The sequence below is a fragment of the Phaenicophaeus curvirostris genome, unplaced genomic scaffold (assembly GCF_032191515.1).
Source record: "Phaenicophaeus curvirostris isolate KB17595 unplaced genomic scaffold, BPBGC_Pcur_1.0 scaffold_75, whole genome shotgun sequence".
Taxonomy (NCBI): Eukaryota; Metazoa; Chordata; class Aves; order Cuculiformes; family Cuculidae; genus Phaenicophaeus; species Phaenicophaeus curvirostris.
This window is the reverse complement of record NW_027206697.1, coordinates 453,330-571,005: the sequence shown is the minus strand read 5'-3', so window position 1 is coordinate 571,005 and position 117,676 is coordinate 453,330. Positions and strand designations below refer to the sequence as shown.

The window sequence follows — 117,676 nt, the reverse complement described above, 5'->3', positions numbered from 1 at the left end:
ATCCCAGCTCCGACTCACGCCTGTATCCTGATTCCAAGCCCAGCACGTGCGTCCTGAGCCGGCACTGCCCGCGCTTCCCTCCTTGTGCTCCGTACAGAAACCCTTTTGGGAGAGCCTCGCGATGGCATTCCAAGCCTGGAGAGAACCCTCATCCCTCCCATCCCGGCGCGGTGGGATCTGGCTCCGAGTGTTTCTGAAGCGAGGCGGGAGTAGAGCCGGTAACACACACGGACGCAGACGAACTTTCTTTGTGCCTTTATCCCAACTACAGAAACCTCCCGAGAGCCCTGCCTGCCCCGGAGCGCTCTTCCCACGCGGCTAAAAAAATCCCCAGAGAGGCCGGGCAGGCAGCGGCCGAGCCTCTGGAGCAGAGTTCATGCCGAGAGGTCACTGTTGTCGAACCTCTCCTGGTCGTAAACCTCGGCCACCACCTTCCTGCCGGCGAACCAGCGCCCATTCAGCGCCTGGATGGCCTTGTGAGTCTCTGAGGCCATGGAGAACTCCACGAAGATCTTGACGATGATCTCGGCGTCCTCCTCCTCCCCCTGCTTCTCCTGGTAGATGATGACCCTGTTCACGGCCCCGAACTTGCCGCACTCTTCCGTCACCTCTCCCTCTAGGTCGTCGTCGATGTCCTTTGGATCCACCATGTTGCGGAGAACCATCACTGTGGACTGCAGAGAGAGGGGAAAGAGAGAAGTCACCACAACGAAGAGACGTGGAGATGAAACCTGCGGCGTTGGAGCGATGCCGGACACCCCAGCGCCACGGAACCACCAGCCCCATCCCTGGAGGGGCTCAAGGCCAGGCTGGATGGGGCTTGGAGCCCCAGATCCAGCGGGAGGTGGAACTGGGTGGGCTTGGAGGTCCCATCCAGCCCAAACCATTCCAGGATTCTATGATTTTCAAGGACAAACAAGCCCATCTTCTCTGCAGGCACCAGAAGCACCAACAGATCTGGGTTCCTCCTCTTGGCTGGGGAAGCTGTCTCCCTCTCCTGAGCCTGGGGCACACGGGAAGCACAAAGTGACCCTAAAAACTCAGTGAATTCCCCTGCGCTGAAGCTCTCCAGGCCTTTTGCCTTCCTGGGAGGGGAGCTTGAACATTTTCCTGGTCTCTAACTGAGGGATTCACCGGGTCTTTCACACCTTCAGGACCTGAAGGTGCTTCCCTAAAAGGGACTCGGGTGTTCTTGAGCACCTCAGCGCCCCCGACTCAAGCCCTTCTGGGGCCTGAGCTGCCCTGGGGAGCTCTGGGGCTTGTTCCCAGACGGACTGAGGTGAAGGCACCTCTAGAGAACCTTGCTCCAACCTCCCCTGCTCCGGCAGAGCTGCCCAGGACCGTGTCCAGGTGGCTTTTGAGCCTCTCCGAGGATGGGGACGCCCCTGGCCGCTCTGGGCAGCCTCTGCCTTCGCGCATGATGCCAGCTCTGCCGCATCGTGGAAAGGTTTGGGAGGGAAAGGACCCCAAAGCTCAAAAAGCTCCAGTTGTGCCTAACGAGATCAGCAACGCGTCCCCTTCTGAGGGCTGGACCGAGCCCATCTGGCTGCTCTGCGTTCTGGATTTCTCAGTCATTCATTCCCTTTCTCTTCGCGTCCTCTGGGGAATTTGGATTTACCAAGACCTCGCGATTCCACTCTTCGGGGAAGGGCTTGGGGGCCAGGTGGGCACTAGGGTTTGGAAGGAGCTGCCCCTGACCCCGAGCTGCTCTCACATTAATTAGAAGCCCAAAGGCCGTCACGATTTTCTCTAACGAACCGAGTGATCCGAGGCGGCTCCTGCCAGGCCTCGTCCAGCCTGGGATGGGTCCAAGCCCTCGGAAAAGCCCCATGCGGCTCCCAGAGGTGAGATCAGACCCCGCGCCCCGGCAGATCCAAAGCCAAGGCCCTCGCACTCACCTCCTGCTTCCGAAGCAACTTCTGCATCACCATGTGGCGGGCGCTGCTGCCAGAGATGCTCATGTGCTCCTGCTCGCTCAGCATCTCCGGCCGCTCCGACTCCTGGAAAACCTCCTCCTCCTCCTTCTCCTTCTTGACCTCCACCAGCCCCAGTGCCGGTGGGCTGGCCAGGATGGGGTTCACCACTCCCACCTGCGGGATGGTGACCGGGATGGGCGGCCGCGCGGGTGTCACGCCTGGAAAAGCACAAATAAACCGTTGGGAAGACAGCGGCCAGCGGTGGGATGATGGGAGATGGAGAATAATGGAACCCAGAGGTATGTGGGGCCCAGAGCATCATGGAACCCAGAGGAATGTGGGACCCAGAGCATCATGGAATCCAGAGCATCGTGGAACCCAGAGGAATGTGGGACCCAGAGCATCATGGAACCCAGAGGATCTCAGAACCCAGAGAACCACAGAACCTAGAACGTCATGGAACCCAGAGGACCATGGGATCCAAAGGTCATGAAACATAGAGGATCATGGGAACGTGGAGCATCATGGAACCCAGAGGATCACAGGACCTAGAACATCACGGGGGCCCAGAGCATCATGGAACCCAGAGGAGGGAAGGAGCTCTCGGCACACGTACCTGTGATGACACCGGGTGCCTGTGCGGCCATCACGGCCTGTGGCAACGCGCCGAGGGGCTGCGCCAGCGTCAGCGCCGGGGACACCAGCCCGGGGGTGGCCAAGGTGCCTAGGACGGCGGCTCCAGCCACCGCTTCCTGCAGGAAGGGAGCAAAGCGTGAGTTCCACACGAAGCAGCCGCACTGAGGGCAGGGTCATGGAATCATGGAATGGGTTGGGCTGGAAGGGACCTCAAAGCCCACCTAGTTCCACCCCTGCCACGGGCAGGGACACCTCCCACTGGATCAGGTTCCTCCAAGCCCCATCCAGCCTGGCCTGGAACACCTCCAGGGATGGGGCAGCCACAGCTCCTCTAGGTACGTGAGCCAGGGCCTCCCCATCCTCCCAGGAGAACATTTTTCCCTAAGATCTCATCCCAGTCTCCTCTCTTTCAGCTCAAAACTGTTACCCTCCTCTTATCCCTGCACTCCCTGATCCAGAGCCCCTCCCGAGCTTTCCTGGAGCCCCTTTCCACACTGGAAGCTGCTCTAAGGTCTCCCTGGAGCCTTCACTTCTCTAGGCCAAACAGCTCCAACTCTCCCAGCCTGTCAGTTCTTTCCTCCCCAGTGTCAGAGCTCATAGAAGCTCCATGGGAACGCAGAAGAGCAGGATCTGGGTAACCGCATCATGAGTTAAACAATCCAGAAAGCAACAAAAATATAGGATCTGCGGAGGTGGGGGGTGAGGTGCGTTTTCAGTAGTTTCATGGAGGTGATTTGCCATTTCACTGGGTTTTCATCTCAAACGGTGTTTGAGTTTGGTCAGTCCAGGTATTTGGATCAGAGCAGGCACCGGGAGGTGCTGTGGGTGTTGGGAGAGCTGGAAATCCCGATCACAGGGCAAAACCGGGAAGGTTTGGGTTGGCGTAGCTGGGAAAGTGCTGCTGGGAGCAACAGGCCTTGGCTTGGGCCCAGCTTGTGTCGGGGCTCGGAGTGACAGGACAGGAGATGAGGTGCCAGCAGGATCACGGGCTCATGGTGTGTCCTGGGATGGAAAGGACCCTCAAGGACCATCGCGTCCAGCTCCTGTCCCTGCACAGGCCAACCCCAGATTCACCTCATGTCTCCAAATGCTTCTGGAATAGCACCAGGCTTCCCTGGGAGCTGTTCCAGTGCTCCTCCACCCTCTGGGGGAACAACCTCTCCTGATGTCCAACCTAACACCTTCCCCCGGCACCTTCCCTGGGGTCAGAAAGAAGAGCTCAGCACCATTTCTCCCCAAGATGTGATCCCAATCTCCCCTCTTTTGACTCCAATCCGTTCACTGGCAGGACCCCATGGAGCTCCACGGCTTCGATGGCTGGAAGCTTCCTTCAGCATCCAGGGAGACCTTAGAGCAGCTCCCAGTGTGGAAAGGGGCTCCAGGAAAGCTGGGGAGGGGATCTGGATCAGGGAGGGCAGGGAGAGGGTGAGGGGAACAGTTTTGAGCTGAAAGAGGGGAGATTGGGATGAGACCTTGGGGAGAAATGTTCTCCTGGGGAGAGGGTGAGGGGAACAGTTTTGAGCTGAAAGAGGGGAGATTGGGATGAGACCTTGGGGAGAAATGTTCTCCTGTGAGGGTGGGGAGGCCCTGGCCCAGGTTGCCCAGAGCAGCGGTAGCTGCCCCATCCCTGGAGGGGTTCAAGGCCAGGCTGGATGGGGCTTGGAGCCCCTGATCCAGTGGGAGGTGTCCCTGCCCACAGTGGGGTTGGAACTGGGTGCGCTTTGAGCTCCCTTCCAACCCAAACAGTTCATAATTCCATGACGTGCAACCCCTAATTTCTGCAGCGGCTGCTCCTCCCTCACCCACTGAGGCCTTGGGATCCAGAGAAAGGAGCCGCTCACAAAATCAGCTGCAGGCCAAGCAGGAGCCGGTGTGGGCTGTGCACCTCGGCGATATCTTTGCTCAAGAGCTTCCAGGAACCCAACAGCGCTGGAATTTGTTCCTTTCTCTGGCTCTGGCACCACAGGAAAAGGCTCTGCTGCCGGAGGCAGACACGGGGTAGCCTTCGATGGGAATCTTATCTGCTCAATCCCTGCATTCACCCTTTCCCAACACCCCGAGGCCATTACGGCTTCTCCCACCTCACCGCACGGGCAGAGTCCTCCCAACACAGGGCACTGCTTGTGCCGCTGTCCCTGCACTTGTCAGTCCATCCCCTCACGTGCTTCCACGCGCTCTTTGAGCCTCGGCCATAACCCTCTCCCTAAGCTCTGGTGTGCGCATCCAGACAGGGAATTCCCTCCTAATTCCCACCCTATTCCTTCACACAAAGCTCCAAATGGCTCGGCCAGCCTCTGACCATAGAATCATAGAATCACCAGGTTGGAAAGGACCCACCAGATCATCGAGTCCAACCATTCCCATCAATCACTAAACCACGTCCCTCAGCACGTCGTCCACCCGTCCCTTAAACCTCTCCAGGGAAGGGGACTCAACCCCCTCCCTGGGCAGCCTCGGACACTGACCAATGACCCTTTCCGGGAAATTTTTTTTCCTAATGTCCAATCTAAACCTCCCCTGGTGGAGCTTGAGGCCATTCCCTCTCGTCCTGTCCCCTGTCACTTGAGAAAAGACCCCAGCTCCCTCCTCTCCACAACCTCCTCTCAGGGAGTTGCAGAGAGCAATGAGGTCTCCCCTCAGCCTCCTCTTCTCCAGGCTGAACACCCCCAGCTCTCTCAGCTGCTCCTCTTGTTCTCCAGCCCCCTCACCAGCTTCGTTGCTCTTCTCTGGACTCGCTCCAGAGCCTCAACATCCTTCTTGTGGGGAGGGGCCAGAACTGACCCCAGGATTCAAGGAGCGGTGTCACCAGTGCCGAGTACGGAACGGCTCGGCCAGGCTCAGATTGGCTTGGCCAGGCTCCGATCCAGGACACCAGGGTCTCAGATCCTCACCAGTGTCACGGCTGAGCCTCCACACACATCCCGCTGTGCTCCCAGGGCTTTCCCTCCTCGCTGTGGATTGGCAGGAGCAGCTTACCCGCTCGTTCCCCACCTGTCATTCCCTTGGTTGAGCCGTGCCGGCCCGTGCCCTACCTGTGCCGTGATCTTGGCTGTCGCTGCCGCTGCGGCGACGGCGGCTGCTGGAGGCAACCCGCCCGGCGTCGCTGGCGTCAGGAGCGGCATCGGCGGCGTCACCGCTTTTCCGACACGCAGGTACTGGCCCCCGAGGTCAAAGAGGTTCATGGAGGAAACGGCGTCCTGAGAAGACTGCGCCTTCTCGTACTCTGCGCCGAGGAGGGGAAAGTTACTGAGGATTCAGCCTCACCCGAGCCCTCTCGCGCAGTGGGATTGGAATCTCTGGAGAGTGATGGCTCAGGGCCTGGGCACTCTCATTTCACCCCTCCGATCACCAAGTGCTGCTGAGAGCACTCGGTGTCGCGTGATCGCTCAGCCTACGCAGCCGTGAGTGAAAACACCCGGCGGTTCCTTGTGTTCCCAAGCGTGGGCACAGACCAGCTCCACATCCATTTTTATCCCACGGTTAATGTTATTCCTCCCTCAGTTAAACCCCAGGCAGTATTCCCAGCCCCACACAAACGCCCCAGAGCTGCGTTACCAATGAAGCCGTAGCCCTTGTGCTTCCCCGTCGTGGGATCCCTGGCGAGCGTGCAGGATTTGATCTTCCCGAAGGCCTCGAAGACACTCTTGATGTCATCGTCCGACAGGTCCTGGTGCACGGAGGCCACGTAGATGCGGTTGAAGGCCCGAGCCTCTTCCGCCAGCTGGTCTATGATTGGCTGCGCCTGCCCGATGTTGCTGGGCCTCCCGACCTGCGGACGCAGCGAGCGGCCCGTGAGGCCCCGGAGCGGCAGCGGAGGAGGACCCTGACACTCCACTGCCTTCTCAAACTAATTAACACGAGGGCAAAACGAGCCAAGGGCAGCGACTGATGCGGCTCCGGGATACAACCTGCGCTATGCTGGGTTCTGGAAGTTGGGATTGCTGGGACAGGCTCTGCTTCCTCCTCACTTTCTGTTCCCTGAGACCAACTTCCAGGACTTGGGAACAATTCTGAGAGCAAAACGTAGAACCATGGAATCCTGGAATGGTTTGGGCGGGAAGGGACCTCAAGGCCCATCCAGGATGCCAAGGGTAGGGACACCTCCCACGGGATCAGGGGCTCCAAGCCCCATCCAACCTGGCCTTGAACCCCTCCAGGATGGGGCAGCCACGGTTCCTCTGGAAAACCAAGGCTCGATGGAGCTCATCCCCCACCCACACAGGCATGAAAGAAGGTGTCGGTGTTGAAATATCATCAAGAAACACGCTGGTTTTGTGCCCATCCTGGGCGTGGGTGGGGAAAACGGAGCTGGCTCCCCAGAATAAGTCCCTGGGTTCTGTCGGTGCGTTGGAGGCTTCTCCACGGGGATAAGGGGACCAGGAGCCACTGGATAAAAGGGCTGAATACCAGGGTCTGCCAGGGAGCAGGCTTAAGTTATCGGGACAGAGCAGAGCTCATCGGGACAGACTCTGGGTTATCTCCGATGTCACAGAGCTGCAGGGAGCGTTTCTGGACGCAAACTCATTCCTCGCACTGCTGAGGAACGCGAATTGTCAGCACTCACCTTGATGTTCCTGCCCCCCAGCATGACGGAATTCATCTGCTCCAGCGCCAGCTGCGCGGCCTCGGGGACCTCGTATTCCACAAACGCAAAGCCCTACGAGACAAGGATGTGCTTGTGGAACCACATCAGCCAAGCTGCCTCAAACCCCGTGATGAGCTACGGTGACCACAGCTCCCTGGGTACCAAATTTTTGCTGTCCTGGCCCAAGAAGTTGTTTCAGCAAAGAAGGTTTTGCCTAAAGCGGGAAACGAGGTGCTGACTGGGCTCCCTGCATCAGAGCCTCTCGTCCGCAGAGGCCTCTTGGCACACAGACAGGATTATCAGCCGCGTGGTATCTTCTGTGCCACCACCCCACACACACCCGGTCCCGCTACAGATGCCGCAAAGCAAAGCAGAGCCAGCAGCCACGAATGTTTATCTTAAAAGTGCTAAAAGCTGCCTGGTCTCTACAAGGACAAAGGCTCCTTCTTGGAATCGTGGAATGGTTTGGGCTGGAAGGGACCTAAAAGCCCACCCAGTTCCACCCCTGCCACGGGCCGGGGTTCCATCCTCTGCTGTGGGCAGACACCTCCCATGGGATCAGGTTGTTCCAAGCTCCATCCAACCTGGCCTTGAACCCCTCCAGGGATGGGGCAGCCATGGCTTCTCTAGACGTGAGCCAGGGCCTCCCTACCCTCACAGGAGAACATTTCTCCCTAAAATCTCATCCCAATCTCCCCTCTTTCAGCTCAAAACCATTCTCCTTGCCCTATCCCTGCCCTCCCTGATCCAGAGCCCCTCCCCAGCTTTCCTGGAGCCCCTTTCCACACTGGAAGCTGCTCTAAGGTCTCCTAGTTTATATCCTTTTCCTGGATAGAATCAGGAAGAGAAGGAAAGCCCTTCCTCGAGGGCTGCTGACCCACCTTGTGCTTCATGGTGACGGAGTCCCAGGACATGTCAATGCTTTTGATGGGTCCGAAGGGGGCAAAAGCCTGGCGAATGGTGTCTTCGCCCAGCTCGTAGTAGATGGAGCCCACGTAGACGCGGCACATGATGGCGAGGGCGCGCTGCCTCTGTGCTGCCATCTGTAGTGGAAAGAAGAACTGGCTGGTTAGAGCAGGGGCGGCCACGGCGCCAGGACCTCAGCCCCGTCCCCAATCCCTCCCAGGAGCTGCGACCCAGCAGCGGGAGCTCCTCGACGGCCCTCGCAGTGGTAAGAAGTCTTTTCCTGCTCGATGCACCGACTGCTGGAGCGGAGGAGCCGTACGGCTCGGGGGTCTCCCCTTCGGGAGCCTGAACCCGCTGGAAAGGTGTCCCCCCCCACCCCGCCCCAGGCCTGATCGAGGCTCCAGCAACGCTTGCAGGAGGAGGAAATCACTTCGTTTTGGGACCGCTTCCCCCTCCAGCAGCAAAGGCCTCACCACTGGACACTACCTGCCACCCTCCCTCCCCTAGGGACAGCACGGGATCCAGCGCCGGGCAGCGCCCTCCCCATCAGAACCTCCTCCCCTCTCCCTTGTGGGTCGCACACCCCCTCCCGCCCCAGGCAGGACGGGATCCAGGACTGGGCACCGCTTCGCTTCCACCGCCCGGGCCCAGGGCAAAGCACGAGGCGTGGAACGTTCCGGGGAACGTCGCAGTCAGCGAGCGGTGCCAGTGCTCATCCCTGCCTGCCCACACCGGCTCCGAGCGCCTCTGCCCGCAGCGTCCCGGTGCAGAGACCTCTGTGCTCTCCTCTCCTGCCTGCGCCTGACACCCTGCCTGCGATCGAACCCCGGGGTTCCTGAGAGCTGGCCCCCAGGAGCAGCGTCCTCCCATCGCTTCGCCCTCACTGCGCTCCTAGACCTGCTCCTAACAGACGCTGCTCGGGGAAGACGCTGCCTACGGAGAACCCCGGCTCTGGCCAGCACGTCCTAGGGCACAGCTCGGGGCCGAGGCAGGAGCTCCCGACACCGGAGACGGGCACGGAGCTTCCTCCTATCCTGCCTGGAGCGGGCGGATGGATGGGGAGCAGCGAGGGCTGCGGACTGTGGCAGGGCAGGCATGGGCAGCGCGAACTGGGACACCTCTCCCTCCCCGGCACCGCAGCAGGGAGCTCCAACGACCCCCTGGTCCCCAGCACTACCGCTTCCATCCAGGCCTTTCCCAGCCATCTGCTTTCGGAAGGCCGCGGCAGTGAGCTCGGACGCAGCTGGGGACACTGCAACTCACAGGGAGAACCCGAAGGGTTTATTCTGTGACTATCACAGGGACATGAACCGCTCCTGCGGGAACCCTCCTCCCTCACAGCACCCACACGTGATCGACGACGACCACGGGAGGAACCAAACTACAGCGGTTTGACTCCCTTGATGCCATCCAGCAGGGATGTTGAGAACGGGAAAGGCTCTCACCCCACGCCGCTGCTCCTGCTGGGACTTTACGCTCGCTCCTGGCTGGGTTTAAGTGTTTCACAGCTAAAACCAGGCCAGTTCTCAAGGTGCTCGTGGCGCTACGACTGGGAGGACTGTGACTTGGGCACCCGTGGGGCTGTGGGCACGAGGGCTGCCAGGGTCTCCCCCGCATTCCCAGCTCCGGTGCCGTTCGTGCGCTCAGAGCCACCCTGTGTTCCGTGGGAAGAGCTTTTGGACAGGACACGGTGGCCTTGCACCCAGCACAGGGATTCCTCACACCTGGAAGGGTCTGTGTCTAGAAGAGGATGTTCCCTCTTTCCAAGTTATCAATGCTGGAAAAGGGGGATCCGTGCTCTCCCCTGGCAGCAGCCACTCCAGAGGGAAATCCACACCTCACCCTGGGGGTGGGAGGAGTTGGGAGGACTCTGCTCTGTCAGCAACGCGCTGGGGATTGGAACCCATGATCGGGATTCAGATCCACACTAGGAATTCACACCTGCACTCAGGATTCGGATCCAGACTAGGAATTTGTACCCGCACTCAGGATTCAAGCCTCTGATCAGGATTGGGATCCATGATCGGGATTCAGATCCACACTAGGAATTCACACCTGCGCTTGAGATTCAAGCCCCTGCTCATGATTGGGATCCGCACTTAGGATTTGGATCCACACTAGGAATTCAGACCTGCACTTTGGCTTCGAGGCCCTGCTTGGGATTGGGACCCACAATCGGGATTGGGACCTGCACTTAGGATTCGGATTCACACTAGGAATTCGGACCCGCACTCAGGATTCAAGACCCTGCTCGGGACTGGGATCCACACTTAGGATTTGGATCCACACTAGGAATTCAAACCTGTGCTTGGGATTCGAGCCCACAAAGGACAGAGCTGATGTAAACCCCAATGCCTACGGCTACGTGTGGATCACTGGCAGGAACCAGGGAATGACAATGTGTGCCCGTGAACCAAGGACACGGCAGCAATAGGAGCTCGGGCTGGAATCTCATTGCTTCTAACAGCCACACTGCGCAGATTTTACTGGCTCCCAGCCTTTCCCTACCTAAAAATGGAGTTTAGAGCATCTGCAGCCTCCATGAAGGCGGCAGCCAAGAGCTGTACCCATGTAACATTCCTGCTTGGTGCTTGGGAAGGTTATTTTCAGGAGAAGCCAAAACACCACCTCAGAGCGCTCACTGAATTAAAGAAGGTGATGCAAAAGCTGGGTTTGGGATGAAGCGTTGGCCGAGGACAGGGATCCCACCTACACCGCTCTGTCCCACAGCGAGCGAGCTGGAGCAGGCTCCTGCTCCGGCTCTCAACAGGGAAGAACGTCCTAGCATAGGTCTATGGACTAGGTCTGGCAATTCCCAGCTCCGGGAACAGCCTGGAGGCTGAGAAATTAAACATTTCCTGCTAAGAGGATAAGTCCACGCTTTTTGGCTGTTGCTCAGCTGTGATAACGAGCCAGGTTATTTTAAAGTAAAACTGATGCGGTTGGGCTACCGAGTCAGTGCCTGTGTTAATTAGAAGTGGAAGTTTCTTGGGCAGGAGGGTTCAGAAAGCAGCGCTCCCAGTTCCCAGCGAGCGCTTCTGTCCCATTGCAAACTCACACCCCCTTATAAACCTTATTTTAGCTGCCCTGCTGCCACTCGGCTGGCTGAGGCCGCATTAAAGGAGGGCAAACAGGGGGATTTAGGTTAATTTGGAGTGCAGGCCTCTGTCCGCATCTGAGAGCAGGCAGAGATGTTTCCCAGCCAGATGGAAAAGTATTTACAACTCAATCTATAACTGAGGTTTTGTTGAGCGGGGCTACAGGACCCTTTCTGCAGCAGCCACATCAGACAGGGCTGGGAGAGAGGAGGATAATTGGGGGTAATTAAGCTCTTAGCGGCATCAGATCAGAAACTCCCAACGACCGCACAGATTCCCTGTGGGTCTGTCGCTCCCGTCCCGCTTTTCCCTCAGCACGACACGTGTTCCTCTAGGCTGGAAGCACACGCGAGCGCAGGCCTGCAGTGCCCCAGTCCTCCCAGCACCTTGGCTGCCCGCTGCTCCGCGGGAAATCGCCCCTTTGCGGTTACCTTGGCAGGCAGTTTTGGGTCGGGACCTCGGAGCTGTGGCGTCCCTAGAAAGGCAGCTCCCACAATCTCACGGGCGCGTTCAGAACTGTTGGAAAGCTAACGCTGTCTGTGCCAACTGACTCCAGGACCCCGGCTGCCGGTGTCCCGGCTCTGCCCCCAGCCTAGGGTCTTCCTCGGGGCGGGGGTTTACACTTTGCCTCTGCTTGTGGTGCTCGTCCAAAGCGGGTGGGGATGTGGGAGGGCTGTGCCGGGTGGCGTTAACGCATCGCATCACCACTACATCCTTTCCCCACGCTAGGTAGGCCCTGACTAAAGTGCCCGAGAAGAAGTGAACATGGCTATTGACCGATTGTAAAGGTGAGAGAGGATCTCCAAAGCCCATTGTCACTGCTGCCATCTGAAAGACAGTAAAGACAGAGTTCAGTCTGTTGGAGCTGAGCATACTACGGCTGTTTGTCAAAACTCAAGCAGAGCGGCGGCACAGGGAACCTGCGGGAGAGGCCTCTCCTTCCTTGCCCCTCGCTGCCTGCTCCCAAGTACTGTCCGGCACCAGGACCCTGCCGATTCCAGGCCCCCAGATTCCCGGGTGGGGCTGTGCTGCTGCCTCGGGAAGCAGGGTCTTCTCCCCAGGGGGACTCGAGGCAATGGGAACCTCTGCAACCGCTGCGGCCGATTCACCCCCAGCCCCTCAGCTACTCCGGGCGCTCAGAAACAGGCACAGCCCTGACGGCCGGAGCTGCCCAACGCGGCGAGCGCGGCCAGGGGGTTCCTCACCGGAAAAGCCTCGCTTTGAGAGGAAGGCAGCGGGATAAGAGAATCACGGGATGGTTCGGGTTGGAAGGGACCTTAAAGATCATCCAGTCCCAAGCCCCTTGCCACAGGCAGGGACACCAGGGATGCGTTCGAGAAATCAGGGAATGGTTCAAGTTGGAAGAGACCTTAAAGCCCATCCAGTTCCACCCCTCGCCACAGGCAGGGACACCGGGGACGCGTTTGAGAAATCAGGGAATGGTTTGGGTGGGAAGGGACCTTAAAGCCCATCCGGTTCCAGTCTGTGAAGGGAGGGAGATTTAAATCCCAGCTAAGGGTTCTCCCCGTGCCCGGGTGTTCCAGCATCAGCAGGAACAGCCGAGGGACCCTCTCTCTGAAATTGGGAGTGATGGGGAGGGGAAGGGGCAGCGCAGCCAGGAACAGGAGAGCCTGGAGGGAAGAGATGGTGGGAGGAGCCTGCTGGAAAGGAAACCGCTCCCAGTAACCCCAGACACCTTCATAAGGGGAAGCTGGAAGTGAAACCCGCAGCGAATTCCTTGTCTGCCGGCATCTCAAGAGGCACCTGCCCAGCCAGCAGGAGAGAAACCCCTGCGGCTCTGCTCTCGGAGGAGGGACTGGGGCAGTTTGTGCCAGAGGAGAGGGTTTCTCTAGCGGAGGGCAGGCTCCGATCCCGCTGCGGGAACCTCCAGGCAGACCGCAGGGCTGTGCTCTGGTTCTGAGCGTGCACAGGACTCCACCTTGCTGGGGAGAGCAGGAGAGAGAAGGGGCGGCCCGGAGGGGCTCTCACCTGCAGGTTGGTGAGCTGCTGCTGCTGGTGGGCGATGGTTTGCTTCACCAGCACGCTCTTGATGCTCTGCTCCATCGCGTACTTCTTCGCCTGGGGAGAAACACAGACTCTGTCGTCACAGGGTCACGGCACGGAGCAGGGAGCAGCGTTCGGATTCACAGCACGGCTCCCGGAACCACACGCTGGCTGTCAGCAGCACGCTTCGGCGCTCCGTGCCTCGGCTCGCTAGCGTCCCGGCCTGCATCTCGGAGCCGTGGGCCCTGAAATGCAGCGCGTGAGGTGAGGGCTGGGCGGGCGCAGCAGGCACGGCCTTCGGGAAGCAGCATGCACTACGCGCTGGGCCGTGTCCCTCTTCCCCTCAGAACCCACCACCACACCTTACCTGGGGATGAGGGCCAGGGCAGAGCCTCCTTCCAGTCCTCTCCACTCAGAGAACAGCGGGATAAAAAGGGTCTACGAGTGGGAAGGGGGCTCCAAACCCCCTGTCCAGTCTCAGGACCAGCGCTCCGCCTCTCTGCTATTGCCTCTGCCCTGTTCTACCTGGGAGAACCCGCTGCCTTGGCCCATGGAAACACTCCAGCTCTCCTTCCCTGCGGACACGAGGTCCGTTTGCCTTTCCTTTGTCTGGCAGAGCTCGAGCTCCGCACCCAGCAGCGCTGGCACGGAGGCTCCGTGCCAGGGAAGCCTAACGCCCACGCGTGTGCCTGCTCCCGGGGACGGGACAAACAGCGCAGCCAACCCCTCCGGCACCTGCTTTCCACGGCCGTACGAGTTTGGGAGGTGCCAGGAAACGGCAGGCTCTAACCCATGGATGTGAGACGTGCGCTTCGGAAACCTGGAAACGGACAAGGGGATTTACAGCCGTCAGCTACAGAGAAGCCAGAGGAAAGCAGGCCGTTCCACGCCGTGAGCCGAACACACACACACACCGGCAGCTTCTGCACCACGGGAACACTCACACGGAGCCCGCCTGGAACAAGGCTCTGCTTGCCACACCGGAGGGCACTGAGCCAACGGTTCCCACGTGGACGCGCTTCCCCTCCTCTCTTTTCCCAGCTCTGCTCTCCAGGCATCTGGCTCTCACCAGGAGAACCGATAGGAGCCAGCAGAAACCTCTCCAGCCCCAGGGGAGATGGGACCAACAGCGGGAGATGGGAGCTGGCCGGAACGCCGGCTCGCTCCCGCGGAATAAAACACCTGCCGCACGCTACCAGCTCCCATTAGAGCAAGACGGGAGGGAGCAGAAGGGAAACACAGAGGGGTTTCATTGTGTGTTCTGGTGTGGAGAGAGCAAAGACCACCTGCAGCAACCAGAATCCTGTTCCGTGTGGGGTGCCGGCTGCTCCTCACAGTGGCTGCGGTGGCTGCACGTGGTGTTAAACGGGAGCTGGAGACATTGCTCGCTTGGGGGTTTCGGTTTTGAATGAAACTGCTCTCCCCACCCCAGCAGCAAATCGCATGTCACGCTCCCAAAAAAGCATCTATAATCTCTAAATCAACCCAAGTCATCCCGGGGCACAGATGTGAGGGTGGGAATCCCCACAGCAGGGCTGTTACCCACGAATTCTTGGCAGGCAAGGTCCCTTTAACATAATCAGTAACTGAGGAGCATTAAAAAGCACCCCAAAACCCCCAAACCAGCAAAACCAGCGCCTCAACCCAAGGACCAAGTGTGCTAAGGAGCGAATCCAAACTCCCGTCAGGTCTGCTCACCTTCTGCAGAGCCTCCTGCTGCTCCGGCGTGAGGGGGGGAAGCCCCAGCTTGGCCGCCGTGCTCTGTCCATTTTCCATCTTGATGGATTCCGTGCCCTGAGGAAACAGAGGAGACACCTGGAAATGCCGCTCCACGCAAGGCACCGATTCCTCACCCCAGAAACCCATCGTGCTTCATGTCAGCGTTGCAGCCAGCGAAAAACTCTTCCCAAATCCACTGGTGATCTGTGAAAAACCCTTAACATTCCAGCACTCCACAGGGAGAGGCTCCCATTGACGGTGCCAAATGATCAACCCTGTGGATGCAGAGTTCCAAGAGCACCGGATTCTCCTCCGGAAGGCCTCCAGCCTCCCACACTCGGCACCAGACACACACCACCTGCCCGTGCCGATTCCCAATCCCAACATCCGAGCAGGTTCCAGGGCCACCACAAGGAGCTGTTCCCACCACGCTCAGCACCGATCAGCTTCTCTAGGGTTTTCCAGTGTGGCTGAAGGGATCATACGGCCCGGGCCTGCCTGGAACGCATCCACCACCCGTATTCATAGAATCATAGGATAGTCTGAGTTGGAAGGGACCTTAAATATCATCCAGTTCCAAACTCTGCCACGGGCAAGGATACCTCCCACCAGATCAGGGGCTCCAAGCCCCATCCAACCTGGCCTTGAACCCCTCCAGGGATGGGGCAGCCACAACTTCCCTGGGCAACCTGGGCCAGGGCCTCACCACTCTCATGGTGAAGAAATTCTTCCTTACGTCCAGTCTAAATCTGCCCCTCTCCAGTTTATCCCCACTCCCCCACGTCCCATCCCCACAAGCCTTTGTGAACAGTCCCTCCACAGCTTTCTTGTAGCCCCTTCAGGCACTGGAAGGTCTCACTCTAATATCTCCTCGGAGCCTTCTCTTCTCCAGGCTGAACAACCCCAGCTCTCTCAGCCTGTCCTTGTACAGGAGGTCCTCCAGCCCTCGCATCATCCTTGTAGCCTCCCCTGGACCCGTTCCAACAGCTCCATCTCCTTCTTATGTTGAGGATTCCAGAACTGGACACAACACTCCAGCGGAGGTCTCACCAGAGAGGAACAGAGGGGCAGAATGCCCTCCCTCAGCCTGCTGGCAACGCTTCTTCTGACACAACCCAGGACAGGGTTGGCCGTTTGGGCTGCGAGCGCACGTTGCCGGCTCATGTCCAGCAGCCCCAAGTCTCGGGGCTTGGTACTGGGTGGGCTTTGAGGTCCCTTCCAGTCCAAACCATTCCATGATGCAAGTGGCATTCCAGCAGAACCAACAGCGAGCGTTCCTGCTACTTTGGCTTCCGAACGATCCCAGCAGCACTGGCCACAACACTGACGTTCCCAGGGGGCACCAACACCTCCGGAATCCTACCTGCTGATCCCTCCTTTGGGAAGGAAATCACACCGGCATATTGGGGCCTCCCCAGTGTAATTCCAAAGTGCGGAACAGCGAGTCACTGGGTTTGGCTACAGCTGGAGCCCCAGACAGAAAAACACTTCCAGAAGCAAACGATCCCGCGCGTGGCTGCACCCAGGCTCCCCTTCATCCCAGCACGAGCCAAAATTCCCTCATGATCCCATTTTCCACTTACGCTGTTTTCCTGTTTTTCTTCTACACGTAGAACGAGGAGGAAAGGGCGAGCGGTTACGGTACTTGAACCACACGAGTTCTTCCCACAGCCCGTGAGGGAGAAGTGAAGCTCAAAGACGTTCACAACTTAGGGAATAACTTTGACTTTAAAAATTACCATGGAAGAAACAGGAATTTCTCTGTTCCAGAAGAAAACAGCAAGATGCGGACGCTCTGCTCAGTCACGGGACCAGGAAGAGCACAGGGGAGGCACAGGAGCTACGAGTCCCATTCCATATTCCAATCGATGCGTGTGGCTTTCCCACAGTATCAATAACCAATAAACATCAGCTGACGGCTCGACACAAGGCGACACCAGAGCAGCACCTCACAAGACCCAGCTCGGTCTCCTCCCAAACACAGAGCATCCTCTGCACTGAAAAGCTGGCTGAAAGCAAATCCAAAATCCACCAAATTCCAGACCAGGGTCACTCTTCGTTGTCCTCACTCTTTGTCCTCAACTCCCAAGCTGTTCCAGCCAAGCTCCGTGATTTAAACCGCCGCAGAACAAAGGACGCGTCCCAGCTGTTCTGAGGAGCCTGCGGAAGCTCTGGCGTTTCCCTAGGCCAGTTTCCTGGTCACATCAGAGCACGGCCAATCTTTCCAGCAGGGAGAGGAGAGTCTAGACGGAGGCACGCAGGTTGGTTGAGCTTGGAAAGAACTGAGCGAGGGATCAGGCAAGAGGTTCTTGTGGGATCTGGGTTCGTTCCCAAGGACTATGAACCCCAAGACGTGGGTCCTTTTTTCCAGCACAGCGAGGTAAAACCCACAGCAGCAGAACTCCCGCTGGATTAGTGCAGGATTCTGGATGGGCAGAGTCTGCTCACGTCCAGCGGGATGAGAGCACCGTTTGTGGAAGATCTCACACGGAAAAACGTGGCTCAGCTCCCACTGTAAGGCTGGACAGAAGAAATTCTCTCTTTTTGATGCTTAACATACTCTATCTAAGCTTAAAATAAACACTTTTGTGCCATGGCAGGGGTGGAACTGGGTGGGCCTTGAGATCCCTTGCAACCCAAACCATTCCATGATTCCACGATCTTCCTGTCACTACAAAAGCTCGCTGGGAATACAAGCGGGTGATGCTCCACCAAGCCTGAATCCCTGTTCCTGGAAGGCTCTCTTTGCCCTGCAATGCTGGGATATCACCTGGTCTGTAAGCAACAGAGACAAAATAGCTACTCCCATCCATCTCCGGACTCGTATTCCGGCACAATCCTTTGTTTCACCAATCCCTTTCATTTTCCTCGCTCCCAACAACCACCGCCTCTTGGTAGTGGAAGCTCCGACCAACACAGCCACCAGTTCTGAAACCAGAGTTTGCCTTCCTGGGGCTCCCAGAGGAATCACAGCTTATCCAGGACCAGAGTTTGCCTTCCTGGGGCTCCCAGAGGAATAACGGCTCATCCAGGACCAGAGTTTGCCTTCCTGGGGTGCCCAGAGGAATAACGGCTCATCCAGGACCCGAGTTTGCCCTTCTGAGGCTCCCAGAAGGAATCACGGCTCATCCATGACCAGAGTTTGCCTTCCTGGGGCTCCCAGAGGAATAACGGCTCATCCAGGACCCGAGTTTGCCTTCCTGGGGTGCCCAGAGGAATAACGGCTCATCCAGGCTCGCTGCACTCAGCCCTCCAGATGCAGATGCCCAATCTGATGGGACACGGTGAGCCACATGTTTGAACTGGAATGCCTGGTGTTTGAAGTCCCAGAATCCTGGGATGGTGGGGCTGGAAGATGCTTCTGGAGCTCCTCCAGTCCCTCTGCACAGGAGCGCATCCAGGCGGGTTGGGATCTCTCCGGAGAAGGAGATCCTGTACCCTTCCTGAGCAGCTGTTTCCAGGGATCTATCACTCACACAGGAAAGAGGTTTTTCCTCCTGTCTAGGTGGAACGTTCCAGGCTCCAGTTCATGCCCCGTGTCCTTGTCCTGGTGCTGGGCACCACAGAGTAGACTCTGGCTCCCTCCTCCCACTGGATATGGATCCCCTCTCTGGGCTGGACAGAGCCAGGGCTCCCAGCCTCTCTTCCCAAGAGAGATGCTCCAGTCCCTCCTTATCCCCGCGGCCTCCGCTGGGCTCTCCTCAGCCGTTCCTGGTCTTTCCAGAGCTGGGAAGCCCAGAACCAGACACATGATCACGATGGAGCCTCCCGAGGGAGAGCAGACCCCCTCCTTGCCAACACCACCAAACTCCTCGCTCGGCTCCCAGCTCGCGATCCGTAGGGTGCGTTTGCGGAAAAGCAACCCAACATTAATTAAATTTGTTTGGTTGAGCCAATGTAAAGCAACGCAACGTTCCCTCTGTTCGACCATCTCTGGAATTGCATTGAATCCCATGCGCTCAGCACTCATTCCCAGCATCAGCCCAGCAAAGCTCCTCACCCAACGAAGCCCTAATTAAGCAAAGATGGGATAGAAGCAAAGCAAGCTGTTCCCATTTGACCCCGAATTCCATAAAGGAGTAACATGAAGGAGAACTCCCAGAGAGTTCAAAGGGAGACCCTTAAGGAAACACAGAGCGGCTTCAGAATCAGATCCATTTCCAAGAAAAATCCAATGTTTCTGTAGAAAACAACTGGAGGAGGTGGGGGCTGTAACCCGGTGCCCCGTACCACTCAGCGCTCCCTTTGATTGTATCGGATGCCACAGCCCGGGCTGCCTTCCCGGGAGCCCTGGCATCCAGCTTTCCCACTCCCATTTTACACAGTTCCAGTTATCCAGACCCAGAGGGAGCACCAGGATTCCCTCTGGTGAATAAACTGCACAGAAAACAAACGAGGGAGTTCTGCTCCTTACAACACACAAGATCTGCTCAGCAGTGTCCCAAAAATGTTCCCAAGAGCACAAGGACTCTTATAGGAATGAATTCTGTCAGGATACTCGCATAAACATGGAAAAGGAGCAACAAAATTTCAAAAGAAATTATATCCACGGTCACCCAACATTTCCTGCTCCGTCAGGAAAAGGTTTAACAGCAGCGCACGGCTTAGCTTGGGTTGCCAGGACAGTAGAGAAAGAAAGGGCTCTGGAGGAAGAGGAGGAAAGAAAAGGGCTCCGGGGAATCGAAGAAGCCCAGGGTGACAGAAGGTGAGAGAAGCCCCGGGAGAGGAGGAGACGGGAGAAGCAAAAAGGCAGAAGCCCCATGAGAGAAGGAGGCAAGAGGGCCAGAAAAGCTCTGGGAGGGGAGGCCAGAGAAGGGCCGAAAGGCACCAGGGGAGGCTCCAGGAACAGAGGGGAAACGGAGAGCAAGGGGAAAGGCAGCTCCGCAAGGGTCCAACTCCACCGAACGCCTCCTTCCCCACCCCCCCCGCCCACCTGGCCCCTTCCAAACCAGCGAAGCCCGAACCGCGCGGCTCCCAGCGCAGCGAACCCCAGCGGCAGCGGCAACGAGCGCGGCGGCGCATCCCGATCCCCGGAGCCGCCCCGCCCCTTCCCTTCCTTCCCGCAGCCCCCGCGCCCCCCTAGCACCGAGCAGGGCCGCCCCGAGGCCGCCGCCGCGCTCAGGGCCCGCCCGGGGCCGCGCCGCTCACCAGCGCGATGGTGGTCGTGGCCGCCATCTTGTCCTCCCCGCCGGCCGCGGCGCGCGGGTCTCGCGAGATCGCGGAGAGGCGGGAAGAGGAAATCTCGCGGGATCTTGGGGGACGCGCACAGGGCGGGGGAGGGGGAAATCTCGCGAGATCTCAGGGAGGGGAACGGGGAACCCTCGCGAGACCCCGGGGGAGGGGCGGAGGAGTCTCGCGATATCGGAGGAGGGACGCGAGAACCTCGCGAGGTCGCGGGGTGAGCGCACAAAAGGGAGGGAACTCTCGCGAGATCTTGGGGTAGCCTCGCGAGATTCGCGGAGAGTCACGTGGTCGAGGAAGGCGGGAAGGAAAGAAGCGGGAAGGAAAGAGGCGGGCAATGGCGGGCGTAGGTGTGAGGTGGGGCTGGTGGGGGGGACGCGCGTGGGAGGTGTTTTTAGCAGCCAAAGTCATCTGGGCGAGGATCAGCTATGATGCAGCCAGCAGGAGCAGGAAGGAGATCGTCCCCGTGGACTCAGCACCTCGAATCCTGGGCTCAGTTCTGATCCCCTTGCTCCAAGAAAGACCTGGAGGGGCTGGAGTGTGTCTGGAGAAGGGAACAGGGCTGGGAAGGGTCTGGAGTGCAGGGGTTGTGGGAGCGGTGAGGGACCTGGGGCTGCTGGAGAAGAGGAGGCTGAGGGGAGGCTTGGCTCTGCACAGCTCTGGGAAGAGGTTGTGGTGAAGTGGATATTGGTGTCTTCTCACAAGGAACAGGCAGTTAATGAGAGGGAACAGCTTCCAGTTGGGCCAGGGGAGTTTAGATTGGATATTGGGAATGATTCCTTCATGGACAGAGTGGTGAAGCCCTGGCCCAGGCTGCCCAGGGCAGGGGAGAGTCCTCAGCCCTGGAGACTGGATATTAGGCAAATGCCATTCTGGAGCGCAGAAAGGATGTGGAGTTGTTGGAGTGAGGCCAGAGGAGGCCATGGAGACAATCTGAGGGCAGGAGCTGTAAGGACAGGCTGGGAGAGTTGGGGTTGCTCAGCCTGGAGAAGAGAAGGCTGCGGGGAGACCTTGGAGCAGCTTCTAGTGCTGAAAGGGGCTCCAGGAAAGCTGGGGAGCAACTCTTGATCAGGGAGTGCAGGGATAGGACGAGGGGAACGATTTGGAGCTGAAAGAGGGGAGATTGGGATGAGATCTTAGGGAGAAATGTTCTCCTGTGAGGGTGGGAGGCCCTGGCCCACGTTGCCCAGGGTAAGTGGTGGCTGCCCCATCCCTGGAGGGGGTCAAGACCAGGTTGGATGGGGCTTGGAGCCCCTGATCCAGTGGGAGGTGTCCCTGCCCGTGGTAGGGGTTGGAACTGAATGGGCTTGGAGGTCCCTTCCAAACCTCTCCCTGCTTCCTCACATCTCCCACCACAACTGTAGCTGCTCCCAACTCCCCGCATGGGGTTGAGGTGCTTTAGGAGCTCAGAACTGGAGATGGAGGTAAACACTGTGTAAACAGTGCGGTCCCGGCTCTGGACTCCCATTTCCCATTGTTGGCCACTCCTGGTGTGTGTTTTCCACAAGAAGGATGTTGAGGCTCTGGAGCGAGTCCAGAGAAGAGCAACGAAGCTGGGGAGGGGGCTGGAGAACAAGAGGAGCAGCTGAGAGAGCTGGGGGGGTTTAGCCTGGAGAAGAGGAGGCTGAGGGGAGACCTCATTGCTCTCTGCAACTCCCTGAGAGGAGGTTGTGGAGAGGAGGGAGCTGGGCTCTTCTCCCAAGGGACAGGGGACAGGACGAGAGGGAATGGCCTCAAGCTCCGCCAGGGAAGGTTTAGGTTGGACATTAGGAAAAAATATTTCACGGAAAGGGTGATTGGTCCCTGGCAGAGGCTGCCCAGGGAGGGGGTTGAGTCCCCTTCCCTGGAGGGGTTTAAGGGACGGGTGGACGACGTGCTGAGGGACGTGATTTAGTGATTGATGGGAATGGTTGGACTCGATGATCCGGTGGGTCCTTTCCAACCTGGTGATTCTATGATTCTATAATCCTGGTCCCCGACTCGGTTTCCCAGGATTCTCGGTGCGAGGCGGTCCCGGTGCAATCCCGGTTTCCCATCGTTGCCCAGGATCCAGACTCGGTTTCCCGTCCTTTCCCGGTTCCATCCCGGTCCCGGACTCCTTCTCCCATCGGTGCCCGTTTCCCATCGCTGTCCGGTGCAATCCCGGTCCCGAACTGGGTTTCCCGTCCTTTCCCGGTGCGATCCCAGTCCCGGACTCGTTCTCCCATCGTTCCCTGCTGCGGGTCCCGGACTCGGTTTCCCGTACGCCCCCGCTTCGGGGCGGTCCCGGACTCGGTTTCCCGTCGCTCCCCGGGGCGCGTCCCGGACTCGCTCTCCCGTCGCTCCCCGGTGTCGGGGCGGTCCCGGATCCCGCGGCGCTGTCCCGGCGTGCCCGGCGGGTGCCGGGGTGCGGGTGCCGGGGTGCGGGGGTCCCGCTGCGGGTCCCGGCTCGGGCCCCGGGGCGATGCTGCGGTGCATGCCGCCGCTCTGGCGCTGCAACCGGCATGTGGAGGCGTTGGACCGGCGGCACTGCTCGCTGCAGGCCGTGCCCGAGGACATCTACCGGTACAGCCGCTCGCTCGAGGAGCTCCTGCTCGACGCCAACCAGCTCCGCGAGCTGCCCAAGGTTAGTTAGACCCGAGCCGGGAACCCGGGATCGGGGGCGGGGAACGGGCACCGGGAACCCGGGATCCCATCAGAAGGGTACCGGGAACCCGGGATCCTGGGGAGATACTGGCACCAGGAACCAGGATCGTGGGGAGGCACCGGGAACTGGGATCCTGGGGAGATACGGGCACTGGGAACCCGGGATCGTGGACACATGCAGGCACCGGGAACCCGGGATCCCATCAGGAGGGTACCGGGAACCCGGGATCGTGGGGAGATACAGGAACCGGGAACCAGAAACCTGGGATCGTGGGGAGGCACCAGGGTCCCATCAAGAGGGCATGGAGAACCGGGAATCACGGGGAGCCACGGGTACTGGGAACCCGGGGTCCCATCAGGAGGGTACCTGGAACCAGGGTTGTGGGGAGGCACTGGGAACACGGGGTCACAGGGAGATACTGGCACTGGGAACTTGGGGTCCCATCAGGAGGGTATTGGGAACCTGGGATCATGGGGAGATACGAGTACTGAGAACCCGGGATCCCACGAGGAGAGTATCGGGAACCCGGGATCACAGGGAGATACAGGCACCAGAAACCCAGGATTGCGGGGAGATACAGGAACCAGAAACCTGGGATCATGGGGAGGCACCGGGAATACGGGATCCCATCAAGAGGGCACGGAGAACAGGGAATCATGGGGAGCCACGGGTAACAGAAATCCAGGATCCCATCAGGAGGGTACCAGGAGCCTGGGATCGCAGGGAGATAGGGGTACTGAGAACCCAGGATCCCATCAGGAGGGTATCGGGAACCCGGGATCACAGGGAGGTACAGGGACTGGAAACCCGGGATCCCATCAGGAGAGTCCCGGGAACCTGGGATCGCAGGGAGATACGGGTACCAAGAACCCAAGATCCCATCAGGAGGGTATCGGGAACCTGGGATCGCAGGGAGATACGGGTACCAAGAACCCAAGATCCCATCAGGAGGGTATCGGGAACCTGGGATCATGGGGAAATACAGGAACCAGGAACTGGGACTGTGGGGAGATAGAGGCACCGGGAACCAGAAACCTGGGATCGTGGGGAGGCACTGGGATCCCATCAGGAGGGCACGGAGAACCAGGAATCACGGGGAGCCATGGGTACTGAGAACTTGGGATCTGATCGGGAGGGTACCAGGAGCCTGGGGTCGCAGGGAGATACGGATACTGAGAACCCAGGATCTCATCAGGAGAGTATCGGGATTCTGGGATCCCATCAGGAGGGCATCGGGAACCCAGGATTGTGGGGAGATACAGGGGCCAGGAACCCAGGATCCCATTAGTAGGGTACCGGGAACCTGGGATCGCAGGGAGATACAGGTACCGAGAACCGGGGATGCCATCAGGAGGGTGTCAAGAACCTGGGATCACAAGGAGATACAGGGACCGGGAACCCGAGATCCCATCAGGAGGTTATCAGGAACCCAGGATTGCGGGGAGATACAGGGACCAGGAACCTGGGATCCCATCAGGAGGTTACTGGAAACCCAGGATCATGGGGAGATACAAGCACCAGGAACCTGGGATTGTGGGGAGATACAGACACCGGCACCGGGAACCCGGGATCCCATCAGGAGGGCACCAGGAAGCTGGGATTGCGGGGAGATACGGGCACTGATAACTGGGACCTTGCGAGAAGGGCACCAGTAACGCAAGATCACAGGGAGGCACCAGTAACTGAGGATGCCGTTGGGAGAGCACTGGGAACCTCGGAACGTGGAAAGGCACCAGCACCCAGCAGGGAGGCACCAGGAACCTGGGAGCATGGGGAGGCACTGGGAACCTCAGAACACAGGAAGGCGCTGGTGCTGGTGACCAGTAACCTCTCCAGGAGGTCACCGGTAACCTGGGATCCCGCTGGGAGGGAACTGGTAACCTGGGATCGTGGGGAGGTGCTGGGAGCCTCAGAACACAGGAAGGCACTGGTACTGGTGACTAGTAAGCCCACCAGGAGGGCACCAGTAACTGGGAACACAGGGAGATGCCAGTAACCTGGGATCCTGCTGTGAAGGAACTGGTAACCTGGGATTGTGGGGAGGCGCAGGCACTGGTAACCGGGAACCCACGGGAAGGGCGTCGGTACCAGTAGCAGCAACCCCACTGGGAGGCACTGGTGCCAGTAACCTGGACCCCATCAGGAGGCACTGGTACCGGTACCTGTACTGGTAACCAGTTCCTCCCAGCACGTCTCGGACAGGTGGGGGGACTGGATATCCATGGTTCAGGGGGTCCAGGAGGGAGAGGGGTGGCAGCCAGAGCCTGGGATGAGGCGAGGGCTCTGGGCTGCCCGGCGAGGGCTCTGGCTGCCTGGTGAGAGGGTTTGGCTGCCGGTGAAGGAGAATCCCTGCACCCCAATGCTCTGTCCTGCCAGCGCCGCTCAGCCGGGCACATGGAACATGGAAGCTCCGGTTTGACCCGTGCCGGGTGCCAATGAGTTTGTTCCCATTGCGATGGGTGGTTTGTAGCCACGGGCTGGGGCTCCAGCCGGTGTTTGCGAACGCTTCCACAGTTCCACATTGGAAGCCGCTTGGCCGCCGCATCAGGCTCCAAAGGCTTTGATTCCATGAGGCAGGAGCCTGGGATGCCATAAGCTCCGGTGTTGGAGCCCTGCAGTCCCGGTGGGCAGGAACCGGTATGGAGATGCTTCTCTTGGAATTGTGGAATGGTTTGGGTTGGAAGGGACCCCAAAGCCCACCCAGTTCCACCCCCTGTCACGGGCAGGGACACCTCCCACGGGATCAGGGGCTCCAAGCCCCATTCAGCCTCGCCTTGAACCCCTCCAGGGATGGGGCAGCCACAGCTTCTCTGGGCAGCTTGGGCCAGGGTCTCCTCACTCTCCCAGGAGAACATTTGTCCCCAAGATCTCATCTCAATCTCCCCTCTTTCAGCTCAAAACTATTCCTCTTGTCCTACCCTTCCACTCCCTGATCCAGAGCTCCTCCCCAGCTTTCCTGGAGACCCCTTTCCATACTGGAAGCCGCTTTGAGGTCTCTTTCTCCAGGCTGAACAATCCCAACTCTCCCAGCCTGTTCTCGTACGCGAGGTTCTCCAGCCCTCGGATCATCCCTGTGGCCTCCTCTGGCCTCGCTCCAGCAGCTCCGAGTCCTCCCTGTGCCGAGGATTCCAGAGCTGGACTCGGGGTCTGGGTTGGGTCTCCCTGAGCGGAGCAGAGGGGCAGGATCCCCTCCCTCCCTGCTGCTCCCACGGCTTTGGGTGCAGCCCAGGACACGGGTGGTTTCTGGGCTGGGAGTGCACGTTGGTGGCTCCTGTGGAGCTTCTCCTCCCCCAGCACCCAAGTCCTTCTCCCCAGGGCTGATGCCGGCTGTGTCCCTGCAACCTGTCATGGGAATCTCCCTATTCCGGGTGGTCAGAGCTCAGGGCATTTCATGCGGGGATGAAGTTTGAAGCTGCCACTCAAGACCGAGACGAGACCTCGAGCCTCCCTGGGCTGTCGGATGTTCCAGAGGAAGCTTCACCACGCTTCCCCTGTGGAATCTGAACCAGTTTTAGAGTTACTTAAGCGTTCCTTCAGCTGGAGAGAGCAGGAGAGTTGGTAAAAACAGACCAAGCTTTTAATTAAAATCCACTTTTTCTTGGCGTTATGAGGGCTGCGTGAAATTGGCTGTGAAATCTGGGCAGAACCCAACGTGACCCGAAACCTTGGGTCGATTTGGGCCGCGATAATTGGGGTGGATCTGGTGAAACTGTGAAACTTATGATTGGAAGTGGTGGCTGCTTGGTCTCCTGAGGTCTCTGGTGTTTTTCCCTTCTCTCCGTTTTTCCTGCTCATCCGCCCGTGAGTTGCGGTGAGCCGGGACTCGGCAGCGCGGGCGCCTGGCTTGGGGACGGGGACACCGGTACGAGGTCGGTCAGCGCTTCCGTTGCGTAGCTGGGCACCCAGGGACGTTTGAGGCAGGGATATTCCTCAAAATTCTGGGAAGTGGGTGTTGTAGGTAGGCTCGGGCTTAGGGATGAGCACGGATCTCCTGCAGAGGAGCAGAGTTGTGACATTCCTGCAGGGAACCTGCTGATCCCGGTGCCGCTGCACTCCTTCAGGTCCTGCTGAGGAGCCGCAGCCCTGCTCCGTGTTCCTGGGGCTCAGCTGGCTTTGGAGGAGCATCCGCAGGACTGGGAATGCAAATCCTGACCTCATGTTTTATGGATCAGGCAGGTGCAATCCTGCCTGTGAGCGAAGGTGCTCCATGTTTGTCCGGAGCGCTGCGTCTCCTTCCTTTTGTCACCGCGAGAACCTGCCTTTGGGAACGGGTTGGGTAACTCCAGGCGTCTGTCTGTCCAGGTGGGAGCATCGTGGCTCTCGCCCTGCCCTGCCCTGGTTCCCCCTCTGATGTCCGAGGGCCCCCACGTTTTCCAACGTCTCCAGCAAGGAATGGTTGGGAAAATAAGAGGGCCCAGATAGTTTGGGTTCAGGTCTTGGAAGGGATGTGGTCAAGGGGCTCCAGGAAATCTGGAGAGGGGCTCTGGATCAGGGAGTGCAGGGATAGGATGAGGGGAATGGTTTTGAGCTGAAAGAAGGGAGATTGGGATGAGATTTTAGGGAGAAACATTCTTGCCCAGAGCAGTGGTGGCTGCCCCATCCCTGGAGGGGCTGAAGGCCAGGTTGGAGCAACCGGATCCAGTGGGAGTTGTCTCTGTAGTGGAACTGGATGGGCTTTCAGGTCCCATCTAATCTAAACCATTCCCTGATTCCGCAATGCTCTCCGGTTGAGAAGCGCTTTATGGAAGCGTGTCTCCTGTGGGAGATGCAGGGAGGAAGATTTGTGTGTGGTGGGAATGCAGCGAGCAGGAAGGGTGAGCATCCTCATCTCCCTGAGCGTGTCTGTTCCTTGGACGAAGGATTTCGCGGCTGCTGAGGGGTGTGTGGGGCCGGAGCGGGGAGTATCTAGTGTGGATCGGTTGGAAAAACATGAGCAAGGGAGCATCTGCAGACTTCAGTAGGAAGCGTGACCAGAGAGAGTTTGTTTCTAAGGGCTCAGGCAGGATTTTTGGGAAAGTGTCCCATGTGGAGGTGGTTCCTGAAGCCAAAGAGTGGAGGAGCAGCCAGCTTTGGGAAGGGGCCTCTCATTTTGCAGATGGCAAACAGCTTCCTTTGAAAAGCTGGCTCCATCGGGCTCCTCTTGGTGGGATTTCTCACCTAGCGCCCATGACCGAGTCACCTCTGCCTTCATTCTGCTCACTCCAGAGTCCGGAAACACGGACAGCTCTCCACAGCACCATCATCTGCTGTACCAGAGCTTCCCAGGCCCCTTCCCAGCTTCTGCCCTTGCTCCAATCAGATGATCCACCTGCCTCCTGGCATTTCGGAGCAGCTCGGCTGCCCTCCCGAGCTCTCCCTTCCCAGCTGCGGCAGGAAATGCCCGTGGTGCTCCTCTCTCCACTCTTTCGCTTGTCCCGCTTGGAACTGTGCTTGTTTGATCCCAGTTTTTCGTTGTGGTGTCGGTGCTACCATCGGGGTTGGAAGCATCCGCCGGCTCATTGTGGGGATTGGGATCATGGAATCGGGGTTTGCTGCCGCGGTGATGCAGTGGGGATTATTGGAAGACGATGAATTCTGTTTAATGGGGTCCCACTGCTCTACATGTCTGAATTCCAGAGAAGGAATTCCCTCACTCGGTGCCGCCTTCGGCTCTGCCTGGCGCGCAGGCGGTGGGTTCTGCGGAGCTGAGCGTGCACGGCAGCGGGAGGACAGGGCTCCTTCGGCTTGGGATGCAGGTTTCAGGGATCTAAATCCCTCTGTTATGGGCAGGGAATTCACCTGAGACACTTACCCTGCAATCCATGGGCACTCCAGAGGCGCCGTTGTGCCGGAGAGGAAGGAACACTATCTGGAATCCACAGGAGGAATTTGGGGGTGGCAGGCGAGCTGTCAGAGCCTGGGAGCACAGCGGGATCAGCAGGGATCCTGGGGCTCCGGGGATTTCGGAGGTTGGGAGTGCGGAGAGGCCAAAGGAAGACGTTGGTAGAAAACTTGGAGCAGCCGACCTGTTGGACCTGGTGTCGGAGGGTGGAGCTGAGCAGGGACTTGGAACTGGGAACAGGCGCTGGGGAGGCAGCGGGAGCGATGGGAGCGCACGGAAGGAACCCCTGGAAGGTGTTGAGGGAGGGGATCACCGGAGAGGAGAGGAAGGAGAGCGTCACAAGCTGGTTTTGGTGCATTCGGATCATGGAAGGGCCACAGCATCTCTGTGCTGCTCTTCCCTTCCCAAAGCTCCCATGACAAACTGGGCCCAGTGCAGGAAACTGGTTTTCCTCCCGCCTGGTGAGCTGTTAGTGGGAAGGTGAAGAGAGGGACTCCTTGCCGGAGCAGCAGGGAGGGAAACCCTCGCGTCCGAGTGGATTCCTCCCTGCTCGGGCTGGCTGCTCGCTGCATCCCGGCCATTCTGATGGGAGCCATCCGGGTGCATCAACTCCTCCTGCTCAGCTGCCGATAGGCCAGGGCAGGAGCGTCTGTGTCCTTTGGCCGGAGCCGAGCGAAGCCCGAGAGCCGCGTGTGTCACTTTCCCAAGGCGAGGTGGGGCCGCGCAAAGCTAATTAAGAGCAGCTTTTAATTTCCTGGCATCTGGGGCCTGGCAAGGAGGATCTTGGGTCTTGTTTACTTCCATGGAGCGGTAAAGCCGCTCCTTTAATCTCTCCATGCTAAGAGCCCTTCCCTGGGAAAGTCGGGGCAGTGGAGTCGTCTCCTGGGCTCCTGGACGTTCTCCGTGCCAGGATGAGCCTGAGCCGGCTCCGGTGCCATCGGGGCTGGGGCGTGTGGTGGGCACCTTCGCTTGGGATTTGGCGGAGCTGCCGACTGCCTTTGGTTAACAAAGCCGGCTGGGAAACTGGTTTCACTGGATTGATGGAGAGCTGCGTGTGGAGCTGGCAGCCTCTCTGATCCTTCCGTTGGAGTTGATGTGCGCAAGTGGATGTGGTTTTCTTTCTCCAAAAGCCGTGTGTCCTGGATGTGCTGCTGCCCAGGAGCTGGGATAAAAGCAGGCGTCGCGCCCGCATCCTCCTCTGTGCTGTAACCTTGTCCTGTAAATCCTGGTGACCTGGGGCCTTCGGGATTTGTGCCGGAGCGGCAGTCGCTCAGGGTGGGCTCAGCTGTGGGGAAGTGGCTGATAAACCCTTGGCCATACGGATCCTGGACACGCAAACAGGGAGGAGGACCGTGGAGGTGATATTATGGAATCTCTAAGGTTGGAAAAGCCCTTTCATCCAGCCCAACCCCACCCTGACAACCAAACCCTGTCCCCAAGTGTAACGACCACATGGTTTCTGAACCCCTGCAGGGCTGGGGAGTCCCCCCTGCTCTGGGCAGCCTCAGCCACAGCTTCACCGCTCTTTCCATGAAGGAGTCGTTCCCAATATCCAATCTAAACTCCCCCAGCACAACAGGGGCCTGTTTGCTCTCATTGCTTGTTCCTGGGGAGCGGAGCCCGACCCCCACCTGGCTCCAGCCTCCTTCCCAGAGCTGGTTGGCAGTGACTGAACATGAGCCAGCAGTGGCCCAGGTGGCCAAGAAGGCCAATGGCATCTTGGCTCGGATCAGATACAGCGTGGCCAGCAGGTCCAGGGAGGTTATTCTCCCTTTGTACTTGGCACTGGTGAGACCGTGAGGCGTTTTACTGTGGCGTCAGGATCTAATTCCGGTGTGGGGATCCCCTTCTCCTGCCCCAAACTGCTCTGTCCTTTCATGGGCGCAGAGGCTGCGCTCGGCTCCTCGCGGGCTCTGCCGGGAGCAGCTGCCGTGTCCGGCCGAGGGAGCGGCGTTCCGCAGTCCTGCGACAGAGCAGCTGGCGGGCCTTGGCTTTGTCTGAGCTGGAATGCACTCCTGACGCTGGGGTTCTTCAGGTGTTGGAGAGGCATTCCTCAGGGCCCAATATGGGGCATGAATAGTTGGAAATCCGTCTGGGCTGTGGGGATGTAGAGCCGCTCGTGTCCCCAGCTCTGGGCTGTGGGGACGTGGAGCTGCTTGTGTCCTTGTGGAGCCACTCTGCTCCTTGACTCCGCGTTTTGGGTACATAGAACGTCTCTTCTCCCTGTGGAGCTGCTCTGCTCCTTGGCTGTAGGCTGTGGGGACGTGGAGCCACTCGTGTCCCCAGCTCTGGGCTGCAGGGACATGGAGCTGTTTGTGTCCCTGTGGAGCCACTCTGCTCCTTGGCTCCAGGCTGTGGGGACGTGGAGCCGCTCGTGTCCCTGTGCAGGGCTCTGCTTCCAGGCTGTGGGGACGTGGAGCCGCTCGTGTCCCTGTGCAGGGCTCTGCTTCCAGGCTGTGGGTTTTGCTGGTGTTCAGCTCATCGTGGTTGTGTGCTTGTGGCCAGGAGAACTGAAGCCTGCTTAGGGTCAGTGGGAAGCGCTGCAGGGAGCGGGGAATGAAACCGCTCCTGTTGGAGTCAGTGATTTGGGAAGATCCCTCTCGTGTCTGTGCTGGCCGGAGTGTCTGCATCCAGGGCCTGTTCCCCTGTGCTTTGCTCTCCGGTGGCTGAGCCGGAGTCTCCAGGTGGCAGCAGGAATTTCTCAAGGAATGCCTGGCTGTGAGTAGCAGCTGCTGGATCCTCGTGTGGCACCCAGGTTCCCCATGGTGACCGCTGCCTCCATAGCTCCGTTGTCCCCACTGAGTGTCCGGTGGAGACGTTCTTTGTCTTCAGTCTGGCTCTTCGAGGAGTGTGTACGGCTCGGGTTGTGTCTCCTTGGAGAGGGACGGTGCCGTGAGTTCGTGGCTCCGGAGATGCTGCCCAGCGCGGGCTTCAGGATCCCAGCTCCAAGGCTGAACAGACGGACAGGAGGAGCCGTGGCTGAGCCTCCACCCCCTCCGTGGGCAGCTCTTGGGATGTCATGGAATCATTCAGGTTGGAAAAGCCTTCCAAGCTCATCCAGTCCAACCGCCAGCCCAACTCCCCGTGCTGCCAGAGCCCTGGTCCCAAGAGCCACATCCATGTGGATCCAAACCCCAGCAGGGCTGGGGGCTCTTTCCATGAAGGAATCGTTCCCAGTCTCCAGTCTAACTCTCCCGTGCTCCAGCTGGAAGCCATTCCCTCTTGTCCATCGCCTGTTTTCTTGGAAGAGACCAATTCTCACCTCACCACAACCTCTTCTCAGAGCTGCGCAGAGCCAGGAGGTCTCCCCTCAGCCTCCTCTTCTCCAGCAGCCCCAGGTCCCTCACCGCTCCCACAACCCCTGCTCTCCAGACCCTTCCCAGCCCTGTTCCCTTCTCCAGACACACTCCAGCCCCTCCAGGTCTTTCTTGGAGTGAGGGGATCAGAACTGAGCCCAGGATTCGAGGTGCTGAGTGCAAGGGGATGGTCTCTGCCTGTCTCCTGCTGGCCACACCGTGGCTGATCTGATCCTGGACCACTGCTGGCACATGTTCAGCTGACGTTCCAACCCCGTTTCACCAGGATGATGTGAAGGAAACGTGAGGCTCAAATACGGGATCTGGTTTTGCTGGGAGTGCTCGGCGGAGCCACCACACTCCGGTGTTCCATGGTGTCCATCCTGTACCTTCCCTGTGGCCGGGGATGAACGTGGAGCGCTGCTGCGGCCAGCCGGGCTCTGGCAGCGTGGGAAGCCAGGCCCTCCCCTCACTGCTGAATCACTGGGAGAACTGGAATTGCCTCCCTGTCTCACCGCGTGGTAATTACAGCTGGGTTGGGTGGCTGGACCCGGAGCTCTCTTGGGAATAATGAGATGTAAGGAGGCCCTGTCCTTAGCACTGCCCCTTCCGAGGTGGGAAAGGGCAGCCAAGCCTCTGCCTTGGATCCCCTCGGGCGGTGTTGGAGGAGAAGGAAAGCAGCAGGCGCTGGTGGTGGGATCCGTCGCTGCAGTCAAACCCTCTGGTGATGGAATCATGGAATCACTGAGGTTGGAAAAGCTTTCCAAGCTCATCCAGTCCACCCTTCAGCCCAACTGAAACCCTTTCCTGGAAGGAGTTGTTCCCAATATCCAGTCTAACCCTCCCCTGGTGCAACTGGAGGCTGTTCCCTCTCATCCCATCATCTGTTCCTTGGGAGCAGCACCCAGCAGTGGGCGTGTACGGTTGGACTAGATGATCCCAAAGGTCTTTTCCAACCAAGTGATTATATGATTCCTTCCAGGTATTCCAAACCCCTCTGGCTCTGGGCTTTAGTCTCAGGGGAATCTCGTGCTGTCATGGGTTTTTTTTGGAGAACAGGAGATGTTTGGGACATTGATCCTTGCTGAGCAGAGCTTGGGAACACCCTGTGTGAGCTGTGGAAGCAGGAAGGTTTTGTGCACTTCATGGAATGGGTTCATTTGGAAGGGACCTCAAAGCCCATCACATTCTAACCCCCCTGCCACGGGCAGGGACGTCTCCCACCGGATCCCGGGCTCCAAGCCCCATCCGAGCTGTGCTGAGGACTCGGACCGGGATACAGGACACCAGGTTGGGTCTCATGGAGTGAAGCAGAGGGTTGGAATCCCCTCCCGCCCTGCTGGTCCCACGACTCGGGACGCAGCCAAGGACACGGGTGGTTTCTGGGATGCGACCTCGTATCTGCTGGCTAGTGTGGAGCCAGGAGCTCGTTTCTGAATCACGCGAGTGTCTCCTCCGTGCTGGATTCGCTTTGCTTTCCCAGGCAGGGCCCGTCGGAGCCTCGGGCTGACATGGCTCATGGATTGAGTGCCGGCAAAACTCTTCACATACTGGGATTGTGGGATCAGGGGATTCTGTGCCTTGGATCTTGGTGGGTGAGAAGCTTTGCGACACTGAGTGTTGGGCATCCTTGCGTTATCCATGCGGAACGTGTCCCAACTCTGTGAGCCACATCGTTGGTTTGTGGAGCTCAGGGCTTCCTCACCACACGGGAATGAGGTGAACCTGGCAGCCGGAGCCGCGTTTGCCGCTACCGGAGTTTCTTGTTTTCCCAAACCGGCCGAGCCTGTTGTTGTTTTGCCGGGTAACCACGGAGAAATCCGCAGGGTGCTGCTGGAAGCTTCCCAAGCGCGGCGCAGGCAGCTCCCTGCTTGCCTGGCCGTGATGTTCCCCTTGGAGCTGGCGTCCCTTGCCCTGTGTGGTGCTGGCGGTTTGGGCTCTCCCGGTGGTGACACCGATCTGCAGCCAACACTTCCAGAAAATCATAGAATCGTAGAATTGTTTGGGTTGGAAGGGAACATAAAGGTCACCCAGTTCCACCTCCCACTGGATCAGGGGCTCCAAGCCCCATCCAACCTGACCTGGAACCCCTCCGGGGATGGGGCAGCCACAGCTTCCCTGGGCAACCTGGGCCAGGGCCTCCCCACTCTCATCATGAAGAAATTCGTCCTCATGTCCAGTCTAACTCTGCCCCTCTCTAGTTTATCCCTGTTCCCCCTTGTCCTATCCCTCTAAGTCTTTGTGAACAGTCCCTCCCCAGCTTTCCTGGAGCCCCTTCAGGTACTGGAAATTAACTCTAAGATCTCCTCGAAGCCTTCTCTTCTCCACGCTGAACAACCCCAACTCTCTCAGCCTGTCCTCATACGGGAGAGCTCATCTGGAGAACTGTGTCCAGTTCTGGAATCCTCAACATAAGAGGGAGATGGAGCTGTTGGAGTGAGGCCAGAGGAGGCCACGGGGATGATCTGAGGGCTGGAGAACCTCCTGTATAAGGACAGGCTGGGAGAGTTGGGGTTGTCCAGCCTGGAGAAGACTCCAAGGAGACCTTAGAGCAGATTCCAGTAGGGAAAGGGGTTCCAGGAAAGCTGGCGAGGGGCTCTGGAGTGCAGGGAGAGGGCGAGGGGAACGGTCTTGAGCTGGAAGAGGAGAGATTGGGATGAGATCTTGGGGAGAAATGTTCTTCTGGGAGGGTGGGGAGACCCTGGCCCACATTGCCCAGAGCAGTGGTGGCCACCCCATCCCTGGAGGGGTTCAGGACCAGGTTGGATGGAGCTTGGAGCCCCTGATCCAGTTGGAGGTGACCTTTGAGATCATCAAGTCCAACCATTCCTGTCTTCTTCTAAACCGTCCCTGAGCACCTCATCTGCCCAGCTTTTAAATCTCTCCAGGGATGGGGACTCCACCACCGCCCTGGGCAGCCTGGTTCTTTAATTGCTGATGGTTCTTAATTGCTTTTGCTGATATTCTGCAAATCTCACTGTTGCATCTGCTCCGCCTCGATAGAGACGTTCAGCATCATGCTGGATTTGTGACTCTAGCCTGCTCTATGAAACCGTTTCAATTAATTACAACAAGGGATAATTACCCCTCCCTGAAGAGATTTTCCTTCAGTTTTCAGTTTCAGCTGCAGTAAGAATTTTAAAATAAGGAATTCCCCATTCCCTGCGACTCAAACGAAACTCTCGCGCAGCCTGGCTGCGGCGTTGTGGCCGTTGGAGGTGCGACTCGTGGAATGCTGGAATGATTTGGGTTGGGAGGAACCTTAAAGATCATGGAATCATGGAATGGTTTGGGTTGGAAGGGGCCTTAAAGATCGTGGAATCATGGAATGGTTTGGGTTGGAAGGAACCTTAAAGATCATGGAATGGTTTGCGTTGGAAAGGACCTTAAAGATCATAGAATTGTGGAATGGTTTGTGTTGGAAGGGACCTTAAAGGTCATGGAATGGTGGAATAGTTTGGGTTGGAAAGGACCTTAAAGATTGTGGAATTGTGGAATGGTTTGGGTTGGAAGGGACCTTAAAGATCATGGAATTGTGGAATGGTTTGGGTTGGAAAGGACCTTAAAGATTGTGGAATTTTGGAATGGTTTGGATTTGGAGGGACCTTAAAGGTCATGGAATGGTTTGGGTTGGAAGGGACCTTAAAGACTGTGGAATCGTGGAGTGGTTTGGGTTGGAAGGGACCTTAAAGATCACGGAATCGTGGAATTATTTGGGTTGGAGGGACCTTAATGACCATTGTTTTTGGTGGCCCAGCTAAGGAGGTAAAATCCAGCCGCAGGCAAACCCGGAGCCCGTGCTCGCAGCTGCCAGGTTGCCCCACGGGCCTGTGAACCTTTTCGGATCAGTAAACGCTTCCCAGTAATCAAATTCACGCCAGTTCCTTCTAGAAGGTTCCTTGGAAGGGGCAGAAGCGCTGGAGTCCGGGCTGGGGATGTTCCATCCCCTTTGTTGTTTTCCAGCTCGGGCTCCACCGCGGCGTCTGGCCAGGAATTTCCTTGTCTTCTAAAATTAGGAGAAGGACGGAGGAAACAATAGCGGCTCCGGGCCGCGACCTCCGCGCCCGCCCGGGTTTTGTTGTCACGGACACTTTCACCCACTTCCCTTCCAAGGGAGACAAACCGGAGTGAAAAGGACCCGGAGAAACTGGATTGAAAGGAATTTAGATAATCTGCATTAAAAGCAATTTAGAGAAACTGGATGGAAAACATCTTGGATAAACTGGATTGAAAAGAACTTGGAGAAACTGATTTAAAACATCCAGTTAAACTGGATTTAGAATAATTTAGAGAAACTGATTAAAAACAATTTAGATAATCTGGATTGAAGAGAATTTAGATAATCTGGATTGAAAAGAACTTAGACAAACTGATTTAAAAGATCTTAGTTAAACTGGATTTATAATAACTTTGAGAAACTGTTTTAAAAGAATTTAGATGTCTGGGTTGAAAATAATTTAGATAAACTGATTTGAAAGATCTTAGATAAACTGAATTTAGAATAATTTAGATAAAATGGATTTAAAAGAATTTAGAGAATCTGATTTAAAAGAATTCAGATAAACTGGATTGAAAAGAACTCGGATAACCTGAGTTGAAAATAATTTGGATAAACTGTAATGAAAAGAACTTGGAGAAACTGGACTAAAACAATTTAGAGAAAATTAATTGAAAAGAACTTGGATAAACTGGATTGAAAATAATTTAGATAAACTGGATTGAAAAGAATTTGGATAAACTGGATTGAAAAGAACTCGGATAAACTGGGTTAAAGGTTTATCTGAATTCTTTTCAATCCAGTTTATCCAAATTCTCAGAGAGCTTTTCCGGCCAGGATGATTCCAGGATTTCTCGTCTGTGCCACTCAGACCCCGGTCGTGTCCCCCGGCTGCAGCATCACCTTAAAGCCACCGGCCCCCGTGTTTGTTTGTTATTCCTGGCGCTCCGGAACCATCCAGGAAATGCGGCGGCGACCGCAGCCTTGGTTCCCATCCTGTCCCGTATCCGGCGATGGATCTGTTGGGTTGATGATTGTAGCATGTGGTGTCCACCAGAGTGCGGAGGCTCCTGGTGCCTGTGGATGGGAATGGTTGGGCTCGGTGATCCAGTGGGTCTTTTCCAACCTGGGATTTCTAGGATTCTGTGATTCCATGATTCTACGACGGGCCGATGGATCTCGGCGTTGACTGTTTCTAGTGGACAGAACCAAGTTCCCAGAGCCAGAGGGTGCATGTTGTTGGCCCGTGAGACCTCCGGAGGTCCCTTCCAGGCAACGTTTCATAGTCTGTTGTGTTCCTAGAAAGGAATTCTCTTCCTGTCTCTCATTCTTTGTCACCCGGGCCCTGGGGAGCTGCTGCTCGTGTCCTTCCTGCTGTGTCCACAATGAGTGGCTTCCTCATGATGCTGGTGTTGGAATGGCTGGGATGAGCCTTAGGAACATCCACTTTGTGTCCTTCAAGGGAGAAGAGAGGTGGGGTGACGGGGATGTTCGATGAATTGAGCTCTGTAACTGCTGTTCTCCTTCCATCCTCATCTTCTGTAGACGTTGAATGCCTGGGGTGAACCATAGGTTGGACTCGATGATCCGGTGGGTCTCTTCCAACCTGGTGATTCTATGATTCTATAGAAAACAAGGAATGTCCACCTTGTGTCCTCCAAGGGAGGGAGAAGAGCAGTGGGATAACAGGGACGTTAAGTGAATCGTTGAGCTGAGGTCCGTAACTGCTGCTCTCCTCTGCCCTTAGAATCATAGAATCACCAGGTTGGAAAAGACCCATCAGATCATCGAGTCCAACCATTCCCATCAATCACTAAACCATGTCCCTCAGCACCTCGTCCACCTGTCCCTTAAACCCCTCCAGGGAAGGTGACTCAACCACCTCTCTTGTCTCCTGTAGCCCTCAGTTGAGGTTCTTCTCCCTGCTTGGAGGGTCTCTCCGGGACAGGGGTGATGAGGGAAGGCTGATCTCCCCAGGGACGGATGCTCTGGTTGCCCTAAGATGAGGAGAAGGGTTTCCCCAGCCCCGCTGCTGCTGACCCGGTGTTGTTGTCTCCTCCTGCAGCCGTTCTTCCGGCTCCTGAACCTGCGCAAGCTGGGCCTGAGCGACAATGAAATACAGCGGCTTCCCCCCGAGGTTGCCAACTTCATGCAGCTGGTGGAACTGGACATCTCCCGGAACGGTGAGAACCGCAGAGTCACGGGGCGGTTTGAGTTGGAAGGGACCTCAAAGCCCACCTAGTCCCACCCCTTGCCATGAGCAGGGACACCTCCCACTGGATACGGTTCCTCCAAGCCCCATCCAACCTGGCCTTGAACCCCTCCAGGGATGGGGCAGCCACGGCTTCTCTGGGCAACCTGTTCCAGGGCCTCCCCACCCTCCCAGGAGAACATTTCTCACCGAGATCTCTTCTAAATTCCCTCACACCCCTCTCAAACTCCCCCAAAATGTGACTTTTGCTACAAATCCCTTCCCCAAACTCCCCAAAACCACAACATTCACCTCAAATCTTATCAGATTTCATAGAATCATGGAATAGTTCAGGCTGGAAGGGACCTCAGAGCCCACCCAGTTCCAATCCACAGGCGGGGACGCCTCCCGCTGGATCTGGTTGCTCCAAGTCCCATCCAACTTGACCTTGAACACCTCCAGGTCTTTTCAACCTGGGCCAGAGCTGCCAAGGGATCTCTTGGGGGCTGGAGCTGTGAGAACGTGGTACTCTCTTTGTTGTCAGGCTGTCGCCAGCACCCAGGGACCCCTTTTCCTCACAACAGGCCCTCCTCAAGCCTCTTTTTTTCTTTCATGTGTTTTTTGCAGACATTCCAGAAATTCCCGAGAGCATCAAGTTCTGCAAATCCTTGGAAATCGCAGACTTCAGTGGGAATCCTCTCTCCAGGTAGGAAGGCGCCTGCGACCCTTGGGTCCAGCTGCGAACAGGAGTTGATGTTCCTCATTCTCCCTCTCCCTGGTCTTCACCTCGTGATTGTTTTCCGTGAAGCTGAGGCTGGGGATCACCTGGCTTTGCTGAGACCTGCAGATGCCAACGCTGGCTGTGTGCAGAAAACAGCTGGCGCCGCCTCCTCCACGGGGCCCGTGCCTTGAACTGAGGGGCCAGTAGTCGTGCGGTTGCCGCTGGTGGAAATGGGGAGGATTTATTGTCCTCTCGGAATAAGTTTGTGACTCCCTGCCCAGCCTTTCAACACCGGGTCTGATCCGGAATGGATCGTGGTGCTTCCGAGAAGCCGGGAGAGGCTGGCCTGCGGGGCTGTCGGCCCCTCTGTGCTCGCTCTGGGTCCTTTGTTCTCTCCTCCTTCGCGCTCCACCGGTCTCTTTTAGCGCTTGGTGGGTCCTTCTTTGTGCTCACTCAGCCCTTCTGTTCCTCTGTCCCTCCTTCTTTGCTCTCCATCTCGCCTTCTTTCTGCTCTGTCATGGAATCACGGAATCATTCAGGTTGGAAAAGCCCTTCAAGCTCATCCAGTCCAACCACCAGCCCAACCCCCTCCAAACTGAGCCCAGGATTCGAGGTGCTGAGTCCACGGGGATGATCCCATCCCTGCTCCTGCTGGCCGCCCCGGGGCTGATCCGAGCCCGGGTGAGGTTGTCCTTGGCCACCTGGGCCGTGTCTGGCTCCTGTTCAGCCGCTGTTGCCCAGCACCCCAGGTTCTTCTCCTCCAGGCAGCTTTCCAGCCACTCTTCCCCAAACCTGGAGTGCTGCACGGAGTTGTGGCCCAAGAACAGGACCCAGCATTCCACCTCGTTGATTCTGCTGGTCCTTTTTCCCTCTGTTGGTCCCTTTTCTCCCTCCATTGGTCCCTTTTCTCCCTCCATTGATCATTTTTCTCCCTCCATCGGTCCCTTTCCCCTCTCCGCCAGTCCAGTTTCGCTCTCCGTCAGTCCCTTTTCTCCCTCCATCATTCCCTTTTCTCCCTCCGTCGGTCCCTTTTCTCCCTCCGTCGGTCCCTTTTCTCCCTCCGTCGGTCCCTTTTCTCCCTCTATCAATCCTTTTTCTCCCTGAGGATGCTGACCCGACTCCAGAGGCTCAGGGCTTTGAGCTCCTGGGCCAGCACCGCCCCAGCCGCCCCTTAAACAGAGTTATTAAACCGATTTATCTCTCTGCTTCCCTCTTGTGGTGCTGGAACGGGACCAGCTCCTCAGTCGGTGGAATCCCTGCTCCACAGGGACAGGCAGCACTTCACAGAAACACGGAATGGTTTGGGTTGGAAGGGATCTCAAAGCGCTTCCGGTTATAACCCATGAGTAGAAACACCTCCCAGTGGACCAGGGTGCTCAGAACCTCTAGAGAAGTTCTTAGCTAGAGTTTGCGGCCTGGAGCTGTGAGCAGCGGCTCAGGAAATCTGCAGGAACAGCAGAGGATTCCTCCTTTTCACGGGTCTCCTGCTCTTCTGTTGCACCTTGGAGCTGTTGCGGTGATGCTGGTTGGTCCTAGGAATGCTGCAGTGTCGTGGGATCATGGAATGGTTTGGGTTGGAAGGGACCTCAAAGCCCACCCCGTTCTGCCCCGTGCCGTGGGCAGGGGCACCTCCCGCTGGCTCAGGGAAGGAACATCCTTCAACAGGCATTCAGATTTCTTGGCAGCTGCCTCTGCTTCCAGGTTTCCATGCTCACACAAGGTATTTTAGTCTAGGATTCGTGCTGGAGTGCCGTAGAGCCACATTAGCTCGCTGGGACGTGCGGTGGCTTCATGTGAGGGAGCTTTGTCTCGGAAACAGGGCGTATCCTGTATGAGAAGCCAGGTCAGATGAGGAGAGTGCAGTGGGTGTCATCTACCGTGACTTTAGCAAGTCTTTTTGCACTGTCTCCCACACCATCGTGGCAGGTGAGCGTAGGATCCGTGGCTTAGGTGAGCGGACAGTTAGGTGACACGAGAACTGGCTGGATGGCAGAGCTTGGAGGGTTTTATCAACGATGCAGAGTCTGGTCGTGCTCTCCAGGGGCCGGTACCAGCTCCAGTCTTGTTCAACTTCTTCATCAATGACCTGGATGAGAGGACAGAGGGAACCCTCAGCAGCTTTGCTGGTAAAACACAGCTGGGAAGAGTGGCTGGTGCTGCCGTCCAGTGAGACCTGGACAGGCTGGAGAGCTGGACAGAGAAGAACCTGAAGAAGTTCAGCAAAAGGAATTACAAAGTCCTGCGCCGAGGGAGGAAAAAAACCCCGTGCAGCAGTAGAAGTTGGGGCTGAGTAGCTGGAAAGCAGCTCTGCAGAGAAGAACCTGGGATTTCTGCTTGACAAGCTGACGATGAGCCAGGAACGTGCCCATGTGGCCAAGAAGGTGCATTAAGAAGTGTGTGGTCAGCAGGTTGAGGGAGGTTCTCCTCACCCTCTGCTCTGCTGTACCCTAGTGAGGCTGCATCTGAAGTATTGTGTCCAGTTCTGGGCTCCCTGGTTCAAGGAAGACAAGGAAGAACTGCTGGAGTGAGTCCAGTGAAGGGCCACCAAGGCGATAAAGGGACTGGAGCATCCCTGCTCGCCCCTGGAATTGTTCGAGGCCGGGTTACAGAATCATAGAATCATAGAATCACAGAATCACCAGGTTGGAAAGGACCCACCGGATCATCGAGTCCAACCATTCCCATCAATCACTAACCCATGTCCCTCAGCACCTCGTCCACCCGTCCCTTAAACCCCTCCAGGGAAGGTGACTCAACCCCCTCCCTGGGCAGCCTCTGCCACTGCCCAATGACCCTTTCCGGGAAATATTGTTTCCTGCTGTCCAGCCTGACCCTCCCCTGGTGGAGCTTGAGGCCATTCCCTCTCGTCCTGTCCCCTGTCCCTTGGGAGAAGAGCCCAGCTCCCTCCTCTCCACAACCTCCTTTCAGGTAGTTGTAGAGAGCAATGAGGTCTCCCCTCAGCCTCATCTTCTCCAGGCTGAACACCCCCAGCTCTCTCAGCTGCTCCTCTTGTTCTCCAGCCCCCTCACCAGCTTCCTTGCAGCTCCTAGTCTGGAGCTGCTCAGGGTTGTTGTGCCCCACGTGCAGGACCCGGCATTTGGCCTCGTTAAGCCTCATGCTGTTGCTCTCAGCCCAGCGGTCCAGCCTGTTCAGATCCCTTTGGAGCCTCCTGACCCGCCAGCAGATCCATGCTTCTACCCAGCTTAGTGTCATCCACCCAGTGCCCAGTGACAGGAGAAGGGGCAGCAGGTACCAAATAGAATGTAGGAGGTTTCATCTTTGCGTGAGGAGGAATTTTGTTGCTGTGAGGGAGACGGAGCACTGGAAGAGGCTGCTCGGGTAGGTTGTGGAGTCTCCTTCTCTGGAGATATTCAGAACCCATCTGGACATGCTTCTGTGCAGTGAGCCTGGTTTAGCAGGGAGGTTGGACTAGATGATCTCCAGAGGTCCCTTCCAACCCCAGCCGCTCTGTAATTCTGTCAGACAAGGTTTCTGCTCTTCTCCTTTCCACGTCTTGGGACCAATAGGGATGAGACGGGCTTTTTTTGGGATGTGTGCGAGGGATTGAGGGCTTCTTTTGTGCCCAGAGTTGATGGTGCTTTGTTCTCTCCTGCTTCCACAGGCTTCCAGAGGGCTTCACGCAGCTGCGGAGCCTGGGACACTTGGCCCTGAACGACGTGTCCCTGCAGAGTCTCCCCAATGACATTGGGAAGTGAGTATGATCCCCATCCTCCTGGCCGCGAGGAGGGCTGAGGGGGAGGAAGGAGAAGGAGAAGGAGGAAGAGCCTCCTCTTCCATGGAGGGGAGAGCCCGCCGTCCCCTTTACGCTCGCTGCTGTTCCGAACACGCTGTGCGAGCGCCTCCAGGCCGTGTTCCCATTTAAAGGTGGCGTTTAGCAAAGATTCCTTGCCTGGTCTCTGCTGCTTCTCCTCCTCTGTGGTCTGTGGGACAGGCGAGGAGTCCGTCTGGGCTTCCCAAATCCCATCTTCCCTTGGTTTTTGGGTGCTCACCTGCCCCTTCCCAAACAGGGAGCTGAGTTGGTGACGCTGAAATGATTCTGCTGCCAGCGTGGCCGAGGCAGAGTGCCCAGGGCTTTTCCCGTGGGATTTACCTGTCCACGTAGGGGGATTTTACCTCCTTGGGCGACCCTTTACGTGGGTCCCCGTTTCCCCGTCCTGAGTTTGGGTGCAGTGCTGTTTCCCCGAGGCTCTGCCGTAAGCAGCTGCCTCCATCCGAAGCTCCTTCCAATCCGCTTTGGTTTGTGTTTCCCCATGTCCGTTCCTGCACTCACGTGTGAGAGAGGGAGGCCCTGAGGGGCGGGATAGCGGCATCTCCTTGTAGCCCAAAACCCTGTTCGGTCAATCTGGCTTTCTCACTCCCTTTCCTCTCACAGTTTGGCAAACCTGGTGACTCTGGAGCTCCGTGAGAACCTGCTGAAGACTCTCCCCACGTGAGTGTCTCGTTGGTGGCGTCAGGAGCTTCCTGCCTGCACATCCTCACTGGTTCCTCCAGGGCTGTTTGTGCAGCGCAGGCTCCTGCCCAGGAGGGCTCGAGGCGTTCGTTAGTTTGCTTCGTCTTGCTAGATTTCAGCACGTTGGGTTGAGGAGGGAGAGAGAGAGGGAACCACATAGTCAATCATAGAATCGTTTGGTTGGAAAAAACCTTTGAGGTCATCAAGTCCAACCATACCTGTCCACCACTAAACCATCTCTCTAAGCACCTCAGCTTCTAAAGGCCTCCAGGGATGGTGACTCCCACCTCCCTTGATTGAGATGAAGAGCAGGGAAGGACGTTCAGGGTCCGTACTCGGCCTCTGCGTCAGGATTGCTTTGGGGCAGACAGGGTTCCACAAGGAAGCTGCTGGAGATGGTGGGAACCGTTTTTCCTGGAGATGGTGGGAACCATTTTTCCTGGAGGTGGTGGGGGCCGTTTTTCCTGGAGAGGTGGAACAGGTGACGGATTCTTTTGGGAAAGAGAGGAAGATTTCCTGATGTGGGGACAGCTCTGTTGGCAGTGAAGTTCCCAGTTTGAAGAGCAGCAGAATACAGCTGAAGATGTATTTTTTTGGTCATGGAATGGTTTGGGTTGGAAGGGACCTCGAATCCCAACCAATTCCAACCTCGTGCCATGGGCAGGGACACCTCCCGCTGGATCAGGGGCTTCAGGAGATCCTTGGAGCACCACCAGCTGTGGTTCCGTGCAGGATCTCACCTAGGGAGCCGCTTGTCTGTACCTCTCGCCCCCTTGTGAACCATTGTGCCCTTCCTTGCCTTCCAAGCAGCATGGCTGCCCCATCTGGGGAAATCGAGGCTGTTGACCCTCATTCCTGACCATCATTCCCAGTGCTCCCTGCAGCTCCGCTGCCCTCGCTTCCAAGTATCTTGTCCTGCTGGCTCCCTCCTGTTGTCTCCCTCCGAGAACGGGTGGTAGGGTTAGGACGTGGCTCATTTTCTGTCCTAAGCGACTGTTTGATGGTGGGAGAGGGAGAAGGGAGATCGGAGAGAGAGGAAACCAGCTGCTCTGGGGCTGCTGGGCCGTGGAATTCCAATCCCTGGCACTGGCAGCCGGGCTTGGGAGAGATGGCAGCTCCCCAGAGCCTCCTGGCTTGGAGGAGATCTGCGAAAGGTCAGGGTTGTCATCAGAAATGGTGTGTTTTCTGAGACGTGTGGCCCAGATGCTAACCTTCCGTGTTTTCTTCCTTCCTTTTCCCCCTGTCTCTTCCCTGCTCCACTCCCCGCACCCTGCAGTTCGCTCTCCTTCCTGGTCAAGTTAGAGCAGTTGGATCTTGGAGGCAATGACCTGGAGGTGCTGGTAGGTGAGGGGTGTGGGGAGGGGGTGAGGTGGTTGGCAGGGGCTGAACCCCACGTTGCTGTGGGAGCAGGTGGGCGTCATCAGAAAGGCAAAGAGACAGATCCTCAGGTTATGCGGGGAGATTCCGATCTGCCCACCATGGGCTGGTTGCTCTTTCCAGCATAACATTCTCCTCGTGTCTTCATAGAATCATGGAGTCATGGGGTGGTTTGAGTGGGAAGGGACCTCAATGTCCATCCAGTTCCACTCTAGGGACGCCTCCCGCTGGATCAGGGGCTCCAAGCCCCATCCAACCTGGCCTTGAAGCCCTCCAGGGATGGGGCAGCCACAGATTCCCTGGGCAACCTTATCCAGGGCCTCCCCACCCTCCCAGGAGAACATTTCTCCACAAGATCTCATCTCAATCTCCCCTCTTTCAGCTCAAAACTGTTCCCCTCTTCCTCTCCCTGCACTCCCTGATCCAGAGCCCCTCCCCAGCTTTCCTGGAGCCCCTTTCCCTGCTGGAAGGGTTCTAGGACGGGGGAAAGCCATGACAGTGATTTGTAACGTCCCAGAGTGGCTCCACGATCAGGGAAGGCTCTGATGCCGTCACTGTCCTGCTCTCTTCCAGCCGGACACTCTGGGAGCGCTGCCAAACCTGCGTGAGCTCTGGTTGGACCGGAACCAGCTCTCGGCTCTGCCCCCGGTGAGTACCTGGGACACACCTGTGCCACGGATTCTCCGCTTCGCTGCCTTCCTCGGCGGCTCCGGCAAGCCACGGTGTCTCCTTTCTGCTCCTAGGAGCTGGGCAATCTCCGCCGCTTGGTCTGCCTGGATGTGTCGGAGAACAAGCTGGAGCAGCTGCCCAATGAGGTCAGCGGGCTGGTGGCGCTGACGGACCTGCTGCTGTCGCAGAACCTGCTGGAAAGTATTCCGGACGGGATCGGTGAGTAGTGCGGGATGGGGAGCCAGGCAGGACTTTGCTGCTCCAGCAGCACTCGTGGTGGGGCTTCAGAGAACCATAGAATCACCAGGTTGGAAAGGACCCACCGGATCATCGAGTCCAACCATTCCCATCAGTCACTAAGCCATGTCCCTCAGCACCTCGTCCTCCCGTCCCTTAAACCCCTCCAGGGAAGGGGACTCAACCCCCTCCCTGGGCAGCCTCGGACAGGGACCAATGACCCTTTCCGTGAAAAATTTTTTCCTAACGTTCAGCCTAAACCTTCAGGTGAGTGTGGACATAACGAGGTGTTGGGGCTTGGTGGGCACAGTCAGTGAGTGTGGAAACAGTTACAATCATGGAATCATGGAATTGTGGGGTCACTGAGGTTGGAAAAGCCTTCCAAGCTCATCTAGTCCAACCGTCAGCCCAACCCCCTGGTGACAACAACCCTGTCCCCAAGTGCCACAGACACACAGTTTCTGAACCCCGGCAGGGCTGGGGATTCCCTGCTGCCCTGGGCAGCCTCGACCAGGGCCGCACCGCCCTGTCCATGAAGGGATTGTTCCCAATATCCAATCTAAACTCCCCTGGCACAACACGGACCTGTTTGCTCTCATCGCTTGTTCCTTGGGAGTGGAGCCCGACCCCCACCTGGCTCCAGCCTCCTTCTCAGAGCTGCGCAGAGCCAGGAGGTCTCCCCTCAGCCTCCTCTTCTCCAGCAGCCCCAGGTCCCTCACTGCTCCCACAGCCCCTGCTCTCCAGACCCTTCCCAGCCCTGTTCCCTTCTCCAGACACACTCCAGCCCCTCCAGGTCTTTGTTGGAGTGAGGGACTCAAAAGTGAGCCCAGGATTTGAGGTGCTGAGTCCATGGGGGTGATCCCTATCCTGCCACACCATGGCTGATCCGATCCTGGATGCTGTTTGCCTTCTTGGCCACCTGGGCCACTGCCAGCTCATGTTTATCTGCTGTTGACCAGCACCCCAGGTCCTTTTCCAGCCCCTCTTCTCCCAGCCTGGAGCTGCATGGGACTGTTGTGACCCAAGAGCATTTGGCATCGTGGAACCCCATCCTGTTGGCCTCGCCCAGTGGATGATCCTGGCGAGCAGAGCTCATGAGGATGAATTCAGGTTCAGGTTCTTGATCAGTTCAGATTCTTGATCTCCATCGTGCTTAAGTGAAACCCATGAAGGGGTCTCGTGAGGAGGAAGGTTCCAGGATTTCTGACAGGAGTTATCAGCCAGATGAGGGTAGGATGCCATCTTATCTCTGTGTCCCGGTTCACACCTCGCTTGTCGCCCCGTCCAGGCCAGCTGAAGCAGCTGTCCATCCTCAAGGTGGACCAGAACCGGCTGACAGAGGTGACAGAGTCAATTGGTGACTGTGAAAATCTGTCGGAGCTCATCCTGACGGAGAACATGCTGACGGTAAGCGTGGAGCAGCCCCTCTTGCGCCGCTCAGTTTCGCTGCCGGGGATCCTGTCCCATCCTCTCAGTTGGGTTCATCGAATCCTGGAATGATTTGGCTTGGAAGGGGCCTCAAAGCCCACCCAGTTCCACACCTGCCATGGGCAGGGACACCTCCCACTGGATCAGGGGCTCCAGGCTCCATCCAGCCTGGCCTGGGACACCTCCAGGGATGGAGAATCCATGACTTCTCTAGACATTCTGGGCCAGGGCGTCCCAATCCAGTAGAAATGCCGTTCCCAGTGTGCAGTGTGGGAGGTGAGGAGCTAGTGTGAAACGACCTGTGAGCCTGAGGGAACGTCTTGTCCCAAGGTTGCAGTGAGACCTTTAGGAGAGTGGGCAGCGTTTCCACCCCCAGACAGAGGGCTTTGTGCCTTTCCACCTTCCCTCTGCCGCTCTTATCCTTTGTGATGACCAAACCGCCTCCTTCCCAGGCCCTTCCGAAGTCCCTAGGCAAGCTGGCCAAGCTGACGAACCTCAATGTGGATCGGAACCGGCTGATATCCCTCCCAGCTGAGATTGGCGGCTGCGCCAACCTGAATGTCCTGTCGTTGCGCGACAATCGCCTGGCGCTGCTGCCGCCGGAGCTCGCCAACACCACCGAGCTCCACGTCCTGGACGTGGCCGGGAACAGGTGAGCAGTGGGGTTGCAGGCCCAGGCTGAGCCCTGGTGCGTGTCGGGAGACCCTGGATCCACGCTGAGCCCAGGCAGTGTGGTTTGGAGAGCCCAGAGGAGGCTCCAGGACAAATCATAGAATCACCAGGTTGGAGAAGACCCATCGGATCATCGAGTCCAACCATTCCCATCTATCACTAACCCATGTCCCTCAGCACGTCGTCCACCCGTGCCTTAAACCCCTCCAGGGAAAGTGACTCAACCCCCTCCCTGGGCAGCCTCTGCCACTGCCCAATGCCCCTTTCCGTGAAATATTTTTTCCTAATGTCCAACCTAAACCTCCCCTGGTGGAGCTTGAGGCCATTCCCTCTCGTCCTGTCCCCTGTCCCTTGGGAGAAGAGCCCAGCTCCCTCCTCTCCACAACCTCCTCTCAGGGAGTTGCAGAGAGCAATGAGGTCTCCCCTCAGCCTCCTCTTCTCCAGGCTAAACACCCCCAGCTCTCTCAGCTGCTCCTCTTGTTCTCCAGCCCCTTCACCAGCTTCATTGCTCTTCTCTGGGCTCGTCCAGAGCCTCAACATCCTTCTTGTGGGGAGGGGCCCAGAAGTGCTGCTGCAGTGCCGAGGAGTGAGGAACCCGTGGTGCCTCGGCTCTGTCTCTGGAGCTGAGATGAAGTTCCAGCTTTTCCAGGTCGGTTCGACATCCCTTCTTTGCTTTCACAGGCTGCAGCACTTGCCATTTGCTCTGACAAACCTGAACCTGAAAGCCCTGTGGCTGGCGGAGAACCAGTCCCAGCCCATGCTGAAATTCCAGACGGAGGACGACGAGAAGACCGGAGAAAAGGTCCTGACGTGCTACCTGCTCCCGCAGCAGCCGTCTCCCAGCCTAGGTGAGATCCTGCGCTCTGTGAGCTGCCTGCGGTCCCTGTGCTCTGGGAATGTGGCAGGGAAGGGACCGCACGCCTCCCTCTGCCTGACCGGATCGATCCTTGGATCCTGGAGCAGCTCCGGGTCCCAACTGCCCCGTGCAGCTTCCTGAGCAGCAGTGGAGAAAGCTGGGAACTTGCTGCTTTGCAAGTGGTAGGGAAGCGTGGGATCACTGAGGTTGGAAGAGCCCTCCAAGCTCATCCAGTCCAACCCCCTGGTGACAACAACCCTGTCCCTAAGTGCCACGGCCACATGATTTTGAACCCCTGTGGGGCTGGGGACTTCCCCTTGCCCTGGGCAGCCTCGGCCAGGGCTTCACCGCTCTGTCCATGAAGGAATCATTACCAATATCCAACCTAAACTCCCCTGGAACAACAGGGGCCTGTTTGCTCTCATTGCTTGTTCCTGGGGAGCGGAGCCCGAACCCCGCCTGGCTCCAGCCTCCTTCTCAGAGCTGCGCAGAGCCAGGAGGTCTCCCCTCAGTCTCCTCTTCTCCAGCAGTCCCAGGTCCCTCACCGCTCCCACAGCCCCTGCTGTCCAGACCCTTCCCAGCTCCGTTCCCTTCTCCAGACATGCTCCAGCCCCTCCAGGTCTTTGTTGGAGTGAGGGTCTCAAAAGTGAGCCCAGGATTTGAGGTGCTGAGTGCAAGGAGATGATCACTGCTTATCTCCCGCTGGCCACCCCGGGGCTGATCCGAGCCCAGATTCCACTGGCTTTCTTGGCCACCTGGGCCACTGCCGGCTCATGTTCAGCTGCTGTCAACCAGCAGACTCAGGTCCTTTTCCAACAAGCAGTTTTCCAGTCACTCCTCCCAAAGCTTGGAGCGTTGCAAATTTGCTGCAGGCCAGTCCTCGAGTCTTCTGCTTTTATCGGTTGACCAAGTAGTTCATGGTCAACAGCAGTTGATGGTCAAGGTCTGACTCCTGTCAGGATGATGTTCTTGTGTCCCTAATGCCGATTTGTGCCTCAGTCCTACCTTTTTCCTTGGTTCTTGGGTACGGAATGCTGGAGGTAAAGGGGTTTGGTGCTTCTTGAAGGGTCTGGTGGGAGGCATACGAGGTGACAAGGTCTGGAGGCTCCGTCCTTTGTCCTCAGGGCCTCCAGGGTTTGATTCCGTGGGCAGATGTGCCCTGATGGCATCTTCCACTCAAGCCCCCAGCCCTCCTCACTCAGAGAGATCTCCCACCATGTTCTCTCTTTCTCTCCACAGAGAATCTCCTGCAGAACGGCGTGGACGAGAGCTGGACAGACACCAATTTGACCAGAGTCAGTGTGATCCAGTTCCTGGATGAACCCAAAGGAGACGATGAAGAGGAGTCTGGGGCGGAGAGGCGGGTAAGGAGCTTCTGGAGGCTTTGGCTCCGCACGGGAACAGGCACGGTCTGGCCTTTGTTCTGGAGTTGGGGAGCTGTGGTGTTTCTCAGCCTGTAAAGCTGCTGCAGACACAGACTGTGTCATGGAATTGTTCAGGTTGGAAAAGCTCTCTCAGCTCTTCCAGCCCAACTGACGGCCTGTGCTGACTGAACCTGTCCCCGAGTGCTGTGACCACGTGTTTTTTGAAGCCCTCCAGGCATGGTGACTCCACCACCTCCCTGGGCAGCCTCTGCAAGGGTTGACAGTCCTTTTTCTGAAGGAATTGCTCCCAAGATCCAACCTAACCCTCCCCTAGTGCAGCTTGAGGCTGTTCCCACTCCTCCCATTGCCTGCTCCTGGAGCAGAGCTGGAACTGCACTCGAAGGGCGTTTGGTGTCCTGAGGAAACAGTCAGGTCCGAAGGAGAATTCCCTGAGCGCCTTTGTGGGATTTGAGTTTGGAGGCCATCCCAGGGAGCCAGACTGTGACTGCTGACCCACCCCAGAGCGTTCCTACGCCCCAGAGATCCCGACAGTCAGTGGTGTCACCACCGGGGAACCTCATGGGGTTCCACAAGGCCAAGGGTGAAGTCCTACACCCGGATCGGGGCAATCCATGGTTTCAGTACAGGATGGAGGATGATGTGGTTAGGAGCAGATCTGAGGAGAAGGGTTTGGGTGCTGGGGGAGGAGAAGCTCCACAGAAGCCACCAATGTGCACTCCCAGCCCAGAAACCACCCGTGTCCTGGGCTGCACCCAAAGCCGTGGGAGCAGCAGGGAGGGAGGGGATCCTGCCCCTCTGCTCCGCTCTGGTGAGACCCAACCTGGACCCCGAGTCCAGCTCTGGAGCCTTCAGCACAGGGAGGACATGGAGCTGTTGGAGCGAGGCCAGAGGAGGCCACAGGGATGATCCAAGGGCTGGAGAACCTCCTGTACGAGGACAGGCTGGAAGAGTTGGGATTGTCCAGCCTGGAAAAGAGACCTTAGAGAAGCTTCCAGTAGGGAAAGGGGCTCCAGGAAAGCTGGGGAGGTTTTTTTCACAAAGGCGTGGAGTGACAGGATAAGGGGGAATGACTTTAAATTGGAAGGGGGAAGATTTAGACTAGAAATTAGGAAGATATTCTTCATGATGCGGAGGGGGAGGCCCTGGCCCATGTTGCCCAGAGCAGTGGTGGCTGCTCCATCCCTGGAGGGGTTCAAGGCAGGTTCAATGGGACTTGGAGCCCCTGATCCAGCGGGATGTGTCCAGGGCTCAGGTGGGGTCTCACCAGAGCGGAGCAGAGGGGCAGAGCCCTCTCCCTTCCTGCTGGCCACGTTGCTTTGGGTGCAGCCCAGGACATGGGTGGTTTCTGGGCTGTGAGCTTTCACTGGCAGCTCCTGTGGAGCTTCTCAGGCCAGTGGAGTTCTCTGCCTCTGTGCCTCCTGCTCCCAGCCTGGTGCACGGAGAGGCCGCGATCTGATCCGATCAGCTCCGGCACCGATAACGCGTTGTGTGTGCCGGCTCGCTCGGGCTGTGGAGTCTCCGGCGCTGAGGGCTTTTCTCCGGCAGGGCTTGCAGCGCCGAGCAACCCCGCACCCCAGTGAGCTGAAGGTCATGAAGAAGGTGATCGAGGTTCGGCGCAGCGAGGCGTTTGCCGCAAAGCCTGATGCGGGCCCCAATTCTCCCAGCTCAGAGGTGAGTGCGGCTCCCAGGGAAACGGAGAACAGGGAGTGGAGCTTAGGAGGGTGAGGTAGCGTGTGTGAGCTGGCTGGGAAGAACTTCCTTTGGGAAGGGTTAGAAGGGACTGAGCATGGATTGCCTGGATCCCAAGGGTTGGAATCCACCGTGTGGTGTCACCTGGGGCTGCTGAGATCACAGAATCATAGAATCACCAGGTTGGAAAAGACCCATCGGATCATCGAGTCCAACCATTCCCATCAATCACTAAACCATATCCCTCAGCACCTCGTCCACCCGTCCCTTAAGGTGACTCAGCCCCCTCCCTGGGCAGCCTGTTCCAGTGCCCAATGACCGTTTCCATGAAATATTTTTTCCTGATGTCCAGCCTGAACCTCCCCTGGCGGAGCTTGAGGCCATTCCCTCTCGTCCTGTCCCCTGTCCCTTGGGAGAAGAGCCCAGCTCCCTCCTCTCCACAACCTCCTTTCAGGGAGTTGGAGAGAGCAATGAGGTCTCCCCTCAGCCTCCTCTTCTCCAGGATAAACACCCCCAGCTCTCTCAGACGCTCCTCTTGTTCTCCAGCCCCCTCACCAGCTTCGTTGCTCTTCTCTGGCCTCACTCCAGAGCCTCAACATCCTTCTTGTGATGAGGGGCCCAGAACTGAACACAGGATTCGAGGAGCGGTCTCCCCAGTGCCAAGTCCAGAAGGAGAAGAACCTCCGTGGCCCTGCTGGCCACGCCGTTTCTGATCCAAGCCAAGATGCCTTTGGCCTTCTTGGCCACCTGGGCCACTGCTGGCTCGTGTTCAGCCGGCTATCGACACCCTTAAGTGAGCTGGAGCATGAGGAGCAACCATGGAATCATTGAGGTTGGAAAAGGCCTCCAAGCTCATCCAGTCCAACCATCAGCCTGTGCTGACTGAACCGTGGCCCCTGGTGCCACATCTGTGTGGTTTCCAAACCTTTCAGGGCTGGGGACTCCCCTCATCACTCTTTCCATGAAGGAATTGTTCCCAGTATCCAACGTAACCCTCCCCTGGCCCAGCTGGAGGCCGTTCCCCCTCGTTCTAACCCAGGACACAGAGAGCGGCGTGAGGAGAATTGTGAGCGTTGGTGCCACTTTGTCATAAACAGGGAGAGGAAAAGGTGGCTCTAAATTCCCAATATGGAACGATGAAAGGAGGTTGTGGAGAGGAGGGAGCTGGGCTCTTCTCCCCAGTGACAGGGGACAGGACGAGAGGGAATGGCCTCAAGCTCCACCAGGGGAGGTTCAGGCTGGACATTAGGAAAAAATATTTCACGGAAAGGGTCATTGGGCGCGGGAACAGGGAGGGGGTTGAGTCATCTTCCCTGGAGGGGTTTGAGGGATGGGTGGACGAGGTGCTAAGGGACATGGTTTGGTGATTAATAGGAATGATTGGACTCGATGATCCTGGGGGTCTTTTCCAGCGTAGTGATTCTGTGATTCTATGATTCTATGATGGGAATGGGATCCCCGGAGGAGGAGTCTTGCTCTCCAGGCGTGATCCTAGGAAGAGACACCTCCAGATGGGGTGAAACAGGTGGATCTAGGCTAAGCAGGGAGAGCAGCCAGAGGGAGGAGCTGGTTGTGGTGGCCCTGGATCCACCTCGCCTCGCTCCGTCTCCTGCCTGGGTTTCCCTGCTGATGTTTTCGGTCCTCTCGTCAGGAGAAGAGGCTGAGCGGAACGTCGAATCGCAGCGAGGATTCCCACCTTTCCAACAGCACGGCCTCCGCTGATTGTCGGGGAGACGAAGGCGAGAGGAGCCGGCCGAACGCGCAGCCTGAGCCGCAGCTGGAGAAGGAGGCGAAGCCCAGGGTGGATGAGGAGCGTAAGGAAGCAGCTGAGCAAGAGGAGGAAGATGTGGAGGTGGAATACAACGAGGTACGAGCTGAGGAGCTGCAGCAGGGATGGGATAAAAACGGGAAGGACTGGCTAGGTCCAGAGGGAATGGAGGCACTGAGTGGGATTTGGGCAAGCCCAGGCTGTGGAAGCCACGGGGAGGAGGAGATCCAGGAGGCTGTGGATCCATGGCAGACTGGGAAGGACGCTGTGAGAGCCAGACGGGCTCTGCGGGAAGTCAGGATTAAAGGTTTGGGTGCTCTCAGTCCCTGGAGATGATGGGAGATGGATCTGGGTGAAGGAGTCACTGTGGAAAGCGACACCTGTGTCCAGGGGAGACCACGGAAATGATGCGAGGGTTGGAACACATCTCATACAAGGATAGGCTGAGAGAGTTAGGGGTGTCCAGCCTGGAGAAGAAAAGACTCCGAGGAGATCTTAGAACAGCTTCCAGTAGGGGAAGGGGCTCCAGGGAAGCTAGGGAGGGGCTCTGGATCAGGGAGGGCAGGGAGAGGATGAGGGGAACAGTTTTGAGGTGAAAGAGGGGAGATTGGGATGAGATCTTGTGGAGAAATGTTCTCCTGGGAGGGTGGGGAGGCCCTGGAACAGGCTGCCCCGAGAAGCTGTGGCTGCCCCATCCCTGGAGGGGCTCAAGGCCAGGTTGGATGGTGCTTGGAGCCCCTGATCCAGTGGGAGGTGTCCCTGCCCATGGCAGAGGTTGGAACTGGGTGGGCTTCAAGGCCCCTTTCAACCCAAATCATTCAATGACTTTTGGTGGAATTCCACCATGTGTTCCTGCGTTTTTTGTAGCTGAAAAGCGGGAGCGCTGGCTGTGCCGGTGGTGGGGACAGCAGGTTCCTCACTGCCTCTGGGCATGGCTCTTCCCTGAGCTTCACTGCTTCCCTGGGACTTTGCCATTGCAGCCCACGGTGCACTTTGCTGAGGACACACTAATACAGAGTGAGGATGAAGATGAAGACGAGGAACGACCCTTCCCAGTGGAGAAACAGCGGCTGATCCGCAAGGACACTCCCCACTACAAGAAACACTTCAAGATAACCAAGCTGCCCAAGCCGGAGGCGGTGGTGGCGCTGCTGCAGGGGCTGAGCAGCGATGGGGTCCCCAAGGAGGAGGAGGAGGAGCTGGGAGGCGGCAAGAACCACATGGAGCCCGAGGACCAGGAGGAGGAAGCGTGGGATGAGGATGAGAGAAAGAACGGAGCTCTGTCTGCTCAGCCCTCGGTGAAGGTGAGGTCTGGTGGGGAGGGGGTGGTCGGCGGGGTGCCAGACCCCACTTCTGCTGCTCTGAACCGGCAGCCGCGCCAGTGGTACCGATGGAAGCTTTGAGGAGAGGTTCCACCGCTTCAGGAGAAACATGAGGAGGGCAGGAGAGCTGGAGTTCCTGCTGGGACTCATGGTTGTCCAGGAGCTGTTCTGTGTTGTTCCTGTCCGGCTCCTTGTGCTGCATCCAATTCCCATCCTGTCATGTGCGAGGTGTCAGGTGCCACAGGAGCAAGTTCTTCCATCCCTTTCAGCTGCCTCCTTGTGGTTGCACCTCTCATGCAGCAGGACATGCTTTATTCCCAGATGGATCCAATCCCAGGCTCCAGGCTGCTTGCACTTGGCTTTCTGCCCCAGTGCTTCCTGGAGGGGGGAGCATGCGGCGAAGAGACCGGAGCGTGTCCATCCCCGCGGTTCCACCCCAGCCGGGGTGCCACCTGATGGCATCTGGGAAGGCTTCTGCTCCAGAGTTTTGCCACAGGGCTGGAATGGGAGGTTCCGGTTATGCCGCAGGGCCAGGATGGGGGGGAGGTTCCCGGCCCTCTGCGGTGGAATCACCGTCCTTGGGTAGGGAGGTTGTTGCTGGAGGAAGATCCTTCCAGTGGGATTAGGGACATGGCGATGAGGGACCCTGCAGGAGGTCAGACCAGTTCTTACTGGTGTTGGTTTTGTGAGGGGACCAGGACATGGCTGAGTCTCCGTCACAGCCCGACACTCCCAGTCCTCCCAGGTGAGGTCCCTGGGCTGGTGGGATCCACACACGCTCCAGGCTGTTGGGATCGTTCCCACCCCACGCGGGAGCTCGGGTCACTCAGGAGGTTCCTGCACTCATGTTGGCTCTGGATCCTTTTTCTCTGGGAGTTCCTCGCTGGTGCAGCCTGGGTCATGTTCCCTAGGGATGAGGCAAGGAGCTTCCTTGTTGTTCATGGAACAAGGAGGAGTTGCTGCCGCTCTAAGAATTCACGAAGCTTCCTGAGTCCCCTCCACCCAACACCTGCCGTGCCTGGGAAGTGCCCTCACCCCAAAAAGCTCATTTTAGTCGAGGATTCAGAGCCGAGGATGCGCTCACGCATCAGCAAACCCTGTGGAGCCCACGTAGGCACCGAGACCACAGGTTTGGTGCTGTCAGAGGTTGCCTTTGCCTGGAAATCCCGATGTTCTTCTTGGTGGGGCCGGGTTGGGTACCTGCTCCATGGAGTGCCCGGCTTCCAGAGGTGGGAATGTGGGGAGTCGCGTCCCTCTGCTGCCTCCACACCTTGAGGGAGGTGGGACAGGGTGCGTAGGACACCTCTATCCCTTGAGGGAGGTGGGACAGGGTGTGTGGGACACCTCCACAGCTTGAGGGAGGTGAGATAGGGTGTGTGGGACACCTCCATCCCTTGAAGGAGGTGAGATAGGGTGTTTAGGACACCTCCACGCCTTCAGGGAGGAGGGAACAGAGTGTGTGGGACGCTGAGTCCTTCAACCAGAGTTTTTTTGCAAAGCCAGTTGGTTTTCAAGAGAGATCCCACTGTTCCCTGCGTTTGGGAGCGGGATCCCTGGGTGCCTCGTGATGCGCTCTTCACCGGAGACTCTTCCCTCTGCAAGGAGGGGCACTGTGGTTTGGTTTGGGGATCGGATCGGGATCGCTTCCCTTCTGCGCAGTGGCTGGAGGTCCCTTTGTGCTCTTCTCCTGTGTCGTTTCACCCTTGCTCCCTCCCTGGATGACTTGGGGCAGAGGGCACAGTCAGCTCATCGTGTCCCCTCGCGCTCTCGGCGCCCGCAGCCTTGGAGATGCCGACGTTCCGCAGGCCGCGAGCCCCGGGAAGGCGCCGGAGGGTGGTGTCGGAGCGGCGCGAGCGGGGCCTGCTGCCCCAGCGCCTCGGCCTCGGGTGGTGGTGGTGGTGGCGGTGGTGGCGGTGGCGGGTTTGGTCGACGCTCCACTAATCCGCATGCCTCTTTGCTGGTTCCTGTCCTAACAGGGGGTGTCGTTTGATCAAGCCAATAATCTGCTGATTGAACCTGCTCGCATTGAGGAGGAAGAGGTCTGTACCACTCCCGCTCTTCTCTCTCTGCCACCAATCATTCCCTCTGCTTCCTTTCCTTCCCAGGCTCTCCCAGTGCTGCAGGGGCAGCTCGGAGCTCTCGGGGTCAAAGTGCCTCCTGGACCTGACGGTTCTCAAACACCCTGTGGTTGTTTCCTCCCCGCTTTCACCTCCCTTCCCTCTTTTCTGAGCCCGAGGTGAGAGCGGCTGCTGCAGATCAGGAGGGAGAGGAAGGAACGTGGACCCCGATGGGGGCCAAGGTGGAAGGTTCGCTTCCTGAGCGTTGAGGAAGGAGAAAGTGGAGGGGAATAAATGCAGGTGGTTTAGTGTTTGATAGGAATGGTTGGACTTGATGATCCGATGGGTCTTTTCCAAGCTGGTGATTCTATGACCCTCTGGGATGAAGGAGCAGAACTCAGGAATCTGCTCCCTAGGGAGAGGGAAGGGCATTAACTGGGGATGCTGTGCCGTCGCCTGGGAACGGTGGCCTGGAGCTGTCGATCCACGCAGCTCCTGCAGCCCCGGGGTGTCACGTGCAGCCCCTCGGAGTGTCGGAAAGGGGCCACGAGGTCCTCAGCGCCGTGTCCTGCTCCCTTAGCTCATCCCCTGGCTACCATCAACTTCCTCCTCGCTTTGCGGGTCTTGCAGCAGGTGGCAGCTCCAGGCAGCAGCTGGAAGCTGGGGTGCCGGTGCCATCTGCGTCGGTGCATCCGGCTCGTGCCAAAGCTCCATCCCTCGGGACAGAACCTCGGCACCGGGCGCTGCAGGAGGGCCCTGCCCCGGTTGTCCCAGCGCTCAGCTCCTCTGTGTTCCCGCGGGTGTAGAACAGAGCCGGAGGGGTCCTGGCTTTGGAGGGAGACCCTCTAGGACAGAGCTGATGGATCGCATCCCCTCCAGGGGGAACGTGACGTGGCACAGACATTGTCCACTCTTGGTGTGTCCTGAGGATTTGCTCCAGATCTCTGGGAAATGTTCCCGTCTCTTGCGTTTCTCTTTCTTGTGGCTTTTGTGTCGCTCAGAGACAAAACCGAGCGTAGCTCTTGCCCTTCCTCTTGGTGGCCCTTCTTTCCCCGTGTTGGGCGTCACCTCCCATTTGTGGAGTTTTCTGGCTCCTCCGGGTGCCGTGGTCTGGGAAACCTCGGTCTGGTGTCAGGAATCAGCCCACCTGCCTCTTCCTTGGCTCTTCCCACACTCACCGGCAGCTGGTGGTAGAGCCTGGAGCTTCTCTGAGGTGGCTGGAGAGGGTGGCCCCTCATCACAAGAAGGATGTTGAGGCTCTGGACCGAGGCCAGAGAAGAGCAACGAAGCTGGTGAGGGGGCTGGAGAACAAGAGGAGCGGCTGAGAGAGCTGGGGGTGTTCAGCCTGGAGAAGAGGAGGCTGAGGGGAGACCTCATTGCTCTCTGCAACTACCTGAAAGGAGGTTGTGGAGAGGAGGGAGCTGGGCTCTTCTCCCAAGGGACAGTGGACAGGACGAGAGGGAATGGCCTCAAGCTCCACCAGGGGAGGGTCAGGCTGGACATCAGGAAACAATATTTCCCGCAAAGGGTGATTGGTCCCTGTCAGAGGCTGCCCAGGGAGGGGGTTGAGTCCCCTTCCCTGGAGGGGTTTAAGGGACGGGTGGACGAGGTGCTGAGGGACGTGGTTTAGTGATTGATGGGAATGGTTGGACTCGATGATCCGATGGGTCTTTTCCAACCTGGTGATTCTATGATTCTGTGATTCCATGATTCTCTGTAGTGGAGTGGCGCTGGGTGCCTCCCAGGGCTGCAGCTCGTGGGGAAGGTTTGGTCTCCAGAGAAGACGTCCACCTGCTGTTCCAGGGATGGTTTCGTGTCCTTCAGGAGAAGCTGTTGCAGGTGAACAGAGCAGGACCTTCGCAGAGCAGAGCCTGGTGTCACGTGAACTGCGCAGCTCACGTTCATAATGCAGCTGTCACGTTCCTTGTCTAATTTTGTACAGCTTGGAGAGAAGGAACCTCTCTTGTAAACACCAGAAGGATCACGACACCAGCATCTGCTCCACTAGAACAAACCTTCTGATAGACCTGGGCCCCGCGGCCTTAGGAAAAATGCAGCTCTGCCTTCTCTCCTTTGATTCTTTAAGTGACTGAACTTCCCGTTGTGCAAGGAAATCGTGGAATCGGAGAATTGCAGCTGCCAGATCTTCTGTTGGAATTTGTCTGGCTTTAGTTTCTCACCACAGGAGCATTTTTGTGACCAGGGAGGTCATCCTGGTGAGGCCACATCACTAATCCCGGGCTCGGTTTTGGAGCCTTCAGTCCAAGAAGGACATTGAGGGTCTGGAGCGCATCCAGAGAAGGGAATGGAGCTGGGAAGGGGCTGGAGAAGGAGGGTTATGAGAGGTGGCTGAGGGACCTGGGGCTGTTTAGCCTGGAGAAGAGGAGGCTGAGGGGAGACCTCATCGTGCTCTGGGCTCTTCTGTCAAGCAACAAGTGATGGGATGAGAGAAGGGTTAGATTGGATATTAGGGAAAAATTCCTTCATTTAAGGAGTGGTGAGGCCCGGGTAGAGGCTGCCCAGGGAGGTGGTGGAGTCACCGTCTCCAAAGATGTTTAAAAGTCAGGCAGATGAGGTGCTCAGGAATGATTTAGTCGTGGACAGGGATGGTTGAACTCACTGATCTCGGAGCTCTTCTCCAACCAAACAACTGTGTGACCTTTTCCTGCTGAGCTGAGGGGGCCTTCGTGTTCTCCCTCCAGCGGGTGGAGGTGAGGACTGTGACATCTCCTTGTACAACATCACGATTCCCTATCCAGTGACAGATTCCTTGTGCGGTTGCTCTTCTCCATCACAGTCGCTGCCAATTCCATCTGCCCCGCTGCTTCCTTACGGAGCCGGTGATGAACCGGGGACGATTTCCCCCAGGGATGCAGAACCACCTGCAGGTTCCCTCTCCTGCCTTCTCAAACAGGAGGAACCGGAAGCGAGAGGAGCTTCTCATCAGGGAGAGGGAGGAGACACCGGATTTAGACAAAACGCTCTGCGGTGATTCGGGTTTTTGCTTCTGGAACAGGAAAACGCGATGTCTGTCCCGGCTGGAGATCTCTCTGCTTCGGACAGGGATTGGACAAAATCTGGAGGAGGAGAACCCTGGAGTAGTTCCAAGACCTTGTGGTGGAAAACCAGAGTATCATGGAATGGTTTCAGTTGAAGGGACCTTAAAGATCATGTAATTCCACCCCCTGCCATGAGCAAGGTCACCTCCCACTGGATCAGGGGCTCCAAACCCCATCCAGCCTGGCCTTAAACACCTCCAGGGTTGGGGCAGCCACCACTGCTCTGGGCAACCTGGGCATCCCCGCCCTCCCGGGAGAACATTTCTCCCTAAGATCTGATCCCAATCTCCCCTCTTCCAGCTCAAAGCCATTCCCCTCATCCTATCCCTGCTTCTCCCTGATCCCAAGCTCCTCCCCAGCTTTCCTGGAGCCCCTTTCCCTACTGGAAGCTGCTCTAAGGTCTCTTCTCCAGGCTGGACAACCCAAACTCTCCCAGTCTGTCCTTGTATGGGAGGTTCTCCAGCCCTTGGATCATCTCTGTGGCCTCCTCAGGACTCACTCCAGTGCCCAGTGGTGGTTCCTTTTCATGGATGAATTCATTCTCCTGAGCTTCCTCACATATGTTCCCATGCTCAGCATCAAGGTCCATGGTGAGCGTTCTCCTCCAGACTGTGGTGCCTCTGGAATGTTCTTATTATCCCGCTGTTCCCTTGGACCAACTCTCCTGCCACGCTGTCTTCCTGGCACAGAATGGGAATGAAGGACAATTCCTCCTGCGAGCCAGCACCCTGGGATGGGTTTTAGAAGAGCTGTGAGTTCTCTGGTCATTTCAGCCTGGGATGGACCTTCAGAGCAGTGAGGAATCGTTGGTCTAAGGGGAGCTTCGAGGTGGAAGTCGAGTCTGAATGGTGCAAAATGAGGTTTCACCAAGCAAAAAGAATCAAGAAGAAGAAGAAGAAAAGTTCTAAAGCGCTGAGCAAAGGAGGAAATCACACGTGTTTCCGTGTCTCTTGTTCCAGTTGAATCTGGAGGACTTCTATGTCCAGGTTTCTGTCGTGTGTCCAGTTCTGGGATGGCTCAAGGCTCAGTGGCTTTGTCCAACGCTTGTTTTGATTTTCTTTAAGAAGCTGAGTGTTCTCGTTTCGAGAGGGACTCTGTCGCTTTCCAGGGTTCAAACAACCCCGTTCCTTTTGGGATCCGTGCTTTGGCTTGTGGCGTTTCCAGCCCTCTGGAGACCTGGGTGCCCATCGTGAGCAGGAGGAGCTTCTTCAATCCCTGTTCCTGGAGTTCATTGGTGAAATATCTAATGATAGAACAGCCCAGGTGGAAGGGACCTCGGAAGGTTCAGCCTTTTGTGGGAAAGGGACTTGGGTGGGATTATCCAGCACCTCCCTGGGGAGGCTCTTCCAGTGGAGGGTTGTGCTCACTGTGAATGTTTTCTCCTCTATCAAGCTGGGGTTCTTCAGCCTGGAGAAGACAAAGCTCTGAGGGCACCTTAAGGCAACTTTTCAGTACCTGAAGGGGCTCCAGGAGAGCTGGGATGGACTTTTTCCAAGGGCCTGGAGTGATAGGATAAGGGGGAAGATTTAGATTGGACATTAGGAGGAAATTCTTCACGATGAGGGTGGGGAGGCCCTGGCCCAGGCTGCCCAGAGCAGGGGTGGCTGCCCCATCCCTGGAGGGGTTCAAGGCCAGGTTGGATGGGGTTTGGAGCCCCTGATCCAGCAGGAGGTGTCCCTGCCCAGGACAGGGGTGGAAATGAGTGGGCTTTGAGGTCCCTTCCAGCCCAAACCATTCCATGATTCTGAGGAACGTCTCCACTCCCTTGGTAACTCCAAGAGCCCCCAAGCAGAGGAGGAAACGGCATCAGCGCCAGGACCTCTTCCCTTGTTCTCCACCGGCTGCTCTGTGCCAGGCCGGACTCTTTCCCTCATGTTCCATTCAGTCATGGATATTTTCAGCCTGTCCCCGTGTCCTCTCAAGTTGTTCCTTGCTGAAGCCGGACCGATTTAGCTCTTCTAATCTTTCCCGGTGAGTCAGAGCCCCTGGCTCCCGAGCTCCTGGTGCCACGAGGTGCCCTCGCTCTTGTTGAGGGGTTCCTGGGCTCCGGGTGGGAAGCGGTGGTTACGTGATGGTGTGAGGGACGTTCTTTGGGGATTTGGATGTGCAGAACTTAGCGAGACGCACAATCCTTCCACTGGCGTTTTCCCAGGTCCTGGCATTCCGATGCCGAGGGGTTCTGGGCTGTCCATGTCCAGGGGAGCTGCTCCCCGTGGAGCTCTCTGGTCTCTCCAATCCCTTTTGTTCCTTCTAGTCTCACAGGATTTGGTAGAAAGAAATGATCTGATTGATTTGTGCTTTGGATGAAGAAGCGTTTTCTGAGCCTGCTGCTGGAATTTCATTGGAATAGAGGAGAGGGGAGGGAATTGAAGCCACCTCACTGGATGAGATGAGAAACAGGTGTCCCCATGGTCTCTGGTGGGAGCTCAGGGAGGTGACAGCTCTGGCTGAAGTGGTGGCTTTCTCCATTTTCGCACCTCTCCTCTTCTCCAGTAGTGATTTTCCATGTATGATGTGGATGGTCTGGGAGGAACTGGGGATGGGTTTCTGCTCGGTGCAGGTTAGGGCTGGGATGGGTTGTTGCGGATCCCTGCTCTGAGGGGAAAGAAGGGGAAGAGAGGAGCCAGGAAGGTCAGCGGCAGGGCTGGAGAATCAGGATGGACATCAAGGAAGTCAAGGCAGCTCAGAAACCACCTGAGGACAGATGCGCTTTGGGGAAAGAACACCCTGGTTTAGGCTGGAATGTGATGGGAAATGCTGAACGGAGAAGGGAACAGGGTTGTTCCTTCCTCGGCTTGTGTCGTGTCCAGGGACATCTGCCAGTTCGGCTTCTTCCCACGCCGCATTGATGGGAGAACCGATTAGCTTTGGGAGTTTGAAATCTTCTTTCCAGCCTAAATAAGTTTGGAATGGTTTGGGCTCCCACTGGATCAAGGGCTCCAAGCCCCATCCAAAGTCCTTGAACCCCTCCAGGGATGGAGCAGCCACCACTGCTCTGGGCAACCTTCCTCCCCACCCTCCCAGGAGAACGTTTCTCCTTAAGATCTCATCCCAATCTCCCCTCTTTCAGCTCAAAACTGTTCCCCTCGTCCTATCCCTGCACTCCCTGATCCAGAGCCCCTCCCCAGCTTTCCTGGAGGCCCTTTCCCTACTGGAAAGGTCTAAGGTCTAAGGTCTCCTCAGAACCTTCTCTTCTCCAGGCTGGACAACCCCAACTCTGCCAGCCTGTCCCATATGGGAGGTTCTCCAGCCCTCAGATCATCTCCGCGGCCTCCTCTGGGCTCGCTTCGACAGATCCATGTCCTTCCTGTGCCGAGGACTCCATAAGAAACATAGAAGTATCTGAATCCTCTTGTTAGGACGCTCTCTGATCCTCTAGAGACCAAGATTTCCAGCATCTTCAGAGGTTTCTGTGTTGAGCATGTCTGTAAATCGTTAGGTTGTTGCTAAAATCTGGTGAGGCTGGAAGAAAAGCCAGTTACTGTGGGGTCAATCCTAATAGAGTTCTTCTCAGGGGAAGTGTTGGTCTGATCTGGAACAGGTTTAAAGTGTGTTCTCAATGAGATCACCATGTTTGTGGCCACCACGTTTCTCCGTCTTGCTGTGTAATCCGTGTGTAACGATACCTGGATTTCCCTCGGTCTGCAGATCTCGCCCAGGTTGATGCCCTTCTAGTCATTCTGGAATCAGAGATTTCTGTGCGGAGACCCCAGCTGGTCTCCACTGCGCTGGGCCCCGAGGGGGATGGCAGGGAACACATTTTAGCTTCTTGTGGTGCTTTGGTTTTGGTTTGGACTTAGCAGAACGTGAAGCTCCAAGGCTGATGCTTGAGTCCTTGCAGGGCGGGCAGAAGGATGGGAGGGAGGGTCCAGCACAGCCAAATCTCCGGCTGGCGGAGCCGACGTGGAAGGCAGGAGCCTCTGCAGCAGCCGCTCTCCGCTCCGGGCTTGGTTCCAGAGTGGGGACCCCTGGAGAGCAGCAAGCTCGGTCCTTCATGAGTCCATCAACATTTCTGTCACCTTACCAGCTCCCAGGTCCTTGACCCCGAGAGGTCCCAAGAGTCCCATCTGTCCCACTCCTTTCCCTGTGTCCTGTCGCGTCTTGTCTTCCTTCTCCTGGCTGGGGCAGCGTGAGCAGGTCCTGCTGGTGCCCTGGATGTGGGCAGTTTCAGCTCAAGATGAACACGGGTTTTGCTGTTGGAAGCGGGAATCTCTTGGTACGGAGAGGTGGGAGGCAGGGAAGAGGCTTTGGATCGCACAGCTCCGACCCCAGGCCTGCTGTGCGGAGGGAGGAGCCGGCTGGAGGAAGCCGATGGCTCTTCTAGAATCAGGCGGTGGTGTCCATCGCTGGAGCAAAGCTGGAGTTCTGGAAGAGCTGCCGTCCTCGTGACCGACCCGTGGTCTCCCGGCAGTCGGAGGGGGTTACATCCCAACGGGAGCCCCGTGGAGAGCTGGGCTGCGATGGGAACGCTCCCCCCGTCCCCAGCCCCATCCCACTGCTGCCCAGTTTGCTTTGTGGTGAACATCTCCTGACGTGTTCGCTGTAGGCAAACGGTGCTGGGTCTCAGTTCAGGGCGCAGCCGCGGGGAAGGATTTCTCTGTTGTGACCTCGGTGCCTTCGAGGCGCGGGTGCCGCAGCTTAGACAGGGAAGTGAGATGGGGGCAGATGAAGTTCGAACCCTCGCGGTCGTTCTCGGAGCCGTCACCCCGTGCTCCTCGAGGTGTTTGGGGTTCCCCTGCCCAGGCTGAGCTGTAACCGTGTCCTTCTGCTTCCAGCTGATGCTGACCATCGTGCGGCAGACGGGCGGGCTGGGCATCAGCATCGCGGGCGGCAAGGGCTCCACGCCCTACAAGGGCGACGATGAGGTGAGGCCTGGGTTCTCCAGCGCTGGAGGTCACGTGTCCGTAGGGATCAGCTCTGGGGCTGGGCTTTCCCAGAGCCCTCGAGCTGTCCCGGCTCGCAAGGCAAGGATTACGGGGTTGTCTTCCACGCGTAGGGTGGCACCAACCATGCCACGTTCTCAACTCGCTGGGAAAGGATGAATGTGCCGTTCCCTTTCCCTGTGGGCAGCGTGACAGGGGGATTTCTCTCCTCTTTCTCCCCGCTCCTGGCTGGGGTGAGGTGGTTGGGTTCTTCCCACATCCAGGGTTTGGGATTGACGTGGGATTCCCCCTTTCCCTGAAGCGGAGCGAGGTGGAGCGACCTCTCCGCACACCAGGGGGTTGAGGAACAGGCTCCACCTCTTCCAACAAGCAGTTAAAAGACGGCAGTGGGGATGACAATGTCGAGGGTGTGGAGATGATGATGATGATCATAGAGTCATAGAATGATGGTTTTATTACCAGGGCATCTTCATCTCCCGTGTGTCTGAAGAAGGTCCTGCAGCCCACGCAGGGGTCCGTGTTGGGGACAAGCTTCTGGAGGTAAGGACCTGGCTGGATTGAAGAAGCGAGAGCTTCTCATGGCTCTGGAGGGAAGGGAGCAGCCTGGTTTGGGGTTTATTTGCATCATGCCAGTTTGTAGGGCGGGTTAAACACCAGAAGCAAGAGTTGGACTGGAAGATGGTGGGACTGGGCGATCTGAGAGGTCTTTTCCAACTCAAACCGTTCTCTGATTCCATGATTCTATGAAGAACTGGTCTGTACTGGGCACCAGCCTGTGATCTGGTGTGGTGTCTGTAGGGATTTCATGCCCTCCCGCTCGCTGCAGCCAACGAATTCACAGCAGGGGCCTTGGCATTTGTCCGAGTAGATGTTCTGGTCCTTCACACCTCAGCAGAGGTCGAATAAGGCACTGTCAGCACATGAGGAAAATCAGATTCTGGAGTTTTGGAAGCGGCCTTGTTTGCTCCTGTGGTTGCCACAGGATTGGCTTCATAATTCCATGAAATCCGAAAGGGAACGTGCACTTGGTCTCCCCTGGGATCTTGTGTGCGTTGTGCGGTGTTTTGCTGCAGAATTGCTTCCAAACAGGAGCAGCGTCTTGATGATTTTGAGAGGTGAAGGATTATTCCCTTTCAGAGAATCCTAGAATCATGGAATCATGGAACAATTTGAGTTGGACGGGACCCGAAAGCCCATCCAGTTCCATGGCCAAGGTCACCTCCCACTGGGTCTGGTTGCTCCAAGCCAGAGATGGGGCAGCCACCACTTCTCTGGGCAGCGGTTAAATCTGTGATGACTGTTTCATGTAAAGTCGATCCCTCTCCAGTTCCAGCTTTCGGAGGAGACTGTTCTTAGTCCCAGTTTGCTTCCCTTGATGCCCATCCATCCGTGCTCCCAACATGACTCGGAGATGGGTCGTATCCCTTCTAAAAGCCTTTGTTATGACCACAGTAAGTAAGACGTGGATGAGCCACCTCAGCTTGGGTTCCGTGGTCATGACTCAGAATTGTAAGGAGAACCTCTGCCTCCCTCGAGCGGTCCTTGAGGCCACGGGGGAAGAAACCCTCAATGCCCTGGAGTGGAGGAGGTAGATGGGAACTGGATGTTCTCAGGCTCAGAGCCAGGCAGTCGTTCCTGGGGGTGTGAAATGAGGTGGCTGCTATGAAAAGAAGATTCTTCAGCTGCCTGGGCCCCGCTTGGCGTTTCCTCTGCTGTGGTGGGACTTCTTCCTGACGTTGGGATAGCAGGAGTGAAGGCTGCCCTGGGCAGGGGGGGAGTTAAATCTGTGGGGATGTGGAGCTCAGGGACGTGGTTCCATGGTGGGATTGGCAGTGCTGGGGGAAGGGCTGGGCTTGGTGATCTTCAAGGTCTTTCCCACCCTCAATGATTCCATGATTCTGTGGGTCAGGTTGCTTCTCTGAAAGCTGCAGAACCTGGTGTCCTCCCTGCAAGTGTCGATCCTTCCCTGGTTTTGCGTGGAGGGGAAGGAGATGGATGCTCCGGGGTGTGAGGGGCGGATGTTCTTCTTCGAGGCAAACAAGGCGTGGTGGCAGCCTGAGTTGCCCTTAGATTTGTTGGGGTTCTGGCTGAATGATTGTCCTCAAGTTGCGAACGACCTCAGGCTGCACCAGGGAAGGTTGAGATTGGATATTGGGAAAAAATCCTTCAGGGAAAGAGTGGTGAAGCCCTGGCCGAGCCTGTGCTGGGCTGGGGGTGAGTCCCCAGCCCTGGAGGGGTTCAAATCCATGAACACTTGGGGATAGGGATCAGTCAGCACGGGGGGTTGGACTGGATGAGCTTGGAGGGCTTTTTGAACCTCAGTAATTCCATGATTGTCTGGGATTTGGTTGCTTACAGGGGTGATGGAGGTGAGGGGGGAGTTGGAGCTCCCTGTAGAGGGAGGATTCCTCAGAAGGAGCCTCTGGGGTGGTTGGCCTTGGTGGGAACCTCCTGTGCTGGGCAAGCGCAGGGAGTCTTGGAATCATGAAATCGCAGAACAGTTTGGGTTGGAAGGGACGTTAAAGATTATCCAGTTCCAACCCTCTCGGGGCAGCAGGTGAGGTCTGGCGATTCCCATGGGATGCGCCGTGCTCTGCTGGCTGGAGCGGCCGTCGGAAGAGCTCCCAGTGGAAGAGATCCCAATGGAATGTGCCCATCGCTCTCTCTCACAGGTGAACGGCGTCTCCCTGCACTGCGCCGAGCACCACACGGCAGTGGAAGCTCTGCGCGGGTCTGGAAGCTCCGTTTCCATGACGGTTCTGCGGGAGCGGATGGTGGAGCCGGAGAACGCCATCACTGTCACGCCACTGCGGCCCGAGGACGACTACAGCCCTCGGGAGCGGCGCGGGGGCCTGCGCTTCCCGGAGCGGCCCGAGGGCGCCGCGCCCACCGAGAGGTTTTCCACCTGCCTCATGCGCAACGAGAAGGGCCTGGGCTTCAGCATCGCTGGTGGCAAAGGCTCCACACCCTACCGGGCCGGGGACACGGTCAGTAGCGACTCCCTGCAAGGGAAGGTGCTGTGGTTATGACACTCGACTGGGAGGAAGGGTTGATCTCCTAGAGGTTCGGGAGGCTCTGCAGAAGGACCTGGCCAGGCTGGATCCATGGGCTGAGGGCAGAGGGATGAGGTTCAACCAGGCTTGGGACACAACAACCCCGAGCAGTTCCAGGCTTGGGGAAGAGCAGCTGGAAAGCTGCCTGGAGGAAAAGGACCTGGGGATGGTGGCTGATAGAGGCTGAACGTGAGCCAGCGGTGGCCCAGATGGCCGAGAAAGCCAACGGCATCTTGGCTTGGATCAGAAATGGTGTGGCCAGCAGGAGCAGGAAAGGGATTCCGCCCTTGTACTCAGCACTGGTGAGGCCGCAGCTCGAATCCTGCGCTCAGTTTTGGGGCCCTCTCTACAAGAAGGACATTGAGGTCCTGGAGCTTGTCTGGAGGAGGGAACAGAGCTGGGAAGGGGCTGGAGAACAAGGGTTGTGAGGAGCAGCTGAGGTTCCTGAGGTTGTTTAGCCTCGAGAAGAGGATGTTGAGGGGAGACCTGATCAGTGTCTGCAACTGCCTGGAAGGAGGTTGTGTTGAGTTGGGTGCTGGTCTCTTCTCCCAGGTGACAAGTGACAGGACAAGATGGAATGGTCTCCAGCTGCATCAGAGGAAGATCAGATTGGATATCAGGAAAAATTTCCTCTCGGAAAGGGTTTTCAGGCCCTGGCAGAGGAGCCCAAGGAGGTGGTGGAATCCCCATCCCTGAGGGGTTTAAAAGCCAGGGAGATGAAGTGCTCAGGGATAGTTGCAGTTGATGATCTCAAAGGTCTTTTCCAACCTAGGGATTCTGTGATTCTAGGATATTATGGGCAGCTTGGGGGACCAGGAGCAAGAATCCGCTCTGAAGTCAGAGAAGAAGCTGAGAGGGAGGTGGGGCTGGGGCTCCCAGTCCCTGCCAGTGACATTTAATCCAGCCGCTGCCCTCCCGGCACAGATTCTGGGCTCTCGGCCACGGGAGGGTTTGCCGCAGCTGGAGGATTTGGCAAAGAGGGTCTGTGCAGAGCGAGGAACCTTGGGAAGCACCAGGACAGGGGCCGAGCCCAGCCTGGAGTCCAGGAGCGGCTCCGGAAAGCCGGGGTGCAGGGAGACACCAGCGACTCTGACCCTTCCTGGTTTTGCAGGGAATCTTCATCTCGCGGATCGCGGAGGGAGGCGCAGCCCATCGGGACGGGATCCTGCGCGTCGGAGACCGGGTCATCTCGGTGAGTGCAGGCGTCCCGCACGGCTCCTGCCCTTCCTCCTCCAGGGACAGGGTTTGTGTCATTGGAACTGGATTCCAGGGGTCCTCTTCCCACCTCCTGAGCTTTCTGGGATGGTGTTTGATCCTGGTGGTTGTACCCTGCTGCGTTCCCACCGGAACAGCGCCTGGCAGCCCTGGCTCTACTGGAGAGAGGGGACACGGCAGCGCTGTCCCGTTCTGGTGGCCCTCCAGAAGCTGGTGGAGATTCCAGGCTGTCCCAGAGAAAGGTGACAGCGCTGCCCCAGCCTGGTGTCTCTCCAGGAGCTGGTGGAGATTCCAGGCTGTAGCAGAGAAAGGTGACAGCGCTGTCCCAGCCTGGTGTCCCTTCAGAAGCTGGTGGAGATTCCAGGCTGTCCCAGAGAAAGGGGACAGCGCTGCCCCAGCCTGGTGTCCCTCCAGGAGCTGGTGGAGATTCCCAGCAGGCGCTGCCGCAGTGGGGATGGTGGGAAGGGAATCCCTTTGGGACAGATCCATGCGGAGAACGTGGCCGAAGCAGAGGGAGGCCGCCCCGGGGAGGTGTGGGGCCGCGCAGGGCGTTCTCAGCTCTTCCCTCGCTTTCCTTCCCAGCCTCCTTCCCGCTCCCCTTTCCTCGGTGCCGGGGGGTGGATCTCTGCTGCCTCTAACCCCAGGTCTCTGTGCCTAACGTGTCTCTTGCTCCCTCTGTGGCCGGGAGCCCGCTGAGCTCCTGCCCCTCTTCCCAACTCGCATGCTGCCTCTGAGCGACAGCTCCTCGCATCCCGGTGCTGGTGGTGGGTTTCTGATCGGCTCTCGCGGTAAGAGCACGCGTTACCACGGAGCCGGCGCGTGTAAGCACTGAGACAGCCTCGTCAGTGCTGGCTTCTGTCTGCTCTATCCTGGCGGCGGGCGCTGTGCTGTGTCCGCTCCGGCACCGTGTCCCAGTGGAGCTCCGGCCCGGAGCTCGCGGCGGCTGCTGGAGCGGGTACAGCATCGCTTCCACCCTGCCGGCGCTCCCCCTCCTCACGGCATCGAGCCCTGATCCCAATTGCTGCCAGGCAGATCTGTTAGGTGGGATTCCCTCGTGTTTTGGTGCTCACTCCATCGAAAGCAGGCACACGGCCTTCACGCCGTCTTGGGTTGCTCCATCTGGGGCGTCAAGGAGGCACAAGATCTCAGGATAAGCTGAAGGAGGGGAAATTTAGAGCAGCTGCCAGTACGGAAAGGGGCTCCAGGAAAGCTGGGATGGAGCTCTGGATCAGGGAGGGCAAGGGGAACAGTTCTGAGCTGCAAGAGGGGAGATTGAGATGAGATCTTGGGGAGAAATGTTCTCCTATGAGGGTGGGGAGGCCCTGGAACAGGTTGCCCAGAGCGGGGGTGGCTGCTCCATCCCTGGAGGGGTTCAAGGCCAGGTTGGATGGGGCTCGGAGCCCCTGATGCAGTGGGAGGTGGGCTTTGAGGTCCCTTCCCACCCCAACCATTCCCTGATCCTATGAATAAAGCCAAGGCCACCTCTGCCCTCGTTAGCAGCTCTATTTATATCCTCGGGCAGCTCCACAGGAGCAGCAGATCCAATCCCCTGGGAATGGCAGGTGGTGTCTTCCCTGCGGGCTCGGCTGTCGTTGTTCCTCAGCCACGGGAGCTGCGGTGAGGAGGGTGGCGTTGGCACCCAGGGAGGAAGCATGTCCGTGCTCGGGAGTGCGATCCTGCCCTCCAGCACCACTAGGAGATCTGCGTGAGAGAGTAGAAGGTGTCCAGCCTGGAGAAGAGAAGGCTCCAGGGAGATTTTAGAGAAGCTTCCAGTATGGAAAGGGGCTCCAGGAAAGCTGAGGAGGGGCTCTGGGTCAGGGAGGGCAGGGACAGGATGAGGGGAACGGTTTGGAACTGCAGGAGGGGAGGTTGGGATGAGATCTTAAGGAGAAATGTTCTCCTGGGAGGATGGGAAGGCCCAGGTTGCCCAGAGAAGCTGTGGTTGCCTCCTCATCCCTGGAGGGGTTCGAGGCCAGGTTGGATGGGGCTTGGAGCCCCTGATCCCGTGGGAGGTGTCCCTGCCCATGGGAACTGGATGAGCTTTGAGGTCTCTTCCAACCCAAACCATGCCATGATTCTGGTGGAAGCTCCACGCGACTTGTGGGGTCCTGGTGCCAGCAGCTGGAGCAGTTAGGAATTTGTTGGAATGATACAACTTCCTGCTGCTCAGAAAAACGTGTGGACAGGACAGGGTCAGGCCATTCCTGTCAGCGGCAGAGGAATGAGAGCAGGAATGCGTGAGGTCCAAGCCCTCGCTGGCTGGAATACGCTGGGCCTTGATCTGGTGATAGAACCCAGTTGTAGAGAGGAGGGTGCTGGCCTCTTCTTCCAAGTGACAGGGGACAGGACAAGAGGGAATGGCCTCAAGCTCCACCAGGGGAGGTTTAGGCTAGACGTTAGGAAAAAATTCTTTACAGAAAGCGTCATTGGGCACTGGAACAGACTGCCCAGGGAGGTGGTTGAGTCACCTTCCCTGGAGGTGTTTAAGGCACGGGTGGATGAGGTGCTGACGGACATGGGTTAGTGTTTGATAGGAACGGTTGGACTCGATGATCCGGTGGGTCTCTTCCAACCTGGTTGTTCTGTGATTCTGTGATTCTTAGAGACCTTGGAGTATCTTGCAGAGAGGAGGAACGTGGGGATCCTCCCTTCCCACCCCACTGAGCCCCAGGCTGCTGCTCTTCCTCATTCTCGGCCCACAGGGAGGCTCAGTGCAGATTCCGAAGTGAAACACTGCAGACGTGGCTGTGGGTTTATGCAGGGCAGGACCTCAGAGGCTTCTCCAGAGACACCAAGGGTCCCACCAACACCTTAACCCTGTCCCGAGCCTTGGTCTGGTTGGGTTCAGGGTTTGCTGGGGGATCACACGCTCCCTCCCTCGCCTCCCATCAGCAGCCGTGTCCGTGGGGCTCTTCATCCTCTGGCCCAAGCGTCAGATTCTTCAGGGCTCTCTGGTCAGACCGGAGCCTTTTCTCCCCTCCCTGGGCCCTTCCACATCCCCGATTCCCACTTGCTGACTGGTCCAACTGGAATCGTACCCAGAACTGGGAGCAAACCTGCCCAGAGAATGCAAACCGGGATGGACAGAAACACAGAGAAGACTGTGGTGGGACAGAGGGCTTGGCCAGACCTGCACCAGCAGCCTTCATGTGATCCACCTCCTTTCCTCTGTGCCCTCTCCATCGTCTCATCCTTGTTCCTCCCCTCTCCTCATTGGCTTCTCCCCTCCTACCTGTGATTCTGCTGCTGCACATCCCCACAACCCTGTTGAAGCCTCCCGGAGCAGGTTTGCTCCTCCCTGTTCCCCTGATGAGCTTTGGAGAAGCTCTCCAGGCAGAGGAGATTCTCCTCCTCCTGCTCATCCCCTGTGTGCTCATCCCAACGTTGTCCCAAAGCTGCTTCCTTGGAAGGCTCTGAGGAGCAACCGTGGCTTTCCTAGGAATCAGACAATGAGGAAATTCCATCTTTCATCCCCCACTGCTCATTTTGGAAGCTTTTCCTGAACCCAAGGACAGAAACCTTTTCATTTCAGCCTTTTTCACGGAGAGTTTCTCCTTTTGGCAGTGTCCTTCCACCTTCGCTCTCCTCTCAGCCTTCTGTCCCTCACAGATCCTTGGATTTTCTAGCCAAGCTAGGTTAAACCATAGTTTCTCTGGAAAGGCTTCCTGCTCCCCTGCCTCTCGTCATCGCTTTTCTCTGCACATCTTGGGATGCTTTGGGTTGGAAGGGACCTGTGCAGGTCCCCTCACCTACCTGAGATAATTTGTGTGTGAGTGAAGGATGAGAATCACACCCAGCTCCTCAGACCGGATCTCTCCGGTGGTTTCCATGAAGGGCTTTGGTGCTTCCCCGTGGGCTCTGGAGGTGCCTCTGTCCGGTGTCCCTGGCACCACAGCAAGGTTGGGGGTGGCCTTCCTGGAATTTCTTGGTGTAGCACTTGGCATGATGTTTTCTTGTCCAGAAGGGCTCCAGTTCTTCGTGCCAGCCGCTCGGTCTCTGTCCCCGCTGGGGTCTCTGTCTCCGCTTCCAAGTCTTTTTATACCTGGGTTTCCCTTCTTGTGGCTCAGAGCTGTGAAAGGCAGCTCCGTGTGCTGGGACGTCACTTCTGGGACTCACTGTGTTGCCTTCTCCCCGCATTGAGATCATTGGACTCATTCTTTAATGCAGCCTCTTGGGCTTCTTTGGCTGTGAGCCAGTAGGGAAGCTGAAATAAAAAACCAAGAAGGAGCAGGAGGAGCTCTCTGGGTCACGAGGGAGCCACAGCACAGTTGGTTTGTGGTGCTCCTGGAGGTGGAGCATCACACTCAGTCCTTGTGGTCTCCTGGAGCATCATTGATGCTTCTGGGGCTTCAAGGTGTGCAGAGAATGCGGGGAAGGGGCTCCAGGAGAGCTGGGGGGTGCTGTTTGTCAGGGAATGCAGGGATAGGATGAGGGGAACGGTTTGGAGCTGGAGGAGGGGAGACTGAGATGAGATTTTAGGGAGAAATGTTCTTCTGGGAGGGTGGGGAGATGCTGGCCCAGGTTGCCCAGAGCAGGGGTGGCTGCCCCATCCCTGGAGGGGTTCAAGGCCAGGTTGGATGGGGCTTGGAGCCCCTGATCCAGTGGGAGGTGTCCCTGCCCATGGGACTGGATGAGCTTGGAGGTGCCTTCCAACCCAAACCATTCCATGATTACAAGATGGGAAAGGGGCTGGGGAGCCGTCTGAGCGGAGGGTTGTGGGCAGGTGGGAATGAAAATGTGTCTGTGCCAGGTAGGAAGGAGCGAGGCGGGTTGCAGAGTGGGGACCAGGCCTTGGAGAAGGGGCCGCGTTCCACCAGGACGAGGTCCCGGAGGGCGCTGGGAGCGGCCGGGCGCGCTGGGGTCACGCTCTGACACGCAGTTTGCGGGTTGTTCTAGATCAATGGGGTAGACATGACAGAAGCCAGGCATGATCAGGCGGTAGCGCTGCTTACCGCGTCCTCCCCCACCATCGTGCTGCTGGTAGAGAGAGAGGGAGCGGAGCCACTCGGCGAGGGAGACGCGCCGGCCACGCCGCGCGGGCGCATGCACTCCCCACCGCCGCCGGCCCCCGGCCACGGGGAGAGCCCCGCGGAGGAGACGCCAGCGCCGCAGAGGAACCTGCTGGCCAAGGGCCTGGAGGATCAGTATCCCATCGAGGTGAGACCAGCGGAACGCGGGGTCACGGGTGGGTTTTGCGTGAATGCTTGGCGGTCTGATGGACCCACTGTGTTCCTGGGGGTTGATGGGACCCGCCGTGTCCCGCGTAAAACATCCCTAGCTCCTTGTTTTCTGATGTTTGTGATCCTTAACATGGTACCCACGTTCTCTTTGACTCTGCTTCTTGCTCCCTCCAGGAAATCCACCTGGTGAAAGCGGGAGGGCCCCTGGGCCTCAGCATCGTCGGGGGCAGTGACCATTCGAGCCATCCCTTTGGGATCCATGAACCGGGTGTCTTCATCTCCAAGGTAGAGTCCTGCATGCGCAGCCTCGCTGCTTCATTATCGGGGTTAAAGGGAAGGATTTTGGTGCTGGAGTCTGAAGTGCAGTGGGTTTGAAAAGAAGGGATAGGGAAGGATGTGTGAGCATGTGAAGGGGAAAGGACATACAGCACTGGCTGTGGAAACCTGAACAGCAGAAAAAGCCTGGGAAGCTGAGAAATTCATGGAATAATGGAGTCATAGAATGGTTTGAGTTGGAAAGGACCTTAAAGATCATCTGATTCCAACCCCTGCCAAGGGCAAGGACACCTCCCACCGGATCCAGTTGCTCCAAGCCCCATCCAGCCTGGCCCTGAACTCCAGGGGTGGGGCAGCCGTGGCTTCTCTGGGCACCCTGGGCCTCCCCATGCTCATTGTGAAGAATTTCTTCCTAAGGCCTCGTCTAAATTTGTGCTGAGTTCCTTGGGGAGCGTTTGCTTTGGAGACTGCGGAGCTTGTGTCAGCTCTGATGAGCCCTCGGAAGATGCAGGTGTTCAGAAAACCAGTCATTGCTCAGAAAGCTTTGGGATGAATGCAAGGAAAACCAGGAGGGCTCCTCTGCATTCCAGCCAGCCTCCCTCCACCCGGCGTTCGTCCAGTGGTGGGATCAGCTGATGTTCTTCAGGCACAGCGCACGAGCCACTTCTTGCAGCTCATTCCCCTGCAGCCCTGCACCTCCACACGCCTTGGACTGAAGGGGTTAGATAGGGCAGCCCTTTTGGCATCCGTATGTCTTGTGTCCCTTGGACACAGAATCACAGAATCACCAGGTTGGAAAAGACCCACCAGATCATTGAGTCCAACCATTCCCATCAATCACTAACCCATGTCCCTCAGCACCTCGTCCACCCGTCCCTTAAACCCCTCCAGGGAAGGGGACTCAACCCCCTCCCTGGGCAGCCTCTGCCAGGGACCAATGACCCTTTCCGGGAAATATTTTTTCCTAATGTCCAGCCTGAGCCTCCCCTGGTGGAGCTTGAGGCCATTCCCTCTCATCCTGTCCCCTGTCACTGGGGAGAAGAGCCCAGCTCCCTCCTCTCCACAACCTCCTCTCAGGGAGTTGCAGAGAGCAATGAGGTCTCCCCTCAGCCTCCTCTTCTCCAGGCTGAACACCCCCAGCTCTCTCAGCTGCTCCTCTTGTTCTCCAGCCCCCTCACCAGCTTCGTTGCTCTTCTCTGGCCTCGGTCCAGAGCCTCAACATCCTATTTCGCTTCACACTCAGGAGCTGTGACCTTCCTGTCCCCTCCTGAGCTTTTCTAGCTCTTCTGTGCCCTTCTCGAGAAGGGGTTTGAGCCGAAAGAGGGGAGACTGGGATGAGATCTTAGGGAGAAATTTTCTCCTGGGAGGGTGGGGAGGCCCTGGGCCAGGGTGCCCAGAGCAGGGGTGGCTGCCCCATCCCTGGAGGGGTTCAAGGCCAGGTTGGATGGGGCTTGGAGCCCCTGATCCAGTGGGAGGTGTCCCTGCCCATGAGGGAGTTTGATCTGGGTGGGCTTTGAGGTCCCTTCCAGCCCAAACCATTCCATGATTCTGTGACGTTAAGTTTGTGGGTCCATAGCTCTCAAGGTCCCCTCTGGAGCAGTTCTGGAGGACGGGAGCAGCTCCGACTGGACCAGTCCTGGTACCACAATGACCTGGTACCACTGACCGCAGCCCTGAGGTTAACATTTGAGTCCCTTCAGAGTTCTTGGGAGAAAACTGTCTTCTGGTTACGGTCCCAAGCAAAACAATGGAAAAGGCGACACAGAATTTGTTCGGATGGAAGTGATAGAGTGAGAATCATAGAATCACAGAATCACCAGGTTGGAAAAGACCCACTGGATCATTGAGTCCAACCATTCCCATCAATCACTAAACCACGTCCCTCAGTGCCTCGTCCACCCATCCCTTATGTGAGAACAGATCCAATGACAACTTAAACCAGATCTTGCTGCGTTCTTTGTTGGTTTTCACAGACACGTTACCCCTTGGGGAGCTTTGGTTGCAGAGGGTGAAGCCCAAACAAACCCCAGGATGGTGGAGGAAACCCCGGGGTCACAACCAACATCTCCCTTAGGAGAGATGGAATTTCCTTCCCTGCTCATGACATCCGTGCTCCTTCACAGGTCATTCCCCGTGGGCTGGCGTCGCGCAGCGGGCTCCGCGTTGGGGACAGGATCCTGGAGGTCAACAGCATTGACCTTCGCCATGCGACCCACCAGGAAGCAGTGAACGCCTTGCTCTCCAACACCCAGGAGCTGACCATGCTGGTGCGGCGGGATCCGCCGCCGCCGGGGATGCAGGTAGGACCGAGCAGGGAATTGCACGCTTCTTCACAGAAAGGTCCCTCTGGGGGGCAGCTTCTTGTCCCGCTGCGTGTCTGGGAGCGGGACACAACCACGCTTCTGGCTGAAATTCCCTTCTCTTGTGGATCAATCCGGTGTCGTGTGGGTAAACGTTCAGTTCAAGGCCGTGCAGGGTCTCCTGCTGTGCCCGTGGTGATATTGTGATCGGAGAATTCCTGGATTCAGCAGCCTGATCCAGTGCGGGGTGTCCCTCCCCTTGGCAGGGGTTGGAACTGGGTGATCTTTAAGGTCCCTTCTGACCCAAACTGTTCTGTGATTCTGTGAGAACCGGACCTGAACAGGAGAAAGGAATGTGGGGAGACCTTAGAGCAGCTTCCAGTAGGGAAAGGGGCTCCAGGAAAGCTCGGGAGGGGCTCTGGATCAGGGAGGGCAGGGATAGGATGAGGGGAATAGTTTTGAGCTGGAAGAGAGGAGATTGAGATGACATCTGAGGGAGAAATGTTCTCTTGGGAGGGTGAGGAGGCCCTGGCCCACGTTGTCCAGAGCAGTGGTGCCTGCCCCATCCCTGGAGGGTTTAAGGCCAGGTTGGATGGGGCTTGGAGCCCCTGATCCAGTGGGAGGTGTCCCTGCCCATGAGACTAGATTGGTTTTGAGGACCCTTCCAACCCAAACCATACCAGAATTCTGTGAGATACAGGACGAGCGAAGTGTCCTCAAAAAGAATAAACTGTTCCAGACAAGTGGAAGGTCCAATTCATGTCCCTCTGGGATGTTTAGAATCTGGGCAGTTACAGGAGAATTTCTTCAAGAGCTCCAACCTGAACGTGGCCCAGAAATGAGGAGACTTTTTCTGTGTTCGCAGGAAATATGCATCGAAAAGGCGCCAGGGGAGAAGCTCGGCATCAGCATCCGGGGGGGAGCCAAGGGCCATGCTGGAAACCCGTTCGATCCCACGGACGAAGGCATCTTCATCTCCAAGGTACCAGACCTGCGAACGACCCAGCCAAGGAGCAGGGCGATCCCTGGAGATCTCTCCATGCTCTCTCTCCACTTTTCCCTGGGCTCATCCATTCTCCTGGGCTGTTCTCCAGCATCAGGAGGCAAATCTCTATCCTTCCTTATTTCCTCCTCTCTAACAGCTGCAGAATTTCTGCTTTCTTTCCCTTCTTTGCTTTTATTTTGCTTTGTGTTTCTTCTTTCTCTTTTTTTCCCGTGCATCTTTCTTCCCTCTCCGTTTCCGTCGCTTCCCCCAGGCGCTTGTGGCTCCCTGCCCTCTCCACCACGCGTTCCCATCGGATGAAGCGCTCGCCTTCCCTCGTGTCCCACCCGCTGCGTCTGCAGTTTGGTTCCCTTTCCTTTGAAACGATCGCTCCCATGCGTGCGTTGGGTGTTTGCAAGTGGCGCTGGGTCCCTCTCCAGCTGATGCAGGAGGGTAGAACCTCCGCTCTAGAGGTCCTAACGCTCCGTGCGGGATGGTGGATACTCTGGAATTGCTGGTTAATTCTGCCTGTGCTTGTTTTCTCACCAGCAAAGCAAACGTGGCTCCTTTCCCTGGGATGGCACCTTAAATACAGGTTCTTTTCATCTCCTGTCAAAGATTTCTTCATTTCCTCTACCAAACCGTGCACCTTCTTCCTTTCCTGCCTTCTCCGCAGGTGCACACTGGTACTTCCAGGAGCTTTCCTTGACGTGTGGCCACTGCCTTTCTCCCTCTTCCCTTGATGTCCCTCTCTTCTTCCACCTTCCCAGACCTCCCCTCGCTTTCTGATGTCCTCCCGCCTCCCCCGGTGGAATCCTGATCCCGTGTCCGTTGCAGGTGAGCTCCTCGGGGGCCGCAGCCCGGGACGGCCGGCTGAAGGTGGGCATGCGGATCCTGGAGGTGAATCACCAGAGCCTGCTGGGAATGACGCACACGGAAGCCGTGCAGATCCTCCGCAGCGTGGGCGACGCGCTCCTCGTGCTCGTCTGCGATGGCTTCGATCCCAAGGCTGCGGCTGCCATTGAGGTGAGAGCGGAAGCGCAGGGTGCCCAGTACCACAAGGATCCCGGCGCCTCTTCCCTTCATGGAAAACAGCTGGATTTTCCCAACCTTTCTGTAGGTTTTGGGTTGAGGTCCCAGATTTTGGAGCCTGCTGTCCGGCTGTGTGAACTGGAGGTGGTGGCCAGTTCACGAGGGTGATGTCTCCATCCATCTGCGTATGCAGACGTGCTCCACAGCATTGCTGCCCTGGTTAAAATGTGGTTTTTAAACCCATCTCCTCCAGGCTGTTTATGCCAATGTTATAAGTAAATTATTCATTGGGTTTGCCTTTCCCAGCAGGGAAACACTCGCCCACGGTCATCCCGGCCCTTTCTTTCCTGAAGTTTTCTTTCCTAAAGTTTTAGGAAAGAAAGGCAGTGGCCATGCGTCTTTCCTAAAGGCTTTAGGAAGGAAGCTTGTTTGTTCTCTGCTGGGATACGTGCCTGGTCCCTGGTGCCTTATCCCCTTGCTGAACCTGTTTCAATTTACACAAGACCCTCTTAGACCTCCAGTTCCTCGGGTTAATGCCGGTGAAATGAGGTTTCAGGTTGGGAAGCGTTCTGACTTCCCAGGATCACCTGCCTCTGGGAGCCCAGGGCGCGGGATGTTTTATCTGGCATCCTGTGAGCTTGCACCGAGCTCGATTGTTGTGCTGATGGTCAGATCTTAGAGGTCTTTTTGTACCTTGACGGTTCCATGACTCTGTGATTCATTGCCTTGTTGGTTTCTAGATGTCTCCAGGAATTATCGCAAACCCTTTTGCTGCTGGCATCGGGCGCAAGAACAGCCTGGAAAGCATCTCCTCCATCGATCGGGATCTGAGCCCGGAGGAACTGGAGATGCTGCAGAAGGTGAGTGTTCTGGCTCCAACCGGGAGAGTGCTAGGAGGTGGAAAATGTTTCTGCAGGCCTCCAGTGGCCACCTCGGTGTGAGGAACCCGCAGTGTAGCACGTAGTGGAATTCCTTTTTATGGGATCTGCAGGTCCCAGCGCTTCCATCAGGAAGGCGTTAGGAGGGACTCCGACATCTCCAGACGATCCAGGGGCCCTGAGAGGGCAGAGAGCGCTGCGCGAAGCGGCTCTAACTGTGCTCTCTCCTAGGAGATGGAAATGGTGAGAGAAGCAGCTCAGTGGGAGAGAGAAGAGATGGAGAAAGCGGTGAGAGATTTTCCAAGTAGAGAATCTGTTCCTGGCGGCAGCGCTGCCAAGGGAGACACCGCAGATTGTCTCTTCCCACGTGCTTGTGCTGCGGGGGCCTCTGGCCTCCTCTCTCCTTAGTGTCCCGCTCCGTTAGTGCAGCTGCTTCTCGCTCCCTGTGCTCCTCTCCAGTGGGACGAATTCTGTGTGTACAGAGCTCGTCCTTGTTGCCTGGGGGCTCTTCTGGCCCTTCGCCAGGCTGCAGCTTTGGGAGAAAGATCCTATTATTCGCATTCCGACATCCGATTCCTTCTCTCCGTATGGCATCTGCAGCCTGGCAGAGCTTTTGTGAGCAAAGATGAGAAGACACAACTCTCAGTTGCCCTGAACTCGAAGAAGTGCTGTGAATCCAGCACGAGCTTGGGCTTCTTGGTTTCCGTGATCATTGAGACCAGAGGAGGCCACGGAGATGATGTGAGAGCTGGAGCACCTCCCGTATGAGGACAGGCTGGGAAAGTTGGGCTTGTCCAGCCTGGAGAAGAGAAGGCTCCAAGGAGACCTTAGAGCAGCTTCCAGGATGGAAAGGGGCTCCAGGAAAGCTGGAGAGGTGCTCTGGGTCAGGGAGTGCAGGGATGGGACAAGGGGGATGTTTTTGAGCTGCAGGAGGGGAGATTGGAATGAGACCTTACAAAGAAACTTTTCCCTGTGAGGATGGGGAGGCCCTGGCCCAGGCTGCCCCATCTCTGGAGGGGTTCAAGGCCAGGTTGGATGGGGCTTGGAGCAACCTGATCCAGTGAGAGGCGTCCTCTAACATCCCTGAACATCCCTTTGGATCTTGTGATCCTCCAGAGCGTTTGTGTCTTCTCATATTGCTCACTGCTGTCTGGAGATCGGGGCTGTGATGTGGGACACCGATTATTTGTCAGTGCCAACGTGCTGAAGCTCTGGAAGAGAAGGGCCCAGGCGCCTATCAGAGTTCTCCGTTCGCTCCCTCTGTGTTTCCCAGACGCCTTCCGCCTCCCATCCCTCCAGCCCGGGGACTCCAGGACCACCTGGTGGCTGTTTGGGAGGAGCAGCTGGGCTTGTCATGCGCACCAGGCCCAAGAACAATGCCGTGTTTGTCCACAGCCCTCACTTTGCGGTGTTGGGCAAGGTCCTCATGCACCGGGATCGTTCCATAGGACCAGGAACGCGTCACTGCCTTCTCGCGGCTCGGAAGCGAGTCCATACTGGAGCTTGCGGGATGAGTCCCTGGGCGCTGCTGTGTCCTCCCTCTGCCTGTCCGCTTTCTGTCTCCTCCTGCAGTCCCTTTGCTGTGCTGCTCTTCAAGGGCACGCGATGGGTTTAGGTCTTTTTCCTTAGGGACAACCAGCCTCATGCTCCATAGATTTGTTTTTTCCAGCCCGTGCTCTGCCAGGGTCTCTTCCAGCTGTGGTCTCCTCTCGCTAACCACGGTGCAGCTCCCTGCTCCTCTCCCGGGATTGGCCCCGCTGAGAATCTCGGAGCTCTCTTCTCCTCCTCTGGTGACATCCATTGTCATACGGGTGTCTGTTCCCATCGTTTTGCTGGTGATTCCAGCTCCCGTCTCCTGGAGAACTCCAACGGGTTCTCCTCGGCCTCTCCTGGCGCCAGTGCTGCCCGTGTTCCTCTCCCCGTCTCGCCCAGCGCGATCCTGACCTCTTTCCCTCTCTCTTTGCCTCTGCTGCTCGGATGCTGCTCTGACTCTGTACTGCCCTGCGGAAGGATCGGATGCGTAGGGAGCGGGAAGCAGCCTCGCGGCAGCTTGAGGAAGAGCCAGAGGTGAGGAGCAGGGCGGGAGGGCCAGAGCGGTGCAGGGAAGGGCCCAAGTCTCTAAAAGCTTTCGGTCCCTGTAGCTTCTCCACTCTCCCCAAAAAGGACCTTTGGGTATAGGAGGAGACACCAGAAATTAAGAGAAATTAAGAGGAACGGTGGAAAACACCATCTGGAATTAGAGAGGCAGGGAGACATAAACGGGAAGCGGGATCAAACGGAATCGGACAGTGAGTGTGAGTTAAGGCTGAGACAGGGCAGGGTAGTTTTACGCTCTCAGAATTCTCCAAATCCAGGCTGGAAGCCTCTCTGGATGCTCTTTGGAGAGAGCTGGTGCGTTGTGCTCCCCTCTCCGCCTGTGACGGACACGGGTGCAGGAGGAATGGTGGGATCTGTGGTGACCGAGGGCCCAGAGCCGTACATTCTCTGCAGCGTTCCTCACAGCCAGCCTCTCGTGGGTCCCCATGGGTGTGTTCGGAATGATTCCACGTTCATCTCCAGGCTATGGGAACTCTCGGTTTGGAGAGTTTGGAGGGGACAATGCCTTGGAGGTGACAATGTAGAGAGTTTGGAGGTGATGCCTTGGATTTCCTAGGGATGGTTTCCTCCTGATCACTCTTCTGAGTGGATTTATGTCCTGATGGCCTGGTGTTTGTGTTTCCAGAACGCCTCCAGCGAGCCCTTGCGCCTGGACTACCGGACCCTGGCTGCCTTGCCCAGCACCGGCCTGCAGAGAAGCAACCGCAGTGTAAGTGGGGGCCGGCGAGGTTGGATCCTGCGCAGGGGTAGCTGTCCCATTCCCTGCCGTCTCCCTGCGCCGTGGCGGGAGGTGACAGTGCTCCCTGCGGAGCAGGAAAGCCGGGAAGGAGCTGTGCGAGGATCAGCGCTGCCTGAAATGGGAGGCAGCCACAGCAGAAACACGAGTCACGGAGAGCAGAGAGGCAGAGTGCTTTCTGTTTTGGAAAGGGAATTGGCCTGTGTGGTTGCCAAGATGCAGAGGAAAGCATCTCAGACAAGGCAGGAGAGATGGATACAGAGGGATGGGAGAGCACAGGGGGTTGTCGTGGAGGGAAGCGGCTGTGGGAAGCAGCTGAGGAGGGAAGGGAAGGACCGAGGATAACAGCGTTGTGACCACAGCCTGGCTGTAAATCCACTGGGAGGTGTTTGGGAAGGAGGATGCGGTGCCATAAGGATTGAAAGAAAGGCAGGATCCAGCTAGGAGAGCAAAAGGCAAAGCAGCAGCGATTGCGTGTCCCGACTCAGCCCTGATCTGGCCTCGGACACCCGTGTCCCTGTGCCCAGCAGTCCCTGATCCTGCCTGGGACACCCGTGTCCCCGTGCCTGGCAGGTTGGTTCCCGATCTGCAAGGAAGGGAAATGCAAATTCCACCAACTTTATGGAGTTTGGAGTTGTCCGTCTCTCCTGTGTTCGTAATCCCACCTCACATCTCCCTCCTGGCTTCCTTTGATGGTGTTTTCCCTGCATCCCACCTTTTCTGCTGGGCCCTCCGCACCCCTTCCCGGTCCTCACCTCCATCCCTGCCCCTGCTGGGTCTGTTGCTTTGGGATTATCCCTGATTCCCTTATCTCCCTGTCTCATTCCATTCCATCATGGTGGGAACGGTTGGACTCGATGATCCAGTGGGTCCTTTCCAACCTAGTGTTTCTATGATTCTGTGATCCCTCCAGGTCTCCCCTCTCGCTCGCTCCAGGCCCTCCCGCTTTGGTGCTTTCCTTCTGCTTCGTCCCATTCTGTTCCTCCCCATCTCCTGCCTTCTGGGTTTCTCTCCCGGCTGCTCACACGGAAAAGCTTTGTCAGGACAAGGTCGAACCAATTTTTCGCGCCTCTCGTTACCCCTCGGTGGGGAGGAAGGGCTTTCGACCCCCAGACTGCTGGACACCCCTGCTGTGCTCCGGCATTCGGGAGCCAGTGCCCTCAGCCCAGGAATGCCTGGAATGTGGAGCCGAACAGGCCGGAATGCCGGGCCGTGCGGGCGGCTGCTATAAATGTCCCGTGGTGGGGAAGGGCCCGGCGCTGCCCATCTTTCTCTTTCCCAGCTGTCAGCCCCGTCCTTGCTCCGTTTGGACAAATCCATCTCCCCGGATCGGGAGAACTGGGTGATGGGGGCTGAGGGACAGCGAGAGTCTGGCAGACTAGGAGAAGTCTGGCTGGAAATCTGCCTGGAGGAGAAGGACCTGGGGGGGTTGGTTGAACAGGAGCCAGCAGGGGCCCAGGTGGCCAAGAAGGCCAATGGCATCTTGGCTTGGATCAGACACGGCGTGGCCAGCAGGGCCAGGGAGGTTCTTCTCCCTCTGAACTTGGCAGTGGTGAGACCGCTCCTCGAATCCTGGGGTCAGTTCTGGGCCCCTCACCACAAGAAGGATGTTGAGGCTCTGGAGCGAGTCCAGAGAAGAGCAACGAAGGTGGGGAGGGGGCTGGAGAAGAAGAGGAGCGGCTGAGAGAGCTGGGGGTGTTCAGCCTGGAGAAGAGGAGGCTGAGGGGAGACCTCATTGCTCTCTACAACTCCCTGAAAGGAGGTTGTGGAGAGGAGGGAGCTGGGCTCTTCTCCCAAGGGACAGGGGACAGGACGAGAGGGAATGGCCTCAAGCTCCACCAGGGGAGGGTCAGGCTGGACATCAGGAAAAAACTTTTCACAGGCAGGGTGATTGGGCAGTGTCCGAGGCTGCCCAGGGAGGGGGTTGAGTCCCCTTCCCTGGAGGGGTTTAAGGGACGGGTGGACGAGGTGCTGAGGGACATGGGTTAGTGACTGATGGGGATGGTTGGACTCGATGATCCGATGGGTCTTTTTCAACCTGGTGATTCTATGATTCTACTAAGAAATGGAGAAGTTTTCCACCTCTCCGCAATGCGTCACCATGGGTCATTAATTCACAATCTGCACTTTCTGATCTGAATCTTCCATTTCCATCCTCTCTCTGTACTTGTTCGTTAGAGATGAATTCTGATTTGTTTCGTCTCCTGGGGCAAAGTGATGGATCAAACGCGTGGTGATAGTCCTCTGCATCTGCCTTGGAGGACGCAGGGTGAAATGGTATTTTCCAGTCTGCTGGATGGGGAGCGACAGCGGCAAGGCTGGCATCGCCAAAAATGTGCTTCCTCAAAATAGAAACTGTGGCTTGTCCGATAAAAATAACCGGGAGCGCAGAGAGGGAGTGTGTTGTGCTGTGCTGGCCACGCCACTGGAGGTGAAAATGAGGGGTGGGTGAGGTCCCAGGCATGTCCACGCGAGCAGAGATTGATGGCTGCCCCATCCCTGGAGGGGTTCAAGGCCAGGTTGGATGGGGCTTGGAGCCCCTGATCCAGTGGGAGGTGTCCCTGCCCATGGCAGGGGGTGGAATTGGATAATCTTTAAGGTCTCTTCCAACTCAAACCATTCTGTGATTCACTCGGCACCCGGATCGGTCTGTGTTTGCACCTTCAGCTCAGCCGGGGAAGGCGGTGGTGGTGCTGGTGGGTCCTGCTGGCAATGGTTCCATTCCAGATTCCTGAGGAACTCACGGTGTCCCTGGAAGCAGTTTTTTCCCTGCATAGCTTTGTGCGCAGCTGAGCCGTTGCCGGTGTGGTTCATGGCGCTCTGGATTGGAATCTGGGGTTGGTTTGGCTCCTTGGGAGGGTTTTGGTGCCTTGGAAAGTCACGCAGCTCCAACGCTGGAATCTCTAAGGGACCGCAGACGTTGCTGCTGGTGGAAATCTGATAGGGAGTGGGGCTCTGCCAGGCGCTGCCGTGGGCTGGGCTGGGGGGTCAGGGGGGGCCTCTGGAATTCCTGAGCCTCCCAGCTGCCACTGTGGTCACCAGCCCACCCAGCCCTGAGAGCTATTTTCGTGGAGTGCTGCTGTGACGCAGGAGCTGGAGAACGTGCTCGGAGCAGGAGAGCTCCTTCTGCTCCCCGGCCAGCGCCGGAACAGGAGGACGTCCCATCACTGCGCTCCGATTATCTCCACTTCCCTGAAGGAGTCTTTGGGCAGGGTAACCAACTCTTTCACGGCGCTGGAAGAGGCAAGGTCGGTGCTTCATCTGGGATGGGTAGAGCGGAGCCCAGGCCTAGCTGGAGCTCCATTTCAGTCCTGTCTGGGCTCTGGTGGCGGCTGTTCTGCTCTCGGTTCCTCCTTGAGGTGGAGCTGGTGACATAGAAACGTGTTTGGCCCGTGCGCGTGTGATGGCAGCACCTGAGCTCGGGGATGTGGGGACGACTGTGACCGTAGGGGAGTGTGTGGGAGCGAGGGGAAGGCTGGTTTTCCATGTGGCGGTGCTGGAATGACTTGGAAGTGGGTGGAAGGTGCTGAGACCCTGGCCCTGGTTGCCCAGAGAAGTTGTGGCTGCCCCGTCCCTGAAGGGGTTCAAGGCTGGGCTGGATGGGGCTTGGAGCCCCTGTTCCAGCAGGACTGGGAGGGCTTTGAGATCCCTTCCAACCCAAACCATTCCATGGTTCCGTGTGCTGTGATGAGGTGGGAGAGGACGTGAGCTCATGCAGGTCAGTGCTGCTGGAGGGCAGCGGCGTTCCCGGGAAGCTGGAATTGGGGTGAGAGCTGGGAAAGCGCCGGGAGCTGCTTGTGCCTCAGCTCCTCAACGCGAGCTGCGTGCCGAGGGCCTCTTGGAAGCAGCATTTGGGATCGCGGGAGCGGTGGTGGAGTGGAAGAGAGGGAAGGGATGGGCGCGAGGGATTAGTCTAGGTCTTCTCTCCTGTGTCCTTCAGCACCTGCTCTGTGTTTCCCCCTCCTCTCCTGCCTTCTCTTCTCCTTGTTTCTCTCTCATCCTTGTGTTTTCCTCTCTGCTTGTTCAGTACAATAAGCCCGGCTCCGGAATGGAGGGTGACCTCTCTCCGCTGTCCCTGCGGGCGGCACGGGACCAGGATCCGTGCCCAGACGCGGCTGCAGGTCCGACCGTCGGAAGTGCGTCCGGCCTCTCCCGGGACCCTGCGTCTCTGCACGAGCGCGCGATTGGGGCAGAGACGCCCCGGCTCGACGAGGGGGATCCCGCGGGGGGCCCCGCGTCCCAGGAGGCGCCGGAGGAGCAGGAATGTCTGATCGACTCGCAGCCCATCCTCTTCAGCGAGAACCCCTTCGTGGTGGCCAACCGCCGTGGCAAGGCGGCCGGCGGGGGCTGCCTGGGCGGCCCTCCCCTGGGCTACGGCTCGGGGGGCGTCCTGCAGACCAACCTCTACTCCAAGGCAAGCAGCTGGCGGTGTGTGTGCTCGCCGGGGTGGCCACTGGCTCCGACTAAACCCCCGCGCATGCGGCGTCCTCCTAACACGTGTGTCCCCCGGCCCCGTGTGCGGGTGCTGCCGCGCAGGGAATCGCCTTCCAGCCACCAACGTGGCCCCGTTGTCATTGAATCGTGGAGTGGTTTAGGGTGGAAAGGAGCTCCAAGCCCACCCAGTCCCACCCTGGCCAAGCGCAGGGACACCTCCCGCAGGATCAGGGGCTCTGAGCCCCATCCAACCTGGCCTTGAGCTCCAGGTGGGAGAGAGTCAGGCCGGAGCAGCGGCGTTCCCTGCCGTGACTGTAAGCGGAGGAGAGACTTGGAGCTGTTAGAAGAGGTCCAGAGCAGGCAACGGAGATGATCCGAGGGCTGGAGCACCTCCCGTATGAGGGAAGGCTGGAAGAATTGGGGTTGTTCAGCCTGGAGAAGAGAAGGCTCCATGGAGACCTTAGAGCAGCTTCCAGTAGGGAAGGGGGCTCCAGGAGAGCTGGGGAGAGGCTCTGGATCAGGGAGTGCTGGGACACATCAAGGGGATGGTTTTGAGCTGAAAGAGGGGAGATTGAGATGAGATCTTAGGGAGAAATGTTCTCCTGTGAGGGTTGGGAGGCCCTGGAATGGGTTTCAAGAAAAGCTGTGGCTGCCCTATCCCTGGAGGGGTTCAAGGCCAGGTTGGATGGGGCTTGGAGCTCCTGATCCAGTGGGAGGTGTCCCTGCCCATGGCAGGGGTGGAACTGGATGGGCTTGGAGGTCTCTTCTCACCCAGGTCCTTCCCTGGTTCTACCTGCAGGCCAGCAGCCCCCAGGCTGGAGTTCTTTTTCGTTAGAAAGATCTGACGAAGCCAGCACCCCCTGGCTGTGCTTCTCGTAGATGTTTTAGCCTCATTCCTTGGTAGGGATGTTTTTCACACAGATCGGTGTAGTACCAGGCATGTGGTTGGATCTCCGTAACCCCTTAAATCATAGAATCACGGAATCACCAGGTTGGAAAAGACCCACCGGATCATTGAGTCCAACCATTAAAAGCGAAAAGCTGTGGTGGGTCATTCTTTAATCCAGCTTTTGAGCTCAGAAGATCCAAAACTCAGTGGTTACAGAGCACTGACCCTTTCCAGAGGTGGACTTCATGCCAGATCAGCTCTCGTCAGCGTGGAGATGGTGTCACAGCCAGGTGGAGTGGCTCTAACTCCTCGGTGCTGTTGAAAAGGGTCCCTGGTTGCATATTCTCCTCCTGTGTGCTGGCACCAGAAATGGAGCCAAAGTCACTGAAGAACAGGGCTGTAGAGCTTCTCCTCCCTTGAGGATTGGCATGTGCTGGCACAGGGGAGCACTTGGATCTCACCAACCAGAAGTGGGATGAGCAACGGAGGCACAGAAGGAGAACCCTTGGTGCTAAGAAGGATCAGATCCTTCCTGGGCTCCAAAACAAACTTCAGATTACGTCTCTGGGCTTGCTCCGTTGGAACACCGTGGCCCAAGGCTGACCTGAGTCAAGTGAACATGGCTCACTGGTCCACGGGAATGGTTGTGGATCCCTAGATTCGCTTGAGCATTTCCCAACATCCTAAGCGACTTCTTTCCATCTTCAGGCATCTAAAGCCTTTCATGAATCGTGCTCCTGAATCCCAGGGACCGGCTGCAGGTCGTTGCTGGGCTCTGCTGCTGGGGTGGCTCCTGGCTGGCTCAGCCGGGGCGCTGGTGGTCATGGATTCCTGTGGGATGGGATCATTTCCTCGGAAAGATCTCTCCAGTTGGCCAACAGGAATGGCCTGGGGAGGGACCTCAGTTCTGCTCAGCTTTTTGTGCTCCGTTTCTGTACAACCAGAGCTTGGCCAGCAGGTGTTGGGGGTGGAAGAGAAGTCGGGGCAGAGGATTCCTGAGAGTCTTCTAGGTTGGGAGGCTTTAACCTGCTCTGCTGGCCTTGCCGGGCACCGGGCTGCGATCTCGGTTCCAGCGTTTGGTGCCGTCCCCTTGCTGTTTGTGGCGCTTCGAGCGAGTTTCTGCTGTGTGCTGGCTCCTGGTGGGCCCAACGCTAACGCTGCTCTCACGGTGACGTGGCCGTGGTCTCCGTCCCCTCCCGGCCTCGCTGCTGCAGGAGCAGTGTGGGAGTTGCTGCTGCACTGAACTCACCCAGCTCTGTTTCCTTTCTTCCAGGTGCCCGTGGGCGACGTTGGGACAGGCAATTCCAGGCGGGAAGGTCCCTTTTCTCCTGGTAACCAGCAGGTGAGACGGCACCGGGGACAGGGGATGCAGGGAAGGAAGGGAGGCAGCGTCCAGGGCAAGAGGACCCCAGGAAGGACTCTGCTCTCTCACAACATGTCAGAGACCCAGGAGTGTGATCAACCGCTCATAAACTGGGGGGGCTTTACTGCTCCAAGGGGGAACTTAATTCGCAGGGAATAGCTGGAGTGACTATGGAGTGGCAGTTGTCTTCTTGGAGAATGGCCTCACCGAGCTTGATCCCAGTGCTTGGTTTGTCAGGAGAAAGGGGAGGATCTGGAGGATCCTCTCTGGTCCGTACCCAGCACTGCTCCGTGCGACGCTGCCGGCACCAACCGGCTGCCAGCTGTGGGGTGACCTGCAGGGTCCCTCAGCAGACAAGTAGAGGTTCTCCTGCCCTTAGGAATGATCTAAATTGCTTCGTTTAGAGGCAGCTCTTGCTCTGAAATGGAAATTTCTTTATTTCTTGTAACTTTGGGGGTTTGGAGGTGTTTGATGAGTGTTCGCTGCTCTCCTGGCTGTTCCTGCTTTTCGTATCGGCTCTGATCCTTTCAGTTACATCTCATTCAGTCTTTGATCTCACTTCTCCAGCAGGATATCTCACAAATTGAGCTTTTAGAGGTTAAAACCCCTTAAATGGAAGGGAAAAGCCCTTCACAGTCTCTGCTTGTTCTTGCTTTTAATAACAGAGTCATTCAGGCTGTAAAGAACCTCTAAGATCACTCAGTCCAACCATCAACAGGGGGCTGGAAGTGGCACTTTGTAGCCTTCTCGGCTGTTTGGGGTCTCTTCCAGCCCCTTTTGGAGGGCAGCTGCTCTCCAGCTGTTCGGTCCTGCTCACTCTGGCTCTTTCCAGGTCTTTAGTGGAGTAAATCTGGTTCTCCAAAGTTAGTTCAGCTCCGTGAGGTGGATCCCATCACCCTGGGGTGAGGGACAGTCAACGCTGACTCTGAAGAAGGCTCCCGGCCACAGGGCTGAGAGCAGCAGGCAGGAGACCACAAGTGCAGATTTTCCTTGGACCACAAGTGCAGATTTCCTTTGGGATTGGGTTCTTTCCGTCTAGAAAGGATGGAGTGGGGTTGATGCTCCTCATCCTACAACAAAAAGAGATGCAGTTATCAGTTTGCTTGGTCTTTAAAGGCTCTCAGTTGAAGAAGAAGCCCCAATCCCAGTGGCTGGCCGTGCAGCTGCTCATGGAATGATTGAGGATGGAAGGTCTTCTCCAAAACCACTCAGAGCAGGTCCGATTGGATCAGGTTCCTCAAAGCTGTGTCCAGTTAAACTCTGAACACCTCTAGCGATGGGAAGTCTGTGTATTCGTAGATCCCAGCTCCGATACTTGGCTGCTCTCATCATGGTTTTCCCAAACCGTACTTGGAAGGAATGTCCCTTGTTCCAATTTGCCGTAGGGACCTTTCATAGCACCCCTGGTGGTTTCATCTGTCAGCGTTTTGGCACTGGGGTCAGCGCCGATGGCCTGGCCCCTGCGACCTTCTGTCTGCGATGCCGTTGTCTTTAGAACCTAGTGGTTTGTCCTCATCCAGCAGCACCAGCGACACCTTTGTCTTCTCACAGTGGAAACCTCCCAGGAGGAACCGGCTCTGACAATAAACTAGGTCTTGCTGATTCTCCTGGTGAGATTAAGGGTGCCCAGGAGCATTTCCCAGCTCTTGGGTTGAATGTCCCACGTCCCCTGACTGGCAGCCCTTGCTCTAAGTTGGATTTGATTCCATCACTTCAGAGTTTTGTGTTGTGAATTTGCTGAGAGAGTTGGGCTTGTTCAGCCTGGAGGAGAGAAGGCTCCGAGGAGACCTTAGAGCAGCTTCCAGTACCTGAAAGGGGCTACAGGAAAGCTGGAGAGAACTAGATGATCGTTAAGGTACCTTCCAACCCTAACTGTTCGATGAATTCTTCACAGCTTGAAGAACCCATTGGATGATCTAAACATCTGCTTTCTTGTTTCTCTGCCCTGGTCAGAGGTGCATGTGCCACGAGAGGTTTGGTTCATTTCTGAAAGCATTTCTAGCCAATTCCATAGAATCACAGAATCTCTAGGTTGGAGAAGACCTTTGAGATCACCAAGTCCGACCTTCACCTCCTTCTTTTCAGCCTTTTCAGGTCTCCAGCAGCTCCGCTCGCTGCTTTCCTGTCTGAGGCCGAGGTCGTGTGTGCTTTCATCGCCTTTTTTCCGTACTGGATAACCTGAGCAACAGGTGGTTGTTCTTGGAGCCACCTTGCTGTGCTGTTGGTCCTGCGGGGGCGTTCCCAGCCCCGCGTTCCCGTTGTGTTTACGTGGTTTAATTCCATTTGGATCGAGGCCTTCTCCACCTGCCTCTGGTGGAGGTCGTTCCCTCTGGACAGTGAAGGGAACAAGTCCATGGATAACACGGAAGGGCGATCACCACTGGGGTGGCTTGTTTGGTTTCTGAGGATTCAGGAGATTTGACCTTCAGGTAGACACTCCAGACCAGGAATTCCAAGGAATCGCGTTTCTCTTTCTCTTCCCCTGCTTTGTTTTCATGTCAATCCTTTGGATTTGACATCTTTAGCACAGACAGAGCTCTTGGCTCATCCCAGAGCCCTCAGAGCATCTCTGAAAGGATCGGAGTTTTGTCTAGAGGCCGGCGTTGATGTCCAGGCCTTGAATCCCATGCAATTCCAGTGAGGATACAGCAGGCAGGTGGTGTTTGTCGTGGGTCTGTGCGCGGCAGGGTGGGCACAGGGCTCTCTCCGCGCCCGGGGGCCACCGCTGGGCTCAGCCTCTGACGTGGGGACTCCCGGTCTCTCCGTTTTCTCTCTTCCCGTGCCGACGGCTCCGCGCGCCGCCCCCTCTCCAGGCGCCCGGTGCCCCTCGTCCCGCTCACCTGGCAGGGAGGGAGACGCGCTTCGTAAGTGCCCCTGGGTGCCGTGTGCGCTGCTGCTCGCACGCCCGCGCCAGCAACGCTGCTCCGCGCCCCTTCCTCCAGCTCCACCATCCCCAGCTCCCAGGCTCAGCACGCTCCGAGGGCTCCATCCCTCATCCCAGCTCCCAGCCTTGGCACGATCCGAGGGCTCCCTCCCTGATCCCAGTTCCCAGGCTCAGCACGATTCAAGGGCTCCATTCCTCATCCTAGGCTCCAACCCCAATCCCCGGCTCCCGGGCTTGGCACACTCTGAGGGCTCCATCCCTCATCCCAGCTCCCGGGCTCACAACACTCCGAGGACTCCATCCCCGATCCCCGGCTCCATCCCCAGTCCCTGGTGACCAGGCTCGGCACGCTCCCAGGACTACATCCCTCATCCCTGTCTCCATCCCTCATCCCCATCTCCCGGGCTCAGCATGCTCCAAGAGCTCCATCCCTCATCCTGGGCTTCATCCCTCATCCCAGCTCCCAGACTCAGCACGCTCTGAGGGCTCCATCCCTGATCCCAGCTCCCAGCCCTGATCCCGAGATCCTGGGCTCGGCTTGCTCCAAGGGCTCCATCCCTCATCCCTGGCTCCATCCCTCATTCCCAGCTCCCAGGCTCAGCACGGTCCGAGGGCTCCATCTCTCATCTCATCTCCCAGGCTCAGCACACTCCGAGGGCTCCATCCCTAATCCCCTTCTCCATTCCTGATCCCCATCTCCCAGGCTTGGCAGGCTCCCAGGGCTCCATCCCTCATCCCTGTCTCCATCCCTGATCCCCATCTCGCAGCCTCAGCATGCTCTGAGGGCTCCATCCCTCATCCCCATCTCCATCCCTGATCCCCATCTCCCAGCCTCAGCATGCTCTGAGGGCTCCATCCCTCATCCCCATCTCCATCCCTGATCCCCATCTCCCAGCCTCAGCACACTCCAAGAGCTCCATCCCTCATCCCAGTCTCCATCCCTGATCCCCAGCTCCTGGGCTTGGCACGCTCCAAGAGCTCCATCCCAGTCTCCATGCCTGATCCCCAGCTCCATCCCCACTCCCTGGCTCCCACGTTTGGCACATTCCAAGGGCTCCATCCGTCATCCCCAGCTCCATCCCCCATCCCCAGCTCCATCCCCGATCCCTAGCTCCCGGGCTCCATCCCCGATCCCCACTTGCCGCTGGCGTCCCCGAGCGCTTCCTGGCAGAGAAGCTGCAGTGCTGGTGGCTTTGCTGGACCTCACGAGCAGGGGGTGGGAACCAGGAGCTAGAGTGGGAGAGGAGGGTTGGGGCCCAGGATCTGCAGGGTTGGGAGCGAGAAGATCCCATGGGAAGCTCTGGACGACTCCTGGTGTGAAGAACCTCTGGTGGGAGGTATCTGGGCTGCTTCCCGCATGAAGAAGCTCCTGTGGGAGGTTCTGAACGGCTCCTGGTTTGAAGAAGCTCCTGTGTGAGGTTCTGGGCTCCTCTGGTGGAAAACTCTGGGCTGCTCCCCATGTGAAGAAACTCCCATGGGAGGCTCTGAGCTGCTCTCCGTATGAAGAACCTCTGGTGGGAGGCTCTGAGTTGCTTCCCATGTGAAGCTCCCGTAGGAAGTCCTGGATGGCTCCTGGTGTGAAGAAGCTGCCATGAGAGGGCTCTGGGCTGCTCTGAATTTGAAGAAGCTCCCATGGGAGGGCTCTGGATGGCTCCTGGTGTGAAGAAGCTCCCGTGGGAGGGCTCTGGATGGTTCCGCATGGGAAGGAGGAGGGATGGCAGGCATCAGCGTGGGCTCTGGGAGCTTTGCCATGTGCCAGCTGGGAGGGTTGGGGTTGGCCGCTGTGTGTTTCACTTTGTACAGAGCAGGGTGACCCAACGGCTTCCTCTGCGGTCTCCACGTTCACGCTGGTTTTTTTCTTTTCTCAGGCCTCCATCTCCTTCCTCACCTCGCAGGACGACAGCAAATCGGTGAGTCCTTCCACCACCAGGTCCCGGCGCGGTGTCCCAGCGCCTCCTCAGGCACTTGGAGCTCCCCTCTGCCTCCTCTGTGCCTTGTCCTCCACGTCTCCCTGGTGGCTTTTAGGGTTCCGTCACCTTCAGACCGTCACTCACCATACCAGCCCTGAGCACCTCATCTCCCTGGCTCTTGAACCCTTCCAGGGATGGGGACTCCCAACACCTCCTTAGACTCCTCTGCCAGGGCCTGAGAGCCCTTTCCATGAAGAAGTTTTTCCTGATGTCCAGTCTGAATCTGCCCCAATGTAGCTTGAGGCCATTTTCATCACTTGGGAGGAGAAACCAACACCCACCTCTCTACAACTTCATTTCAGGCAGTTGTAGAGAGCGGTGAGGTCACCCCTCAGCCTCCTCTTCTCCAGGCTAAACAACCCCAGGAACCTTAGCTGCTCCTCAGAACCCTTGTTCTCCAGCCCCTTCACAGCTCTGTTCCCTCCTCTGGACTCACTCCAGCCCCTCAATGTCCTTCTCATAGTGAGGGCCCCAAAACTGAACTCCGGATTCGAGGTGCGGCCTCCCCAGCACCGAGTCCAGGGTCACAATCCCTGCCCTGCTCCTGCTGGCCACGCCATTTCTGATCCAAGCCAAGATGCCCTTGGCCTTCTTGGCCACCTGGGCCACTGCTGGCTCGTGTTCAACCAACACCCCCAGGTCCCTCTCCTCCAGGCAGCTTTCCAGCTGCTCTTCCCAAGTCTGGAACTGCTCCAAGGGCAGAAGAGTGTTGGTGGTGTTTGCAGCTCTTCCACGCGGGCTCAGCGTTCACAGCTTTCTCTTGGTCGCTTGCATGGCTGCGGTGTCTCACTGCTCGTTTCTCTCCTCTCTCTCCTCCCTCCTCCTCCTCTCCCCGTCTCCCGCGGCGCAGACCAAGCCGGGCGTCATCCAGCCTCTTGCCCGAGTGCGACAGAACGCGGCCACGCACAACGTGGAGGACGGGGACAGCCCCAACCCCTTCCAGCCACCCGAGCTCGGTGCCCAGGCCTCCGTAAGTGTCCTGCAGTTTCTTCTTGCTGAGCTCACTCTGTCTGGTGCTGCTCTGCCTGTCGGGGCAGCCGAACGCGACCTCCAGGTGCTGCTCTTCCTGCTGGGGTGGAGGAACCTGAGCTCCCATGCGGATGCTCTGGTGTGAGGATGCTGAGCTGTAGCAGAGGCTGGGTTTTTGCTTTTGTTCATGCATGAGCCTGGATGCCCCAGGTAGGAACCCATCCTCACGACCAGCAGAGTCCTGGTGGGAGCATCCCGTGATGTTCTAACACAGCTGGGCCTCACTTGGCTCTCAACCAGGCGGGGTCCTGCATTTTGGTCACAAAAACCGCGTGCAGCTCCAGGCATGGGGAAGAGCGGCTGGAAAGCTGCCTGGAGGAGGAAAGTGGCTGAACACGAGCCAGCAGTGGAGGGTCTGGAGCACAGGGCTTGTGGGAGCGGTGAGGGACCTAGGGCCGTTGGAGAAGAGGAGGCTGAGCAGAGACCTCCCAGCTCTGCGCAGCTCTGGGAAGAGGCTGAGGTGAGGTGGGTGTGGATCTCCTCTGCCAAGGAAAAAGTGATGGGATGAGAGGGAACGGCCTCCAGCTGGGCCAGGGGAGTTTCCGATTGGACACCGGGAGCAGTTTGGCCACATGGCCAAGAGATCCGTGCTGGAATTCCAGCCAGGTCAGTGAGGATCTGTACCACCAGAAGCCATTCCTGCTCCATCCTGGAGATGATCTGTGTGCTACCGTGTCTGGCACTTGTGGCAGGAGCTGCCCTGTAGACGTTCTGCTCTCCAGACTCCGAGGGCCACACCACGTCCCGCTGTGTTCGTATTTTATGGCGTCCGTGTTGATCGTTGTCCCCTGCTCTGTCCCTGCAGCCAAAGCCGCCCTCGCCACCCTCTCCTGATGAGATCCCCATCAACGTCAAACAAGCCTACAAGACCTTTGCCGCAGTGCCCTTGTCCCACCCTCTGCTCGAGGCGCAGGTAACGGCACCAGCGGGGTGGACGTGGCACCAAACGGTGCAGGAGACCCTCAGGCCCAACCCGTGGGAGATCTGGGTTTCAAGAAACGGAGATCCTGAGGTCTCTGTGGACAGGGGCTTCCATGTGTGATCAGATCTGTCATGAAGAGGGGTTTTCTGTGTCTTTTACTTGAGTTTCTTCTTCTCAGCTTGTCCCTTCTTCTCCTCCCCTCTGATGAGTCTGACCTGGGTCCGTAACCCCCACCCAGGAACCCGACACCAGGATCAGATTCCCCTTTCCTGAGGCTCCTCTCTTCCATGCTAAACAAGAGCAGCCTTCTGAGCCTGTTTTCATGTCTTCTACCCTCTAAATCGTGTTGGTGGCCCTTCCATCTGATGTGGAAGCTGCGTGGGGAGACCTGATCACTGCCTACAACTGCCTGAAAGGAGGTTGTGGTGAGGTGGGTGCTGGGCTCTTCTCCCAAATAACAGGTGATGGGACAAGAGCAAATGGTCTCCAGCTGCATCAGGGCAGGTTCAGATTGAACATCAGGAAAAACTTCACTGAAAGGCTTTTCAAACACTGAAACAGTGGCCCAGGGAGGTGGTTGATTCCACATCCCTGAGGGGTTTAAAAGCCGGGCAGATGAGGTGCTCAGGGATGGTTTAATAGTGGACAGGTATGGTTGGACTCAGTGATCTCAAAGGTCTTTTCCAACTTAGTGATTCTGTAAGTCATAGAATCATAGAAGCGTTTGGTTGGAAAAGACCTTTATCAGTCCTGTATTTCCACCCATGCTTGTCAGACTCGCAGTTTCCCAGGTCCTTCCAGTTATTTCAGTGAGCAAGTGGATCTCTGAGGTTCTCCTCTGTCTTAGCAGCAATAATTGGTGTTTCCAGGTGTTCCCCTCTTAGCCAGGAGCATTTTTCATTTGCTTCTTCCCCTCTCTGTTATTTGCTTCTTCCTCACACAGAACTGAAACTTCCCGTTCGTTTTTGCAGTGTGTTTGATTAAATCATGGAACCACGGAATCAGTGACATTGCAAAAGCCTCCAAGCTCATCCAGTTCAACCTTCTTGTGTTGACTGAACTCCATCCCCAACTGCCACATCCACACGTTTTCCGAGCCCCTTCAGGGACAGGGAATCCACCCTCCCAGCCCTGAGCAGCCTCTGCCAGGGCTCCCCTGCTCTTTCCCAGAAGGAATTATTCCCAGATCCAATCCAACCCCCACCCAGCACAACCTGGGGCCGTGAAGTCGAGCTGAAGGTCCTCTCCTTGCTCTCTTCCCGTGGTTCCTTTCCGTGTGGATAACTAAAAAGCACCCACCTTTTCAGTGACCCTGGCAGTTCTCATTTTCCTTGTGCAATTCCTGATTTCTGCGTCACAGGCGGATTTTGTGGATCGCTTTCTGTCCCCTGCTTCTGGCAAACATGGAATTCTTTCTTTCCTGGTGATAATTTTCCATAGCTGTGTCCTGGATTTACAGCATGTCCGAGCCTCCTCTGCCGAGCGCTCTGCTCCTTCCTCACCAATTCCCAATGTTTTTCAGGATTTGCCCTTTTAAAAGCGAAAAATTTGTCTCCGTCTCTTTCTGTTTATCCCTCAATTTATCGTTAACCCTTATCCCTCGGGATTGCGAAGCCTAAAGTGGCTCTGGCTCGGAATCCCGGGTGTTCCCTGAGCCATTCCCTCCGGGATCACGCTGGAAACCAGCTTAGAACATGCCTCGTTCTCTGCTTTCAGGAGTCGCCCGGCCAGAGTGGCCCCGAGAATCCCCGAGCGGCCCCGGAGGTGAGGAATGGGCTAGGGGCACTCGCTGCGGCTCAGCCTTGGGGGGCTGGGGGTGGGTTGGTGTGGGCAATTGGGTTCTCCTGGTGGCTCCGAGGTGGCTCCAGGTCAATGTGAGGAGCTGGGTTCTCCTCATGGCTCCATGGTGACGTTGGGTCAACGTGGAGAGCCGGGTTCTCCTCGTGGTTCCATGGTGGCACCAGGTTGATGTGAGGAGCAGGGTTCTCCTCGTGGCTCCGTGGTGGCTCCAGGTCCGTGTGGGGAGCTGGGTTCTCCTTGTAGCTCCCTGGCGGTTCTGGGTCAAGGTGGGGAGCCGGGTTCTCCTCGGGGCTCCGTGTCAGCACCGTGTGGCTCCCACAGGTGTCCGCGCTCAGCTCCTCGGGGCTGCACAGCCCGGAGCAGAGGTCCTTCCGTGAGAGGCAGAAGTACTTTGAGATGGAGGTGAAGCAGCAGCAGACGGAGAAGCCGCCCAAGCGCGTGTCCCTGGTCGGAGAGGATGACCTGAAGAAGATGAAGGAGGAAGAAGGTGAGTTGGAACCCCCGCAAGGCCTTTTGGCCCCTGCACTCAGAATCGGGGAAGCTACACCTCGAATCCTGGTTCAGTTCTGGGCCCCTCGCTCCAAGAAGGACGTTGAGGGGCTGGAGAGCGTCTGGAGAAGGGAATGGAGCTGGAGAAGGGGCTGGAGAACAAGGGTTATGAGAAGTGGCTGAGGGACCTGGGGTTGTTTAACCTGGAGGAGGCTGAGAGGAGACCTCATCGCTGTCTACAACTGCCTGAAAGGAGATTGTGGAGAGGTGGGTGTTGGTCTCTTCTCCCAAGTGACAGGGGGTGGGATGAGAGGAAGCGACCTCAAGCCGCACAAGGGGAGGTTAAGATTGGACATCAGGAAAAATATCTTCTTGGAAAGGGTTCTCAAGCACTGGCAGAGGAGCCCAAGGAGGTGGTGGAGTCACCATCTCTGGAGGGGTTGAAAAGCTGAGTAGATGAGGTGCTCAGGGATGGCTTAATAGTGGACAGGAATGGTTGGATCGAAGATCTCAAAGGTCTTTTCCAACCTAGGGATTCTATGTTTTAAAAGGCTACGAGGAATGACGTTCAGTGGAAAAAGGGGTTTCTATTGAAATCCTCTCATATTCCATGAGAAGATACAGCTGGTGTTGGACTCGTTGGGACAAATGGGACCTGTGACCCTGTTGCTTACAAAGATTATCATGGGATCCCCTTTGCAAATCATTGGAGTTTGTGGTTTTGGGGTTTCTTCCTTTCATTTCCTATGTAGCGAGTTGTCTCCTCCCACTTTCCCTCCTGCATTCCTGCTTGGAAGCTGTTTGGGAATTTGTCCAGAGCATTAGGAACCTCCTCGTTTTCACCAAGTATCTCAGGAACAAGAACACATTTTAAAACCAGAGTGAGCTCATGATCACTAGATGATCTTTAAGGTCCCTTCCAACTCAAACTAATACAGAAAGGGAGGTCAGAAAAAGCAGCTGCAGCTCCTCGTTTTTGGGTTCCTCAGCTCCTCATTTTGGGGTTCCTCAGCTCATTTTGGGGTTCCTCAGCTCCTTATTTTGGGGTTCTTCAGTGCAATGTGGCCAGAAGAGCCACAAATCCTCCCTAAGAAGCTCTCCAGGTTTGTTGGGCTCTCAGGGTTGGCTGAAAGAGAGATGTAGGAAACACAGAGATCAAGATGTAAAGTCTGGAAGGGGAAACTAGAGAGTAATGACAAGAGCTCAGACTTGAATTTCAGTGTGTTTTTGAGATTTGCTACGTGGGGAGGAGATTTATTTCCCTGCTGGGGAAGGAGAGACTGCGAGCAGCTTCCAGTCTGAAGTTGGACACACTCAGCTGGATGAACCACTGGAACCTGTGCTGTAGAGTGGTCCAGGAGGGGATTTTAGGGAACATGGGAGGAGAGAATAGCATAGAGTTTGTGACATCTAGAAGATTGCTTCTCTGGGCAACCTGGGGGTCTCACCACCCTTATAGTGAAGAATTTCTTCCTAATGTCCAGTCTAAATCTTCCCCTCTCCAGTTTAAAGCCATCCCCTCTTGTCCTGTCACTCCAGGCCTTTGTAAAAAGTCCCTCCCCAGCGTTCCTGGAGCCCCTTTCCATACTGGAAGGTCGCTCTAAGGTCTCCTCGGAGCCTTGTCTTCTCCAGGCTGAACAACCCCAACTCTCCCAGCCTGTCCTCATACAGGAGGTTCTCAAGCCCTGGGATCATCTTGGTGGGCTCCTCTGGACTCACTCCAACAGCTCCATGTCCTTCTTACGCTGGGGATTCCAGAACTAGACACAGGATTCCAGGTGGGGTCTCACAAGAGAGGAGCGGAGGGGAATAGTCACCTCCTCTTGACTCTGGAGAGAGCGTGGACTTAAACCAGCACAGCCTTGCAGGGATGATGAATGTGAGGACCTGCCTGGGGGTTGCATCGTTGTGGGGGCTGAAGGTTTAAGACAAGTCCGTCTCTCTTTGGCAGCTCGGAAACTGCAGCAGAAACGAGCCCTTCTGCTGGAGGAGGATGTGGAAGATGAGGAGATGGCCAAGGAGGCGCCCGAGATGGGCACGCAGTCCAGCATCATTATCGAAGGAGTAGAGTACAAGATCGAGAGGCTGAACGGGAGGAGCATCCCAGCTCCAGCAACTCGGTAAGACGGGACGGGTGGCTCCGTGCTCTCTCGTGTCCCATTATCCATAATTTTTTGGGAACGGGGCTGCGCCATTTTTCCTCTTTGACACAAAAATGGGATGGGGTTTCCAGCTTTTTCTTTTCAGAAGAACAGCTCCTGCAGCTGCGCTCAGGTCAGGGGAGGTGTAGGGTTTTTGAGAGAGACAATTCAAGGTCAGCCCCAATGTCGAGCCTGGGTATGGGGATTTTAGGCTTTTGTTTCTTGGTTCTCCTGAATTTCTCCTCCAGGTCGCCTTGGTGATTTTCTAATTCTCGGGCACAGAGCTGGGGCATGAGGACAGGCTTCTCATAGGGCTTTGGGGAGACCTTAGAGGAGCTTGCATGAAAAGGGGCTCCAGGAAAGCTGTGGAGGGAGTGCAGGGATAGGACGGGTTTGAGCTGCAAGAGGGGAGAATGAGATGAGATCTTAAGGAGAAATGTTCTGGGAGGGTGGGGAGGTCCTGGCCCAGGTTGCCCAGAGCAGTGGTGGCTGCCCCATCCCTGGAGGGGTTCAAGGCCAGGTTGGATGGGGCTTGGAGCCCCTGATCCAGTGGGAGGTGTTCCTGCCCCTGGCAGGGGTGGAACTGGGTGGGCTTTGAGGTCCCTTTCAGCCCAAACCATTCTGATTCCATGACTAAGGGTTCTATTCAAACTGAGCTCGTTCATGCTCTCGGGGGTTGGATCCGTTTGGAGCCTTTCTCAGGAATGCAGCCCCTGGGACTCTTGGCTGATCGGCTCATTTTGCTGCAGGCCCTCCGAGATCAGTGAGAACAGCAGCTCACAGCGGAATTCGCTGGAAGAGGGGATCAAGCCGGAACAGAGAACCAACTCTACGTCCGGGTAAGTGGATCTGCAGGGTCCTTTGTCTGGGATCTACCAAGGGATTCCTCACGCAGTGCGGGCAGCAACCAGGAGGAGTTCAAAGAAGGAAAACTAATGTAGTTGCCATCACGGAACCGTGGTGCGATGACTCGCACAGCCAGGGGGAGGCAATGGATGTCTACGAGCTCTTCCGAAGGGACAGGAAAGGAAGGAGAGGCGCTGGGGGTCCTGTATGGTGGGGAGGGTTTGGATCATGTGGAGCTCGATGATGGTGATGGTAGGGTTGGGTTTTCTTGGGTAAGAATCAAGGGGAGGGCCACAAGGTGTGTATCACGGTGGGAATCTGTTGGAGGCCACCCAACCAGGATGAGGAGGCAGCGGAATTACTGGGTGAAGCGGCACGACTGTGAGTCCTTGTCCTCAGGAGGAGTTCAGCTCCCCAGGTGTCTGCTGGGAGTACAGCACAACGGAGAGTTAACAGTCCAGGAGGTTCCTGGAACATGTGGAAGACAAAGAACTTCCTGACACATCTGGTGAGGGAGCTGACCAGGCAAGGCATCAGCTGGTTTAGATTGGAAATCAGGAGTGGTTCCTTCATGGAAAGGGCTGTCAAACATCGCAGGAGGGCAGTGGCGGAGTCCCCATCCCTGGAGGGATTTAAAATCTGAGTGGCTGCGACACTCAGGGAACACGGTTCAGTGGTGGGGTTGGCAGTGGGGGGTGAACGGTTGGAAACGATGATCTTAATGGTCTTTTCCAACGTAACAGCAGGACTCGATCTTAAAGGTCTGTTCTAAGTGATTCCATGATTCCATTGTTCTAAATGACTCTGTGGTTCTGTGGTGGAGCAGGTAGCTTCTCCGTTTTAGCAGATCCAAGGTGTAAAGGGAAAGTTTTGTGGAGAAAGGGAAGGTGTGATCGCAACTGACGTCTTAGTAGGAGCTCAGCTCTGTTCTGTGTCCTTCTATCTCCCAGAATGACGTCCTTGGAAGTGGTCACCAGTTTTTTTGTCTTGCAAACAAGCAGGTATGAGTTGTGGAGCACCAGGCCAGCCTGTCACCATGTCTCTCCCTGCCCAGGTTGAGTCCATCCTATCTCAGCCCCGGGGATCCGGTGGCTCCTGTGCGGACAGCCAAAGCCGAACGGCGGCACCAGGAGCGGCTGCGCATGCAGAGCCCTGAGCTGCTCAGCGTCCAAGAGAAGGAGCTTTCTCCAGCAGAACGTCGTGCTCTGGAGGCAGAGAAGCGTGCGATGTGGAGGGCGGCACGGTGAGCAGGACCTTCACGATTCCCTTCGTGATTTCCTTCGCTAGGAGACAGAAGAACCTCCTGCAGGTCTTTGGGATTCCACAGTATTAAAAATGGGGAATAAGAGTATCCCCAAGCCAGACGTTAGGGGAGGTGACATCCAAACTGTGCAAAGCATCCACCTCATGGCCAAGCCGAGCTTGGCTGAAGACAAGAAATGAGCAAGGGCAAGGACGTTCTTACTCCCCTGAGCTGTTCCATCAGCTTGGAAAGGGGTTAGATTCTTTTGGAAGGAAGAGAATGTCCTGCCTCAGGGCTCAAAGTTGTCCAGGTGGTTACTGTGTCATTCAGTCCCTTTCAGAAATCAGTCAGGCTGCTCCCGTAACTGATGGTTGTGTCCTCGCCACGTTCCTGTAGGAACGTTCAAAGGACGATGGAAACAGCCTCTCTTGGGGTTTGAGTGAGGGATTTTGGAGGAGCAGGGCTGATGGTGACCCAGGTTTGCCAGCTTGCCAGACGAGGTGCTGGCGGGGCTACCATGAGCTGTGGTGCCGCTTTTCAGTGTTTGCGTGTGGGCGTGGATGGTCACGATGCTGTTGTTTTCTGGGGAGGCTCTGAGGGTGATGGAACCTGGACAAGGTATAGGAGTGGGACTGTGTGAACCTCGTGAGGTTCAACAAGGCCAAGTGCAAGGTCCTACACCTGGGTTGGGGCAATCCGTGGTTTCAATACAGGATGGGGGACAACGTGGTTGGGAGCAGCTCTGAGGAGAAGGACTTGGGTGCTGGGGGAGGAGAAGCTCTGCAGGAGCCAGCAGTGCGCTCACAGCCCAGAAACCAACTGTGTCCTGGGCTGCATCAAAAGACGTGTGGCCAGCAGGGTGAGGGAGGGGATTCTGCCCCTCTGTTCCTCACTTGTGAGACCTCAGCTGGAGAACTGTGTCCAGTTCTGGAATCCCCAACATAAGAAATAGATGGAGCTGTTGGAATGGGTCCAGAGGAGGCCACGGAGATGATCTGAGGGCTGGAGAACCTCTGCTCTGAGCACAGGCTGACAGAGTTGGGGTTGTTCAGCCTGGAGAAGAGCAGGCTCCGGGGAGCCCTTGGAGCAGCATCCGGTACGGAAAGGGGCTCCAGGAAAGCCGGGGAGGGACTTTATCCAAGAGCCTGGAGTGATAGGATGAGGGGGCATGGCTTTAAACTGGAGAGGGGAAGATTTAGATGAGACATTAGAAAGAAAAACTTCACAATGAGGGTGTTGAGGCCCTGGCCCAGGTTGCCCAGAGCAGGGGTGGCTGCCATGTCCCTGGAGGGGTTCAAGCCAGACTGGATGGGGCTTGGAGCCCCTGATCCAGTGGGAGGTGTCCCTGCCCATGGCAGGAGTGGAACTGGGTGGGCTTTGGGGTCCCTTCCCACCCAAACCATTCCATGATTCCAGCCCTTCTCTGAGGACTCTGTGACCATCACCAGCGGATTGAGAGATCTAGGAAATGCTGGAGGTGCAGGATTTCTGTAGGTGACCCCACAATTTGCTCCTGACACATTGCTGCGCATCCATCTGCACTTGGGTTGGTGAGGGCTTTGTTCATCAGGCTTCGAAGGGCTGGTTGATCGAGCGTAGCCAGGTTATGGGGAGGAGAGGAATCTCTGCGTTCCAACCCTTCCATCTCTTCCCTTCGAAGTGTGTTTTGCTCACGGGAACTGACTTGGTGCAGGGAGAGCCTCTCAGAGGTGAGGACACACGACATGGAGAAGCTGCCTTGGTTTTTGTTTATCAGATCCCATGCTTCTGGATTTAAGTCCTGCAGACCAAGTCCTCAGCTCTGCTTTGCTTCAAATCCCAAGGTGCTTCTCTTTCTCCAGTTCATGGAGAAGTGCCTGGCGATGCCTTGAGCAGGGTTAGAGCTTCTTGTGGGATCAGCGGGAGTCACTCAGCCACCTCTTTATCGTAGGATAGGATCAGAGACAGGAGCTCGTTTTAACCAAGGTCACCCTGCTATGAGACCCTTATTGTCCCTTGCTAGGGTTGTTCCTGTATCTGTTTCTTTCTGTCCCTGTGCTTGTCCACTGCGATGTTCATCACCATCATCTCCTTCTCCTTCTCCTTATCCTCCTCCTTCTCCTTGTCCTCTTCTTCCTCCTCCTCCTCCTTTTCCTCTGCTTCCTCCTCCTCCTTCTCCTCCTCCTCCTCCTCCTCTTCCTTGTCTTCCTCCCCGTCCTCCTCAGCTCCTCAGCTCTTGAAGACAGTGTTAAGCAGTACGAGCAGGACCTGGCCAGGAAGCTGTACCAGTCCCGTCAGTGGGCAGCGGCCGCAGCGGCCAGGCCAGCTCAGATGTCTAGCCCAGTGCAGAGTCGCTCCTCGAGGCTCCCCGGGGCAGGAAGCCAATCCAGGTGTGCACAGCCCCCTCCCCAACAGCTGCATGCACCACGGGTCCGTCTCCCTCGTCCCAGCGCTGTCTCCCGGCACTGGTAGTGGATGTTCCTTTCCCCGAGGTCCCACGGATGCCGGCGCTCTCGATGAGAACAAGGGGGGACGCTTGGCCGGGAGCAGGGAGCAGATGTCCCTGAGGGCTGAGCCCGCTCTTCCTGAGCTGTTCCATCACCTCCTGATGGCTGAGAAAGGTTAAGAACCAACACGCTGAGAGCGTGGAGGAGTGTAAAGCCCTGATCTGACTCATTTGAGCTCCTGCAGCTCCCTCCCCAGCTTGGGTTCCTCTCCCGTCACGTGTGGCACCTCGGGAAAGTCTTCTCGGTGTGTTGGTGCTGAGCTCAGGGCTCTGCTGTTCACCACACGATGGCCTGCGTGTTTCGGGGTGACAGCAAACTGAGCCATTTTCCTCTCCTGCTGGGAGGTCCATCTGCCTCAGGGAACCAGGGGTGCCCGATGCCACCTCCTGCTCCCAGCCCGGCGCCTGCTCTGCCCGCTGGGCATGGAACGTGGCATCTTCTCTCACCCAGGAGGCAACGTCTGACATTCTTTTCTTTCTCTCTCTTTTCTGGGTTAGGATGAAGTCACTTGAACAGGACGCTCTGAAAGCCCAGATGGTCATTGCCAAGTCCAAGGAGGGCAAGAAGCGCAGCACGCTGGAGCAGCTGGCAGAGTCGCCTTCGCCCGCTCCCACCCCATCGCCAACACCTCTGGAAGGTACGGAACGGTGTGAGGGAAAGGGTTAACGCTTCCCTAGGACCTCAGGGAAGCGGCTTCTTCAGGATCCTTTGGGGCAGAAGACAACTCAGCGTAGGGGGTGGGCCTGGTCTGTAGAAACCGCGGGGGAACATCTGGGGTGTGGATCCAGGGAACCAGGGCAGAAACAAAACAGCATCGTGGCTAAAAGGAGAGGAAAGAAGGGTTTGTCCTGAGAAGGTCGTATCCTTGCTGGGGTTTAAACGCTGCTGGGTGGAAGGGGCGGATTCGGGAAGCGTTGATCCAGCAGGTCGATGAGCCGGGCTCCTCTCTCCTCTTTTGCAGATTGCAGCCCCAGGAACGTCACTTCACCAGGGAGGCTGGTAGGACCCCCTTCTGCTGCCTTTTGAATGGCCTCAAGCTCCACCAGGGGAGGGTCAGGCTGAACATTAGGAAAAAATCTTTCACAGAAAGGGTCATTGGTCCCTGGCAGAGGCTGCCCAGGGAGGGTGTTGAGTCACCTTCCCTGGAGGGGTTTAAGGGATGAGTGGACGAGGTGCTGAGGGACATGGCTTAGTGACTGATGGGAATGGTTGGACTCAATGATCTGGTGGGTCTTTTCCAACCTGGTGTCCCTTGGGTCTCAGTGCTGGTCCAGTTCTTTATCCGTGAACTGGATAATGGGGTTGAATGGACCCTTAGGAGGTTTGCGGTTGACTCTAAGCTGGGAGGAAGCGCTGATCTCCTAGAGGTTCGGGAGGCTCTGCAGCGGGACCTGGCCAGGCTGGATCCATGGGCTGAGGGCAGAGGGATGAGGTTCAACCAGGCCAAGTGCCAGGTCCTGCACTTGGGACACAACAACCCCAAGCAGCTCCACGCCTGGGGAAGGGTAGCTGGAAAGCTGCCTGGAGGAGAAGGACCTGGGGGTGTTGGTTGAGAGTGGCTGAACATGAGCCAGTGGTGGCCCAGGTGGCCAAGAAGGCCAACGGCATCTTGGCTTGGATCAGAAGTGGTGTGGCCAGCAGGACCAGGGACTCAGCACTTGTGAGGCTGCACCTCGAATCCTGGGTTCAGTTCTGGGCCCCTCACTAGAGGAAAGACGTTGAGGCTCTGGAGCGAGTCCTGAGAAGGGAACGGAGCTGGGAAGGGTCTGGAGAACAAGGGTTCTGAGACGCAGCTGAGGGCCCTGGGGCTGTTTAGCCTGGAGAAGAGGAGGCTGAGGGGAGACCTGACCAGTGTCTGCAACTGCCTGAAAGGAGGTTGTGGCGAGGTGGTTGCTGGTCTCTTCTCCCAGGTGACAAGTGACAGGGCAAGAGGGAATGGCCTCCAGCTGCATCAGAGCAGGGTCAGATTGGATATCAGGAAAAATTTCCTCTCGGAAAGGGTTCTCAGGCCCTGGCAGAGGAACCCAGGGAGGTGGTGGGATCCCCATCCCTGAGGGGTTTAAAAGCTGGGCAGATGAGGTTCTCAGGGATGGTTCAGTAGTGCACAGGGACAGTTGGATTTGATGATCTCAAAGGTCTTTTCCAGCCTAGAGATTCTACGATTCTCTTGGTCCTTTTGCTCCATCTCCATGCTCAAAAAGCCCTTCCTGTCAGAGACCTTGGCCCCTTGTTTCCTCAGCACGTGCGTGTTTTACCAGAGCGTCTAATGTTTTTTTCTCAAGCTGGAGTGCCTGTCCCAGCACCAGAAGAGCCGCAAAGCCCTGGTGCCTCATCTCAGAGGCTTCATCTTGGCACACTCAGCACTGATTGGGAAGAATGCTCTGCCTCTGCGGGCTGCCGGTCCCCCATCCGTTTCTCTCCCCTTATCCTCTCTTCTCTCTTTCTTCTCTTTTGCTGTCCCTTCCAGTCCCTGTCTGAAAAGAAGTTTGACTACCGGGAATTTGCTGCTATTCCTTCCTCCAAACCTGTTTACGAAATCCAGGTATAAACTGCATGCAGACCCGCCCCGTCGATGCTCTGGTGAAGGCGCCTCCACTCGGGGTGGTTTGAAGCTGAAAGAGGGGAGATTGGGATCAGATCTTAGGGAGGAATGTTCTCCTGTGAGGGTGGGGAGGCCCTGGCCCAGGCTGCCCAGAGAAGTCATGACTGTTCCATCCCTGGAGGGCTTCGAGGCCAGGTTGGATGGAACTTGGAGACCCCTGAGCCCCCTTGGCAGGGAGTGGAACTGTGAGGCTGAGGTCCCTTCCAACTCAAACCATTCCATGATTCTGTGACCTTCAGAGCAGGGGTGGACTGGTTTGGGGAAGTCCTCTCCGAAGGCATTCCCAGTGTGGAAGTCCATCATCCATGCCGGGTAACGGAGACTTTAAGGAGAAGTCAGTCAAGTGCAGTTGTGAAAATGTTGCTCCAGGTGGTTTTAAGGCTAATGACAAACGCTTTGCAAATGTCACCTTCGCCTTAACTCATCCTGGAATAGTCAAAGTGAAAGATGCGAGCAAGGAGGGGAGGAAAAGCTCTAGGAGTGGTTGCCAACAAACTGTGAATTAGAGCGGATGTTAACTCCGTGGTGGGATCTCTCCAGCATCTGCCCAAGGAGCAGCTGTGGTCACAACTCTCATGTTGTGTCTCTGCTGTAGAGGAATTGAGGAGTCATCCTGCAGGGAGGGAGCATCGGGTTGTGGGGGTGAGCACCGTGGCAAGGTTCTTCCTCCTAAAAGGACCTAATTTCATGGATGGTGCTTTGTCACAGAACCACAGAACGGCTGAGGTGGGGAGGGACCTCTGGAGGTCCTGCCTGCTCTCTTGCTCAAGCAGGGTCACGCAGAGCTGGTTGCTCAGGCCTCTGAGATGTTTGTCCAATGTTGTCTCAGTCAGTCATGGGTTGATCGTGTTTGTGAGGGCCGATTTGAGCAGTCGGTGTGGTATCACGGTGCCTCACAGTGGGGAGGCCCTGGCCCAGTTGCCCAGAGCAGTGGTGGCTGCTCCATCCCTGGAGGGGTTCAAGGCCAGGTTGGATGGGGCTTGGAGCAACCTAATTTCATTAAAGGTCTCCCTGCCTGTGCCAGGGGTTGGAACGGATGGGCATTGAGGTCCCTTCCAACTCACACTGTTCCATGATTCCAGCAAAACGAGCAGGGCCTGGAACATTGATGTCTGTCCCCAGAGCGTGGCTGGTTTTTGAAGCCACCTCAAGTCCGTGACCATCAGCAAAGCTGGTTTTTCATGATGTTGTCACTCTGATGCAATGAGCTGTGGACATCTCTGGTTGTTGGGGTGGCCTTCCTGGTGGGAAGGCTTTACAATTAGCTGGAACTGGTGGCGTTCCATCACTTAGCGATTCCTCCGGAGCTGGCCATGGGGACGAAGCTGCTGCCATCCCGCACCAGTTCTCTAGACACACCTGAAGATAGAGAAGAAAGTTAATTTTGGGTAGGAAGCCAGGCCTGGGAGCTGTGCAGCTGCAGAATTGGGATCCAGGACTCTCCAGGACATGCAGTTTGTGCCTTTGCTCTCCTCCCACGTTTCTACTCGTTTTCTGTAGCCTTTCTGCTCTCTGCCTTTTGCTTCCCATCCTCTCTTCCAAACACACATGAAACAAGAGGGGGACACCCCAGCTGCTGTGTGACCAGCCCTCAGAGGGCAGAAGGTTCTGCAGGGTTCTGGAAGGCTGGCAGTGGGGTTGCTGTGGTGGATTCTCACGTCATCTGTTCTCTTCCAGTCACCCGATGCCACCGATGACCTCAGATACGTGGATGACAGAAATAACTCAGGTAAGATCACAGCCAGAGGAGTCGTCTTTGTACTCCTTGCCTTCCCTCCGCGGTTCCTGAGGGTTCCCCTTGGCCTGCTCATGGAATCCACCTTGAGGACGTTAACTCTCGGTGCTTGAAGCAATGTCCTGTTTTGTTCATTCTAGAATGAAACCTCCGACCTCGCCACGCTCAGTTTTGGGTAGGAAACTTGCATTGTGCGCTAGTGGTGACTAATTTGCTGAGATGGTAACAAGCATGCCCAGTTTTCTCCTTGTTTTGTGTTCTGGGGCAAAGAGTGGACGTGGATGGGAAGTTCTGGCCTTGTGGTGATGAGGTCCTTGTCTTGGGCCTCTGGAGAACATCCAATGGATCAGGCTCCACCTTGTTCTCAGCAGAGAATCTCACAGCCCTCAGATAAAATCATCCTGGTTGAAGCCCTGAGAGCATTTGGGTGCTTGAGGACCCAGGTGACTCCCCAGCTCATGGATCCAATTTCATGGTCACCAAAATAAACAGTGACCAGAGCTGTGACTGCTCTGTCTCCTCAGGCCGTCCTTGCCTTGATGTCCTTCTGTCCTCAGCTGTACCAGACAGGCTCAGGTCATCTCCCACGTTGTTCTGGGTGGCTGCAGCCGGAGCGTGGAGCTCAGCAGATCCTGCCTGCTCCTTGGCTCTGCTTTGATTTACTTCAACACTTGATGCTGGGTTTCTTCTACCTCTTTTGCCTTTTTTCCTCCTTTATTTTATCCAAGGAACCATTTCTCTCTCGCTTTTGTCTTGGGAAATCTGTGAACAAAGATCCACGCACCATCCATTTCCAGAAGGAGGTTCCACCTCAGAGATACTCATGAGGAACTTGCTGTCCTGAGAACATCATCTGAAGATGCAGCCAAGCTCCTTTGGTGTGGGACAAAACTCTCAAGAGTTTTTAGATTCCCCCTCACCTCCAGCTCATTCTTCCTCACATCCAACCCAATAGAGATGTCCTTATTTTGTCAGCTCTGAAGAGCTCAAAATGCTGTGTTTTGTAACACCTCTTCTCTGTCCCCCTCTGCCCACGCTGGGGTTCTAACCAGAATTATCGTTGATCATGGAATTGTGGCTTTTCCATTATATGGAGAACTAACGGGCAATTCCTAGACTTTGTACTGGAAGAGCGTTAATGGAACCTCCCAGGACACCTCCCAGCTGCATTCTGATGTGTCTCTCTCCTGAACATCTTTCCGAGAACATTGATTTCCTCCTGCCCATTGGATAGAATCATAGAATCGTTAGGTTGGAAAAGACCTCTGAGATCATCAACTCCAACCTCTAAGAAACAGTTCCTTCCATTCTCGGGTCTGATGTCATGATCATCACCTTTTAAGTGTGTTTAAAAGGTTTTCAAGAGGCTGTGAAGTTCTTGACCGACACCACAGCATTTTCAGGGTGGGACCATGCTGTGTTTGCTGTAGGACAGAACTTCTCCGGATCACTTGGAGCCTTTTGCTCTCCCGTCTGGTGACCACCAGAGTTCACTCCTGACAACTCTGTGTTGCGATTATCGCTGGGTACCTGCTTACAGGCACGTCAGAAATTGTCCTTGTTCGCTGGGATTTCTGGTGTCTACAGAGGAATGACATCCTTGTCCTTTCACCCTGCACTGGGCTCCTGACGGCTGCATTACTGGTTTGGTCTGGGACGCGGCTCCTCTGTGGGGAGGCGTGAAAGATGATCTCTCCACCTTCTGACATGGTTGGTTTATCCCCATCCACCCTTTTTGGCAGCATCTCTACTCCAAAGACTTGCATCCACCCTTTGTTCTCCAGGCTCCTGTGTTAGAGAGTCCTTCCCACCAAAACACCTGGATTTCAGACTCGGCTGTCACACCGGCTGCTCTTCCACTGACTTCTGATCCCTCTCACGGGGCAGGGAGCAGGTCAGCGAGGCTTGGATGCTTCAGCAGACACCAGTGTCTTTGGCCAGGCTTGACTTTTAGGGAAAAACTCTTAGAAACAGAAGAAATTAACTTGCACAGATGCATATTCCCAGTTTTCCACGATCACCCATTCAGCAGGGCTGCCTTGAGCCATGTCTTGTGTTCTGCCCCTCTGCTCTGGTGCCGGTGCGTTGAGAGAGCTCCCCCATCGCAACAGAATCATCTCGGTTTAAGGTGTCGCGATTCATAGGCCATCAGAATTATTTTATTGTGCTTAAGCATCACCCAGTAGTGTAAAAGAACAACTTCACTGTCCACACGAGGTCCTGGCTGGTCAGATAGTGTCCGACATGAGCTGCTGGGAGTGCAAGAAAAGAGCACAGGAGAAGAAAAGCTTGAAGTGATTCCTTCCAAGGCTCCTGCGATCCATGTGTTGGCAGTTCCTAAGCTGAGGGCTTTTCCTTTCAGAGCTGACTCCTTCTTGGCCCTGTTCAATTCTGCAGCGACTGTCGCCTTCCTCATCCCAGCCCGGTCCCCTCCGTAAATCCCAAATTCCCATTGTAGCCAAGTTCCTTGTCACTGCCCTGACCACATAGGGCTGAGCCGCCTTGTCCCGTGACAGCTCCTTCACTGAGGAACAACCAAAACTTGGTTGGGAAGTTCCGAGATCGTTTAACCTGCATGTTTGACAGCTCCAAGCGACTCTGAAGGAGTGACTTCCCCCACATCCACGTGGATTTCCTCCCCCACCCCTCCATCTGGATTGTTCCTGCATGTGCCCCTGCCTTCCTTTTATCCTGCTTTGCTGTGTTTGGAGGTCAGGAATCCGCTTCCCCATCCCAGTGTCCTTTGGAGCTGTCAGAGGGGAGGCAGTGGGACAGGCTGCCCAGAGCAGTGGTGGCTGCTCCATCCCTGGAGGGGTTCCAGGCCAGGTTGGATGGGGCTTGGAGCCCCTGATCCAGTGGGAGGTGGGACTGGATGGGCTTTGAGGTCCCTTCCACCCCAAACCACTCCGTAATTATATGATCTTTCACCTCCATTCAGTTCAGAGACATTTCCAAACAGCAGCTCAATGCCGTGATGAGGAGCTCAGGAAGGAATCTGGGTTGTAGCAGCTTCTGCTCAGGCGCCGTAACATGGGGAATATTGTGTCCTGGGGAGCAGAAGGCAGGTGCTGGGTACGACTCGGCACCTTTGAGCTGATGTGTGCTGCTATTTGAGGTTCTCTGCTGTGGTCACAGCCTCTGGAGAGGCTTCCAAGGAGTCGGGTTGCACCCAAGGAAAAAGTCTGTAGTTTTGGGAAACCTTTTCCTTTCTACACAAGCACCTCGGGCTGGGTTGCCCAAGGAAGTGGTGGCTGCCCCATCTCTGGAGGGGTTCAAGGCCAGGCTGGATGTGGCTTGGAGCCCCTGATCCAGTGGGAGGTGTCCCTGCCCATGGCAGGGTTTGGAACTGGATGGGCTTGGAGGTCCCTTCCCATCCAAACCATTCCAGGATTCTATTTCATTTGGACTCATTCCACGAGTCCTTTCAGAGCACTTGGTTTTCCCTGAGGCTCGGCACTTCCACTGATTGTTAGGAACGGGGAGTTAGGGGCAGGTTTCTCACACACGTGGCTTCCATCCCGGAATCCATGGTCACCCATACGTGGTCACCTAAAAGTTCTGGGCACAGCGTTGCTGTGACTCCCTGAGACTCCCGCACCAGGGTTCACCCCTATCACCTTCCTTTCTCCGCTAACCTCTCGTGTCCTTGTCCAGCAGCTCTGCAGGAGCAGGACGGGCGGCTGGCGGAGGAGGAGGAGCTGCTGCCCGCACGCGATTCCTCCACCCCCACTCCATCAGCACTTGAAGAAATGGCCCTGTACAGCAGCAAGCGCAAACTCCGACACGGCCGCCGCAGCTTGGAGGCTGCCGTCCCCACGTAGAAGATCGGAGGCACTTGGGCGACTCTCCAGCTCCCCACGTCCCAGGGACAGCGCTGGACGTGCCCACACGGCTGCCTCCGGGCTCTGGCTGGGAACGGAGTGCCCGGCGAGCACTGTGGGCAACTCGACTTCTTTTAAGGCTGTGAAACGCCCCCTTTTCTCACCTGACAATACACTGGGCGCGTCCTGGTCAGAGCGGGACGACTCTTGACTTCTTGGTGGTGAGCAGAGAGGAGGCGCGGGTAGGACAGCGGCGGCCACAGCTTCTTAGCCTGTAAATAGTGTGGGGGAGAGGGGAGAGCGGGGAGGCGTGCGAGGGCACCGGGCTCCAGCCGCCGTTTCCTCCACTGGGATTTGTAGTGGTTAACGGGGGAGCTTCTGGGGTGGATTAGGGGCAAGGCCCGTCCTGCCTTTGCTCCTGTTGGGCTGTGTCTCCTGCACGGCGCCGCTCACTTCCACGTGGAGGGATGCAGAAATAGGCAGCTCGGAGGCAAAAAAAAAAACCCTGGATTTCAGCAAAGTGCCTGCCTCTGACACCAACCGCGGGGCGCTCGGCAGAGACGGCACCCTGAGCAGGAGCTTCGTGCCGCCGGCCTCCGCCATGCCCCGTGCAGGAAGACGCTCCTGCCGGTGTTCCGTGCCATTCCGGGAGGCGGATTCCTGCCAGGATGCAACACGAGCATGTGGAGCTTGCGACCTGCTCTGCGGGCACCGGCTCCCGGTGTCGGGAGGTTCGACACCGCGGCGGAACCGGGAAGGGAGGTGGGAGGAGGGTAGTGGCTGCATGTGTGAACGCGATAGAGAGCGGAATAGCTGAGGTTAGGATACGTGGCAGACGTAGGAGGTGTAAAAGCAGGTAGGATAGCGGGTTAGGATTGAAGAAACGGGAACGGGGAGCATTGCTGGGGTCAGGGTAGGACTGGGGGGTCTCGCAGGCACGAGGAGGAGCGGCCGGGCCTGGCCCTCGCCTTGCAGTCACCGCACAGGCCCCTCCACCAGCGTCTTGGCTCCAGGCTCCTTCCCACGCAGAATAGGGAAGAAAATGCTTGCGTGTTTGCCCACGCAAGAGGGAGAAGTAGAAATGAAGAGAGAGCAGGGGAGCGATCCCCGGGTTCCGCGAGCAGAACAAGGGCTGTGAACAGGTTCCGTGCCGTGAGCTCTGTGGGCATGGAGCAGAGCAGTGCTGCCCACAGCGCAGGGCTCGGGCTCCACTGGCATCACGGAAGCGAGGCAGCCCTTTCCTCCTCCTTTTTTTTTGGTTTTTAATGCCTCTTGGGAGGAGGAAGGTGTCGGAGCCCGGCAGGACCCGCTCTGCCTGCCCTGGCACCGCGGTGCTCTCTCTGAACCCTCCCGCAGCGAGGCCGGAGCCGCACCTCGAGCCTCACCACCACAGGCTCGGGCACAACGGGAGCTCCTGCGTGTGAATTTGCTGAGTGAAGGAACCTGACGCGGTTTCTTTTAGTTGAGAATCTCCCTTCCTGCCAAATCCCAGCAAATCGCTGTAACTGACTCTGTACGTTTTGATTTTACAGAGCCTTGGAGAAGGAAACTCCGATAATCTCAGACAGCAGCTCCGGCTGCTTCCGTCATCAGCAATTTGAGCTTTTTTTTCCTTTTTAACTCTAATTTTAGCGTTTGCTTTTTAACAACAGCGATTTTGGAAACAATCCTGGATTGGTTTTTGGTGACTAACTTGTGATTCTTCTTTTCCTTTCCCTTTGCGGTACCTGGTGCCCGGCTCTGGGTTCTCTCCTGGGAGACTCTGAGGGACAATTAGCAATCAAGACTGTAACTAGTGAAATTTGTACAACCAAAGAAATCTATTTTGTGGTTCAAGGATAATAAAGTTTACTTTACATTTTAGAGCCTTTGTTGATGCGCCTGCCCTGGGGGGAGGCTGCAGTTTCTCCATCAACGCTTCAGTTCGCACTGTTGTCACCCCTGAGCCCAGCGCCAGTGACCCCTGGGGGTTTGAGGCAGAAATTAATGAGAACCTAAATCAACGAGAACCTGAGCGATAACTTAAATCAGTGATAACTTAAATTAATCAATGCTAACCTAAATGATCACCTAAATTGATGCCAGCTGCGGGAATATCGAGGTGAACAAGTGCTGCTCATGTGAATCTGGTGGAAACCTGGCATTGAGGTTGAAGGGGGAGGCAGAGAACCCAAACCTGCCCCTCTTGGCTCCATCTTAAGCTCTCCGGAAGGAACTCCGTGTTTTGGAAGGTGTGACAGTGTGTGCAGGAATGCTGGGAAACACACGTGCACCTGCATGTGTGCATGGAAACGTGTGTGTAAGGGGACACCTGGATTCACTTTCCTCGCAGGAGGGGATCCTGCCCCTCTGCTCTTCTCTGGTGAGACCCCACCCGGAGTCCTGCATCCAGTTCTGGAATCCCCAGCATAAGAAGGAGATGGAACTGTTAGGACGGGTCCAGAGGAGGCCACAGAGATGATCCAGGGCCTAGAGAACCTCCCGTATGATGTCAGGCTGGGAGAGTTGGGGTTGTCCAACCTGGAGAAGAGAAGGCTCCAAGGAGACCTTAGAGCAGCTTCCAGTAGGGAAAGGGGTTCCAGGAAAGCTGGGGAGGAACTCTGGATCAGGGAAGGCAGGGATAGGACAAGGGGAATGGTTTTCAGCTGCAAGAGGGAAGATTGACATGAAATCTTAGGAAGAAATGCCCTCCTTCGAGGGTGGGGAGGCCCTGGCCCAGGCTGCCCAGAGCAGTGGTGGCTGCCCCATCCCTGGGGTGGTTCGAGGCCAGGCTGGATGGGGCTTGGAGCCCCTGATCCCGTGGGAGGTGATGTTGCACTGGCAGCAGATGGGAACTGAAAAGGCTCCGATGTCCCTTCAAGCCCAGAACATTCCCTGATTCCATCTCTCACCCTGTGACTGCCAAAGGGCACGAAGCCATCCAAGTGCCGGCGTCCTGGAGCCAGGCGTGAGGCTTTGAGCTCCCTTCCAGCCTGAACCACACCACGACTACGATATGACATGTTTTCTCTGAATCCGATCACACTGGATGTTCAGCCATGCGGAAAACGGAGGTCACCACGGCCACACTGGGGCGTTACAGGACCTGTCACAGCTTAAGGCCAAGTTATCTAATCGTTGGAGCCTTCATTTTTTTCTCCCAGAGGGAACGAACATCACCGGCAGCAGCTGAACACTCTGCTAAGGGAAAAAAAACCCACCCAAAAAACTCTCCATGCCGGCATCGAAAAGCACTGCCATACACTAAATGCTCACAACTCGCCTGTTATCCCCCGTTTAGCCCAAACATTTAAGGCAGTTTTCATTTAAAATCTCAAACAACTTATGAACATAATAACTATGCAAGACTCCATTCATGTTCCCAACCCCGTAAACCCATTTCGATCTCAGTCCTGGTCGTTGTAATAACGTTGGACTCCTCCACAGTCACACTTCAGGGAAAGAATAAGTTATTGAATACAAGAAATTGCTGTGAAGAACTGGGAGGGGAATCCTGGCATGGTTTGGGTTGGAAGGGACCTCAAAGCCCTCCCAGTTCCATCCCTTCCATGGGCAGGGACACGTCCCACTGGATCAGGGGCTCCAAGCCCCATCCAGCCTGGCACCTCCAGGGATGGGACATCCACAACTTCCCTGGGAAACCTGTTCCAGTGTCTCACCACCCTCATCATGAAGAAAATGAAGAAGGTGAGTTTCTGAAGAGGCTTCTTCAAGGTCTGTCAGCAGAGCAAGGCAGAGCAACCAAAACCTCGAGCCCTGTGTGTTCCTCAGGGACCTATAGAGCATGCGTGTGCCACACAAAAAATAACTTCAATACTCAGAGCCAGTCGGTACCTGCGACTTCTTGATACTTAGCTGGAATGAAAACAGGAAGATCTGGTTAAACAACTCAAGACTAGATAGACCGACAGGAGAAAGCGCAGCTGCCCTTAACCCAGATCATCGAGTACGTACAAATAAACTGTCTGGAACAGATCAAACCCAGGAGTGGCAGAAGCAAACGTGGCTCCTTCCAAAGCCATGGGCCCATCAGGGAGAGATGGGGATCCTGCCCCTCTGCTCTGCTCTGGTGAGACTCACCTGGAGACCTGCAGCCAGGTCTGGGATCCTCAGCACAGGAACAACATGGAGCTCTTGGACCAGAGGAGGCCATGGGGATGATCCAAAGGCTGGAGAACCTCCCGTACAAGAATAGGCTGAGAGAGTTGGGGTTGTTCAGCCTGGAGAAGAGAAGGCTCCAAGGAGACCTTAGAGCAGCTTCCAGTAGGGAAAGGGGCTCCAAGAAAGCTGGGGAGGGACTCTGGATCAGGGAGTGCAGAGACAGGATGAGGGGAACGGTTTTGAGCTGAAAGAGGAGAGATTGGGATGAGATCTTAGGGAGAAATGTTCTCCTGTGAGGGAGGGTGGGCCCTCCAGGCCCACCACGGAGGCCCTGGCCCACGTTACTCAGGGAAGCTGTGGCTGCCCCATCCCTGGAGGGGTTCAAAGCCAGGTTGGATGGAGCTTGGAGCCCCTGATGCAGTGGGAGGTGTCCCTGCCCAGGGCAGGGGTGGAACTGGATGGGCTTTGAGGTCCCTTCCAACCCAAACGATTCCATGATTCCATGAACTCCAGCAGCTCCAGCAGCCACAAAGGTCTGGAACCAGGTCCACTCGTCTCTGATCACCTCTCAGCTTTAACCCCCCTCATCGCATCGTGTCATT

The 117,676-nt window shown here is 56.9% G+C and overlaps 2 protein-coding genes across 21 annotated transcripts; one reads left to right on the top strand and one right to left on the bottom strand.

The window, feature by feature from the left end:
- Nucleotides 1-240: 240 nt before the first annotated feature.
- PUF60 (poly(U) binding splicing factor 60) lies at nt 241-20,114 on the bottom strand. Of its 2 annotated transcripts, XM_069882042.1 has the most exons (11): nt 20,013-20,114; nt 14,844-14,939; nt 13,131-13,220; nt 11,919-11,969; nt 8,019-8,180; nt 7,117-7,209; nt 6,108-6,321; nt 5,585-5,775; nt 2,533-2,668; nt 1,899-2,134; nt 241-674 (listed from the first exon to the last, which is right to left on the bottom strand). In XM_069882042.1, exons 1-11 carry the CDS (start codon nt 20,037-20,039, stop codon nt 375-377), a joined length of 1,596 nt encoding a protein of 531 aa, XP_069738143.1. In that variant the 5' UTR covers nt 20,040-20,114; the 3' UTR covers nt 241-374. The 2 variants fall into 2 exon arrangements, with proteins under 2 accessions (XP_069738143.1, XP_069738144.1); XM_069882043.1 differs by lacking the exon at nt 11,919-11,969.
- Nucleotides 20,115-22,437: 2,323 nt separating this feature from the next.
- Nucleotides 22,438-114,836, top strand: SCRIB (scribble planar cell polarity protein). Of its 19 annotated transcripts, none has more exons than XM_069882066.1 (47): nt 22,438-22,650; nt 37,851-37,968; nt 38,604-38,682; nt 42,320-42,409; nt 43,091-43,147; nt 44,445-44,508; nt 45,119-45,193; nt 45,289-45,433; nt 46,740-46,858; nt 47,332-47,531; nt 48,233-48,399; nt 49,647-49,771; nt 51,338-51,463; nt 53,133-53,348; nt 54,230-54,553; nt 56,548-56,610; nt 64,463-64,552; nt 65,033-65,110; nt 67,243-67,557; nt 68,735-68,815; nt 73,735-73,995; nt 74,193-74,303; nt 76,418-76,594; nt 77,460-77,576; nt 78,414-78,602; nt 79,349-79,468; nt 79,718-79,774; nt 81,497-81,553; nt 82,209-82,292; nt 86,347-86,733; nt 88,916-88,984; nt 91,819-91,869; nt 93,758-93,799; nt 94,710-94,829; nt 95,694-95,801; nt 97,527-97,574; nt 97,932-98,097; nt 100,051-100,219; nt 100,990-101,079; nt 102,141-102,329; nt 104,534-104,698; nt 105,313-105,452; nt 105,777-105,814; nt 107,283-107,357; nt 109,095-109,146; nt 109,293-109,327; nt 112,810-112,912. In XM_069882066.1, the coding sequence occupies exons 1-46, from the start codon at nt 22,489-22,491 to the stop codon at nt 109,295-109,297; spliced, it is 5,781 nt and encodes a 1,926-aa protein (XP_069738167.1). In that variant the 5' UTR covers nt 22,438-22,488; the 3' UTR covers nt 109,298-109,327; nt 112,810-112,912. The 19 variants fall into 19 exon arrangements, with proteins under 19 accessions (XP_069738167.1, XP_069738168.1, XP_069738158.1 ...); XM_069882067.1 differs by having other exon boundaries at nt 112,807-112,848; XM_069882057.1 differs by lacking the exon at nt 109,293-109,327 and having other exon boundaries at nt 22,439-22,650; nt 112,807-114,836.
- The last annotated feature ends 2,840 nt before the right edge of the window (nt 114,837-117,676 follow it).

Coding starts and splice junctions, on each gene's coding strand:
- PUF60 (XM_069882042.1), bottom strand. CDS start 20,039: ATGGCGGCCACGACCACCATCGCGCTG. Junction 7,210..8,018: donor CCGTCACCATGAAGCACAAG/GTGGGTCAGCAG, acceptor CTTGTCTCGTAG/GGCTTTGCGTTTGTGGAATA. Junction 6,322..7,116: donor TGGGGGGCAGGAACATCAAG/GTGAGTGCTGAC, acceptor CTGCGTCCGCAG/GTCGGGAGGCCCAGCAACAT.
- SCRIB (XM_069882057.1), top strand. CDS start 22,489: ATGCTGCGGTGCATGCCGCCGCTCTGGCGCTGCAACCGGCATGTGGAG. Junction 67,558..68,734: donor CCTACCGGGCCGGGGACACG/GTCAGTAGCGAC, acceptor CTGGTTTTGCAG/GGAATCTTCATCTCGCGGAT. Junction 105,453..105,776: donor ATCGCCAACACCTCTGGAAG/GTACGGAACGGT, acceptor CCTCTTTTGCAG/ATTGCAGCCCCAGGAACGTC.